Source organism: Amphiura filiformis, chromosome 15, assembly GCF_039555335.1.
Source record: "Amphiura filiformis chromosome 15, Afil_fr2py, whole genome shotgun sequence".
NCBI classification, from domain to species: domain Eukaryota; kingdom Metazoa; phylum Echinodermata; class Ophiuroidea; order Amphilepidida; family Amphiuridae; genus Amphiura; species Amphiura filiformis.
This window is the reverse complement of record NC_092642.1, coordinates 20,327,962-20,433,717: the sequence shown is the minus strand read 5'-3', so window position 1 is coordinate 20,433,717 and position 105,756 is coordinate 20,327,962. Positions and strand designations below refer to the sequence as shown.

General features: G+C 36.8%; 5 protein-coding genes across 6 annotated transcripts; 4 read left to right on the top strand and 1 right to left on the bottom strand.

Annotated features, from left to right (window-relative positions):
* Window positions 1-15,992: 15,992 nt before the first annotated feature.
* On the top strand, window positions 15,993-49,713 carry LOC140170779 (alpha-glucosidase-like). Its single transcript, XM_072194003.1, has 10 exons — window positions 15,993-16,068; window positions 22,823-23,007; window positions 32,440-32,619; window positions 33,881-34,068; window positions 34,602-34,727; window positions 35,018-35,152; window positions 44,178-44,293; window positions 46,848-47,046; window positions 48,270-48,452; window positions 49,531-49,713. Exons 2-10 carry the CDS (start codon window positions 22,827-22,829, stop codon window positions 49,711-49,713), a joined length of 1,491 nt encoding a protein of 496 aa, XP_072050104.1. The 5' UTR covers window positions 15,993-16,068; window positions 22,823-22,826.
* Window positions 49,714-66,343: 16,630 nt separating this feature from the next.
* Window positions 66,344-80,707, top strand: LOC140170777 (three prime repair exonuclease 2-like). Its single transcript, XM_072194002.1, has 2 exons — window positions 66,344-66,683; window positions 80,109-80,707. The coding sequence occupies exons 1-2, from the start codon at window positions 66,441-66,443 to the stop codon at window positions 80,661-80,663; spliced, it is 798 nt and encodes a 265-aa protein (XP_072050103.1). The 5' UTR covers window positions 66,344-66,440; the 3' UTR covers window positions 80,664-80,707.
* A 7,403-nt stretch (window positions 80,708-88,110) lies between these two features.
* Window positions 88,111-90,654, top strand: LOC140172158 (three-prime repair exonuclease 1-like). Its single transcript, XM_072195491.1, has 2 exons — window positions 88,111-88,275; window positions 89,955-90,654. The coding sequence occupies exons 1-2, from the start codon at window positions 88,258-88,260 to the stop codon at window positions 90,492-90,494; spliced, it is 558 nt and encodes a 185-aa protein (XP_072051592.1). The 5' UTR covers window positions 88,111-88,257; the 3' UTR covers window positions 90,495-90,654.
* A 2,284-nt stretch (window positions 90,655-92,938) lies between these two features.
* LOC140170776 (uncharacterized) lies at window positions 92,939-94,150 on the bottom strand. Its single transcript, XM_072194001.1, has one exon. The coding sequence runs from the start codon at window positions 94,148-94,150 to the stop codon at window positions 92,939-92,941; it is 1,212 nt and encodes a 403-aa protein (XP_072050102.1).
* Window positions 94,151-98,799: 4,649 nt separating this feature from the next.
* Window positions 98,800-102,622, top strand: LOC140171373 (uncharacterized). Of its 2 annotated transcripts, XM_072194617.1 has the most exons (3): window positions 98,800-98,859; window positions 98,990-99,064; window positions 100,417-102,622. In XM_072194617.1, exon 3 carries the CDS (start codon window positions 100,417-100,419, stop codon window positions 101,440-101,442), a length of 1,026 nt encoding a protein of 341 aa, XP_072050718.1. In that variant the 5' UTR covers window positions 98,800-98,859; window positions 98,990-99,064; the 3' UTR covers window positions 101,443-102,622. The 2 variants fall into 2 exon arrangements, with proteins under 2 accessions (XP_072050718.1, XP_072050717.1); XM_072194616.1 differs by lacking the exon at window positions 98,800-98,859 and having other exon boundaries at window positions 98,880-99,064.
* The last annotated feature ends 3,134 nt before the right edge of the window (window positions 102,623-105,756 follow it).

Genomic DNA, 105,756 nt, shown 5'->3' with positions numbered 1-105,756 from the left:
GCAATGAGTTACCCCAAATCACAGCGGCAGGTAGCGACTGGGCCGCCGAGTGCTAATATATATTTATTTTGGAAGGTTCGTGTTTGTTTTAAATTTTGGGGCGTTTTTACAAAATTTGATATTTTTTGGCGATATTTAAAAAAAGCGACATGCCAAAGACAACTCTTTGGGCACATAGTTTGTTATTGTTATTGTAGTTCTTTTCCACATACCTACGTTAACATTCGCTTGGGTGATTTACTAATATTATATATTTTATGACTGCAATTTGGCGTTTTCAATGCGTTTTACACATATCATGAAATTAACGCAAATATCTAGTCACGCTGCTTTTAGGATTTTTACCTGATCGTCGGCTTTTACAGGCAACAGAATGCAGATTGGCTCATGATATATGTCGTATTCATCTATGTGGGTCACTTGATGATAAAATTACTTTGAATTCCTTGTAACAACATACACATTGTCGTCTGGAAACCGGGTCTAGAACTGATTTTGGAATAGCTTTAGACTTCAGCGCAGTATCATATCTCATAAAAACCACACGACTGGCGACTATGCGTTTATGTTTCCCGCACGAAAGCTTGCGTCTACATCTATTACTTATTTGGAAACGTTGACCTTTGACCATTCTTTATATAACGCCCTGATATGACCTTGATATGTTCGCTTGATTGGGTACGTTATAGCATCCAATTCATTGAGTTGTTAGGACCTAATCAGTAGATAATACTACAGGGATACAGTAGTTTAACATGGTGTCGGGCATGGTGTGTGAGCATGATTTTTGACTTTGTTCATTTTGATCTTAAGCATGTTAAGTGCATTTATCAATGAACTTGTTAGACGCTATGATTGGATTGTGATTTCCATGCCTAACTGATCATGCACTTGTTATATGTAATATTATGTTATACTTCCTTTGTTATGTGGTTTTAAGTGCATCCATCCACCTTTTTTGGTGCTTAATGTGTTTTTCTATAATATTGCTCTCTCATTCACATGAGGAACCTTAGGGCAAAACAGACTGTAGTGAATAAACATGGAGTACATTTACACATTTCTTCTTTTTATGTATATATATTAAATTAGTTAAGGTTAAATACAATTGATTTTCAAGGCTTGATTCCAGAGGGGCGTAAGTTAATAATGGAAACAGCCATGCAGAAAAGAAGGAACTCACGCGTACAATAGTGTATCAATCTGAACTAGGGCCACGGACATACCGCGGCTCGTGAGTCATCCTATATGTTGCAGGGATAGGTAAGGAGCGATCCCATAGGCTGATGCGGGGGGGTGATTGTGGGCAGCTGTTTTCGGCAATTTTCCTTTGGATTTTCTAAATTTTCAATTTTTAGAATTATCCTGGATGATATCTGTCGTGAAAAAAATCAATGCTTCTAGAGGCTATAATAGGTCTAGTATGCCTATTTATACCCTGATTATGCAATATATAGACCTACAACAATAACTACAACAACAGTAACAAAACCAACAACCAATATTTTGTTAATCTAATTTGTAAAAATATATTCATAGGCCGCGCCTATTAGACTAGTATAGCCTGAAAATTCCTGAATTATATAATGGAAAAAAACGGGCAAAAGCAATCAATCGCTGCAGTCAGAAAGAAAGAAACGAACAATAAAAAAGAAAAAAGTGAGAGAAAAATAAAATAAAATAGATGGAATGGACCACATAGGGACTCGAACACGTACCAAAGTTTTCCAGCTCAAAACTATAGTATTAAATAGTCGAACGTGAGTTCGGCGCGCTAACCGATTGAGCTACTGAGTGACCTGTGAAATCGATTGATCTCAAACTGACTATTATGGAATAGTGCATACCAGGCTCTTATGATAAACAATCTCATCACCGCTGTAAATGTCGGAGGTATCGATGGCGAAAAACCTCGATTTTTGCAAAAGTAGCTTAAATTTGGAGTGAAATTCAAATGGTAAAGGAATCGACATACTTTTGAGAAATAATGTAGGCAGTTAGAAATCAAAATTAACGTTCCACAATCCAGATATCGATAATGTAACATAACAGTGTTTTGTGGTACAAGATTCTCGAAAATTGTTCCCAAATACGGGCTAATAAAATTTAATCGGTACTGTATTTGGTTCTTCCCCATGGCAACATTATTTCTTTGGTCGATTTGTAGTACAATACAAAAAAGGAGAAAACAATCACTCGGCGTGGTTTTATACGGAGCGAATATTTGAAAAAAACTGCATGGAACGTGTTTTTGATCTTATGAACATGGTGCGTAAAAATGATTTAAACGAAGGATTTTCAAACGGATGCTAAAATTTGTATAAACACACAAAAATAATGTTAAGATACATCCATGCACCAACATTTGACTCACTACGATATTTGATTGCTGAGAAAACGCGGTTTTAGTGAACAACTTTATACGTCTTTTATACGTTTTTTATACGTTTCTTCGTGTAACCTTAAGAACACAGAGATCCAAATAGGAGCATACATCAAAATACACCATTCATTAATAGACATGAAAGTTAAAAATTCTGCTCATTATTTACATTTCAGATATCCAATACATAAAATACATCATTCATTTAAGGACATAAAAGTATATAAGTATCATCATCGCAGCACCTAAAATAAAAAAGCCCCAAATTGGGCGCCAAATCCAAAAGTTGGTAACCTCTATGTCAAAGCCCTTGATATAAGCTTTCATTGATATAAGTATCATCCTCATAACACCTAAAATAAAAACGAGCCCAATTGGGCGTCAAATCCAAAAATTGGACAACTCTTAACCCACCCTAACATCCCTTAACCAACCACACCCCTTGACCCACCTTGACAAGCCTTCACCCACACTGAGACCACATAACTCACCATGATACGCTAACACGCTTAACCATCGAATACTTTTAGCGCCATGGACCATCATTGTACCAAATATGAACCCTGAGGGCGCTATAGTTCTTGAGCTGGAGCTGTTTGAAATTTTACACATATTACCCCCTGTAGCCCATGACCTGTGACCTCTGGGGTCGAGGCTACACCAGGATTCTTTAGGGGTAAGTGGCCAGCACTTTAGTTCTTGAGCTAAAGAGGAGTGCAAAGAAGTGGTCTTAAGAAGATGAAGAAGAAGGAGAAGACTAAACATAAGAAATACAATATCTATGCCCCGTTGCACGGGCATATATGCAAGAAATTACTATGATAAATTCTACAGCAGTGAAGAGTAAAACCCCCATGATGCTTTGCGAGTAAAGCATATTATCGAATGAGTAGCAACTCTGACGTCATCATTTTCATGTTGGTCCTCAAAGGGTAAAGACCATTCTCTCACATGTGACTTCATCATTTTTAGATGGGGTATAAACCTAAAATGTTGAGTTGATTTGTGGAAGGAAATTATACTTAAAAGCAAAGATTCATGAAAAGAACTTGCAATGTATCATTAATCATCAACATTGGAATCGGTAGTTTTTTTTTACAAATTAAATCAATTCGCCACATGACCATTATCAACCACATCTAACATTTCTCAAACCCTACACCCCTGTATTGGGCGATACCATTTTACGCAAGAAATATTTCTATTGAGAGTTGAGACCTCCCGGGGAGACCTCAAACAAAACAAGGTTGAATTTAGCCCTATTTATAGAAAATATTTAATATGAGGCTAAAACTTTAATATGAAATAAAGAACCAGGAATTAAACTTCCATTTATTGATGGGATCGTGATGACGGCTAAAACTCTGTGAGTATTGCAAACCTGAGCAAATCCATGGAATGCACCAGCGTGTCAATGCACTGTGTTATGCCTGAGCACAACAAATGATTACAAACATGACGAGTCGAGGCTCAAACTAGAACGAAATTAAACACATATACTGGCCTTATCTGGACATAAACGTTAATATATATGTAAATAAATTGTGTATCTTCCGGGAACTGGAGTAAAAATGACGTTGTGTAGGCAGAAGTGTGATAAAATAAAATGATTCTGCCCCGTATTTTATTAATTCACACAGTACAGTGTTCAGTGTATGTTGTTGTACACGAGTGCACGAGTCGACAATCATGACTCATGCAGTACTAGTCTATGCTCTAAAGAATGTTAGCCATGTGGGCCTCAAGCGGGCGCTCATAATAAAGACTACCAGGGCAGTGCATAGCCATTTTCATCTGGGTACGAGACTAACCTGTTTCGTAAACATTTTGCTGGGTTTCATACTCCTATGGATACATACTGTTTTAATGGATAAATGATGTAAATAATGGAGCGCTTCCAACAATAAGAACATGATTTGCATCATCTAAACGTTATAAATCGATACAAGCAAAGAAATCTTGAAGCGCCCGTTTGTTTATATACATATTAAGCTGTTATTAGCATGACCGTATTTCGCATGTATTTCAATGACGAGGTTCCCGGTTTTTTCGAAGAATTGTTCTATGGGAAGGCCCTCCTCACTGCGGATAAATTCAATACTACATTAACTATATTACATTAACTACATTAACTATATTAATACGATACACAATTAAATTACTATAAGCCGAACAAGGAAATTAGATTTAAAAAAATAATGCAGTTAAGAACAATATTATCTTTCACTTTGGTTCTGAAATGCTTAATCGCATAATTTATGTTACAACGCTATTATATTTGCATTCTAAAATACTTACGCCCTATAATAATGGATGTTTTATAATACTGGCACAGGCCTTATAATAATATTAATGAAGGCATGATTAGGTATAAGTGAATTCTACACTTACGATAAATTCAAGGTAAAATAAAACCGCTTAACAAATTTCCTTCACAATTTTATACAGGGTGTAACAATAAAATTTGTACAATTTTGAAAATAGAATGACACAAGTATGCCGCTTATGTTGTGGTTTAATATTTATATGTCTATTAAGATAATTTCTTTAGCCACCAGCTAAGCTTTGTTTCAATAAAATCGACGGTAAACATTAAATTCTTTCAAATTGGACTTTATTTTATCCACTATATATTTCAAACTTCAAATAATTTTACTTTGTGTAGCAAATATGATTTTGAATTTCCAATTCATTATCCAAATAAATACAATGTTTTAGGACAGACTTGTTGCAGTCTAAAAAGTTTTTTTTATTGAATTATCAGTATTGTAACATGGTAGACTTGGAACAAATCTTAATTAATTTTTATTCTAAGAAAAAAACATAGATAGCATTAAAATGAGCAGAAATTTGCATAATTTTGGCTAAATTTGGATTGGTAATGATTAGTAATATTAAATCCTACAATTGTATCACAGATGGCAGATATCAAAATTTGTTTAAATGATTTTAATTAGCATTTTTATAGAGAAAAACTGGCATCATTTTCAGTGATGTGCGCCCTTATAATAATTTGCTCATGAGATATCTGGCGATTTGCACGATGGTCGAATTCAGCACCTTTGAAGAGCTAGCGTTTGAACTTGAAAATCACTGTACTGTGAAAGCCGAATAGATTTCATGATGGAATTTGAATGTCTGTGATACTAGTGATGTGAGTAATTATGATTGTGTGTGTGTGTGGGGGGGACATAGACCTGTATGTTCCGTAAGCTTATAGATTTCATGCACGTGAAAATGCAATGCTGTTGATAATGCACTTGTCAATAGAAACCCTGACCCTGTGATACTAGTGATGTGAGTAATTATGATTGTGTGTGTGTGCTGGGGGGGGGGTACATAGGCCTGTATATTCAGTATTTAAGCTTATATATTTCATGCACGTTAAAATGCAAGGCTGTTGATAATGCACTTGTCAATTGAAACCCTGACCCTGTGATACTAGTGATGTGAGTAATTATGATTGTGGGGGGGTGCATAGGCCTGTATGTTCAGTAGTTAAGCTTATAGATTTCATGTACGTGAAAATGAAGACTGTTGACAATGCACTTGTCAATTGAAACCCAGAGTCCCAGACCCACTCCAAACCCTGGCTGAAGAAAAAAAAAAAAAAAAACAAATAGCCGGGCAGTTTATTATAACAGACGGGCATTGACACAAAATTTGTCCCTGTAGGGCCGGCCATGTGTTGTTTCCCGTCGGTCCGGGACTTGGCGGGGAGTTTTAACATTTTTGAAATTTAGCCCTGGTATAAGTCCCAGCCACCCATCCCCTGGTACCCTGGCCATAAGGGGGGTGGGCTGAAATTCACTCTGCATATAGCCATATCTTTGACAACATGGACAAGTATAGTGATGATGTACATAATACAAATGATGAGATATCCTCTAAATAGGCACAATTTCACGGCTTTACCAGACGCGTAATGTTGCGAGTAAATTAAACGCCATTTTGTGCGTAGGAAGTTGCAATTAAAAAAGCTGCGATAATTTAAAATGACTGCAATTTGCAATGAAAAGCAAACCACCAAAAATTTCTCATTTGTAGATGTACACATTGGTATGCATATAGCCTCTGGCATTGGCCAATTTGTCCTTGTACTATAAAAAGACCATGCACATTCTTCATATGAATCACAGGCCTATATTCACATAGCCATACATGTACAGTACAGATGTACACACACCCACACAAACAACTGTATTTTATCCAAGGTAATTGCAGACCCTCCTACATACGGTACCCTATAACCCTAAACCCTAAACATGGGCCATAACACTAACCGTAATTCTAATCCTAACCCTAATCCTAACCCTAATCCTAATCCTAACCCTAACCTAACCCTAATCCCAACCTTAACCCTAACATACCCTTAACAGGCAAACCCTAATCCTATATCAACTTCCTAACCTTAGTCCAAATCCTATAATAATCATATAGCCTTGGAAGGGGGGGTGCTCCTTTTGGAATGGATAATAAATTGGACATTCAAAATCATACTTGTTACACAAAGTGAATTTAATTTCAAGTTTAAAATATATCTGGACTTAGTAAAGTCCAAAATGAAAATCATCTCTGTTGATATGTAATCTGACAAGCAAAATGGATAGCAATTATCCATGCTGGTCAGCACTGGGATGGATAAGAGCTATCCATTATTTTCCCATTTCACTTGTATGCATGGATAACTGCTATCCAAGCCTTGGGCCAAACACATGTAAACTGAGAGGCAAAATGGATAGCAATTATCCATGCTGGTCACTCAGCACTATGGATAAGAGCTATCCAATGTCCATTTCACTAGGGCTATCCATGCATGCATTGGTCAAACATGGATAACTGCTATCCAAGCCTTGAGCCATACACCTTAGAACATTAAATTCTTTCAAATTGGACTTTATTTTATCCACTATATATTTCAAACTTCAAATAATTTTACTTTGTGTAGCAAATATGATTTTGAATTTCCAATTCATTATCCAAATAAATACAATGTTTTAGGACAGACTTGTTGCAGTCTAAAAAGTTTTTTTTATTGAATTATCAGTATTGTAACATGGTAGACTTGGAACAAATCTTAATTAATTTTTATTCTAAGAAAAAAACATAGATAGCATTAAAATGAGCAGAAATTTGCATAATTTTGGCTAAATTTGGATTGGTAATGATTAGTAATATTAAATCCTACAATTGTATCACAGATGGCAGATATCAAAATTTGTTTAAATGATTTTAATTAGCATTTTATAGAGAAAAACTGGCATCATTTTCAGTGATGTGCGCCCTTATAATAATTTGCTCATGAGATATCTGGCGATTTGCACGATGGTCGAATTCAGCACCTTTGAAGAGCTAGCGTTTGAACTTGAAAATCACTGTACTGTGAAAGCCGAATAGATTTCATGATGGAATTTGAATGTCTGTGATACTAGTGATGTGAGTAATTATGATTGTGTGTGTGTGTGGGGGGGCATAGACCTGTATGTTCCGTAAGCTTATAGATTTCATGCACGTGAAAATGCAATGCTGTTGATAATGCACTTGTCAATAGAAACCCTGACCCTGTGATACTAGTGATGTGAGTAATTATGATTGTGTGTGTGTGCTGGGGGGTACATAGGCCTGTATATTCAGTATTTAAGCTTATAGATTTCATGCACGTTAAAATGCAAGGCTGTTGATAATGCACTTGTCAATTGAAACCCTGACCCTGTGATACTAGTGATGTGAGTAATTATGATTGTGGGGGGGGTGCATAGGCCTGTATGTTCAGTAGTTAAGCTTATAGATTTCATGTACGTGAAAATGAAGACTGTTGACAATGCACTTGTCAATTGAAACCCAGAGTCCCTGACCCACTCCAACCCCTGCCTGCAGTGCAGATCAGTACCCGGAACAAATAGCCGGGCAGTTTATTATAACAGACGGGCATTGACACAAAATTTGTCCCTGTAGGGCCGGCCATGTGTTGTTTCCCGTCGGTCCGGGACTTGGCGGGGAGTTTTAACATTTTGAAATTTAGCCCTGGTATAAGTCCCAGCCACCCATCCCCTGGTACCCTGGCCATAAGGGGGGGTGGGCTGAAATTCACTCTGCATATAGCCATATCTTTGACAACATGGACAAGTATAGTGATGATGTACATAATACAAATGATGAGATATCCTCTAAATAGGCACAATTTCACGGCTTTACCAGACGCGTAATGTTGCGAGTAAATTAAACGCCATTTTGTGCGTAGGAAGTTGCAATTAAAAAAGCTGCGATAATTTAAAATGACTGCAATTTGCAATGAAAAGCAAACCACCAAAAATTTCTCATTTGTAGATGTACACACATTGGTATGCATATAGCCTCTGGCATTGGCCAATTTGTCCTTGTACTATAAAAAGACCATGCACATTCTTCATATGAATCACAGGCCTATATTCACATAGCCATACATGTACAGTACAGATGTACACACACCCACACAAACAACTGTATTTTATCCAAGGTAATTGCAGACCCTCCTACATACGGTACCCTATAACCCTAAACCCTAAACATGGGCCATAACACTAACCGTAATTCTAATCCTAACCCTAATCCTAACCCTAATCCTAATCCTAACCCTAACCTAACCCTAATCCCAACCTTAACCCTAACATACCCTTAACAGGCAAACCCTAATCCTATATCAACTTCCTAACCTTAGTCCAAATCCTATAATAATCATATAGCCTTGGAAGGGGGGGTGCTCCTTTTGGAATGGATAATAAATTGGACATTCAAAATCATACTTGTTACACAAAGTGAATTTAATTTCAAGTTTAAAATATATCTGGACTTAGTAAAGTCCAAAATGAAAATCATCTCTGTTGATATGTAATCTGACAAGCAAAATGGATAGCAATTATCCATGCTGGTCAGCACTGGGATGGATAAGAGCTATCCATTATTTTCCCATTTCACTTGTATGCATGGATAACTGCTATCCAAGCCTTGGGCCAAACACATGTAAACTGAGAGGCAAAATGGATAGCAATTATCCATGCTGGTCACTCAGCACTATGGATAAGAGCTATCCAATGTCCATTTCACTAGGGCTATCCATGCATGCATTGGTCAAACATGGATAACTGCTATCCAAGCCTTGAGCCATACACCTTAGAACATTAAATTCTTTCAAATTGGACTTTATTTTATCCACTATATATTTCAAACTTCAAATAATTTTACTTTGTGTAGCAAATATGATTTTGAATTTCCAATTCATTATCCAAATAAATACAATGTTTTAGGACAGACTTGTTGCAGTCTAAAAAGTTTTTTTTATTGAATTATCAGTATTGTAACATGGTAGACTTGGAACAAATCTTAATTAATTTTTATTCTAAAAAAAAACATAGATAGCATTAAAATGAGCAGAAATTTGCATAATTTTGGCTAAATTTGGATTGGTAATGATTAGTAATATTAAATCCTACAATTGTATCACAGATGGCAGATATCAAAATTTGTTTAAATGATTTTAATTAGCATTTTTATAGAGAAAAACTGGCATCATTTTCAGTGATGTGCGCCCTTATAATAATTTGCTCATGAGATATCTGGCGATTTGCACGATGGTCGAATTCAGCACCTTTGAAGAGCTAGCGTTTGAACTTGAAAATCACTGTACTGTGAAAGCCGAATAGATTTCATGATGGAATTTGAATGTCTGTGATACTAGTGATGTGAGTAATTATGATTGTGTGTGGGTGTGGGGGGGGGGGACATAGACCTGTATGTTCCGTAAGCTTATAGATTTCATGCACGTGAAAATGCAATGCTGTTGATAATGCACTTGTCAATAGAAACCCTGACCCTGTGATACTAGTGATGTGAGTAATTATGATTGTGTGTGTGTGCTGCTGGGGGGGTACATAGGCCTGTATATTCAGTATTTAAGCTTATAGATTTCATGCACGTTAAAATGCAAGGCTGTTGATAATGCACTTGTCAATTGAAACCCTGACCCTGTGATACTAGTGATGTGAGTAATTATGATTGTGGGGGGGGGTGCATAGGCCTGTATGTTCAGTAGTTAAGCTTATAGATTTCATGTACGTGAAAATGAAGACTGTTGACAATGCACTTGTCAATTGAAACCCAGAGTCCCTGACCCACTCCAACCCCTGCCTGCAGTGCAGATCAGTACCCGGAACAAATAGCCGGGCAGTTTATTATAACAGACGGGCATTGACACAAAATTTGTCCCTGTAGGGCCGGCCATGTGTTGTTTCCCGTCGGTCCGGGACTTGGCGGGGAGTTTTAACATTTTGAAATTTAGCCCTGAGTATAAGTCCCAGCCACCCATCCCCTGGTACCCTGGCCATAAGGGGGGTGGGCTGGAAATTCACTCTGCATATAGCCATATCTTTGACAACATGGACAAGTATAGTGATGATGTACATAATACAAATGATGAGATATCCTCTAAATAGGCACAATTTCACGGCTTTACCAGACGCGTAATGTTGCGAGTAAATTAAACGCCATTTTGTGCGTAGGAAGTTGCAATTAAAAAAGCTGCGATAATTTAAAATGACTGCAATTTGCAATGAAAAGCAAACCACCAAAAATTTCTCATTTGTAGATGTACACACATTGGTATGCATATAGCCTCTGGCATTGGCCAATTTGTCCTTGTACTATAAAAAGACCATGCACATTCTTCATATGAATCACAGGCCTATATTCACATAGCCATACATGTACAGTACAGATGTACACACACCCACACAAACAACTGTATTTTATCCAAGGTAATTGCAGACCCTCCTACATACGGTACCCTATAACCCTAAACCCTAAACATGGGCCATAACACTAACCGTAATTCTAATCCTAACCCTAATCCTAACCCTAATCCTAATCCTAACCCTAACCTAACCCTAATCCCAACCTTAACCCTAACATACCCTTAACAGGCAAACCCTAATCCTATATCAACTTCCTAACCTTAGTCCAAATCCTATAATAATCATATAGCCTTGGAAGGGGGGGTGCTCCTTTTGGAATGGATAATAAATTGGACATTCAAAATCATACTTGTTACACAAAGTGAATTTAATTTCAAGTTTAAAATATATCTGGACTTAGTAAAGTCCAAAATGAAAATCATCTCTGTTGGTATAAAAGTGACGATATGGCCAATTATGTAACCTAGTCTTAATACCGCTTGGGCCACTTTTGTCTAAACTGTTACAAAAGTGACTGAATAGAGTTGGAACCATGGACGATGCTCTTATGATAGGTAGTTTTAAACAATGGGGTATTCGAAGTGATAGGAATGATTACATAATAGAATATCTCCTTGAGTTTTTAAAGTCACAACTAATCACTGACATAACAACCTCATTTACTAGAAATGGTGGCTGCAGCTGAACAACTTCAACCCCAATTCACGTTGGAAGAGCGTATTTTATGGTTGTGACATTCAGTAGCACATGGAGTCAAGCAGAAACTATAAGATTGTTTATAGCTAATTTTCCAAACTCATGTCTTCCATCAAGGCATACAATTACATATAACTATGAGAAGTATGTGGAATTTGTTAACAGAAATGCTGGCAATAGTGGTCGGCTGATCGCCCCAGAACAGCTAGAAGCCAAGCTTAACTTAATTTCAAAATCCTATTGTTTTGTACTTTTTGCAAAAACTGTTCTCAGTTTTACCAACGATATCTCAGGGATATGAGAAATTACTTTATTTATAAGATAATTTGAAAGAAATTTCATGACTTCATTTATAGATTTTAAAGAAAGATCATATTATCATTAATTTCATGTTAATTATATGAAGAAACACGACTTATAATTCTTCTGTGTCAGTTCTTTGATGTTTAATGCACAATGAGCATATCTACGCGGTACAAACTTGATGTGCGCAAACATGGCAAAAGTGGCCCAACACGTTTTCTGGACGTTTTAATTAATCGGACATAACTTTTGAACCCAAGCTAGAAAAGAAACCAACTAAACGTCTTCTTTTAGCCAAGATATTACTGATTGTATTGCATATAACATCTGTGCCATAACTCTTTTAGTTTTTTCCTGAGAAGTCAAAATACAATTGTATAAATTTTATTGTTACACCCTGTATAACACCATAAAATGAATTAAAAGAAATTATTTTATACATGCATGTAGTAAACTGTCAATTTAGTCTAGTCACAAGAGAGAGTTCCCATACACCCAGTGTTTTTTTTCTAACTTACATTTTTGTAATCCTGAAGGTGTCTAGTAAATGAATTTTGATGTTCCCAAAATTAAATATTGTCCCATGGGGTTCATTTGGCGGCCATCTTGGATTTTTAATATATTCAATTAAATTGACTTTTGAACTACATCATAGGAAGACAAATGACCTCATTTTTCGGGATAATGTGGACACGAGCAATCAATTAAAAGGGTTTTTGTCATGATTTAAACATGTTGGATACATTAAAATGCAAAATATTACTAAAAATAATATCTTCATGGCATGCTCGCCTGTAATAGGAGCTCTTTTTGGTACATTAAGAAGGATATTTTTATGTTATTGATTTATTTACAATTTTTTCTCTTCAAGGTGCATGACTTACCTTAGTATTAGCTAGAACTGATGTTGGTGAACTAAAAATCGTAGCATAGATATAGTGAAGTGGTGGATAATCATGTCAAAACGCAAGGGAGATAAAGGTACTGAGTCAGACTCACTGCAGAAACGTCCTCCTGTAAATTGTATTTTACATGTGAGTGGTATTGAGCATCTAGATTTTACGCCGCTCAGTAAAGTAAGGGGCTCCGCCACTGACATGCTGGCTCACCTACATGACATTTGCGTCATGATTGAACCTCATGATTCACCCTATCGCATGTCTGTAATCACATTCCGGAGAGTCTTTCTGGTGTCGATTTAGGAACAATTCGATATCATCGATGCTGCTACCTAAAATTTACTAAAAATCAATATCGTTTGAAGTGTAGTGCAGCAACTAATGAAGCTTCAACATCACATTCCTCTCGTAACCGTAAATCACAATTATCAACTGCCGTGCGACTGTTCCCTCCAGAATGTATCTTTTGTGAAAGACTGGAAATGCAAGTGTCTGGAAAGACTGAGAGATGCATCAAATTTCCAGCATTCAAGGACAAAGACGGAGCATTTCAGGAGCCTACTTGGAAACAGATTGAGCCTCGGGCACTAGAACTAGGACTACATCGTCTACATAGCATGGTGCAAGGTGAGGACCTGTTTGCCAGAGAGGACAATTTCCGGACGCAATTCATTCAACACGAAATACACAACTTACCTGCGTGATGAAGTCAAAGCGACAAACCGTGTCATTGAAACAGAGCAGGATCGTAAAGCTCCTGCACATCTGCAGGCATTCACTGCTATCCTTGATTTCATTCAAGACCGAGTTGTTGGGCAGAAGGAGGTTGTTTTACTTATATCGCACATATCAAAGCACATTCTGCTCTGCACTATACTTTGACCAGCTCGTAATCGGCGGGCCTTATAACATCGCGGATTAATGTTAAAATGGCAAAATATAATGTAAATTTGGTCAGAAACACAAACAAGTCTTAAATGTCGGGGCGGTCACCATCTCATGGGGGGGGCAAGGGAGGGGCAAGACTTTTCACGGGGGAGGCAGCTACCCTCGCTCCCCCCTTGGCTACGACACTGTTACCACAACCTCATCAAGTTACATCCTATACGCCTCTCCAGTTCTTCGAAATGACAAACAAACCCCCCCCCCAAAACAATTTTTAAGTTAAATATGCAAATTAGCTACCTAATTTGCACATTTTGCGCCAAAAATTGCATCAAGTCTTAGGGCAGCCACTTACCACCTCCCTACCAAGTTACACCCCAATGCACCTCACCAGCTCCGAGAAACTAACCTGGAAGCCAAAGGCATTTAAAACAAAGTTCACACAACATGCACAATACAAATGTACATGTATAAGACCCCAATATAGCATAAGGCAATTTATAAGTAATTTTTAATGATTTTAAATGTGACGTATAAAATTTGTCTATAACACAGGGAGATATAAAATGTAGGGATTTGGGTACTTTTTGTTCAATTTTCACAGAAATTGAAGCATTTTGACCCATGTTTTTGTTTGTCTGTTTACCCCAGGGTCGCTGAAACAAAGAATTATATTAATTAAATCACCTAATTTATAATTAATAAAGGACAAAGAAAGATAAAAGCAAAAGTATGCTTCATTTAGTTAAACAATAGAAGATCCCTGTTGTGTACAAAAAATAACTCTATACGACAATGCAAATCAGGATCTGACTAATGTGCACATAAATGTTGATTTCTCAGCGGATGGAACAGCCATTTCAGAAGGAGTATGCCAATGGGTATGTAATTTAACTAGAACAGCCTTAAATTGATATCGATATACGTCACAGATTCGATTTGTCACGTGATCGTCAAACCTGTAGGAGAAGGTGTCAGTTCTTCAGGAACTGACACAAAAATAACACTTTGATGTCTTGCAAAAGTTCATTTTTCAAATCATATATTTTGAAAACTTTTACGTTTTACAAAAGTGTTGTTGTCTCTTTATAACATAACTCAGGAACCACAGGACCTTCATACACTTTAGGTATAAATCATCAGATTAATAAAGTTTACTTCGAGTACTGTTGAATATCAAAAATATCAATTTCTAATGATTTGCCATAAAATGTGTATTACATTGCGAATTTCAAAAACACTAAATTATTTGATATCAGAAGGCCATTCTTCGTATTCAGAATGCAATTCGATATGTCTGATGTACTCTAATGTCCCCAAATAAATACTGTCCAAACGTTCATACCCCTTCCCTTAAACAAAAATCTTTTTGTATTGCGCTGGTATAGGAGTTGCAAGGGCTTGATACTTTGCTGATATCGAATGATGAAATTCGCCATCTTCCTCCTGTGAAAAAATTTGAAGAATAGAAGGCTGACGTTGCGCCAAAACACGCAGGCCTATGTAAGTGTATAATTAGGCCTATTTAATGATAAAATGAACCACCACTAAATGTTCTTGTCAGTGCTGCAATGCAAAACTTCTCTTTAACATTACATTAAAATAATAGTTACATTGTAAATTGGAACTGACACCAATTTTTTTCAGGAATATCTTTGAGTAGTGCATATACCTTTAAAATCGTCATCAATGCCCCTATAGTTCAGCAATGAAGTAAAATCGACACGTCGCTTTGTCACAACAATTGTATTCTACTTTTAGGGGCTGTGCAATAATTATGAGCCCTGGGGGAGGGGTTTTTTTTGGGGGGGGGCAAGAACATTTTGGCAAGCCGAGAGGGGGGGCAAGCGATTTTGGCACACATTCATGGGCGCCTTTTTAATAAAATGCTCTAAAATGCTTAGGAAAAGAGTACGGAAAGGCTTAAATATGCAAATTTTCCTGCTCGCTGCACTCGCAACATGTATCTAGACCATTTAAGGTTTGTAAATTTGGATCCCAAATATTTATTGCACTGCCCCTTAGTATGACAATTCTCTTTATTCATGCTCACTAGACTTTGACCTTGTAACTTCAATGTTTAATACATTAATGCTCCAGGTCAAACATGGTTGCTGTTTGGTTTGCTGTGTAATCAGGCTAGTCACAAGGCTGTTGCCATTTGAATCAGGCATAGGTGCGTATGTGACACCACAAATGTCCACGGTCAAACGTGTTTGATTCGACTCTGCTGTCGAAATTAACCATTAACCATTTTCAATGATTGATCACTTTTTGCAATGTCCGCGATCCAACTTCTTTGATTCGACTCAGGGGTATCTGAGAAGTATGCCGTACACAGCGTCATCATCCCTATATCTTCGTGTCAAAAATTGCCGTGATAGTACGGCGAATCCTCTCGTTTTTCAAAAGCTACGCATGGCGATTTTGTTCGAGATAGGCCGAGCGACTCAGGCTAAGCATACCATTTACACTATATGAGATACCACACAGTTTCTATTCTACAGTATCCCATATGATGTTGCTATTACAAGAAAATTCGATTTGTTGTCAGGTAAAACCCAGGTTTTGTTTTCAATACACTAATAACTGGTAATTCAATACACTAATAGGCGATTGCTGTTGTCGTTATACGCATATAGTTTACTGCATTTTATACATTAACATTTTGAAATCGCTCGATAAAATTGTGATATATTCAACTGTTTGAGAATTTAAATCATATAAAGCTCAATCCACGTGCTGTATAGAATATTAAATCACAACTCTATAATACAATGCACACTATGCAAGTTTCTTTATCTGCGTCAATAATAGAATATTGATTTTTATCGAATTGAATACATCTCTACATTTTGAGTTTGTACTTCAGCAGTGAGCGATCTAGCGATCGATCCCTAGCCAATCAGATAGGACTCCTTTGCTTGCGTTCGGTGAAATACCAATCGCCCGTCGCTCACCAACGGAGCATTAAGTTGCAGGGAAAAAATCTTTATAATACATGGTGTTGACACTGTGCCGTACCTACAGATACCTTCGACATATTAGTCCAATAAATTCCAATCGTGCAAATCATGTTAAATTCGCTGCATTTGGCTGAGATACTGTACTTATAGCGCTGATCATTATATGCTATGGAGGCATTTCAAAAGCACCCTTATTGGTGGGAAAAGGTCATTGAACTTTACACAGAGGTCAAGTTCAAAATTTCTAAAAATACAGGCAATGTGTTCTTCTAGTCATAAGGTTTCAGAAAAAGTATAGTTTGACCTATCTACGAGGCACAGTTATGGAGTAACGAGCAAAAATGTAACATCAGGTCGTCATATGTCTAATTTTGGTACCCAAGGAACAAAATTGAAAATTGCTCTTTTTTGGTGAAAATGGTCCCAAATGATTGGTCTTTTCATGATAAATCAGAAAAAGGATGCGGCCTATAAGACAATATGCGAGACACAAATTAATATATGCGAGGATCGGAAATAAACGATGCAAGCCCGAGAAATTATTATTTAAATGATGTGTTTGGGGCTCGAGCAAACTGACATACAAAAATATTGAGAGAGAAAATAATCAGGACTCAGCGGGGATTGAACCCCGGTCGCTGGATTACCGGTCCAGAGTCTTACCACTGTACTACCTGAGTTCACAGTCGGGGCAACGCGAGATAGTCGAAGCAAAAACCAACTTTACAATAAGAACATCGATGGGTTACGTTGTAACCAACCAGGTATATGGCACAAATATGTGACTGGACATCACGAATCAGCCGTAAAGTCGGCCCGGTCAATATTGTTTTATTTCGTGTTTAGAAAATATATATCATAAGCTTTAAAATGGTATATCATTTGACTTCAAACGATATCCAGAAGCGGGGTTATGGTTTGTTGAATTTTCTTCCTTCAACAAAATTTTTAGTTTTTATCGGTTCTACATGTGCCTCTTTTTCCACATTTCTGGTAATAAATATCAAACAGTCATAATTGGCGGTCATTTCAAATCATCCCCAAGTCAACGAGGTTCAGGAATGCCCTCTCATTGTTAATTGTTGATTATAGATACCTAGACACATAACAATGCTTTGTTATATACCACTTGAACAGGATTTGGCCAAAGCAAACAAAGACAAGAACTATTCTACAGAAATAGGTAGAAACTTATTATCCTCTTCAGCAATAGTACTTGTCGCACTGAATTGAGACAGCTATGAAAACGACCTTCACGCATATTTTACACTGTAACTCAGAATACAATTTGCCGAGTTTACGGCTCATTCGTAGTGTCCACTCACATATGTTAAAAACATATCTGGAGGAAAATCCACTGCAAAGACTATAGAGATCGATGGAATCTCAAAGGATCCTCTTATTATCGCTGAAGCAATCAAGAATCACGTTGCTGATATTTGTAACCAGTTACCCCCGCTTGATCTTAGGAACCTGTCCGCTTATTGCCCTACCCTACCTTCGCCGCGCATATCACCTGGTGAAGTTAACAAAAAATTACGTAACATTAAGTCTAACAAGTCCAAGCATCCGGCTGACATTCCACCGCGAGTCACAAAGGAGTTTGCTCTTGAACTAACTGAGCCATTCACTCACATATATAATTGTTGTTTAAACCATAGGCCTTCCAGCAGTATGGAAAACCATAGGCCTTCATGTTTTGAAGGCCTATGGGAAAACCTAATCAATAACTCCGATACCTAAAATACATGATGCAAAAAGCCTTGATCAACTAAGGCCTATCAGCCTTACCCGCCTGGACGTTAAGATCTTTGAGAGCTTTCTGGCTGAGTGGATTATGGTCTTTTACCCTCACATTGATAAACAGCAGTACGGTAATGTGAAGGACAGCTCAACTACTCACTATCTAGTGGATGTTGTAGACACTGTCCTTAAAGGTATTGATGAGGCTGGCCATTATGCAACCTTATGTGCTGTTGACTTTACTAAAGCCATTAGTCACAATATTGCTGTTCAGAAGTTAATTGATATAGGTATTCGCCCAAGTATTATTCCTATCATTAGTAGCCATTTGTGTAATCGCACCCAATCTGTAAGAATCAAAGGCAGGTCATCAGCATGACAATCTATTTCGGGGGAGTGCCTCAGGGCACTAAATTTGGGTTTGCAAGCGTCTGCTAAACATTCTCAAATGCTGCTTAAATCCAAAGGTGATCAACACGGTAGGAATCTTTGGTATCCCCAACAGATTGATCTCCCCTCGCTGTAAGCGAACCAGATACATGCAATCTACCATTCCTCAAGTTGTTCAGCGCCTTAATAATCTGTGATTTATTTTTGCCTTTGAATGTTCTGCATGTTGTCGTTGCTTTGTCTGTTGATTTTATAAATATTTTTATAGTTACCCAGGCGTATCAGGTCTGTGACCTGCTTGCTTGATTATTTTATACCTTAATAAATAAATAAATAAATAAATAAATAAGTAAATAAATAAATAAATAAATAAATAAATAAATAAATAAATAAATAAACAAACAAACAAACAAACAAACAAACAAACAAACAAACAAACAAACAAACAAATAAATAAATAAATAAATAAATAAATAAATAAATAAATAAATAAATAAATAAAAGTCCCCATGATAACTCTCTTATTTTGTCTCAGCGGTCAATTATATGTTAAATAATGAAGAAGGAGTCGGCCTATATGTTTCACCCTAACAGGACGTAAGACAATGCGAGATACAAATTAGACCTAATATATGCGAGGATCGGAAATAAACGATGCAAGCCCGAGAAATTTTATTTAAATGACGTATTTGGGCATCGAGCAAACTGACATACGAAAATATTGAGAGAGTAAAAATCTGAACTCAGCGTGGATTGAACCCCGGTTACGGGATTACCGGTCCAGAGTCTTACCACTGTACTACCCGAGTTCACAGTCGGTACTCAGGCAATCTCAGCTTAAGGGTACTTGCTAATTTCATTCAGGGGCGTGTTTGAAAAATGGCACAGCGCATTAGTAAAAAGAATAAAAAATACTAAAATGCTAAAGATGCCTACTGTGCCACGGTGACTGTGGTTAACATTCGGCGATTTTCAAAGATATACATATCAACACTTTTCTAGTGTATTGAAAATCAGATTTTGGTTGGAATACAGTCATAGAAAGACATATGACTCTACTTGTCTGTTTGTTTTTCATTTAATACAAATTAATTTTGATGAATTGATCTGGTACGACTATTAGGACTCGTGATAAACGACGATTAATTTTGTAATAATAAAATGAAAACGCTGGGTCACTCACGACGTCATTTGTAATTCATGTTAAAACCTGGGGAGGACCACACACATCCGTGTTGCTGTATACGTGCGCAATCGATACTCAATGATCCAGACAATACCGTTTGAATATACCGCCCTTATGTATGCACCTGCTTGACACATCTTGTCACTTGCGAGAAGATATACTATATGCCTACCCTAATAGCTTACAATAGATACCCCACCGTAAATAGCTCTCTCATTACCTCGCTGTGCCATTATATACGCGCAGTGTACGAACTTTTGAACCATATTTTGGAAGGGACTGTTTTCAGCTAAAATGTTGGTTATCAGCAGATGCTTAATGATACCGGGAAGTGTTGCAGAAAGGTAAGCGTACTCTTTATTTATTCAAGATATCACATATCAATGAATTTAAATTGGAAATCCAAAAAGGAAATGTCAGGTCAAAATTCTCACCTTAGAATTATTGTGAAATAAAATCAAACCAAATTTAGGCTCCGCAAACAACGTCCAATTATTCCCATTGGTGTTTGCTACACGTGCATATAATAAATTATGATTTGAGGCTAATTTGAGAAGAGTTAATGCCTCGAGTTTCAAAATACACCGAGTGATGTTCTTTGATCAAAAACATCGACAATTCAAGACTCTGTAAAAACAAATCAAGAATTTTCTGGGATAATTGCAACTAAGTATAATGAAAGTTATGATCTAAGCTACCAGATGCATCATTAATTTCCTGACTATGATATTTAGTTGTGGGAAAAGATTACTTTAATGTTTTGGCGGGATTATTTCCGCCAAAAATTTCAACCAAAAAGAGCATGTAGCCTTAAGGTTAGCCGAGAGTTTTTCATGCGCTTGATTTCAGAGGGGCGTAAGTTCATAACAGAAACAGCCATGCAGAAAATGAACAAGCGTACCGGGACGTAGGCCTACTTACAATAGAATATCGATCCACGGTCAACACATGAAAAGGCTATGAAACTTGGCTTAGCTCGTGCCCGGAGCTCGGATGCCGGGGGGTGGCACAAGCCGTTTTCGGCAATTTTCACAAGGATTTTATAAATTTTAAAATTGATTGGGGCACTTCGTCAAGCTACGCCCTGGAAAATGTGTTGATTTCGAATTTATAGCCTTGCTATCTTTGATGAAATCAATGCTGCTATTCCCTGATTTATACAATGTAAGGGTAGGCAACAACAACAATATCAAAAAGCAATTTTTTGTAAATCGAATTTGGGATGAAAATCAACAAGACAGACTTAGCAGTGAAAAACAATCAATCACGATTCACTGCACTCAGCGAATCAATCAAATAAAACTAAAAAGAAAGGAGCAAGAAAGAATAAAGAAAGACTGAAAAAGAGAAAGAAAGAGAGAGAAAGAAAATGAACGAAAAAGAAAGAAAGAAAGAAAGAAATGAAAAAAAAAAAAAGAAATGAAAAAAGAAAGGGAGAAAGAAAAGAGGAAAGAAAGGAAGTAAAAATGAGAAAAGAGAAAAAAAAAAGAAAATTCAGCCACACGGAGACTCGAACCCACAAAAATAGTTCATATTAGATTCCCAGTCCAACGCTCTATCCACTCGGCCATAGATCAGCTTACGCAATTGACTGTTCTCAAATCATATAACTATAATTGGATGCAATTACATGATTACAATCGCGTCCGCATTATGGCTCTTAGAATAAACACGCATGTCGGCGCTGAAATTTTGAACGAACTGATGGAGGAAAACCTTGTTTTTTTGCAAAACTAGCTTCAATTTGGAGTGAAAATCAAATGGAATAGCAATTGGCAGAATGTTGAGAAATAATGTAGGTATTCAGATGTCTAAATTAACGTCTCGTAATCAAGATATCGATAATTTCACAAACCAGCTTTTTCTCAAGCAAATTCTCCAAAATTTTCCCCCAAAACGGGCTTTTAAAATTTAACCGGTACTGTATTTGGTTCTTCCCCATGGCAACATTATTTCTTTGATCGATTTGTAATACAATACGAAAAAGAAGAAAACAATCGCTCGGTGTGGATTTATACGGAGTGCACATTTGAAAAAAACCTCATGGAACGTGTTTTTGATCTTGTGAACATGGTGGGTAAAAATGCTTTAAACGAAGGATTTTCAAATTTATTCTAATAATTTGTATATAACACACACAAAAATGTTAAGCTACATCCAATGCACCAACATTTCACTCGCTGCGATATTTGATTACTGAGAAAACTCTGTTTTAGAGAACAACTTTATACGTCTTTTATACGTTTTTATACGTCTCTTTGTGTAACCTTAAGTCCCCATGATAACTCTCTCATTGTGTCTCAGCGGCCAATTATATATTAAATAATGAAGAAGGAGGCGGCCTATATGCTTCACCCTAGCAGGACGTAAGACAATGCGAGACACAAATTAATATATATGCGAGGATCAGAAATAAAACAAACCCGATGCAAGCCCGCAGTGGCGTAGCGTGGGTCATCACATTGGGGGGGGCACCGACCATGATTGGGGGCACCGGATCTGATTAGGGGCACAACCCGTTTTTCGGCAATTTTCCTAATAATGGGATTTTCTAATTTTTGAAATTAATTCGCTCTTTGAGGGCATCTGCACGTAATCAACACAATACATCCATACTTTACTTTACTACATATTCCTTAATTTAGCAATATGACACTACATCGCCTGTGGACAATTTGTCTCCTGATTGGAATGATCCAAACAAACTTTCTGTTAAAAGCGTCAGCGAAAACCTTCACCTGGAGAGAGTGGTGGAAACACACAGTCATTTATCAGATATATTCGCTTTCTTTCATGGATACTAATGGCGACGGATTTGGTGATTTAAATGGTAAGATATCATCTTTCTGATTTCATAAAAATATAAACAATAAAGAGTGCAGTGAAATCGTTTGATAAATGATGGCTCGTTTACCATGTTTATAATTACGTACATAATCTCAGCATAGGCGACTTAACAACATAAAAATTCCAAGTTTTAAGAGAGCTTTTTCAAATACCAAGTGCTATCTCAAGAACCCCTGAACCAATACCGGGTTTGTTTGTACTTATTTTAATACTGAATTTAAATTCAAATCCAAAAGACTTACTTTCAAAACTTTCAGAGACTGTAGTTAGGGACCAATCAATATAGGATTAAAATAAGTCTTTACAAAGTTTTATAAATTTCAGTCCCACAGAGATTTAAAAAATAAAACTTTCAGATTTAAAGTTTAAATATACAAAGAGCAAATGTTTTAAAATACTTCAAAGACTTATTTTCAAGTCTAAAAGATCTAATTTTTAAATCCAAGGCGGACTGTAATTAGTGACAAATCCTTTGGATTAAAAAATAAGACTACCCTTAGACTTTAAATTTCAAATCCTTGAAAGATTAAAAATGCAAGTCCATTGGATTTAATATTCAAGTCCTTTAAGATTTACTTTTAAGCATATCTGGGATTTATTTTAAAATAATATAAATCTTTATGGGAATTTAAATATATCGATATTAAATACAAGTCTGTGTGACTTCTTATCAAGCAATACGTCTATTCACGGCAGTAATACCAAGTCAGAACTACTTCTTTCATAAAGTTCAAGCAATAGTCTGCAGTGCTAGTGATAATTCCAGTGTCACTGCAGTGGCCGAGTGTGATCCTTCATGGAAATAACCTTACACATTTAAAAATATATTATGTGTATAGGTAAGCTTATACAGCAGAAGCACAGACCACTACCTCGGCGATTGAAGATAATGTTCACATTGGCCCTTCGTGCACAACAATGTAAGCTTTTTCATGGAAGTTGTAGTCACTGACATTGGCCATTACAGCATCTGGAATGCCATTCTGCAAAACAAATTCGTCCATATCACTTCATTCATTCGCTCGCCACCACACAAAATCGCAAAAGAAAGATGGTGGCTGAGCAGTCCAGGAAAACGTTTCGATTTGATCACGTGCACGCAACATCGCGTTGTGATTGGTTTAATGTTTAAGTGTTTCAAAAGATTTAAAAATAGATTTTCCCGATCCCAAAGAATATTTAAATCAAACCCCGCGTAAAATAAATCTTAAAGACTTAAAAATTTACAAGACTCAACTAAGATTTAAATTTTAAGTCTTTCTAATAAAAGTGTGATCTCGGTTTTGAACCCGTCTGATATTTAATCTTTTATTAATTCATTCATTTACTTATTATATTTTCGCTCATCATAAAATAACATAAAATACATATGAGACAAAAGAATAAGATAATGATGTAATAGTGAAGGTATCACGGGGAAAGGCTATTAATGACCATGGAAGGTCTGAAAGTCAGTGATCCCTTGATCGGATCATCAAGTCATCCCTCTATACGAGGGTCATTCAAAAAGTTCTACCGCACCCTCATATCACAGCTTTTGCAAATAGTAGCCATATTTTCCATGATTGTAACCTAGTATCTTAACTAGCTTGTAAAAAAATAGTTTTAATATCTTTTTTAGTTTCATTATCTTTTTTTTTTTTCAACTTTGTAGCAGAAGTAAAAATTAAATCAGGACTCAGTGCCGCATATATCCATATACATCACAATTCAAAAATGCTGCTGTTTTCTTTTGCAAAGAATTCAATAAGAGAAGAACTATAATAAAATTGTCTGTATTAGAAAAATATGACTAACTGGAAGCATTTAAACCTGCTATGGAAATAGTACTATTCTTATGTAATTGTTTACCACTTTTTATCGTGTCCGGTGTATCAAATCCTACTTTACTTCTGATGTCACCTAAAAAAATCTGGAAAAGGCATCAATATACATTTGCTCTTATGTTTAGGTATAATCATGCGGAGTTTAAAGAAGCTACCATTTACTGAAACAAAGTTCTAAGAGAATGACCTTCGTAGATATGGCCGGAAATTAGATATTTACCAACAAAGTGTCATGAAACATGCTTTAATCTTAAATAAAATTTAATTTTAAACATATTATAATCCAAGAAGATTTAAAACCATCCAGTGGAAAAGTGCTCAACCTATAATATTCTAATATTAAACATATAAAAATCCAAGAAAGGTTGAAACCATGGACATGGTAAAGTGCTCAACCAAGAAGGGAGCTTAATACATGATAAAACTTAGATGACCCTGCTACATTTGTTTTACAGAACTGTTTCGTAAGGGCCGTAGCCCTCACTCCTCAGAAACTTTGTGCAGAATGAGGTTCAAATTAATATTACAATACCAACCAGGAAAATATGTACATGCATCAATGATTATATATAAAGAACAGAGTTATTAAGTTATAAAATGTCATTCAGTCATATCATTTCATTGTGAGTCCAGACGAGATAATAGATGGTGAGACTTAAGCTGATCCATATTGATCATTACATATTGATTGAAATTGCAAAAGCAATTCAAATTGTATAGAAGTCATAAAATGAAGAAATCAATTAACTGATCAAATGAGTTCATGGTTTTATATTACATAATAAATGTTTCTTTCTGTGTCGGCAGCTGTTAAGTAACTCATTCCTTTTGTTTAAAGAACATAAATCCGGTCTGTAGATGATAAAATATTTCTCTTCTGTACATAAGTTGCATTTCTTGCTTGAAGTTGAGTATGATTTTGCTTTAGATATAATTTTCCACTTCAGGGAGTAATTTATGTTCTTATCTTTAAGAGTCCATATGTATTCACTGAGGGCGGTGGCATTTCTCTTAGTTTCATGTTTGAATGACGATAAATGTCCAGCATGTCGGGATTTAAATGAGTTCTCTGTAAGTCCTATGTAGGTCTCAGCGTTATTATTGTCTTCTCTGGTGACTGTAGCCTGGTATATGACACTACTGGTTTGGCATTTCTTGTTGAGTGGGCATTGTACTTTATTTCTGCAGTTACAATCCTTTTGAGATTTATCTGTTTCAAGTTTTGTTTCACTTTTTCCGATAACAGATTTGTTGTGTTTAGTGATGATGTTCTTCATATTTGGCATACAGCTATAACTGAGCTTTACTGTGTTCCTGTTGATCAGTTTGTGTAGTTGATGGCCTGGAGGAAAGGATCTATCAAGGAGGTTGAAGAATTTCTTGCCGATGTTTGTAGCAACGCTATCGCTGTACGGGGGTTGAATCATACTATGTTTCTAGTTCTCTTGCGTTTATTGTTGTTGCCAAATATGAAGAACATCATCACTAAACACAACAAATCTGTTATCGGAAAAAGTGAAACAAAACTTGAAACAGATAAATCTCAAAAGGATTGTAACTGCAGAAATAAAGTACAATGCCCACTCAACAAGAAATGCCAAACCAGTAGTGTCATATACCAGGCTACAGTCACCAGAGAAGACAATAATAACGCTGAGACCTACATAGGACTTACAGAGAACTCATTTAAAGCCCGACATGCTGGACATTTATCGTCATTCAAACATGAAACTAAGAGAAATGCCACCGCCCTCAGTGAATACATATGGACTCTTAAAGATAAGAACATAAATTACTCCCTGAAGTGGAAAATTATATCTAAAGCAAAATCATACTCAACTTCAAGCAAGAAATGCAACTTATGTACAGAAGAGAAATATTTTATCATCTACAGACCGGATTTATGTTCTTTAAACAAAAGGAATGAGTTACTTAACAGCTGCCGACACAGAAAGAAACATTTATTATGTAATATAAAACCATGAACTCATTTGATCAGTTAATTGATTTCTTCATTTTATGACTTCTATACAATTTGAATTGCTTTTGCAATTTCAATCAATATGTAATGATCAATATGGATCAGCTTAAGTCTCACCATCTATTATCTCGTCTGGACTCACAATGAAATGATATGACTGAATGACATTTTATAACTTAATAACTCTGTTCTTTATATATAATCATTGATGCATGTACATATTTTCCTGGTTGGTATTGTAATATTAATTTGAACCTCATTCTGCACAAAGTTTCTGAGGAGTGAGGGCTACGGCCCTTACGAAACAGTTCTGTAAAACAAATGTAGCAGGGTCATCTAAGTTTTATCATGTATTAAGCTCCCTTCTTGGTTGAGCACTTTACCATGTCCATGGTTTCAACCTTTCTTGGATTTTTGTTATTCATAGCTCCAAATTATATTTGTTGAGCACTTTGGAAACCGTCATGGATCACAGACTAGATGGCATCAACTTGGGGTATTCAACCAAAAATATTCCAATACCAACTAATAAGGACTATTTGAAATGCATCATAACTAAAGCGGAAAAATTTATGAAGAACTTACGATGGAAGACTTTTTTCTTTCTTAACCCGGACATCACTTCAGAGCAAAAAGAAACTTTTGGATTTAAATCAGGAAAGTCACCACCATACATTCCAGAACTAAAACAATTTGAAGATGGCATGCTTAACCTCGTCCAAAACATTGAATTCAAGAACGCCGAGAACCAGTTTCAAACACAGCTTTCAAACGACGTAGATAATATTAAACAGTGCAATAATCTTTATGTAGCTGCTGACAAAACAACTAACTTTTACCAACTAAATCCAGACCAATATAATGAGCTCATTGAAAAGGACATTACAAGTGAATACAAGAAGGCACCAGCATCTACGGAAACAGGAATTGTAAATGAAGACAAGAACATCGCAACTAAACTGGACCTGAGTGATAGAATTGACACAACAGCAAAAACTGAAGCTTTCATAACCCTCAAAGATCATAAACCGAACTTCAAAAACAAGCCTACATGCAGATTAATTAATCCATGCAAATCCGAAATAGGAAAAATCAGCAAACAAGTACTAGAAAGGATAAACTCAAAAATTATAAGTGCAACGCGTCTTAACCAATGGAAGAACACGGATGAAGTGATAAATTGGTTTGACAACGTGAAAAACAAACAAAAGTGTTCATTTATTTGCTTTGATGTTTGTAATTTCTATCCTTCGATATCTCAGGATTTATTAAACAACGCCTTACATTTTGCATCCCAATATGATGAAATAACAGATGATGAAATCAACATTATCAAACACTCCAAACAATCCATGCTCTTCAACAAAGGATCAACATGGTGTAAGCGTGGAAATTCCCTATTTGATGTCACCATGGGAAGCTACGATGGTGCGGAGACATGTGAGCTAATTGGATTATACCCCGGATTATACTTACTCTCCCAACTTAATCATCTTAATATTAACATAGGTCTATACAGAGACGATGGATTGGCTGTGTCACATAAAACCCCGCGACAAACTGATCTACTGAAAAAGAGATCTGTTCAATTTTTGTATTTATTGGACTTAATATTACCATAGAAGCAAACAAGACAACAGTTGACTTTCTTGATATCACTCTGGATCTCCCATCGGCCACGTACAGACCTTTCATGAAACCTAACAACACTCCGTTATATGTGCACAAAGACAGCAATCACCCTCCATCAATAATAAACAATATACCGGAAAGTATAAATAAACGGCTATCTAACATATCCTCCAATGAAGAACTGTTTAATAACGCAGCTCCACCTTACCAAGATGCTCTACGGAAAAGTGGATACAATTATGAACTTAAGTATAATCCACAAAGAAGCAACAACAATAAACGCAAGAGAACTAGAAACATAGTATGGTTCAACCCCCCGTACAGCGATAGCGTTGCTACAAACATCGGCAAGAAATTCTTCAACCTCCTTGATAGATCCTTTCCTCCAGGCCATCAACTACACAAACTGATCAACAGGAACACAGTAAAGCTCAGTTATAGCTGTATGCCAAATATGAAGAACATCATCACTAAACACAACAAATCTGTTATCGGAAAAAGTGAAACAAAATTTGAAACAGATAAATCTCAAAAGGATTGTAACTGCAGAAATAAAGTACAATGCCCACTCAACAAGAAATGCCAAACCAGTAGTGTCATATACCAGGCTACAGTCACCAGAGAAGACAATAATAACGCTGAGACCTACATAGGACTTACAGAGAACTCATTTAAATCCCGACATGCTGGACATTTATCGTCATTCAAACATGAAACTAAGAGAAATGCCACCGCCCTCAGTGAATACATATGGACTCTTAAAGATAAGAACATAAATTACTCCCTGAAGTGGAAAATTATATCTAAAGCAAAATCATACTCAACTTCAAGCAAGAAATGCAACTTATGTACAGAAGAGAAATATTTTATCATCTACAGACCGGATTTATGTTCTTTAAACAAAAGGAATGAGTTACTTAACAGCTGCCGACACAGAAAGAAACATTTATTATGTAATATAAAACCATGAACTCATTTGATCAGTTAATTGATTTCTTCATTTTATGACTTCTATACAATTTGAATTGCTTTTGCAATTTCAATCAATATGTAATGATCAATATGGATCAGCTTAAGTCTCACCATCTATTATCTCGTCTGGACTCACAATGAAATGATATGACTGAATGACATTTTATAACTTAATAACTCTGTTCTTTATATATAATCATTGATGCATGTACATATTTCCCTGGTTGGTATTGTAATATTAATTTGAACCTCATTCTGCACAAAGTTTCTGAGGAGTGAGGGCTACGGCCCTTACGAAACAGTTCTGTAAAACAAATGTAGCAGGGTCATCTAAGTTTTATCATGTAATATTAAACATATTAAAATATAGTAATTAATGGAAAATGCACAGTCGACCATTTGCTAAGCCATCTGAAAGGCGAGGGTATATGATGACAGCTGGGTATATGGTGACTATATTGGATTTTAAATTAATATTTAATTAATAAAGTAGAAAATTACACAATGTTTTATTCAAACTTCCAAGATGGTTTCTTGATATGCTTCTGTATTATTATGCCAAGTTTGTGGTTTCATCGACTGAGTATATTTCGAATAAAGTGAATAAACATGACAGGAATCATGACTTTTTCAAGCCTGTAACACCTACAACCACACCTGAGCGTTAATTGGCCAACATCCTTCCCCACTCCCCTATTGCAATGTTGATTTGGACAAAATCGTCATCGTGTCTACATTTCAGTCTCCCAACATTGAAAGATGGGGGGTGGGGAAGGGGAGAGTCTAAATTGAGTGTGCATGCATATTTGCAACTATTATACAAAGATAATGCGGTACTGTGACATATTTACCTCTGGCGATTGCTTTATTTTAACACCAGCACGGGCTGGTGTGGCAACGAATTTCCGCCAAGGTTGTAGTGTTTGCACTGAGCATCAGTGTGGTATTTCCTGACCAGGGCTGTATGTTATCTGCTCAGGCAATATGGTACCACAATGCAGTGCTCTATTTCAAATAGAGCATCCTTCAATAGACCGTTATTTCTTGGTTTAGAGTAAAGAAGTAGATAATATAACATTATCAATAGATGTACATGCAATCAGTGGTATTTTTGATCAATTTTAATTAAAATAAAGGTAATTTGTATATTTAATTTATATTTTAAAAAAACCGTTAAAAATAATTTTGTCATTTAAAGTCACATTGCAACAATTTCATAAAAAAGTGTTGTCTGTTCCATAAAATGTTATGTTACTGTTAGATATGTACCCTTTTAATTTTGAGCCAAACACTGAGGTAAAGCAAAGTAAATTGGAATTTACTAAATTACCAGCGCCGATGACACCAATGCGTGTTACTCCATCTGTCGTGCTACGGCACGGTCCTTTGACGTGTGTATATGACCGGCCCGCATACCATGTACAGATCTACTGTGTTATGAATATCACCCGGAACATCGCTTATTTCCATTGTAATAATAAACTGTCTGATCCCGGATTTTGACAAAACGACAGCAACTAACGTCTTGATTTTTGCAGGGTATGATAGTTTACTAAAGTACATTACAATCGCCTAAAAAAACAAAATATTGAGGGCGTCCTCCTCAGCAAATGTTACAATATGGCTTTAACTCACTTTCTACCGATAAAATTGAAAAAATTGTCAATTATATGTAGCATGTGTATAAAAGTAAAATTTCCCGCGATCTTCATGAATTCACCATGAACAATTTAGGGCTTAATCTTCCAGAGTTATAGTAGTAGGGTAGACTTTACATACATCACATCCTGGACGTGAGGTCAAAGGTCAACTAATGCCAAAAGTCAACCGAGGTCATATCCGGGTCACGAAAACAAAGGTTGACCAAAGTCAAAGGTCAAACGGGTCACTTCCTTCAAATTTTAATCTTCTAAATTTTTTCGTTACGCATCTCGTTACGTAATCGATATGTAATTTGTTACGCAATCGACTCAGTTTGAAGCATTTTGTTACGCAATCCTGGTGTCCAGATAAGTCAACCAGAAATGGACAAAGGTCGACCGGGACTGGTCAATGGTCAACTGAAAGTGCCGCCATTTTGATACGGAAGTTCCACCATTTTGTACCGGAAATCGGCCAGTGATCTCCATATAAACATCGTCGTCTTTGAGATGTGCGTGGCTTTGCGGAAACGGACGGTACTGATCGAAAAAGTCGCGTTTGACAGCCCATACGATTTTTAGGTAGGCCTTTTTCCTAGCCATCTTCGAGTCCATACCCTCCTCTGCATACTTGTGATGTCTTCCGTAGCATCTTCCCTCGTACCATTCACTATAACCCTCATTGTCTTCCAGTTCGTCGCTAGAAGACGCAAGGTCGGAGACCTCATCTAATCTTCAACCTCTGAGTCCTTATCATCGGAATCCTCCTCTTCCTCTTCTTCAGGATGTACGTGTTGCTTGTATCTCTTGAGATCGTACTTGCGTGAGAACATTTCCCACACAGGGAACAAGCGTAATGTTTCATACCGAGGTCTAAGGTCATCTAGGGGCTAAATTTTAAAATAAAGGTCAGTTTGACTGATCAGATAACACAACTTTGATGGAGCGATCTGCTAGGTAGCGTCTAAGCCAGGTCAGCAGCTTGCCGGATACCCCTTTTGCTATGAGTTTCGATCAAAGGCCATTATCATGCCAGACCGTGTCAAATGCTCCTTTGACGTCCAGGGCAATCAGGCGCACGATCGTTGCCTCTGTCAAGGGTATTGGACCACTCTCGGGTCGAAATATGGGGATCTACAGGGCCAAACAGTATCGCTATCATAAAATAATACATTTAAATATCAAATATTTACTGTCACAAATGTGTGCTGTTATGCACCGGCCCGGGAGTGCTTGTAACAATAATCCCAAAACGGAAAATCTGAGTTTTTTTCAGTTTATGATCCGATTTCACCTAGCTGTTCAACCAGGCTTTGAAAAACAGCAAAGATTATTATAATTATGTGGAATCTCCTTTAATACAGGTATACGGAGTCGTCTTGATTATCTCGTGGACATTGGTATTGACACCGTATGGATGACACCTGTGTACGAGTCTCCTATGAAAGATTTCGGTTACGATATCTCAAATTACACCAAGATCTATCCGTTGTTTGGAACGATGGAAGACTTCGATGCCTTAATCCACGAAATGCACGTAAAAGGTATGTTTCTTTTAGGCGATGAAAACAACCTCGTTCTACGAACGTGGACGGACCTTTCTACTTGTGTCGGTCGGTTGGGCTTTTGTTTCCCGATATTTTGGGTCGGTTTTCTTCCTTCGTCGTCTAAGCGATGTAGGATTACATTTTAAGGCCAGTATAGCCGATCAGTCTCTGGGATCATCTAGGGACCTGGGATTTGGTCATTTGCTTCGTATACTCAAGTGGTATCCATGCTTGACTCAGCATCTCAAAATTCGACCCAAAATGGCGTATTCAGGGGCTAAAGTTCACCCCTTATTGGCGTAAGATATAAGACATTTTACCCCCTAAATGGTGTAAGACATTAAAACGGACCCCTAAATGGTGTAATATGTAATTACAATTTTCTCACTTAATTAAAAGAGAATGCGCTGGAACTATATTGATTCATTTTCTTTTTTGGTTTTTGGTTTATTACTTGTGTACCTGAGTAGGACTACCATCTCCAGAACCATCTATTTCACCAGATGACGAACAATCTGAGAATAAGTGAAGATGGGTTGAAATTACAACCCTAAACGTCGAAGATTACCTTAAAAGTACCCATTTTCGACGCCAGCAGGTCAAAATTCGACCCTTTTCGACGTTTTTGTGACGAGCATGCAAACCAAATAATATCCCAAGTGACACCCCGCCCCTCCAGGGAACTTCACACACACTTAATATAGGAAGTGGAAGGGGAAATGTCTATAGCCTCAGATGGTTTGCATTTTGTGTTCATTGATAATTCTACATTACCAGTCGATATCCACGGACACGAGAGAGGGTCTAGAGGTTATAGGGCACACTTGTTATTATGTTTTATCATTCCAATAAGGGTATGTTTTTATTATAATACATAAAGCAGAAATGGGCTATTGCCGTTGAAATCCATACATCCCTATGGAAAGAAATGACCTTAATTTTTCACAGAAGGAGTGTGAATTTCCCGGGGTGAATTTCAAATAGGATTATCTGAACGGGTAACTCCATATGAAATCTACACCCCTATGTTGGAAATTAAGGTCATGTGTTCTATAGGGGGTGTATGAATTTTAATTGAAATAGCCAGACCCTGGAAATAGCCAAATTTATGTCTTGCACGCAAACACAATATTTCCCGGATGTTTTTAATTTTGAGTGTTTTGAACGTTGGATAGAACAATACATTGAGAAGTCATCGCTTCAAACTCTCTTAAGTCAATTTTGTGTCTTATTTGTTTTAATTGCAAATGTGTAACAGGAATAAGGCTTATTATGGATTTTGTTCCCAACCACACAAGCGACAAACACAAATGGTTTGTGGAAAGCAGAAAAAGTAAGAACATCAGCAACACTTACAGAGATTATTATGTGTGGAAAGACCCGAAGACCGGTTGTCAGGATCCTGATAAAAACAGTAGAAGTGATACGTGTATCCCGAATAACTGGGTAGGTGACAGTATTTTAACACTGTTAAGGGCTCGTGATATTCAAAATTCCCTCGCCGAATTGTCTGTGGTAATGACGTCATGGTTATTTGTGCACAATGGTCATCAGCCTTCATTGTGTTAATGGGACGTCATTACCACCAGCAATTTCGGTGCACGGGAAACTTGAATGTCACGTGGTGAGAGACGGCTGTTGTTATTTGTTTTTAAAGTCAATTATGAGTTTGTTTTAAATCAAACCACGTGGTTCGTGCTTGATAAATTGGATATTGCGCCTTATAAGAAATTAATGTATGTACCGTATGTATGCATGTATGTATGTATGATAATTATTTTTCTAACATGTGAGGCATAATGTTGTGATTGCCGGAGACTTCCTTTAATGTTCTTAAAATTTACTTCTAAATTTCAGAGAACCAAAAGTTTCCTTAGAATGTCGTAAACTCAAGGGTTCTTCTAAAAACGAAAACAGGTTCATTTTGGAAAGTTCCATACATAGAGTAACCTAATTTTGTGTGTTTTTCGGTATTCCAGGTGGGTCACTTTGGCGGATCCACGTGGACATGGGTTCCTGAGAGAAAGCAATACTATTATCATCAGAACTTGAAAGAACAACCAGATGTTAACTACAGAAATCCGAAGATTGTTGAGGAAATGAAAGTAAGAAACTTACGTTACGTTATTATCCTTTTTTACGGTATGGTTCAATAGAAATCCCCGAAAAAACTAGACACACTGTTTGCTTTCATAATGGACTTTATAATTCTAAACCTTTATCTGGGGATTTCATAACCAATATTAGATCTGACTGACTTTGCTATTGTGAATTAAGGGGAATCTCCTCTCTCATTAAATGGTTTTTAATGTAAACAAAGTTAATGATCAAATTAAATTACTCTTCATAATACTAAAAAAAAATTATAATACGTGGTCAAACTTTGTTTCTTCAGGATGCATTACGGTTCTGGCTCGATCGTGGCGTAGATGGTTTTCGTGTGGATTCAATACGATATCTGTATGAAGACGAGTCATTTGCAGACGAACCTATTGATCCCAACTTCATTCCACCGCCAAATATGACGCAGGTATGTTGTCATCATAAATTAGATACCATCCTTAGCAATTCAGTCATCGAAACATTTGAACAATTTGCTTCTTGTGTTCTCCATGTGTGTTCCCAGTCGTAAAATTAGTTGTGTTTGGTGGTAAAATGGTCTAGGTCATGATCTTTAAAATAGACAATGTCCCTTATTATTCTAACCTCTATATCTTAAGAGTAGACTAAGTATTGTTGGTCGAAGCAGCCAAAAAATGGTTTTTCATTATGTAAATCAATATATTATTGAAAAATAACACTTAAAGTTTCTACAAATCAATTAGTTTGAAAACTTGCTTGATTTATTGTTGTTAATGAGTTACGTACATTTTGTTGTTGGACCTATACCAAAGTATATCTATGATATTTCAATTCTCCTGCACACTCGCTATGAAATGATCAATACGATTTTTGTCAAAGCTCACTATCATTCGCAAGATAGTATGAACTAGCAAATCGCAACAGTTTAAAATAGTTGCTAACCTTTATACATGGTAAACTGCTATGATATATTTGCTTGTATACTCATCATTTGAATAAACATTCAATAAATTGGGTAAACATACTCTCACACAAGAGTTTCCTCAGTGGCGTAGCCAGAGCGTCCCTGGGTGGGCAACTTGCCCAACCGCAGCGAGAAAATTATTACCAATTGAGGAAAGGAGGGAGAATAAATGTAAATGAATTAACTACCAACTTACTTCAAACTACAGATTTCAATTGAGATCCGTTCTGTATTGATTTTATTAAATCACTTGTATTTGTTGTCACTAGATAGACTCGAACACAGAACACATGGGAAGAATATTACTCGAGGTGTATTCAAGGTATATTCCATGTATGTACGTCATCCACCAGTGGAGCTCCTGCGCCCCTCCGCAGAACTTCCGGTAGTGGATGTTCTGCGCTCGGGGGCGCAGAGAATCCACTGTCGGAGTTGCTGCGCTCGGAAGCTAAAATAATAGATTTTCGTATTATAATAACGGTGGATCATTTCTGCGCTCGGGCGCAGAACATCCACTATCGGAGTTCATGCGCCCGGGCGCAGTCCCTTATATGTAACGGCGGATCATTGCTGCGCTCGGGCGCAGAACATCCACTGTTGGAGTAACTGCGCTCGGAAGCAATATAATACATTTTCTTATTATAATACTGGTGGATCATTTCTGCGCTCGGGGGCGCAGAACATCCACTGTCGGAGTTGATGCGCTCGGAAGCAAAATAATACATTTTCTTATTAGGCCTATGCATGCGTTTTCTTATTGAAATTACGGCGGATCATTGCTGCGCTCGGGCGCAGAAAATCCACTGTCGGAGCTTTTGCGCTCGGAAGTCAAATAAATTATTTTCGGGGGGCGCAGAACATCCACTGTCGGAGTTGATGCGCTCGGAAGTGACTTATTTTCTTATTTTATTAATAAAATACAATATGCATGCGTATAATAACTAATATTTTCCTATTATATTAATACAAAAAAATATGCATGCTTATAATAACTAAACCCCGAGAAGTTTATTGCTATTAGTAGGCCTATAACCGAATTGACAGCAAATAATATATTTTCTTATTATAATAACGGTGGATCATTTCTGCGCTCGGGCGCAGAACATCCACTGCACTGTTGGAGTAACTGCGCTCGGAAGTAAAATAATATATTTTCTTATTAGGCCTATTAACATGCGTATAATAACTAGTATTTGGCCTATTATAATAACTATAACTCTGCTCTGCGCCCGAGCGCAGCAATGATCCACCGTTATTATAATACGAAAATCTATTATTTTGCTTCCGAGCGCAGCAACTCCGACAGTGGATTCTCTGCGCCCCCGAGCGCAGAACATCCACTACCGGAAGTTCTGCGGAGGGGCGCAGGAGCTCCACTGGTGGATGACGTACATAACTCTTATATATTCAGTTTATTTTGGGAAAACCCCTCAAGACAGGACACAAGGGAAGAATATTACTAGATTTAATCACTTGTATATGTCACTAGATATGTTTGAACACAGAACACATGGGAAGAATAATACTCCAGGTGTACTCAAGATATATTCAATTTATTTTGGGAAAAACCCTCAAGACAGGACACAAGGGAAGAATATTACTAGAGGTATACCCGAGGTATATTCAATTTATTTTGGGAAAATCCCGCAACTTTTACCAGATAATACATTGGCTTTACCATCTTCTCTTTTATAAAATCAATAAACCATTACAAAAAATTGAGTTATTTTGGCTCGCCGTATATGTAACTTAGATAAACGGTTCAAAACAGACCATTCGAGGACTCGCCTTCCAAGCTACTATTTCTGATAATGGTCTGTTTCTCACCCTTTATCTCATTTGGATTTGGATTTGGAAGATACCTTCTCTTAAATAACAGTATTGCGAACCACCAGCATACATAACTCGATGTAGAGAGTCTTTCCTATTCAGAGGAAATATTGCAATTACACACCTTATTGCCTTTTAACAATAACCATTGACACTAGCACATATCAGAGAAGATGTAAGAAAAGGAGGGAGAACATAATTATATCCTTGAGATAATCCCGTAGGACTATTCATAGTCCTTTATTCTCAAGTGGCGGGTTAACCAACAATTAACAATGAGAGGACATTCCTGAACCTCGTTCAGTTGGGGATGATTTGAAGTGACCGCCAATTATGACCATTTGATATTTAATACCAGCAATGCGAAAAAAAAAATAATGTACCCTTTTACGGAAGGAGCAAAGTTTAACAAGTTATAACTCCGCTTCTGCACTACGAATGTCAGCGGCGAATGTCAGGTTATTATTTCCCAGTCTTTAAAAAAAATTGCAGGCAGAGGTGGGAATCGATCTCGGTACCTCCCGGTTAAACAGCACTGTGCAAGACCACTAGGCCAACTAAATATCTGTTGTGAGATGTGTGACATTAATCTTTGATATTGCTTAATGGAACAAATCACGGAATTAAATCAGTAATAAAAGAAATAGATTCTTATATAGCGGTCAAATTAGATAAAGGGGAAATATTTGTCCCTGCTCGAAAGAAAATATAGGTTAGAAAATTATCAAATAAATTTAAATTACAAATTGAGATTTTATATTTATTTCTTTCACGAGGCGACATTATCACAGACAAACACTGTATATAAAGCTAAAAACTCGACTCTCATCACTAGATGCTGTCATTTAGCTCAATGGTAGAGCATCAGATTGCTGATATCAATATCGTTGGTTCGAGTCCTCCTGCCAGCAATGGTTATATCTACCAAAAAACGTTTCAAAACGTAAAAAGCGGCCAAAGTTTAAAAAATCTTTCCTGTGTGGCTTTTCACCCTTTTTTAAACTTGGTCCTATTTAGTAAAGTAGTAATAACATGAAGAATGAGTCCTAATTTTTACATGCAACCATTATCAAAAACATTTCAAGGTTTATGTTTTATTATATTGCGTGATCATAAAGAGTAGTAGAGTATTATATATACTTAGCAAATTGACTGTGTGTCAACCTGCTACATATAGGCCCTACATCTGTACATAAGGCGCAGAATCGCACATGACGATGAAGAATTAAACAAAGTGAGTATTTGCTACAAAATACATTATAACGTCTATACAGAAAAACACTTCAATTACGCACGAACATTAATTCATTTGCTCTACAAAATAAACACTGACAACTAAGAAAACCAACAAGTAGCCTATAGATGACTTCGTATGGGTCTTTAGAAACTTTCATAAATGGGACCAAGTTTAAAAAGGGTGAAAAGCCACACAGGAAAGATTTTTAAACTTTGGCCGCTTTTTACGTTTTGAAACGTTTTTTGGTAGATATTAATTCATTTTTTGAGGTAAAAAATATTGCGCGCTAAGTGGTTCTTTGTAGCCATGCGAGGTGAACTAGTTGGATATCCATATTTCGGGTGAGCCTGCGGGCAAACTAGTTGGATATCCATATTTCGGGGTGAGTGGTTTTTGAAGCTCCGAGGGCAAACTAGTTGGATATCCATATTTCGCGGTTAGCGGTTCTTTGTAGTCCTGCGGGGCAAACTAGTTGGATATCCATATTTCGCGGTTAGTGGTTTTAACGACCCGTAACCACCCCAATCAGCTGCATACCGCATCCAGCTATTTTATTTATCAAAATACTAGTTTTTTAATGCTATGGGGTTAACAGAATTATTTAAAAAAAGTAATAGCTGAACCCAATAGTTCAGCCAAGGACTGGAAACGACATATTGATGACTTTATATAGAGTGTATTCAATAAACCCAAGGCGGAACGAGAGTTGCTAAGTAACCGCTATCCGAACCATAAACACACATGCATGATCAGACAACGAGTATTCAATTTCTTCATAGCATCCCACGTTGTTCACACGTCAGTCGAATTTGGCGGTGTTGGTTTGTTAGCCCTCCAAGTTATAACATCGTTCACTTTGTGTTGAACATTGTATGTGAGCCTCGCTGTAATAACATAAAGATCAGTCTGATCAGTGTGATATCACAGAGCAGACCCTTGAGAGGGCACTTGGCTCATTTGCATGGCAGTCGGACTCTCCATTGTATTTGATCATTTGTGTATGGAGTGCAATGGCGACCCGTCATTGTATTTGTTCATGTGTGTATGGAGAGCCACTCTTGGAGCCCATGGGACTAAGGCTAGGTCCTCAGGTAGAGTCAGACGCTGTATGTACTAGAAACGCCCATTCTTGATTCTGCGTTCATTCAATGTTAGCATTAAATTTGTATTGCCCGGCGGCCCCGCGTAATGGAAAAACCTGAATTTGAAAAAGAAATGAAAATTAAAAAGGCAAGGTTCCACCTGAGTACATATTAAATGGGTGTAGAATTTTTTTTTCAAATATATATATGAATTTAGACAAACATACGGGATATAATGAACCTTTGACATGACGCCATGATGACATGATTTTATTAGTCGTTTTATATATCACCTATACCGTGTATCATAATACCAGTATTTGTAATTTTATATTATATAGAACTAATATTTTGCATCATAAATGCGCAGTTCATATGCACAGACGATTACTAATCTTCACGACTTCAAAATAACATGTTACAAAGCAGGTAATAGGTGCTGGCCTTGTCCTATTGTACTTGTTCATTTGTGTATGGAGAGCTCACTGACCTGTTAATAGAGGTCAATGGAATAGCTTCTTTATGGGGCACCTCTCCATCGGTTTCAGGGCGCAGTTCATTGAACTCAGCGGAATTATATTGCAAGTGCTTTTATATTATTACAAAACGGATCGTGGTTATTGCATTGACAAACCTAATAAATAATTCATACCAGGGGTGCGGACATTTCATTGGTCGCAAACCACCGGGATTCGATACAAGTTTGCGTTGTAAATGAATGCGTGAATAAGAGTGTCATCCCCTTGGCGCGATATTTGATTTCTGAATATACTCAAGTTGCCGTTGAAAATGCCTAAAAATCATCAAGATATTGCAATACTGTCTAAAGTGATGTAAAATTGTGGCAAATTTGTATGATTTATCGCACATAATTTCTGCGTAGCGTGGAGAATCATTTACATAGGATTTTGGAGAAAAATGTGATAATTTTAGGGAAATATAGAATGGCGGAAGAAACAAATAAAACATTTTCCTGGAATGTGTAGACCATACTCTTTCTGTTCCTATTGATTTCTATACTGAAATAATTCTTAAAATGAAGTTGTTGGATGATTTTAGTTGGCATTTCTAGAACGTAAACATGTAGGCAGATAGTAGAGAGGGCACTCTATTCACGAGATTTCTTTTCCAACGCCAAAATAGCACGAATTTTGGTGGTTTGCGAGTGAAGAGTGTCCGCACTATCGATGGACTACGTAACTGTTCAATAGGTTTTTGTAAATGAGCTAGTGTTAGTGGGTAAGCTGTACATCTCTTTTGCATTGTTAAGACAACCACGCTAGGTTTTTCGATCAACGTACTATGCGTGTTTGGTCAAGCGAGGATAATTTGTAAAGCAGCAAGTAATGGTGAGGATGTTGCCCTTTTTAACAACTTCTGACTTTTGATTTAGCCCAAAATGAATCAATAAAATCGTGTATAAGATATTTGTGGGGATATTTGGGCGCTATTACAACAATTTAAATAAATGGGCACTTCTGGGTTGGATATATTATAGACTCTATAGAATTTAAGTATGATATATTTTCGATGGTAAATATATTTTCACTTTCAAAGTTTGTAGTTTTCATAATTGCAATTTCTTAATATTATATAAAAGGTGAGAATAAGACTATAAATGTACACCCATAGTGGGTAGGAGAACATGAAAACTAATATGAGATACTGTATTAGGATCACATATTAAGTATCATGTGAGAGTATACTCTTGTACTCCAGAAGACAGGATCACATATTAAAAAGCGCCCTCTGTTGTTATTAATCGTATTTAATGCGTATTTACAACGTTATGAATAAATATTTGACACCATAGAATATAAAAACTAGTAATTTGATAAGTTAAAAAAAGATTTTAACGGAATAAATCTAAATAATATGATTATGCAGTTTATTCCGTTAAATATTTACCCATAATTTCCCTCATTCTTCAGGCCCTGCCCTCTATCGGGTGCTAATTTAAAGTTTAAGCTTGATTGCTATTGTTTCTTTGTAAGCCTGAGGCGCAACCTTGAACAATATGGTCCTTGAGACACCGCCCCGCAGCCCCCCCCAGCCAGCCCCATACCTCATTTCAATTTTAACATACCCATATCCTGCTTTTTATATTCCATAGTGTCGCACATTAATATGTGATCCTGTCTTCTGGAGTACAAGAGTATACTCTCACATGATACTTAATATGTGATCTTAATACAGTATCTCATATTAGTTTTCATGTTCTCCTACCCACTATGGGTGAAATGTAAGAGTATGGGATAATTTTGATTGTTAATAAATGCGAAACGCCGGCGGTAGACATCAGCAATATCAGGGATTGCCGCGATTCTTGCAGTAGCTTTTATGAATAGAATACAATAGTGGATACAATAGCGGATACAATAGCGGAACAATAGAGCTCTCTTACGGGCAAATAAACCTCGTCGCGTTTTGCTAAATTTCACTTCTTCTTTTTCATGAACTAACCGTTATTTTTTTAAACTTGTGGCAAAACTTCGACCGAAGTTTTTAATTTATGATTTTAATGCTACGCTAAAATATGTTCAATTTATTTTATTGATTGATTGATTGATTGATTGATTGATTGATTTTTGTTTATTTATGTAAAGAATTTGATATATTTGAAAGAGGTATTTGAGCAATTCGAAATTTTGATTTTATAATCCTATGGGGTCATTTTGAACCCCCACCCCCTCCCAAATTGCCAAACGTACAACACCTATGAGTTTGCATCCTGCATAATGATCAGTACGTCCATGTCATCAGCATAAAAAACCCATTCTATGTATACCTGACGCCGGCAGCTTAATTTCTTTCTGCAACCATAATGGGCCGCAATATATCACTAACCGCATCGTCCGAGGCAAGGTTCATTATTGTCAGGGTTAGGGGTTAGGGTTAGGGTCTTATGGTTAGGGTTAGGGGTTAGGGTTAGGGTTATAGGGATTAGGGTTAGGGTTAGGGTTAGGGTTAAGGTTAGGGTTAGGGTTATATTCGTATTTATTAGTACTAATATACTAGTAATAGTATATTGTGTGTATGCACTTTATGCACGTTTCCTTTATAATCGGTTACCCAACTGAAGCTATAATACCAGCTTTATTGCGATGTCGCACATTGAAAACAGACACTTGTGCACAACCAGAGAAGATCTGATTTAATCAGTTGAGCTGCTTCAATGAGTGTTATCTTGGTTTAATAGCTTTTAATGGGGTTTAAGTCCTGCAAAGATCGAGATGAATTCTACTGTAGACATGACTGCATCATGTATAAAAAAATAGTATCACATCTTTCCCAGGATCTTTCCTGCTCAATCAAAATAATACTTGCAAATAGATCATAGTTTACTAATCTAATCCTGTATTATATAGACCTGTAATATCACCTGTAATATAGGTGATCATTGTTTACATGGTTTGTTATGGTTGGGATTAGTGTCCCATCTCTGTAATGTAATGTAAATGAAGCATATTGATATGCAGGAAGAATCGATCAGGGCGCTAGCTTTATTGTCCTATGAGATGTAGGGCCTATAGTGCGAACTGTCCAAGCTGACTGTTCATTTAGTATCATAAGCTGTGTTCACACATGCACTTATTACCGGTAATATTTTATCTAGGCTTATGTCCGATCGAATTAAATATTTCCGCTAATCCCTTAGTGCGTCCACATTTGTCGGCAATAGCGCTATACGCTGGCGAAGTTACGTAATAATCGGATTAACTACCATAGCAATAGGTGAATCATGCTGATTAGTTGCACCTGTAAGATTAGTATCTTTGAAAAGACCGGTATTGTATTCAATCTATGATTGCAGACATACAGGTGATGAGTGCAACCTGCTTGTAGTACAGCGCGAAATGTTCAAAATTGTTTTCACCTATTGCTATGGTAATTAATCCGATAAATGACGTAACTTCGCCAGCGTATGCCCGACGTGTTATGTCCGTTAAAGCCTATTACCGGTCATAAATCCCTTCTTTCTACATGAGCATCATCAGAAAATTTAACCCGATTTTAAATGTTTTCACTGAAAATTCACTTTCAATAAACGCCCCTCTTTAGAACAAATTACAGACAATGCGGTAAATATGTCATGTAAGAAAAATGCAAATTGAAAAGTTCCAAATTTAAGACCAATTTTGTATTTATGTAGGTTCTATTATTATTATTATTATTATTATAATTATTATTTTTATTATTATTATTATTATTATTATTATTATTTTAGTTTGACAAAGTAGTCCCATTTTACAGTAGACTTAGCTCTATATCGCATTTTATACATGTAGGCCCTACTATGGTGGACATCTTTTTGGTTCCACTGTGCCTTTTTCTGCCGTTCCCTGATATTGATTAATAGCCGTTGGTCCAGAGTTTACTGCATTGGTACACAGCAGATCTACCAGAAATTCACACAGTCGTTAAAAGTTGGCGATCTGAAGTATTTGCGAAGTACAGCACGCCTCCAAACTATCGGTAACTATCAAGGCTACATAATTTTAAGAAATGTAATTAATTTATAATAGACATCTTTTTTATCATATTAAATTATTAAGAAGTATTCAACCTAGTCTTCCTATTAAAATGATCATATTAATCATTCTACAACTGGCCTTAAAATTATTACAACAATGAATCAATTTAGTGCAGTTATAGCGCCATCTGTTGCTATTAAGGGTACTTGCCCATCAGTTTCATTCGGGGGCGTGTTTGAAAAACGGCACAGTGCATTAGTAAAAATAATAAGAAATACTAATATTTTCACCGGGGTTCGAACCACTGCCAATTGCACTATGAATGCTAAAGATGCTTCTGTGCCACGGTGACTGTGGTTAACATTCGGCGATTTTTAAAGATATACATATCAACACGTTTCTAGTGTATTGAAAATCAGATTTTGGTAGGAATACGGTCATAGAAAGACATATGACTCTACTGTTTGTTTTTCATTTAATACAAATTAATTTTGATGAATTGAACTGGTACGACTCTTAGGACTCGTGATAAACGACGATTAATTTAGTAATAATAAAATGAAAAAGCTGGGTCATTCACGTCGTCATTTGTAATTCATGTCAAAACCTGGGGAGGACCACACACATCCGTGTTGCATGCATACGTGCACAATCGATACAATCTTGACACTTGCGGGAAGATATACTATAGGCCTACCCTAATAGCTTACAATAGATTACCTCGCGGTCCCAGTATATACACGTAGTGTACGCACTTTTGAACCATATTTTGTTCAAAAATGATAGGAAGGGACTGTTTTCAGCTAAAATGTTGGTTATCAGCAGATGCTTAATGATACCGGGAAGTGTTGCAGAAAGGTAAGCATACTCTTTATTAATTTCAAAATATCACATATCAATGAATTTAAATTTGAAATCCAAAAAGGAAATGTCAGGTCAAAATTCTCACCTTAGAATTATTGTGAAATAAAATCAAACCAAATTTAGGCTCCGCAAACAACGTCCAATTATTCCCATTGGTGTTTGCTACACGTGCATATAATAAATTATGATTTGGGGCTAATTTGAGAAGAGTTAATGCCTCGAGTTTCAAAATACACCGAGTGATGTTTCTTGATCAAAATCATCGACAATTCAAGACTCTGTAAAAACAATTCAAGAATTATCTGGGATAATTGAAAGTATAATGAAAGTTATGATCTAAGCTACCAGATGCATCATTAATTTCCTGACTATGATATTTAGTTGTGGGAAAAGATTACTTTAATGTTTTGGCGGGATTATTTCCCGCCAAAAATTTCAACCAAAAAGAGCATGTAGCCTTAAGTTTATGCCGTATGTAAAACGTTTTGAAGCTACATTTGAAAAAAAAAATTAAACCATTCCGGGTGTGGTTGAGGGGGGAGGCTGGACAAACCTTACGTTACGTAAGCGTACAAAATCCATGATGCAGTCATGTCTACAGTAGAATTCATCTCGACCTTTGCAGGACTTAAACCCCATTAAAAGCTATTAAACCAAGATAACACTCATTGAAACAGCTCAACTGATTAAATCGGATCTTCTCTGGTTGTGCACATGTGTCTGTTTTATATGTGCGGTATCGCTATGACGTGCTATAATACAGCTTCAGTTGGGTAACTAATTATAAAGGAAACGCAAGGAAACAATGGTATGTGAACCTTTGTTCACGAAATGAGACAATGGCCTGCTTTTTGTTAACCAGCATTCTTGAAAATGAGCAACATAATGATTGTTGACTTAACACGGTTTGGAAATAATTTCTTCATATATTTGGTGTTATCTGTCGTTTACATATCCTTCCTAAAACACAAAAGTGCGACTATTTCCAAACACCTAAATTAGCTAAAAATTTAGGACATGTTACAAAACTATATTTTCTAGAATTTCATAGAATAGTTTAAATGTAGCTTGTACCGTTTTTTTTGTGGCATCCTTCAGAACGGAGCGGTCCGTTACCAATATAGCTCAATATTTTTGGTCAAATCTCCATTCAATTAACACGGGGAGTTGGCTAGCTATGAGCTAGCTATGCTTTGCCCTCGCTCATATTCTACGAAAGTGCGACTATTTCTGAACATCTAACCTAGCTGTAATTTTAGGTCATGTTAGAGAAATATATTTGCTAGAAGTTTGGAGAATAGTTTAAATATTGGCCGGTTATTTTTCACACAGTGATGTTAACTAGGCAAATGCAATATACTTCTAACATACACTATTTGTAAAGGTCGCGCGTCAATGGTGAGAGCACTGTGTATTGTGTATAGGAAAACGGACAGTAACTGCAGTGTGCACTACACTAAAATGGTTTATATAATCATTTTAGTGCGGTGAATAGTATGCAGCCAAATTCAACAACATAATTGTGCGGAAATGTGCCATTTTGGAGTTAAAGTGAATAAAAAAATACAAACTGTATTCCGATTTTCCACCAACATCTATGTTATCATGGTTATATAGAATTACAACTTGGACATATTCCTTGAAACAAAATAAAATTGAAATTGAAATTCTTTTATTTTGTTATAATTCAGGTTCTTGGGTACTCAAGCATATGGAAATGCTACGGCACTGTCACTTTACTATGGCAGTAAAGACGAACCAGAAGCTGACTTTCCGTTCAACTTTCAAATGATAATGTTGAAACAAGAAACATTATCTGGCATTGAAGTCCATCGACTCATCGATGAATGGCTGACTAATATACCGCATGGAGCATGGCCAAACTGGGTGGTACGTATGCTAAGGCATAATCCCGGAGTGTGAAACTACACGTTATGACTAGCGACCCTTATGACTTATGAACCTTATGACTAGCGAACCTTATGACTAGTGACGTGTAACCATGATGAGCCCTGCTTTATCCACTCAATATTAAAATAGATTCTATAAGATCTGGAGGTAGGTTTATGAAATGGGGCTAAAAAGTGAACGTAGGTGTTACGGTATTTTAAAACATTATACCGCATTGAACAAAAGGACATTTTCAGATTGAAGAAACCTCCGAGCATAAACCTAACCCGTACCCTAATCCAAACTTTCGGAATAACGCCCCTTCGGAATAATGTTCGTTTTTTCTCCTTCTCAATTCAGAATTATGCCCATAAATAAGAGTAGATTAAGAGAAAATAATTGAGTAGAACTAATACCTGTACAGAAAATAGTCCAAATCATTGTTTTACAAAGAATAGTAAAGTGTAATATGTTTTCATACGTAAAGGCCCAAATTGGAAAACCTCATTTCCCAGGGAAATATCAGACAGCAGGCCAGACCATGGCCATACGGTAACATGAGTAGGTTTATTTCACCTTGAAGGCATGGATAGTCTTGCAAAGATGGGCTAACTTTCGCCTGGGCCATCCTGGTATACTTTCATTGCCTCAGCTGTTGTTTAGCAGTCAAGTTAGCTCAATCGATAAGGCGTTCGACTATGGTGCGAGAGGTTGTGGGTTCGAACCCTGGTGGTGCCTATAGTATGATCTCGTGAAAAATTGAGTTAGCTTGAAATTCCCCTGGACAAGGAACTTGCCGCTAATTGTCTCGTTGTAACCCGTAGGAAACTCGGGGAGCTGATCCTGGTTGCGATGGTTATTTGTGGAATGTCTAGGGTGTGCCCTCTTGAAGCAGCAAAGTCCCTGATTTGTTGTTAAATGGATTATGGAATGATGTGCGGCCGTAGTGGTCAGCGACAACCTGTAAAGTGTGCTGAGGCTTGTGGATCAATGTCTAGGCATTGTGCCTGTGCGTATAGTGCACTATAAATCACTGCGCTTTCTTTTTTCTAGCTGTGGCTTTAAAGGCCAATGTGGAGATGGACATTAATGATAGTAAACGTCCATTGTTAACGCAAAACACCAAACATGTCCGTATGAACTATGTAATATTATGTTACAGTTGTATTTGCTTTGTGCTATGTAATATTATTTTATAGTTGTATTTGCTTTATGTATTGTAGTTTTCCCATCACGGTAAGGATCGCATAGCCAACAGATTTGGTCCTGCTAATCATAGAGGTGGACTCATCCTTAATCTTCTTCTTCCTGGTACTCCCAATGTTTATTATGGTGAAGAGCTTGGAATGTCTGATATTGATATCAAGTTTGAAGATCAACAAGACCCCGGAGGCAAGAATAATCCAGTAAGTTATTTGTACTAACCGAGTTTATCTGTCTTTACTTTCAGCACGAATAATTCCTCTTATGACAAACCAGTTGTTCGGTAATTCAAAAAACTTGGTTTTTCAAAACAAAAATATTATTTCAAACATAAACTTTAGTTTTCAAACTGAAAACGGTTAGTCAATTGCAGTTTTTCAAACATGTCAAACATTTTTTAAATTAGAAAGAATTACCTTTCAAAACTAGATCATGAAGAGCAGTGAAATGATATTTTATTTCCCTTACCGTAGTATTGTGTTTTCGTTACAAAGAGAGGACATCCGCAGTGTATTCAAAAGCACGTAAGTTACAAAAGGTTGCATATCGCTGACTCAGATTCACGAGTGAAAGCCAACTGACAATACACATCAGTATTACACAATTCCTTAAGGGATGGGGTATGAACGTTTGGACAGTATTTATTGTGGGACATTAGAGCACATTAGACATATCGAATTGCATTCTGAATACGAAGAATGTCCTTCTGATATCAAATAATTTTGATTTTTTGAAATTCGTAATGTAATACACATTTTATGGTAAATGATTAAGAATTGATATTTTGATATTTAACAGTACTCGAAGTAAACTTTATAAATCTGATGATATATACTTAAAGTGTATGTAGGTGGGATGAAAAGCCGACGATCAATTGAAAATTTTGACCTTTCTTATTGAAGAAATGGATTTTTTTCCCCCAAAAAAATCCATATCTTGGGAAAAAAATCCATATCTTCACTATGAGAGGTCAAAATTTTCAATTGATCGTCGGCTTTTCCTCCCAGTTACATACACTTTAAGAATATATCATTAGATTTATAAAATTTACTTCTAGGACTATTATACATCAAAAATGTGAAAATATCAAATTTTAATAATTTGTCATAAAATTTGTATTATATCGTGAATTTCAAAAAAATTATTTTATATCAGAAAGACATTCTTCGTATCCAGAATGCAATTCGATATGTCTGATGTGCTCTCATGTCCCACAAAAAATACTGTCGAAACGCTCATTCCAGATCCCTTAACCTTTGTAATTCAATTCCTTTGATGCAGTGCTGCTGGAAAAAATTTAATCGGGATCAACATCGGTCTCCCATGCAATGGGATTCAAACACAAACGCTGGATTCAGTGCATCCGACAAGACATGGCTACCAGTACATGAAAATTACTTGCGTGGTATTAATGTTTTGCAACTGATTAATTTTTGCTATGATCCCCATTTTATCCCTTGTTAGTGCTATCTATTTGTTTTCCTTTGCTTTCATTTGATTTAGGATCAAATAAAGAATCAATCTTCTACGCTGAGTCTCTTCAGAAAGCTGTTGCAACTTCGCAAGGAATCACCTGCTCTTCAAACCAACAACTTAACCTACTCTCTCGTCAGCGAGGAAATCTTCTCATTCCTACGAATTCCTGACAAAGAAGACACGGGAAATACTTCCTTCTTGGTGATTATCAATTTCAGCAATCGCACCATACCGGCAGATTTCACTACCTCTGTCCGGAACAAGTCTGTAGTGTTTAAAGATAATTATGGGGTAATAGCTCTGAGTTCAAAAATGGATCAAGATGCAGAACAAAGTATTAATTTGAAGGATGTCATTTTAAGACCACATGAAGCGCTGGTTATACGGGTGTCTCTAAGCATAGAAAGTAACGGGCACGAAATGTATTACGCGTTCATTTGCGTGTGTATACCAGTTGTATTTTACTTCATCAAGAGTAAAATGAGGAAATGAACATTGGCTAATTCTGGCCGAAAGTAAATTATGTTTAAAACATGCAGGATTAATGTACCCAATGTATTTGCATTGCATAAACAATGTAGTAAATGAATAATAATAAATGAATGAAGCTTTATTTTTGGTGGTGGACATTCAGCAACACTCATGGAGATACCTGTACATCCATGCCTTTTACATTACATTACATGAATTCAGTTTGAATTGCAGATTGAGGAAATTATAAAGTATTTTGTACAAATATGCCGTCGTTTATCACAGTACCGGTGCAACCGGTCCCTGTGTGAGTAGTCGAGCTTTCGTCAGATGTGTCTCCGACTTCATCAGGACTGAAGAATCTACTTATTTATACATTTTCAATGTCTTTAAATTCATCGCTTGTTATCATCATCACCACCGTTATCGCTCTTATCATATTGCCATTGCTATGTCATTATGCTAATCATAATTTGACGTTGATTTCATAAGAATACAAAGCATTTGTTTCACCTACTGTGTCAATATTGCCATTGCTATGTCATTATGCTAATCATAATTTGACGTTGATTTCACAAGAATACAAAGCATTTGTTTCACCTACTGTGTCAATGTTTACAGAGAACGACCTTTAAGTCAGCCATTACAATAGCTGTTGTTTTTTCAGGGAACTGTTGTACAAAATTTATAATGAAGAAAGTAGGTGCGAATATTATTATCTAGGTTCCATCTCCCCATAATGACACGTAAGAAAATTCTTCAGAACGCGTTGAAAATTCCTCTGCTTGAAAGCGTAAACGAAAGTATTCGAAAACGTATTACAGAATGCTAACAACACAGTGAAATGATACCATCCTCCTCTAAAAAAGAGGTCCGCCAAGGTTAAATTGCAAGAAGGTTACTTGATTTGGACTCCAGCAGATAATGTAAACAATGAATAAAAGGAAAACAGTGATTGTGAAATTCTTGTGTCTTATTTGGTCTGGCATTTTCAGAGTTGTGGTGTTCGCAGCCGTCACCGCTTCGGTATTTATCCGCGGCGTGTTCGAGACGGGGTTCAAGAGATTTACAGGTATGGTAGCAGATTGGACAGAACTGTTGCGAAGTTGGTTACTTATCTTCATGTATAGGGTCCACAACTTATAAGTTCCCCCTAAATACTTTTTAAAATAAATCGAAAAATATTCGACGAAATGCAAACATCTAAAAGTAGGTATGTCACAGTGGCTGCACAATAATTCTGTCATACTGTGCACGCATACATAACAGTGAATCAAAAAGCGCGCGGATCAAAGTTGGCCAATTTTTGAAAACATACATGTCAAAAACGATTTCCTCGTTATGTTTCATTGATCACAATAATTTGTCTTTGTAATATATGGTAGGTGAAACATTTCCTAAATCACTATCAACTCCGCCGAAATTAAACACTGCCTAGTTTAAGAGTTAAGACCTGTTTTATGAATTTTTTTAGTTCGTCCATAAATCAATAAATATAGGTCTCTCGAAATAGAGGACCTAGTACCACCGGTCTGAAATACCAGTGTTTGTTATCATGTATTTTTTTCCTTGGACAATGAGTGAAACACTTCCCTATACCAATTGAAAACTCGGTGCACTTAGGCAATTAACTGCAGTTTCTTTATTCAACATCACAGCAGGTTCATATTTGACAAAATCATGCTGTATGAATAAAACATAAATAAAACATTGAAAAAGTAAAAATTACATATGCCTAATTAACATAAGAATGGCATAAATATATAATTAGATGTAATTAGCTAATTTGCATAATTAATGATTTTTGTGTATTTTTGTTACCAAATGAAAGAACTTTGGGTACTTATGTATGCAAAAAAAACGCATCCTCATATCATGTACGGTTCTCTGTTGGCATTATTTTTGCATATTAATTAGCTGGACTTTAGCTTTTATTTGTCTGCAGATTGGTCAAAATGGCTAAAATTGTATATTTGGTGGATTTATTACATTTATTCGAGGAGAGATTTTTTAATCTTGTTTTCTTTAACGAAGTCCGGAAAGATATGCAATTAATCTGTGATACTTAAATCAATGCTACCTTTTCAAGTAAGTGTCCGAATAAGCATTACAAATCCCAAAAATTACCATTTTGCCATTTATAGCAATTTGTGGCAGGTTTTCACCCGATTTCCGGGTATCTTCAAGTTGACGTTACATCACTTTGCATTATCCGATTTTAATTCTGTTTTTTGTTTTTTGAAGCATTCATAACGATGATTCAATTAAAAGCGTCAAATAACATGTTTCTGCTGCGCTTATTTTTGGGGTGATATACCTACTAAAAGGGTATGGGAAGCCTTGTTTGTTTTACACATATGGACCAAATTATAGCGTCACACGTCATTGCGTTCAGTCACAAATTATGGTTCATTATGTAAAAAAATAGACCGTTTTAAACAGTGTTAAAAGTTGCATCTCGGTCCATAGGAGTCAGCTCTCAAACAATACAGTAGACCAGATCTATTCATGTGTTTGTTAAAGAAAACCTGACTGCTATGGACTCAGGTGCAACTTTTGAAAAGGGCTCTTTTCTTACACAATTAACCATTGTGACTGAACGCAATGACGTGTGACGCTATAAATTGGTCCACATGTGTGAAACAAATAGGGCTATAAATATCTTTTTAGGACTTAGTTTAAAAAGTATTAGGGGGAACTTATACTATGTCATGTATGTCGTGACAGAAAATACGATTAAAATTCCCAGATAAATATGACCCAAAAAGATGTCCCAATACTACAGGGTGTCTCTGAAAGGACTGTGTCGTCGGAAACTTTCATTTTTAGGAACCTAACATAACTAAAAAGTTGATGTTGTCGGTAAATAATGAATTATTTTAATGATTCCAACATTAGCCGTCATTGCCAATTGAGGAAAGTAAAAAAATCCATGTAAGTTTTAGTATTTTAGTACGCCGTCGGTTATTTTCACAGTACCGGTGTAACCGGTCCCTGTGTAAGTAGTCGAGCTTTCGTCAGATGTGTCTCTGACTTCATCAAGACCGAAGAATCTACTTATTTATACATTTTCAATGTCTTTAAATTCATCGGTTGTTATCATCATCACCACCGTTATCACTCTTATCATAATTGCCATTGCTGTGTCATTATGCTAATCATTGTCCTTGATTTCACAAGAATACAAAGCATTTGTTTCACCTACTGTGTCAATGTTTACAGAGAATGACCTTTAAATCAGCCATTACAATAGCTGTTGTTGTTTCAGGGAACTGTTGTACAAACGAGAAAATTTATAATGAAGAAAGTAGGTGCGAATATTTTTTTCTAGGATCCACTGCCAGTAGAAGCTGACTCTTCCAATATCTCCCCGTAATTACACGTAAGAAAATTCTTCAGAACACGTTGAAAATTCCTCTGCTTGAAAGCGTAAACGAAAGTATTCGAAAACGTATTACAGAATGCTAACAACACAGTGAAATGATACCATCCTCCTCTAAAATCAAGAGGTCCGCCGAGGTTAAATTGCAAGAAGGTTACTTGATTTGGACTCCAGCAGATAATGTAAACAATAAATAAAATGAAAACGGTGATTGTGACATTCTTGTGTCTTATCTGGTCTGGCATATTCAGAGTTGTGGTGTTTGCAGCGGTCGCCGCTTCGGTATTTATCTGCGGCCTGTTCGAGAGATCCACGCGGATGGTAGCAGGTAGGACAGAACTGTTGCGGAGTTTGTTAATTATCTTCATGTAAGCATACGTCATAGCAAAGCATGGGATCAAATATTCCCATATAAATAATGATGTCCCAACAATAGAATTCTTTACCGATGACCAACTCGCCTTAACTGTACATTGTCCGTTGATAACTGTTAATTTCAAAACAGGAACGAGTTGAATCAATGGACCAAACACCCATACAGATATGATAATAAGAATAGTGTTTCTTCTAGAGAAAATTTTCTTGTAGTGTAAATGATGCATAACAGCTGTATATCGTTCAATTGACATTGCTGCTAAGTTATAAGTAGATATAGCAAAAGAACCAAATAGAAATTTCTGTGATCCGGGTGACAGAAATCGACAAAGAAATCCACGAAACGCTCCACTGTAGTTCGGTGGTTCCAGCGTCAAAGCGAATAGTATAAGAAATAAGGATGATACCAAATCCACAATAGATTGATTGAGAATGAAAAGATTTACGCGACTTGATTTTGATACAGGAACTTGAGTATTACAACGATTGATAACGCATTGCAAAGAACTCCGATAATGCCGATGATGAGATGAAGAATATCAAAAGTATTCAAATTCAAATAATGATTCTCTGAGGATACTCCATCAAATATACCTGATGTGTTTTCCATGGCGTTTTTAGAAGTATGCCTTCTGTTCGCTTAACTTCTAAATGTCACAAACAGAAAAATCTACAGCTACAGTGACCACAATGCAATAATGCGGGGTTTTGCAGTCACATTTATATAAAGTAGAAATGAAAGAATGTAGAAATGAAAGCAATTATCGGCGCAAATTTGATAGACCATTGTTTGTGCTGAAATAAGAATTATATTAACATTTCTGCATCCGATAAATTTAGATGAATGCAAGAATTGATTGTAGTCAAGGTCATCTGATTGCCAGAGAAATTTTTCCACTATAATTATTATTAATTTGTTCTTGCTCTGCTCAAGTAAGAAAAATAAAAACAGGAAACAAATACATATACACGTACTTGATTGACAGCTTAATATCAACATTTCCAATTTTGTTCATTATCAAAATGGAGATTTTGTCTTAAGCGATAAGCTTGTATTATTTTATTGCATTTGCTGTTTGTAACGTTAAAAATTAGGGCTGAATAAGTGGTTTTAAAAACCAAGACAAAAATACCTTTTCAACTGAAGTGAAAAGTGGTTGATGTGAAATCAATCCATGTCACTGTACAAAATCCGATCTGAATCTATTGACGGGTTCTTCCTTTTGGATACTTGCCATCCTTAATTTCACTTTTATTATGAGTGTTTATAATGGTTATTGATTCAATCTGGGAAGGATATTTGTCCCAGATTCAATCTTATAGTACCATATCAAACAACAAAAGTTTGGATTTCTTGTAACGATATTGTGCGACAGTTTGATAAGGTACAATCGAATTCACTCAATCGGCGAAGTGACAAGAATGATTGGCAGAAAAAGAATTACCCGTGATTTTAATTTAAAAGTGTTTTCTATATTAGAAGTTTTATTATACTTGAGCCTGATTTTAGAATCCTCACTCGGGGCTCGTTCATCGCCTCTCGTTCAGGCTCAAGTACGACGTATATTCAAACGGGAAACGCCCATTTCATCCGACTCATTTGGGATTATTTCACGACCCTATATGTCAGCCGTAAAAAAAGAGCCCCCCACAGTAACTGAGTTATATTTATTGTATTTTGCATTTATTTCTAATCTTCTTCCACGTTATCTTTCACAATACCCTTAGCCCGCAGCACATTACCGCACACTACATCAATAATAAATGTTTTCCAATTCCATTCATCACTCTTCCTGCCCGGTACACAAACATTCGGTGATCTTGCCATTAAACCATAACTTCTTGTCCGGTACACAAACATTCGGTGATCTTGCCATTATAACCATAACATATCTACAGCCTGTCTCAAACAAAATTGTGCAAGTGAAAAGCGCCCTCTCTGGCAATTAGAAAATACCGTTGTGAAGTAATGCTTACATCAACGTCAAGGGCGTAGTCTTAGCTCTCACATGCCGTTTGTTCTGTTCAATTTGCTTGTTTTAATCTTGAGATATATTTAGTTAAGGACGAAAGGGTAAAATCACAATTGTGCCACTTTTACTAGGGAAGAATGCTTTACATGTAACAGTGATAGCATCAAGTTTATCAAGAGTTCCTTCGTGAAATCAAAAGAATGCATCAGTTACACAATACAAAATATTTTGACTGTTTTTACTGTTTTATCATGATGCAGGAATGATGATTCTCTTTTTCCACTTAAAAGAGATTAAAAGATAAATAAATATTTCACATTCTGCTGTACAAATTAAATACATGTGCATGTCAATGATTTTATCATGGTAAATGCTGTTCTCGTAGTCACTTAAGAAATGTTAAAAGACAAAAAAATATTGCGCACTTATACATGTTATAGGTTAATGAACGCGTATTATGGAGAGATATTAGACAAAATAATACACGCGTGATGATGTTGATGCGTCTAATACATGCGTCCCGAAAGGAGGAGTGTATTAGGCGCATCAACGTCTGCTATCATTGATTTACATGTACAGCTCTCTTCCCTAGTAAAAGTGGCACAATTGTGATTTTACCCTTTCGTTGTTAAATAAACATATCTCGAATTTGGAACAAGCAAATTGAATAGAACAAACGGCATTTGAGAGCTAAGACTGCGCCCGTTACGTTGATGTAAGCATTATGTCACAACGGTATTCTCTAATTGCCATAGAGGGCGCTTTTCCCTTGCACAATTTTTTTTGAGACAGGATGTACATCATTAATAAATGTTTTCCAATTCCATTCATCACTCTTCCTGCCCGGTACACAAACATTCGGTGATCTTGCCATTATAACCATAACATAACTATACATCATTAATAAATGTTTTCCATGCATCACTCTTCCTGCCCGGCACACAAACATTCGGTGATCTTGCCATTATAACCATAACATAATTAACTACATCATTAATAAATGTTATCCATACATCACTCTTCCTGTACCTGTGACAAAGATGTACGGCCCTTCTTTGCGTTCAATTTTGTGCAACATTTTTGAATCCAAACTTCTGTTTCGTCATCAAGCGTACCGATTCTTTGCGTGCGCTCATCACCGTCGCGGCTTGTGAATGTTATCTCTCGCCACTTAGTCACGTTTGTCCTTCTGGAGCTCGCCCATGTTGATGGCTTTTCGCGTTCATGTGTTGTGGCGTTGAAGTGCAGTGGTGCCTCGAAGTCATTGAGTGTGAAAACAGAATTTTTTAGTTCAAAATGAAAAAAAAAATCAGACTTTTAGCATACTTAATTCCTAAGTGATATCCAATTCCACAGAATAGCGCTGTTTTATTTAATTATATTAAGGGATCTGGGAGCAACGTTTGAACAGTATTTTTTGTGGGACACATCAGGCATATCGAATTGCATTCTGAATACAAAAAATGTATTCGGATATCAAATAGTTTTGATTTTTTGAAATTCGCGATATAATACACATTTTATGGCAAATGATTAAAAATTGATATTTCTGATATTTAACAGGAATGAAAACCCGACGATCAATTGATCGTCGGCATTTCATCCAAGCTACATAGTTACACCATACACTTTGTAAGTACATATCATTGGGTCTTGAACAATGCAAGAATAATTTTCTCTTGCTCTATGATACTTGTTAGTTCCATAAGCGTTTCATTTACTCTGTTTCATTTTTGCTATTCCGCGAGCTTGGCGTCCAACTTAATCAGATCGCTCATGAATCTGTCGTTGGGTCTAATAATATCCCTTTTGCCTCTTACTTGGGCCTCTGCGTCTTTTAGGCGCATGTTAAACCGTACCATCAAATAGGCAATTACTATTGTTGAACTACGGGAAATTCCGTAGGCGCAATGAACTAGCACGTTGCCTTTGATTCCTTCGTCAATGAACTTGGCGGCTTCTTCAAAATACTTGCCGAAATCCTCATAGTCGTCATCGAGCATTTTGATGCACTTATATTTTATGTATGTATACTGAATTGGTTCGTCAATCTCCAATGTCAACATATGAGTGATATTGTTCTCCCGTAATCCCTTTTTGTCTTCCGCCGTGTTGAACGACCCAATAAAAACATGCGGGTAAACCTCACTGATAATATTGCTTTTTTTTCTCTATCGACATTTTAGCAATTGAATTAAACAGTTCAAATATTTGAATTTGAATATAAATATGAAACTACATTCCCTCGTACATTCCCAGAAGTTTCGAGGTGCTGCCATGTAAGCTTCTGGTTCTGTTTTGCACAAATCGTTTGCTGTTTGTATCTCGTTCTATTCTTTGAATCCTTTCCAAGTCAATCCTTCACCTTTGTTTTTAATTGCATACAGTATAGCAACGTTTTCGGGTTTTTCATTCACACCGTATGTTGTACCACTGCATTGCTTCAGTAGCAGCTACAACTTTCTTTGCTTGGGCTTCTTCGCCCGTTGTTAGATTCGGCTTATTTCCCTTCCACACTACGTATTCCTCGTTCAAAAAAGTGTATACGCATATCATCTATGAACATGGCCAATCGTTCTAGTTCTTGCAAGTTTGTTGGTCCAAGATTTCCTTCTCATAGTCTACATGTCATCTAATTATCTGTTACCAACTTGTTGTCGTGTGTGTTTTCTAGTAGAAGATGGTGGGCTACTTTCTTCTCTGCTCGCAATCCTATTATCTAGAAAGGTTGTATATCACTATGTATTAGTAATAGTAGTCATCCATATTACATGTTGCTATGGACATACAATTAGTGTGTATAAGGGACTTTCCCAGGACATGCCATATAGGTGTCGCTTCACAACACTGTCTATGTAAGAGTGAAAACAGGATGGATGACTCATCTAATCTGGTTTCAATATGTTCACATATAGTCCGGCTGTCAAACGAAATTTTGCCACAGAAGCTTGTTTTGGTGTCCATAGTTTTGATAGATATTGCTTCTCAAGACAGCCAACTTCAAAAATAAGTTTACTGGACCTCAAAATTCAAACTGCTCAAATGCTGTTGAAGTTCTCCAAATTATTCCTCTTGTCATGGCGATCCAGAAAAGTATACTTTTACCTATCTGTGAAATACCTTTCTGGAGATTTAAGCAAAAAGGTCAAAGGTCGCGATTTGACCTCCACAGAGATCAAAACATGAAAAAATGTTCCGATCTTCACCAAAATAGTCTCAGATTGTTCATCACAGAAAATCCATGCAGAAAAATAATAGTTTGGACTGTATATGATGTTTCCTTACGTGGATAACCATGGTAACATATCAAAAAGGGTCAGAATCGACATGATTCAATCGACATTAATCTTTGACAGCATGTTATTATACTAACAAAACATCCTGCTATGGCAAACTATTCTTTTTTTAATTGTTTATAGAAGACAAAAAATTTTAGACTATTTTCATAAAAATCGGAGTACTTTTCAAGTTTGGAACCCTGTCAAATGGTATCCTTTAACCTTTCAGCTTATGACTCCAGAAGGGAATGTCACAGATAGGTTAAAGTAAGGGTTAGAGTATACTTTTTCGTGATCGCCATGACAAGAGGAATAATTTGGAGAATTTTTCAACAGCATTTGAGCAGTTTGAATTTTGACCTCTGTGTGAACTTTGAACTTTATCCAGCAGGTATGACCCCCTGAGTGGCGTCAAAGGAAAGAGATAAAAGTAAACAATATAATAAAAATCATTTCCCCACCGGGGTGACACTCCTCATAAGACCTGGGTCAATATTCATATTTTGGGTCCTTTTCATATCTCGAAATGCCAACAAGACCCCCATGTGGTGTCAAATGAAAGAAAAAAAAGTAAAGAATATAATAAAAATATTTTCCTCATCGGTCAATAGTCCTATTTTGGGTCCTTTTCAGTAAAGTTTATTTCCCGCCCCCCCCCCCCCCCCCGAGGAAATGGTCTAGCGACGGCCCTGAATAAATGTAGACGTGAATGTCTGTTATTCTAAACAAAATTATCTACCCATACTTCTTTAAAGATCATTAAGCCTTAATTTTGAAGATTCGATTGATCGAGTACATGTACAACTGCAAGGAAGCTTTTTTCTTATGTGGGATTTTAACGTTTTGATTCGGAGGGTATAATGTTTAACCAACTGGCAACATACTAAGCCCTTTCTGCCCTTTGTGCCTTAAGTACATGTACATTCAGTCTGTTTGGTATTAGACACTATACGCTAATACATCAAGTTTTCAATTTTTAATCATTCATTCTCCAGAAGTATTCCACAAGTTGATTTACATAGCAAAATGCCTGCAGTCAAAATCGAAACCTTCGTCTTCTTCGACCTTAAAACAACTGGATCTGAAACTAACGAGATAGCCGAAATGGCATTTGTCGCCTTACATAAAGATTCCATGCGTAAGTGGACTATTGCAGCGGGACACTTGCCAAGGGTGATGATAAACTCGTGTTGTTCGTCGACCCTGGTGAAGAGGTTAGTAAATTTACAATGCTCACGCAATAAAGCTCACGCAATGTCTGCTTGTGATCGATTGGCAGGCATTGCATGATCGAGCAATATCGTGCCGCTCCGAACAATAACCAGTACATATATTTTAGTCACTTAAAGCCATATTATAACATTTGCTGTTGAGGACGCCCTCACTGATTTTTTAAAATCCATTTTTTTGCACAATTATATTGTACTTTATTAAACCAATATACCGTGCAAAAATCAAGACTCTAGGTGCTGTAGTTTTGTCAAAATCCGATATTTTGAATAAAGCGCCGGAACCGGCGTCTTATTATTACGATGGAATTATTAGTCGAACGCATACACGATGTTCATAACACACAGTGCGGGACGGTGATCTACACAACAAAGGTCGTACCATAACATGACCGAAGGAGTGGTACGTATTGGCGACATACGCGCTGGTAGTAAATTCCAATTTTCTTTGCTTTGACGTAGTTGTTCGGCTCAAAAATAAAAGGGGATATATCTGACAGTAAAAACTAACATTTTATGTCAAAGAAATGCTAATCTATTTTGTATGATAATGTTATAATATTGCTTTAAGGGCTGGGGTATGAACGTTTGGACAGTATTTATTTTGGGACATTAGAGCACATCAGACATATCGAATTGCATTCTGAATACGAAGAATGTCATTCTGATATCAAATAATTTTGGTTTTTGAAATTCGCAATTTAATACACATTTTATGGCAAATCATTAAAATTTATATTTTTGATATTTAACAGTACTCGAAGTAAACTTTATAAATCTGATGATTTATACTTAACGTATGTAGGTGGGATGAAATGTCGACGATCAATTGAAAATTTTGACCTTTCGTATTGAAGATATGGATTTTTTTCCCAAAACACCAAAAAAATTAGGTCTTTTTGGGAAACAAATCTATATCTTCAATATGAAAGGTCAAAATTTTCAATTGACCGTCGGCTTTTTCCTCCCTGCTACATACACTTTAAGAATATATCATTAGATTTATATAATTTACTTCGAGGACTGAAATATATATCAAAAATTTGAAAAATATCAAATTTTTATAATTTGTCATAAAATGTGTATTATATTGTGATTTTCAAAAATGAAAATTATTTGATATCAGAAAGACATGCTTCGTATTCAGAATGCAATTCGATAGGTCTGAGGTGCTCTCATGTCCCACAAAAATACTGTCGAAACGCAATAAACGCTCATTTTAGATCCCTTAAGGGGTACTACACCCATTGAATTTCTTTTGCATTTTGTGAAGAAATTACAAACAAAAATTGGACAAAGTGGTATGCAAAATGAAGGGGCAAATCTTTTCGTTTTATTGGTGGCATCGGTATCAATGTAGCTTACATGGTTTTAAAGGTAGAAGCCAAAAGGTGGTACATCACTGGTGTTTTAAATTCACTTCATTTTGGAAAGCTTACTATCAACGGGTTTCGTTAAAATTTTGGATATGTGTTGCTAACACATTAGGGAAATAAAGTTGATATGTAAAATGGGAATAAGTGGTTCCTGATTTCTTTTATGACTTCATGAACTTGGTGTTCCACACCTATCAAAAAAGGAACTGGTTAAAATGCTTCTATTTTCAATGTTGAGCTATATTTTGTATTTTAACTTGCGACATTATTTCACTGAAACTTAATTAAGCCATAGGTAACAGGTTACCACAACCATACTACAGCAATGTTGAAAAGAATTGTATTTCTTGTCACCTATACCACCATATTGGGTAGTTTTCCGTTAGCTTAACTTTTGTGATTTTGGTAACTATTTTATATTTATTTGTGAAATCCATCTCAACTAGGCATTCTAAATTGTACTCACCATTTACATCCCAAGGTATATTAGTATATCCACCTTGCACTTCTCGATATATATCCAGTTAAAGACAGAATATCAAAATTATGCCTCATTATGATATCACAGACTCTCACATGTGTGTAAAATGGATGCTTAAATTTGACCTGAACCAATTGACCTATAACCTGACATACGGTGACCTAATAGCCTTTTCTTCTCCTAACAACACATTATAGTATTAAATTGACTAATGACTATACATCCATTGTGTAAGTGTTTATTTAATTCATTCGGTGTTAATATTAACTGTTATTTTGCACGCACCACTAGATTTTCTATAGAGAATATAACAAAGGATTTGATTCTACTTGAACATGTTGAATAGAATAAATTATGGTTTGTTATGAAACACACATCTGAGTTACTAGGATACAGTAAACAAAAATATATAGGGCTAAAATGACTTACTAAAATGGTTTTAAAGCACTTTATATGTAGAGATGTTTTATAAGTTCAGGACATGAGGTGATGAACATATTTATGTACTTCATAAATTTGCAAGAAAAAGAAGAAGAGGGGTACTGATGAAAATCAGGGTATTATTCCCCCTAACACCAGAGTGCTGTTAAAACAGCACTCTGGTGTTTTGGTGCGACATGTATGAACAATTATACTCCTCATTGATCGTGTTTATAGTAAGCCAGATTATCCGCTATTTAACGTATATTAGCGTATAAGCACTGCGAAATCAATATTAATGTTATTGCAGTATATCTTTCCGTATACAGCCACTATAAACAGGCTCATAGGTACATGATGGCTATTGATATGATTACGAATGAACTATTAATCTCGCTACTTCCAGATGAAAATGATATGAACAAAATATTTGTTCATATCATTCATTTTAATGGCGTAGCATTGTATTCCATTAAAATCCAGTATCATGCAGAGGAACGAGACCAAGAGAAAGGGGTCGACACTTGTGTTGTACGTGTAATTGAAATATACCTCTACTAAAGTATTGCCTGTTCCAATGTCCATGAATTAAACCTTATTATATGTATTATTTGGAAAATAATAAGTACAGTGCCAGAAATCCCAGCAAAACAAAATGTTTTAGACATCATTCACAAAATGTTAGAAAAGGTTGCCAGAAAACGTTTAAATGTCGGGTTATATAAAGGACTCGACATATAAATGATATAAAACGTTTTGATAATATTCAAAAACATTTATTGATAACCTCCTGCAAATATTTTAACATAATATTATTTAAGTGTTTACGAAACATTTGCCAAAAATGTTTGCAAAAATATTTTACAATAACATTTTTTAACATTTTTTAAATATTGTTGTAGCGTGTTTTCATACAAAACGTTTTAAAACGTTTTCATGACCTTTATATAACCCGATATTTAATGTTATTAAAACATTTTTATCTAAACCAAACCCCAAAATATAACACGTTTAAAACGTTTTAAAAAACATTTTTGTGTTTGCTGGGAAGTTGTTTAAATAGGAGTATTTGGAGAAACCAATGAAATAATTTGTTATAAATCTTAAACTATTGATTCATATGCTCTGAATTAATATGAATAATATTTCAATAATTATCGATTAAGATATTATCATCTTGGTAAGGTAAAATAACAGTTCGAATACATGATTCGTTGTTACAGATCCAATTTGAAGAAAATCGACTGACTCGGGATGAATTGCAGAACGCAGGAAAGAGGGAATTTGACGAGAATGTTGGAAGCTTGATCTCTCAATTCCTAGATCGTCAAGCTCAACCTGTCTGCCTTATTGCACATAACGGATCAAAGTTTGACTTCGTGCTTCTCTCAAAAAAGCTTGCATCAATTGGAGCACATCTACTACCAGATATCAGATGTGGAGATAGTTTGGAGGCTTTTTATAAGGTTCTTGGACCAAAACCTGGGTATAAGCCTTTCAGTTTGCCGAACCTCTACAAAGAAACCTTCAAAAACATCTGGAATATCACAATGCTGAAATGTATGCTATAGCATTGATGGAACTTGTTATCAATTCATGTCCCAATATGAGAATGTGGTTCGACAAATATGCAGTGAAGAAGTTGTCTGAATATCCATGCTCACCACTTCCAGTGATCGAAGATTGATTGATTGATTGATTGATTGATTGATTGATTGATTGATTGATTGATTGACTCTAAAATCTAAAGCAAGGGTGTATTCAAGTTCAGTTTACCTTTATTGAAATATTATTTTTACTATACAAAACCAAATTTATAAACATGTTGCCAAAACATTCAATAATAATGCCTTTTTAAGAGTACACGAGGTATTGTTGGTCGAAGCAGCCAAAAACAATCGATTTTCATTATCTGAATCAATATATAATTGAAAAATAACACTTTTGTGTTTTGCAAAAGTTCTTTCTACAAATCATCTACTTTGAAAACTTGCTTAATTTATTGTTGTTAATGAGTTATGTAAGTTTTACAAAAGAGTTGTTGTTTCAGCCCTCTTTACAACATAACTCATGAACCACACAAGTATGTCTGTGATATTTGAGCAATGCAATTTTTGCTAAAGCTCACTACCATTCGCAAGATGCTGTGAACTACATTTTTTTTGCTGCTTCGACCAACAATACATCGTATACCCTTAAAGGAGTATTTTGGGGTCTTGCATCTTCTTTTTATGACATTTTTCAGGTATCTACGACAAATACGTATTCAGGTTTGCAAGTTATGCATGATTGTATAAAGACTACTCCATTATGTCATTTCGTTATTTCCATAAGAAATATACCAGCGCATAAAGGTCGCCAATGCGAGCCACTCATTCGAACGTGACTTGTGTCTGTTCTTTTGATATGTCACGATTGCCCGCACGCCGCATGTATGCACTGTGTTATGCACATCTTGTACGCGTTTGACTAATATGTGACGTGTCATGTCAAAAGGAGACACTTTTGGGCAGGATCGTAAATGGAGAAATAGCCAAAAATCTGCCCGGAGAGTATTTTTTCACAATTTGGGTTTGTTGCGAATTTGTGGTGTTATTAATGTTAAAAATATTGTCTGATAGTTTCAGACCGGAATATCACTGGCATCTTGTAGTTTTTGAGACATTTTTCAAGGTAAATCCTACTCTCAACATTGTCAATAATATTTTTAAAGGCCGATATCTCAATTTCCAATTTTATAATACCACAACTTACCAACTCAATATCTTCGCTTAGGAATGTCCGATTTCATTGGGGAAAACGGCATTGTGGAGCAAAAATATCTCTATATTTAAGCTATGTAAAAACCTCAAAATTGATAACCTGCCCAAAAGTGTCTCCTTTTGACATGACACGTCACATATATCCATTGTAATACAACGACGGTTCCTGTGTTTTATTCAAAATCTACAGCCCCTAGAGTCTTGATTTGTGCAGGGTATGTTGGATTAATAAAGTACAATATAATCGTTTAAAAAATAGAATTTTGAAAAATATTGAGGGCGTCTTAATGACCTTAAATGAATATTAAATTATTTTAAACATGTTTAGAATGTCATAAGGATCATTGCATTTAAATTTCAGCTCAATTGACGCATTTTAAAAACAATAGGATACAAAGAAAATATAAATTGATGTATTATGGGTGTCCGATTTGCTCCAAACAAAAGGCATATTGATCAGTGTACTTTACCCTACTCAATTAATCTGTTTAAAACATGCTCAAAGCATTTTCTAATTTCTAGAAAATGCATCCAATACCACCTTAATACATTAAAGTGGCGGCACCAGGATTTTTTCGGGGGTTTGGGATTGCGGTTGAAAAGTGAATTTCAGGTGGAAAATCGACAAATTTTGCGCAAAATTGCCGCTAAAAGTGGAAATTTACGTAATGGGGTTTTCCTCAAAAGGGGGGGCAAGAAAAATTTGGGGAGGGGCTTCTGAACTATTCTATGTATCAAGGTTCAAGTTCAACTAAGTCCACGATGGTAACCGCAAATTTCAACTCGCAACTCGCATATTTCAACACGCATCACACAACTCCAACTCGCAACTCGCAAAATACCTTTACCCCAGGCTCACGCAATTCGCAATGTCTCTCCTACTTGGTGACAAGACCCTATCACAATCATATCCTGATATCTATTCTTCGGCCCACACAGCTCTACACGACGACGCGGATTGCTGCAAAATGGCGGACAAAACTACTTCGTCTTCAAGTGTGTCAACATCGACGTCAAGAGACCAAAGAGACAAGATCCAATCTTTTGTTTTTCTTGATCTGGAGACAACAGGTCTAATTTCACCGATACAAATCACTGAACTGGCTCTCATTTCAGTTCATCGTAAATCCATGGACGATGCAAGAGCCAGGTGGAAGTTAACGCCACGAATTGTTGACAAACTCGTGTTGTGTATTGACCCAGAAATAGAGGTAAGCCAAGTTTGGACTGATAGAAAGGCCCGGGTAGAAAGGCCACTTTCAGGGCTACTGTTATCGAAAAGTTTTGATTTTTGACACGAATTTATTTTATAAAACGACTTTGTAATTACCAGGGAGTAGTTTTTGTGTAATAGATATTCACCTCTTCCGCACGTACCACATGTAAAGAAGATACGGCCCAACTCTTTTTCACGACTGACTGATACACCTTTATAATAAACCTACATCAGACATGATCAGTAGTACTCTGTAAGGTATCTCAATTAAAATAGGACCTGTGAATTGGGAGGGGTTAACTTAAAATATGCTTAAAGATTCAAGAACACGAAGAGTCTTCGTTAAAATGTAAAACTGGTGAAAAAATCATCAAAATCAGTTCACGCATCACTGAGCTGAGAAAATGGGGATTGTAGGGCCCCGGTGTAGGGCCTACATATAAACTATAGGCCTAAATGTTTGGACCTTTCATTGGGAAATAGGCTACATATAATACTAGTTTGGCATGTTTGGAGCGATCTGTAGGTAATCTCTCTCCCTCCCTCCCGCCTCCCTCACGCTGTCTCCCCTCTCTCTCATCTCTCTCTCCCCTCACCCATACCTCACTCGTTCTCTCCTCGTGTCTCTGGGTCTGCCTATCTATTAATAGCTCTTACATACCATAGTGGAATGTGACGACTATAAAATAGGTCTATTTGCGCCCCATATCAAGCTTGGACAATCAACTTGAGCTTGGACACGTACATAAGTGTGTTATAAGGTCAATCATAATAGCTTTTTACAGCATAGTTGTAATAAATCACATACAACAGGTTTGAACTAAAAGTTAATCATTGCTCTGAAAGAGTATTAATGGAGTTACTCCATGTCATCATTGATATGCAACTTTAATATCGTGTGCAAAAGGGAGTTTTTTGGTAGGCCGAGAGGAGGGGCAGGCGATATTTGGCACGCATAACGGGTGGGGGGGGGCAATTTGGCACTCCATTTGGAAATTTAACCACTAGGTTCATAATTTGTGAACAGTCCCTAATATGAATTTTTTATAAGGCTAAAAAAAAGTTATGTCTCAAAGCCCATGGCAGTTTCAAAAACGAATGCGGAATGAGGGGTTTTTTAAAGATTTTTTTGTTGATATTTTTCAAACAAATTATGAATTAAGATGTCATTTCGAGTGTTCAAAATACCCAAAATACCTTATCAATGCGAGTAACTTTTCTTCGAAATTTGTCTCAGAATTTCATGATTTTACGGCAAAAAACTAAAACAAATTTTTTTTTTGAAAAAATAAAAACTTGACTTTTATTTGCCATTTCAGCTGACATGGACGCGATAAGAAAAACGAACGCGCGCGTGGGCTTTGAGACATAACTTTTTTTTAGCCTAAGATGCAGCTTACTGCTGCCTATATTACAGTTTGTCCACTCTGAAGTACAAAGTGACAACGCGCGCGTGTACAGTGCGTAAACAGTGCGCAGTGCTGCGTCTCTGCTGAGGTATGCGTGCTTTCAAAGTCGGCATAATGTGTGCGTCCGCGTCGGTACTTTTTACTTCAGAGTAGACTGACTGTAGTAGTGGACATCAGCTCAGCAGCCAGTGGCGTAGCGTGGGTCATCACATGGGGGGGGGGCACCGAACATGATTGGGGGCACCGGATCTGATTGGGGGCACAAGCCGTTTTTCGACAATTTTCCTATAGGATTTTTTAAAATTTCAGATCGATTGGGGAACGTGCCCCCCTGCCCCTATGACGCTACACCACTGGCTGAGCTTATGTACGTGGCTATGAGCTAGTTTGATCATGGTGGTTGAGGAAAGTTCAAGTTCAAGTGTCAGCATTTGTGCATATTTTACATGTTTCCCTCAAACTAATCTGGATCTACCTGTTTATTTACCATGTTTACATTGCTCCATACGTGCGTTGAAAGTGTTTTTGAGCAATTTTACAATTATTAAAAATGGGCATTTTGCGCCGTGCAACAGCCTTTTCAAGAACATTGACCTTTCTCAAATTAAACGTGACAACATGATCCCAATAATTTTTCAAGTGAAAATTGTTTGGGAACATCCAAATAAACTTTAAGACTCCAGTTGAACTTGGACCTTTCTCAAAATCATGCGCTTACATGATCCCAATAATTATTCAATTGATAGTTATTTGGGAACATCTAAATAATCTAAACAAGAAGTAATATTGTCGGGATCTTGTTGGCCCATAAATCTACAACAAAAATGCAAAGTGCATGTTACTACATGCGAAAGCTTTTTTTTACCAAATACTGGTCTTAAGAGAATTTAAAAAATAAATAAAGATACTAATCACAGAGATATTAAGTTTTCGTTTTAATTTCTTATTAGATAGTAACTCTCTCTCTCTACCCATCCCCCACTTTACTCAATCAAAATATTTTTCTCATTAACATTGAGATTAGGCGTTCCAAATCAGTATAGAGAGACTTGCGAAATTTACGTGATACGGGAACCCCAACCGCATGCTACATTGGTCGAAAATCAGTTAGTATGCCCTCTATAGGGTGAAATCCATTGTGAATTGGTCATTCTTAGTCAGTGGGAGTGGTCTAGTTCGTAGACACCTTTCTGATTGGACAATCGCATGATTTTGGGTGCCGTCTATCAGGCCATATACGTCTAGCCCTCTTCTTTTGTTCCATTATCTATTGTATTTCTTTTGTTCAAAGTCTGGTCAACTGTTGATTATATCAAGTAATGTGGACAGGTCAAGATAATCTTGGTCAGGTCAAGATAATCTTGGTCAGGTCAAGATAATCTTGGTCAGGTCAAGATAATCTTGGTCAGGTCAAGATAATCTTGGTCAGGTCAAGATAATCTTGGTAAGGTCAATAAATTTTGAACAAGAGACGTACATGTTCATATTTAGAAACACTGGCCACATTATTTGATTTTTTGGACATTTCAACAAACTTAAAATGCATCACATTACATTATGACGTGATCAAACAAGAGAGGGCTCTAATTTTGACTTTTACATATTTTACACGATCAGCATAACACAGCGAGATTAGTTCACGCATTTGTTACTTCAAGGATTGATTCCTGCAACTCTTTGTTATACGGCCTACCGGATAGCTATATCTCCAAGTTGCAGCGAGTTCAAAACACTGCAGCCCGGCTCGTCACTCGCACCTCCAAGTATCAACACATCACTCCTATTCTTCAGGCACTTCACTGGCTCCCTGTACAACAGCGGATAATCTATAAGATTCTTCGGCTTTTGTCTAACACACGCGTCACGTCACGTCACGTCACGTCACTTGTCTAACACACGCGTCACGTCACGTCACGTCACGTCACGTCACGTCACGTCGCGTCACGTCGCGTCACGTTGAAATGTTATCAAAAGTTCATAATAAATTATTAACTCCACAATTACCCTTATCTCCCTACGTGATAAATAGTCCGTGAAATAGTCCATGGAACCTGAGAGGGTGAACACGTGTTCCTTGGGTGATCAGTCCGAGGAAAACATGAAGTACGGTACTCAAACATATACTGCTTAAACATGAGAGCCATGCATGGAAAAAAATTTACCAGAAGAATGCCTAAACATGCATGCGCCACCCCAAAAATGGTTTGGTTTTGAAAGGGGAAACAATATTTTTGAATTTAGGTCATTAAATCTACTACACAGTCTACACTAGCAACAATGAATGAGCAAAAGGATTCTTGTCAACCAGTGAAGGCAAGCAAGATACCCAGTTGTGAAATGGAACATTTTCTAAAGCATGTAATGTCAACTTTGAAAATTTTTGAAATACACAAAAAAATATTCATCACAAAAATCAACATGTACTTTGCTTTCTAAACAAACACTCGCGTGCGCCACGCTTGTATTATGCACATGTGTCGCATGGTTAAATAAATCGGCGATCATGATAAAATACACCATCTCAAAGCTAGCTTTACTGCAAATGTTCGCTATAATAAAAACAATTACTTTACCACGACAACACGAGGGATTTGTTTCGTCCAATCAGAAATTTATAAACAAGCTGATGTGTACGCTGAAGTGGTGGCTGTACCATACTTGAGACGCGCTGACTGTAAACATGCATGTATCAAAAGTCTTTGTGTAACGCGACGACACGCAGGTAGGGCCTACTGCGGAAGCGGCACAAGATAAAAGGCGTACATGTACCGAGGGTGAGCATTGAGCAAACATGTTCAAACATGTACATGCAGTCAACATGTCTGGAGCAAATGTTTTGAAAAATGCCATTTTATGGTCCATGCAAAAATACAGAGCACCCGCTATTTTTGAATGCATTTTTAAAAAGAAAACTTGTACAAAATTTATGACATGAAAACACCCGAACTTTTTGCGAGAGTTTAGCACAAAATCGCATCTTGTACTCATAATTTGAAATGGAAAAAAAATATATCAAAACTTTGAAACACAATCACAACCACATCCTGATTTACTCTTAATTTGGCAGCCAGCGCAGGGGGCACGCTGACGATCTTCACAATGAAAATCGGTTTACACATAAAACATGGAGAACGAAGTAAATGTGAACTTCCAAAATGTCTGTTACTTTTACCAAAACATTTGTTAGTTTCAAAATCATTTTCCTCTTTCCATACATGAAACATTTCCCGATTATTTTATTCATTGAAGCTTTGCTGTGCTTTGCGGCATTGATGAAAAGCTGGAATTCCATGGACTATTTCACGGACTATTTATCACGTAGGGAGATAAGGGTAATTGTGGAGTTAATAATTTATTATGAACTTTTGATAACATTTCAATTTATTATGAACTTTTGATAACATTTCAACGTGACGTGACGTGACGTGACGTGACGTGACGTGACGTGACGTGACGCGTGTGTTAGACAAAAGCCGATTCTTCTCATGACCTTCAAGGCTCAAAATCAACTTTCTCCTCTGTACATCTCACAGTTCATCTCGCACTACAATCCTAGTCGCAAACTTCGTTCGTCTTCTAAATCACTTCTCTCAGTCACATGTCGTCCATCTACCAAGTATTATGGGGAAAGATCATTCGCGTTCGCTGCACCTTTTCTGTGGAACAACCTGCCACATAACATTCGTTCTGCTGACTCGCTGCACTCTTTCAAGCGACTTCTGAAGACGCATCTTTTCATTGTTTGATTCATCTGTGATTTTGTTGTTATATAATTTATTATGTTTCAATTTGCTGAGGGTGATGTGCTAGAAACCTCTCCCCTCAGCAGGGTGTTGTGCCACCCCATTTCGTGTTTTATTTATCGCCAGATAGTTATCGCTGTTTTTCGTCAAATATATCTTGTAAAAATACTTCTGTGTTGTTCTTGCTGAGGGTGACGTGCTGGTAACCTCTCCCCTCAGCAGGGTGCTGTGTCACCCCATATTGCGTTTTAATAATCGGCATAATGTTGTTCTCGCCGCTGGTCTCGCCTACGCCTTAATTTTAATTGTATTATCATGTTTGTTCTCGCTGAGGGTGACGTGCTGGTAACCTCTCCCCTCAGCAGGGTGTTGTGCCACCCCATATCTCGCGTTTTATTTATTATGTTTCTAGCTGAGGGTGACGTGCTGGCAACCTCTCCCCTCAGCAGGGTGCTGTGCCACCATCATATTGCTGTTTTTCCAAGCTGAAATATTTCTCGCTTCTGTCTGATTTGATCTTATTCGCCATTTAATAATTATTATGTTTTTATATTGATCATGTTGAACTTGGTTTTTGCTATAATGAGTATAATGGCCTGTAAATATAATATGGTCATTGTTTTATTGCTTACTCTGTATGTATATGCTGTGCTACCATGCGTCTTTCACTTGGTTGGGACCCTTTGCTCGTTCTTATTTTCTCCTTTCCTTGTGAGGGATGCTTGGTGTAGCCTAATTAATCTTGTTATTGTAGTTTGTATTTTAAGGTGTATTATTTAAGGATTTTTGTACATTTATTTAGTTTTTACTTTTATGTATGTGTGCTCTGTAAAGCGCATCGAGACTTCTGTATGATGCGCTATATAAATCTCTTTTATTATTATTATTATTATTATTAAATTATTATGCAAGTTTATGCATATTAGATTTAAATGAAGATGGTAAACAATACTTGTGTGTATTGAATGACACCAAGTAGGTAACAAAACATAGCCATGAGGTCTTACAAATTAAGTTCAACCAAGGATATTTTGCACCTAAAATGCAGTACATTACAGGCCACAAGACTAGATGTAGAAAAACTAGTAACTACAACAATCCATGGCCTAACCCCAACCAAAATAGGTCGAGGAGGGTACCCAGGAATATGCGTTGATTTTGTTCAGGACATTTGTTGTATAAGTATATTAAAGATAAATATATATTCTATGGTGTTAAATGAGTTACCGCCATATCTAGGTAAAACACACCCACTTTTTAATTTGACCTTTGAACTATTTACATATTCATTATTAATATTACGAATATATGTATAAAGAATTAATAAGGCTATCGAGTGAATTGAATAGAATCTCCCGTTTAACGCGTTAAATAGATTGAAATCAATGCTGTATTGATTTGATTAAATCACTTACAATAAGACTCATAGACTTGAACGCAGGACACATGACTGTCCCAGTGTGTTTTTATTTTGGAAAAACCCTAAACTTACACAAGATAATCATATCAGCTTTTCTTTTTGTCTTTTGGAAAATGAATAAACCATAACAACAAATTCGTTCATTTTGGCTCACCGTATATGTAAGATAAACGGTTCAAAACAGACCATTACCATAGATTTCGGGGTCTCGCCTTCCGAGCGACTAACATGCTCACCATACCTCAACAAGACACCGATTATCTATGGTAATGGTCTGTTTCTCACCCTTTATCTACTACGTAGACGACCCCACGTCATCATGCGTCTTGATAATCCGTAACACGCGTTAGAGGTGCGAGTATGTATCGCGCTGGATGCGTAGACTAGTGCGGAATACGCGAACGCGCTAGCAGTACGCGCAACAGAATAACGTAAAGTTGTAAACAAGTTTCGTTCATTTTATAATGAGGGAAGTTTTTATGACGGTAACTTAGTTTTTGCTTTAAAAAAATTGTTTACAGTTATTAAAATAATATTTAACTGACTAAGAATGAGAATAAACGATAGGAATTTTTATTTTGCCTATCCACTACCTATGATAGACGATAGGCAGGTCCAATATTTTATCGTAGTGGATACCGGCTGCGCCGGCATCCACTACTCAAAATATTGGACCTGCCTGTCGTCTATCACACGGTAGAGGATAGGCAAAATAAAAATTCCTATCGTTTATTCTCTAAATCGTGGATACGGATACTAGATTGGGTATGGGGTTCAGGTGCGGATCCAGGGGAGCGGAGGGGCGCGTGCCCCCGTAAAAATAGCAAAAGTAGGAAAGATGGGGCGCGCGCCCCCCGTAAAAACGAGAAAAGGGAAAGGAGAGAAAGAGAAAAGGAGAAAAGAGAAGAGAAAGGCGAGAAAAGAGAAGAGAAAGGTTAAATTGCGCGTAATTGAGTCCTTCATTTTGCAAAATTTTCCCCCTCAGACACACCTACGTATGCGTAAACAACTGGCCGTTTTTGCTTTTGTTCGGACACCCATACAATTTAGGCCTATATTGTTTTAAGTAATAACTAAATAATAATGATAAGGCCTACCGTAATAGTGAATAATGATAATGTTCCACGAATGGCTTCGATTGGGCCTTCATTTCCGAACTTTATCTAACTAAAATTGTACACAATAATACTTTAATAGTGTCAAAATCGTCCACCAAATGGCTTCAACTGGACCTTCTTTTTGCACAATTTTCCAACTTAGACACCCCCTGCGTATGTATAAAGAAGTTGTCCTTTTCTTTATGCTTTGGATACCCGGAACTTTATGTTTAAAGCAATTGAATTTATACAATAATATTGAAAACTTGTCCACAAATGGGAAATGAGCCGGCATGGTCATTTCACAAATTTTCCGCTCTTTAAAACTCAAATTTCACACAATAATAATGTCAAAATGGTCCACCAAATGGCTTCAATTAGGTCTTCATTTTGCAAAAGTTTCTAACTTCTGAGGGTGCACATCCCCCTCAGACACCCCCTGCGTCGCGCAAGCAATTAAATTTATACAATTATAATATTGAAAACTTGTCCACGAATAGGAAATGAGCCGGCATGGTCATTCCACATATTTTCCGCTCTTTAAAACTCAAATTTCACACAATAATAATGTCAAAATGGTCCACCAAATGGCATCAATTAGGTCTTCATTTTGCAAAAGTTTCTCACTTCTGAGGGGCACATCCCCTCAGACACCCCATTCAGCCCCCCCATAATCCTAGGGAAAGTTTAAAAAAATTGTGATAAAATAGAGGGAAAATGGGTGTTTGTGACCTATATTTTGCAACATTTTCTGACTCTGAGGGGGTAATGCCCCCTCCCCTCGGGCACCCCCAGGGTGACCCATCAAAGTATTTTTCAGTTTCAGCCCCCCTCCCCCCAAATGTTGAAAATCTTCTAAAGCAAGTGCCAGGGTAATGTAAACTCAATTGGGAGTGCTGGGCGTGCCATAACTTTACATTCGTTATGTAATCACCCATAGTGGGTAGGAGAACATGAAAACTAATAACATAACATAACATAACATAACATAAAACTTTTGGTGCGCTGTTCCTTATGACAAGCTCGTAGCGCTTACAAAGTAAAAATAAAAACATCTTAAGGTACACAAAGCAAAACCTTAAATAAATAACATTATAGAGTACAATCCTTAAATTTACATAATACAAGTCATAAAATATAAAGATCAACAAAGTAAAACACATCATGGAAAAAGATAGGTCTTAATTGACTTTTTAAAACTCGCGATGGAAGAGGATTCTCTTATTGTGATAGGAAGTTTATTCCATTCCTGTGAAGCACATAAAGTAAATGTCCTGTCGCCTGCTCTAAGGTGAGCCTTGGGGTAATCCAAACGAAGGAAATCATTGATGGATCTGAGATTACGGGTTGGATGATAAATATGAAGACAAGTATTCAGATAATCTGGTGCTAAGTGGTTTAGAGTCTTGTAGACGTAGAGGAGCAGTTTGTAGATAATACGCTGTTGGACAGGAAGCCAATGAAGAGCAGACAACAATGGTTGCGAATCGTGCTTGCGAGGTACATTAAAAACAAGTCGAGCTGCCCAGTTTTGAAGACGTTGAAGACGAAGGACATGTTTATGTGGAATTGAAGACAAGAGACCATTACAGTAATCCAAACGGGACAAAACAAGTGAGCGAGCAGCATGATTACAAGTATCTTTATCAATATATTTCCGTATTCTAGTTAAATTACGTAGATGAAATGTAGTTGTTTTGCATAAATTAGTGATGTGCGTTGTCATAGACATATTTGTATCAAAAAATGAACCAAGATTACGAACCGACTCTGATGGCAAGATGGTTGAATCTCCCATTTTGAGCGAAACATTGTTGATAAAGCGTGTGTTATGAGGAGACGATGCAATGAAAAATTCAGTTTTATCATTGTTGAGTTGTAATTTGTTTTGGATCATCCAAGTTTTGATTTCATATATACAGTTTTGAAGTTTTGCAATAGCATTATCTAATTCACCAGGTATCTTAGGATTACAGGAGACGTAGAGTTGGGTGTCATCAGCGTAGACATGGTAGGACACTTTGTGTTTACGGGCAATATCACCGACAGGTAGTGTGTATATTGTGTAGCCAATAGGCCCAACAATTGAACCTTGTGGTAATCCAAATGTTGCAGTTACTGGTTGTGAAAGTTCTCCTGCTACATCAACGCGAATGGACCATCCAGTGAGGTAGGACTCAAACCATTTGAGAGCAACACCTTTGACACCAAGGCGATTTGAAAGGCGTGAAAGCAATATTCCATGATCGATGGTGTCAAAGGCGGCAGAAAGATCTAGAAGCACCAATAACACAACTTGGTTTGAATCCAACGCAAACATAATGTCATTTTTTACCTTAATTAAAGCAGATTCTGTGCAAGAATGTGATCTGTAGGCTGATTGGAAGGGATCAGCAAGGTTATACAAGTTCATATGATCGGTTAGTCTGGAACATGCAATTTTTTCAATGATTTTGCCAATGAATGTCAAATTGGCAACAGGTCGGTAGTTCTTAAGGACATTCCTGTTGAGTGATGGCTTTTTCAACAGTGGTTTGATTATAGCATGTCTTGCTGCATTTGGAAAAGTACCAGTTGAAAGTGACGAGTTTATAATGTTAGTGATCAGAGTAAGAAGATGTCCGTTGCTCAACAGTTCTTTTAGAAACCACGTTGGAATTGGGTCAAGTCTGCTAGTTTTGCTAGGAGATTTGCCAATAAACTTTCTAACTTCCTCTTCGGTGGCAGGTGTGAGCATTGAAAGTGTGTGAAGATCGGCATGATTATCAGCGAATGTCACATGATTAATTGTAGTACTCGTAGTAGTAGTAACATTGCTATCCAGATTTGAGCGGATTTTCACAATTTTGGAGACAAAGAAATTTGAAAATTGATTGCTTAGAAGACTTGGTGAATCATGAATAGGTAGTACATGTGAAGTTTTGTTCAAAAGTGTATTGATTGTGCGAAAAGCATCCTTGGTTGTACACATATTTAATTTGTCCTTGAAGTATTTCTGCTTAGCAATATCAGTTAAGTGTTTGACATAGTTTTTAGCCTTAGTATATTCTTGTCGATCAGCAGATAGTTGAGATTTTCTCCATTTTCTTTCAGCTTGGCGTTTTACTTGACGAGCATTGTGTATATCCTGATTATAATATGGCATTCTGTGTTTGACACGGCGAGTTTTGGTGACAGATGGTGCGTGCTTGTCAAGAAGAGACATTGTTCCATTATTATAAAATTCCAGAAGATCATTTGCATCATGATTCTTTGAATCAGGACAACTAAGAAATTCAGTTAAATCATCATCAAATAGAGTTCTATCAATATTTTTGTAGTTTCTGGTAGAAGATTTGATATAAATAGGAGGTGGCTTAGGTGTATCAATTATCAGATTAATTCCACGATGATCAGACAGTTTGGAGTATTGAGTAGAAATACAATCATCAATAATTGGATCCAAATAATGATCAGACAATAAAGTGTCATCAGTAGTACAATTCTTAATAATTGGATCATTAGATTGAGTGAAGACTAAATCAATAGTATGACCAGACTTGTGAGTGGGTCCATGAACATGTTGAATAAAATCAGCAGAGTCTGTCATGGTGATAAATTGACTAACATCAGATTTGTCTGGTTTATCCCAGTGTACATTAAAATCACCTAATAATATTACATGTCCTGAAAGAGAAGTCATCTCGTTAACAAAATCATCAAATTCATCAATAAAGGTAGTGTACTTAAAACCATTGGTAGTTGAAGGCGGAGGTCTATATACAATAAGAAAATTTACAGTACAAGATTGGTTACAAATATGAGCATATTCAAATGTTGTACACTTAAAACTACCATCATCATTACTATTACTCTTAAGTTGCATTTTCATAGAAGATTTATAAATCATAGCAATCCCACCACCATAGGTTAAAGACATACGAGGACATTTATAAAGGTGTACCCCGGAGGTGTACACTCGCCAATTACAACATCATCATTATTCAAGAGCCAACTTTCAACTATTATCATAATATCTACATCATGTTCATCAATATAGTCAGTAAGTTCAATGTTCTTATTCCGGATAGAGCGTGCATTCCAAAGACAAACTTTAGTGTCAGAAATTATTTTGGGATTATGCATTGGTATGGGTTTGAGATTACATAGATTAGCACCATTAGGTTTATCGTGATCATTGTTTCTATATTTAGTTGGAAGCGTAGTCAGAACTTCTATGGGGTTATCAGTTGCTTTATTCGTAGGCAGGGGGTTCCATGGTTTACGACGACCGCCTCTCTTTCTTCGACGTCTGATAGGTAACCTGTTGATTTGCAGAGTTCTGATGATATTCCATGTTTCATTCATGAGACGTGGTGGTGATTGGTTTGTATAGGGATTGAGTGATCTAAGTTGATGAGCATCATAAACAAGTGAGGGTGTAGATGAGGAATGTGGTATATTGTCAAATTCATTGGTTTCTATAGTAGGTCCAGGATGGGGATTTATGTCCATAGCTTTTAACAATTCAATTTGAAATGTTGCAGTTCTATTCACATTATAGGAAATCCTTCCTGCAAGATATTTGTGATGTTTGGGTGCTGCATTTTGGTAACAAATTTCGTGTTGAATATTGGGTGTCTGTACAAAGTTCTCAGACAGTTTATCAGACAAACAAATAGATCCAGTGGAGAGTAGAAGAATAAACAAGTTCAAAAGCAGGATATCCATTGTGTAAAAATCAATAGCTTGAAGACTACATTCCTATTGCATAAAAGAAAGTTATCTCAAGTAGTTTGTAGGTACTTGAACAGGAAGATGAGTCAATATGCAAATTAGGTCAATAAAAGTTTCCATTATGTACATAGTGCATGGTCAATTCAGGCTGATTGGTGATTGGTTCTCCCTCAATGACCAACTGTGATGAGCAGGTCTCTGATTGGTTGATCCATAGGCTAATGTTGGTTGTGGTGACTGAATTGATGTCAACATAAAAAAATTCACAGAAAATTCATGTAAATCACAAATATAAATCCATTAAAAACATCCAGGTTTCAATTCCAAAGTAGAAAATATATACATAGGTGCAGTCTAGAAGTTACAAGTAATCCATCAATATAACTTTGAAGAACTAAATACAGCAAAAAGCATAGTTTTCAGCTAAAAATATGTAGAGCAAGATGTAACTGCTGCCATCCATTGGGGCGCCATCTTTTCTCTACTAATATGAGATACTGTATTAGGATCACATATTAAGTATCATGTGAGAGTATACTCTTGTACTCCAGAAGACAGGATCACATATTAAATGTGCGACACTATGGAATATAAAAAGCAGGATATGGGTATCTCAAGGACAATATTGTTCAAGGTTGCGCCGCAGGCTTACAAAGAAACAATAGCAATCAAGCTTAAACTTTAAATTAGCACCCGATAGAGGGCAGGGCCTGAAGAATGAGGGAAATTATGGGGTAAATATTTAACGGAATAAACTGCATAATCATATTATTTAGATTTATTCCGTTAAAAATCTTATTTTAACTTATCAAATTACTAGTTTTTATATTCTATGGTGTCAAATATTTAATATGTGATCCTGTCTTCTGGAGTACAAGAGTATACTCTCACATGATACTTAATATGTGATCCTAATACAGTATCTCATATTAGTTTTCATGTTCTCCTACCCACTATGGGTGATGTAATACAGTGAGCATAATTGCATTGAACAAAAAAATAGTAAAACTAAACCTTTTGTTCTTTTAACCACAGGTCGAACCGGATGCTGAGAAAATAACCGGCTTGTCGCGGTCATTACTCCGTCACAATGGGAAGTCAACATTTAATGTACAGATTTGCCAACAACTGGAAGGTTTCTTTAAAAGACAGGAGGAACCGATATGTCTGATAGCTCACAACGGCGACCAATATGATTTTCCTATATTAGCGCGCTCATTGTTTGAATTAAATGATTCTGGTGTGGGGAATCTAGATTTGATGTGTGCCGATAGTCTGTCAGCTTTCCGAGCCGTCTATCCCAAGAAAGGATCATATAAGTTAACAAGTCTACTTCTTAGTACCTTTGGAAATACCTACAATGAGCATACTGCTGAAGATGATGCTATTGGTTTGATGAAACTTAGTATTAATTCTTGGGAAAAAATACGTGTTTGGTTTGAACAGAATTCCACCAAACGTCTTCAGGATTATCACACCGTGTCGCGGTCTTCAAGCGGTGCGCTGAAACGCAAACGTTCCGACGATAATGCGGATGAACAAGCTCTGTTCATGTCGCCTAGTGCTGGTGCACATCCATGTCATTTTTAGTCGACGTCCCAATGTTTGGAGATTTTGAGTCAGAGTAACCTCGGACTACTTTTTGTGGATGCTGATGTCAATATTATTGTTTATTGACAACTTTTCTTGGGCAAAAATACGTGTTTGGTTTGAACAGAACTCCACCAAACGTCTTCAGGATTATCACACCGTGTCGCGGTCTTCAAACAGTCAAACAGTGCGCTGAAACGCAAACGTTCCGACGATATTGTGGATGAACAAGCTCTGTTCATGTCTCCTAGTGCTGGTGCACATCCATGTCATTTTTAGTCGACGTCCCAATGTTTGGAGATTCTGAGTCATAACCTCGGACAATTTTTTGTGGATGATGATGATATTATTGTTTATTGACAACTATCTCCATTGTGTAAACCTAAGGCCTAATTGTTTGCACACAGGCCAACATAATTTGTTTATAAATAGTCGAGGAAAATTGCCGCATGGCTCTGAAGTTACGTACTAATGTTTTTTGTTTTGTTTTTTTGCTTTAAATGACAACGATTTACTGTTTTATTCCTTTTGACCTCAGTAACTGAATTTATTCTCTGTGTTTTCATTAGGTCGCCATTTTGGGCGTTTTAGAATTAGAAACGCACGTGTTTGTTTTTATAGATAGTTTTAGCTCAGTCAGAGATTCAAATAGTGAATTTGTAGCGCGGGATAGGACTTGTGGTTCTGTTATATGGACTAAAATCATTTTATACATCTCACCTGACTCTAAGAACCATTATAACATTATACTGAATTACAATGGCAATATCTGCTATCATATTGGATCCAGATCCCTGATCATGTCTACATGTAATTGATCTTGCCGTTTTCAACGTTTTATGACTTAATTATATATTTTAAGATTAAGTTTTAAAGTTGTTTATGTGTTTTTAAGTAAGAAATATAATCGACACGTTAGCATAATCTACCTATCTAAATACAGTGTCCATTAATCTCACCTCTCAAAACATAGGTTACCAGGATATTTAGAATATTTATTCTTCCCAAGATTCGTCGTTTTAGATCTGGACACATGCAAACTGGCTAATCAAGCTCTTGTATTTTCCCGCATAAACTTAAAACTATTCGCCGTACGTAGAAATGATGTAAAAATCGGATTAACTACCGTAGTAATCATGGCAAAAAGGTTCAAATAAGTTTCGAATATGGCGTTGCGGTACCTCTGCATTGAGCAATAGATTTCAAAGAGCAGGGATAAAGACCTGGGACGTAATTCATATCATGCTGATCACTCGCACATGTAAGATTAGTATCGCTGAAAAGAGCGGTATTGTATTCAATCACAGGATGTGATTCAATCTATGAGTGCAGACATGCACAGGTAATGAGTGTAACCTGCATGTAGTGCAGCGAGATATATATATATATAAATTGTTTGAACCTATTGCTATGATAGTTAATCCGATTATTACATCATTTCTACGGCGAATGGTAATGCCTTATTGTTTGGAGCCACTGAATATGACCTTACAACGCGGCGCCTACAAAATAGAGCCGCGAGATTTAAAATGATGGTAGACCGTGATACATCTACTAATGCCCCTCTGTTACGAAATCTTCATTGGCGATCCTTAAGCGTACCGAACTCAAGCTTTTGGTCATCACGTAGAAGTTTGTTAAGTTGGTCCGGAATTCGCTACTTGCATATAGTTCCACCATTATGCACTATATGCGGGAAAAGCCTCGAACTGGCAGCATACATGAATGAAAATTGAACCAGTCATATCAGTTCGGGGGCACTGCTAATTCAAAGACGTCTCTGATATCAAAGACGGGTCAGTGATTTCACATACGGGGGTCTGTGATATCACATACAGCCTGTCTCAAAAAAAATTGTGCAAGTGAAAAGCGCCCTCTATGGCAATTAGAGAATACCGTTGTGACATAATGCTTACATCAACGTCACGGGCGCAGTCTTAGCTCTCATATGCCGTTTGTTCTGTTCAATGTGCTTGTTCCAATTTCCGAGGTTTATTTAACAACGAAAGGGTAAAATCACAATTTTGATTTCACGAAGGAACTCTTGATAAACTTGATGCTATCACTGTTACATGCAAAGCCCTCGTCCCTAGTAAAAGTGGCACAATTGTGCTTTTACCTTTTTGTCTTTAACTAAACATATCTCGAAATTAAAGCAAGCAAATTGAACAGAATAAACGGCATTTGAGAGCTAAGACTACGCCCGTGACGTTGATGTAAGCATTATGTCACAACGGTATTTTCTAATTGCCAGAGAGGGCGCTTTTCACTTGCACAATTTTTTTTGAGACAGGCTGTACGTCGTGCTTTTTTTACAGTTTGGCACTAAATGCAGCACATCGGAAAGAAGGTGACTGTATCGGAATATGCTTTCCTATGTTTAGCAAATATCTGCCTGTGCAAACATCATATCTATCTGTGCAAATTCTGACAAATGGTCCCAGAAAACACTTAGATTGGCAAAATCGAGCCATATCCAACGTTTTGAAGTAACAAAAATCCCAAGTCATGGGGGAGTGAATATTTTGGCAAGGCAAAAAAGGAGGGAACAATGAATTTTGGCCAGTCAACGAGGGGGGAGGGAGCGATTTTGGCACGCATTGTTGCGGCAACTTTTCAAAAATATATTCAAAAATGACTTGAAAAATGGTAGGCCCCTACGGAAACGTTCAGGCCTAACCTCGTGGCCTGACTCTTGCACACGTGCATGGGACGAATTCGGAGAAATATGGACACTTGTATTTTATAGGGGTAGGGTTATGTTATGATTAGGTGGCTCAAAATAGATCAACAAATTACGGTAAACCAGGCGCGTGCCCACTGCCCATGGAGTGGGGCTTTGGGCCTGCAGCCCCGGGTCTTAAAAAAATGAGGGAGACAGAGACAGAAAGAGAGAAGGGAGAGGGAGGAGAGGAAGGGGAGTGACAGAGCAGTGGCATAGCCAGGCCCGTTTTTTTTAGGGGGTGCTGATTTTGAAAAAGTGGTTCTTTTTTTCCAGGGGGCGATTTTGTAAAAAGTGGACCTTCTTCACAAACTTTGGACCTTTTTTTGACTAAAAAGCATAAAAAACATACACTCTGCGTACGGGCCTGGACATAGCCAGTGGGGCAGTATAGTGCCCCCTAAAAAATTGAAGGGCGGAAAAGGGAGGGAAAAGGAAAAGGTCTACTTTTTCGGTAAGAAAACAAAAAAATTGAAAGAAATATCCCGACAACTGAAAACATATATAAAATAATTGCCAATACCGGGACGAAAATGTTACAAAAATCAGGACAAAATATTAGCAAAACTGGGTTGAAAATTTTGTTTTGCCACAGCCACCCAGGCTCATTTCAATATCCGGGGATATTTAGGCAAACGAAAGGGGGAAAAGTGGAAAGAAAACAAGAAGAAACGAGGAAGAGTACGTTCTGAGTCATTGCGCATCATAATTATGTTCATGCTTGAAATTTGTGACACGGAAGTCGCATCCACTGGAAATCCATTCTAAAATACATATTATGCATGACATGGTTATATGGCCTATAGGCTATGCTTAATCATGATGGTCGGAAAAATAAGTTAATAATAGGGGCCTAATGCAAAATGATGCACCAATTGGGATAATATCCCCCTCACAAGTCGGGTCCGTTGAAATCTGTTATGCCCAAAATAATACGAATAATAAGTGTAAACTTTTACACCAAATGACTTTATTGTGCCTTTCATAACTTTTTGAAAATAATTCTCCAACTTCTGAGGAGCACATCCCCTCAGGCACCCTTCTCCGTCAAAAAAGAAAAGGCTAACTTGCATTTATCCATATAGGCCTAATTGAGCAGGTTCATACCCATGCAGAAGTCAGGTCCGCAGGAAATTTGTTAGGAATTATAGGCATATCTTTCATAGATATAATGACTATAGGCCTATTATAGCACATCCCCCTCAAGCAAAACAGAAAAGCTTAAACTTAGGCTGAATTGGAGGAATTATTGAGCACGAGTGTTCATATAGGCCTAAAACTAACATTCGCGGCTCAGTTGGAAATCTGTAAAAAAATATATGCTCCGAAAATAACCAATAAACAGTTTTGATGTGTCCGGAGAATTGAAAGTCTGCAAAATGTCATCGAGGGAGCAAAGTTATTCTGCAGCATGAAAAAGAGCAACATTTTTTTTAGCATTCTCCGATTTCTCACGTTCACTAGAAAGAGTGTATCCCGAGCCCGCGATTTAATTCATAAATTGAATAGTAAAATTAGCAGGCACTTGGGCTAGCTACATCCCTGATCATGCTGATTAGGCCTACTCGCAAAAATATTCCCGTTGCGCCAGTTCACGTTCACAATATCGTTTGCGGCTGGGTTTTGAGACTAGGGAGTATGTGATTTATGAGACGTGTTTGAATTATGATACTGTCAGGTGACTCGGCACTGAAGAGTCTTTGATTTCAGAGACGTCTTTGAATTAGCAGTGCCCCCGAACTGATATAACATTCTGTGTAAGGTTACGTAATTCTTCCTTTCATGTATACTGCTAGATAGAGGCTGTTCCCACACATAGTGCATAATGGCGGAACCACCCAAACCAAAGTACGACACTCGTTTATCACTTGACACAACACTTCTCTTTATTCCCCAAACCAGAACTCTCACCGGTGATAGAGCGTTCGTTCAAACCGCTGGTTCTCGTCTGTGGAATTCACTTCCAACCAACATCAGGCAGGCCAAAACATTGGACATTTTCAAAACCATTTTTTGTTGCATAGGCCTACCTGGAAATTGTTTTGTTTAATATCGAGGGTTCAGAAGCAGAAGGCCTTAACTCACTATGACCAGCTCTCTCAAAATGAGCATAAAGTTGGCTCCTTGCTTTGGTCTTCAAAAATCAATTTCCTCCTAAATGTCTTTTGTTTTCTATTGAATTTTGTCATGATGTGTGGACTTTATCTTCTGGCGACTTTATGCTCATTTTGTGGGAGCAGATGATTGTGAGTTGAGGCTTTTTGGTTCTAAACCCTCGATGTAGAATGCCATTGTATATTTTATTATTATTGTTATATGTGTTCGTTTTGAAAGGCGCTGAGGTTCTTGGAGGTCGCTATATAAATGTTTGGTTGTATCTTATCTTATCTTATCGAATTGTATTGTATACCTTAATCCGTTTGAATCAAATCCGCTAAGCTGAAAAAGAGCGAAATGTTGGTTGGTCTGGCTTATTTTATCTCCCGTGTTCAGGTTCATAGCGTACACCTGAACGGATTATTAGTGATTTTCCGAACAAGCCTACCACCCTTAAATTCATCAAAATTAAGATTTGTGCATTTTTGGAACAAGCATATAATTATGTTAATGAACCGAACGAATGGTAAACATGAAAAGAATCTGATAAAAACAACACCTGCCATCAAAATGAAGGTAGGATAATAGTACGGCTGAACGCGTTAGTGAGGCTGTCGAATTCGGCAACTATGGTTAACTTACGTACGCTAGCAGACGACTCATGTGATAGCAATTTACACAACTTACAGAGCTAATAGAGTTATTTGTACACCACGTAATAATGAAATACACAATGCGATATTACTATGAAATTTGTTAAAAGCTTCTATTGATCGTTTGGTGTTTGTACAGACTATCACTGGGAATCAGTTAATCCAATGATGGTATACAAAGGTTTCTGTTATTAAAATACCGCCTTACCAATTCAAATGTATCCAAATATGTCTCCTATAGCAGATGGCACGAATGTAAGACTAAATCCATCTTTAGTTAAGTGTTTTCACAACAGTGGCGTAGCGTGGGTCATCCGATGGGGGAGGGGCACCGACCATGATTGGGGGCACCGGGTCTGATTGGTGGAGCACAAGCCTTCTTTTGGCAATTTTCCTATGGGATTTCTTAAATTTTGCAATCGATTGGGGTGCAGATAGGAAAGGCATGCAAGCACAGGCTCAGGTCCAAAATAAAAGCCATTTATACAGCAGCAAGTGATAATGACCAAAAATCATATGACCACCGACCTACTAAGTAAGCTTAAACTGTTTGCTGGCGTGGTCAAAACAATTGTACTGATGTATCCTTTGTCTATAATTATTTGGATCAGGTATAAGTCTTCCAGCAATTGCTACTACTCTACCAATAGCTACCAATTGAAGACAGTAATAGCGCTGCTTCTTTAAGAGAAATACCTTTGTCAATCAAGCCCGTCTTCACAGACACCCTAGTGATGCGAACTGTTTCCACAATTGATATTGAATCAAATTCGTGAACTTCTGACTTGCAGATTGTTCGTGTTGTTCTGTCTCAACTTATGCTACCAATCTTTGGTGAGATTGGGGCGCTTGCTTCGGACAGACTAGCATACCGCAAACCATCAGATTTACGTTTAGTGGACCAAGTACCAATCATTCAATCGGAAGAAATTAGTTTGAAATTATCAACTTCCTTGCATAATTTGAGATAGGACACAAATCTAGGTCAAATTTAAAAATAAATACGAATATGACATAATTACCAAAGTCTTCAAAAAAGTGAATCAAATGAGCAACTTAGTATTCGTAATCGTCAAAAGTTTATCAAATTGTTCTGCAGAATTTCTGACAAAGTAACCATTGTAAATGTCAAAGGATATCCTGTAGAAAAGGTAGTACGTCCGTAGTTCTTTTCTTGAGCCTGTAAGTACGAAATTACTTACTGTGTCATGCACTTTTGAATTATTCTTATTATTAATATTGTTATGTTGTTGTTGTTAGTTGCTGTTGTTGTTGTTGTTGTTGTTGTTGTTGTTGTTGTTGTTGTTGTTATTATTATTATTATTAAATATTGAACGGTCCCTGAGCTATCGCAATATAAAATTCAGAATAGAGTGAATAGAACCCAATTTGAGCAAGTTTTGAGTTTGACCCTTTGTAAAGTTCGATGACCTTTTCCCGCCAAATGCTACTCCGGATCGTACCAAACACGCCATCTGATGGGGTCAGGCTCATACACTAATTTCCATGATTTTACTTGTCAGTTACAAACTATTACAAGTTCACGCAATATTTGCTTGTTTATATTAGATAATAACGCAATATTGAAACAAACAAAGCAGCGATTTATTTATACAACGTCAATATTACCACAATGCGCTCTGTTCTAAATTATATATATCCTCTACTAAATGAATTCCAAACATTGCGTGATCACAGACACAATTATCGACACGAGTCCTTGAACTTTGCAATATGTACTCGTGAGCAATAATGTTGCGTCAACATGGCAGAGTTAAATACGGGATTTCCCTTGCTTGTAATAATAACACCGGTCCAAATACCCAAGTTACTAAATAAAGGCTTTAAAAACTACGAAATCAGCTTTTAAACTAAATTTGTCTCTCACAATCACAAATTGAATCAATATTACAGTCATACAAATACGTGATAGAACACTATGAGTTCTTTTTTCAAAACATTCGTTTTTCTTGACATCAAACATGTCAAAATATGCTGTGGTTGTGAAGGTACGCGTAAAATCACGGAATTAGTGCTAGTATCTGCGCATAATATACAAGACGCTGAGGTGCTAAGTACGGCTGATTCTGATGATCAAGTACTGGACAAACTAGTTTTGTCAATGGGAGATGAAGATAAGGTAAGTTGAAATAGAGGAAGTATGTCCGGAGTTTTTTCTCTGGTATATCTGCCTATGCATGTTATGTTTCCATTTGTAAATTCATGTTTAAATATGCTAGTATGCGATGCGTAATTCTTCTTTCCCCTGTCTGTAAGTTGAAATAGTTATATTGTTCAAGAAAGTAAAGATAATTTGGTTGGCAAAGGTTTGGCTACAAACACGATTCTCTTATAAACCGTCTATGCACAGTTTCCACCTCGATACACCTGAGCACACAATTTCGTCCAAGAGCTTCCAAGCAAGCAGTGAACATGGTGAATTGTCTCTACACTGTCTTTGATTACACTACACAGTTGAGTACATAACATCATAAGAGCTGTGTGAGCTTCTAGCTGGAAAATAAGCTCTGTGATTGGTTTTTGTCAAAACCTCAAGTGGTCCCTTCATCCAATCAGAATTTTTTCTTATCGAACGAAAGCTAACTCTTCCCCTAAAAACAGCTTTTTCATTAGGTCAACAGGTAACGCAATTCAATGTTTATAGCAAGGCCAATGTGGTAAATCTATTCAAAACAATTTTTGACCAAAAATGTAGGTTTTAAAAGTCAAAACCTCAAGTGTTCCTTACTTTTTTCAATTTCATGTCATTAAATGAAAGAGCATACTTATATTGTTCATAATGAGCAATGGCCAGTTCTCATTAAATTGCAAATCGTGTGCAAAAGATTCCTTTTTTCGCCTGTTTTGTCAAAAGGTTGTAAATTCAATGATCTATGACTTGCTAAAGAACGCTTACAAATTCATATGTGTATAGGAAACTTTAGGAAGTCATTCATCATATCCTTATACAGGCTGTATCAAAATGATTGGTACCCATCAATTTCAATGTTTATTGAAAAGCCTGCTTCTCTCAATAATACATTGGACCTCCGGGGGGCACTCAACACAAATGACCATACGGGTATGTTCCCCGGAAAGACCCCCCCCCCTTTTTGGATTTCGCAGCTCCGAAAGACCCCCTATATTTGACCAAAATAGAGCTCCGAAAGACCCTTGATTTTGATAATTTCAGCTCTAAAAGACCCACAAATTTCTCATTCCTCATATTTCTGTTTTTTCAGGCGATTTTCAACCAAAAAGCCAAGAAAGACCCTTGATTTTGACTGTTCGCAGCTCCAAAAGACCCCATTTTACTTGTTAGCAGCCCGGTTTGCAGCTCCAAAAGCCCCCTTTTTACCGATACGCCGTCAACTCCCAAAGACCCACCACCTCAAAATTCCGGGGAACATACCCACCAAATTTTTGATGTGCTGCCCCCCCCAGCATTGGACTCTTGAAATTGTCACAATTTATAGTTTTAACTATGTGAATCTTATGTCGTATACTGCTATGGCAGACTTATTAAAAATCGATGGAACACTTGGGTACCAATCATATTGATATATCCATCTTGCCAACTTAAACAATAGCAGTCACCATAGGCCATTTAATAAAAGGCACTAAATTTAATGCCCACATGACCCATGGGCGCCGCCATACCAAGACCACCAAGTAATCAGTAGATGTGCTACAGTGCTAAGAAATAGTAAGAAAGCGGACTCCAACAAAACGAACGATTTCTTTAACACTGACCTGGCCCAAAGGCAAATCATTAAGTTGATATGTAAAATGATTACCACTACTCTTTCATGATTTCAGATTGTTACGTCGCCATCGACACGATACATGTCTAAAGGATCCGGGAATCACCCTTGCTCCGATTTTGACGAAACCTGTGGAGTATTAGTCAAACACTTCTTAGAGCGCCAGTACCAGCCAATCTGCCTCATATCTCACAATGAACCAGAAGTGACCTTCTCAATCCTGGCAAACAGCATAACTGCAGTCGGCGTTTCACTGTCGCCAGATTTAACACTAAGATGTGGTAACAGTTTTCAAGCATTTCAAGATCTGCAACCAAGGAAGTCTGGCGACGATGCCTATATTTTATGTAGTTTATACCAAGAAGCTTTCGGTGCGAAGCTTGATGACAAGAGAACGTTAGAAAATGACACAATTGCGCTGATGAAAGTTGTGGTCAAAGCAGGATCCAGGATGTGGTCTTGGATGGATAGTAATGCTGTAAAAAGTCTTTGTGAATATCAAGATGCTAAAGACGACCCCGCTTCTAATAGGTGTAGGAAATCTACACCTACACCTGATCGGTTGTATGAGAGATACACTGAAGACTGTCACTAGAGCGAATAAACCAGAAGCTGCCATTAACAGATTTTAAGTTTTAAGAGGAGGAACTAAAGAGGGGGTAGAACTTATTGAATGACCCTCGTAAAACAAGAATAGTTTAATTACACGCATCGTTCAATACTAACAACACAGTTGTGATTTAAAAGAAAAAAATACCTGAATTTAAACGTTGCATTTATTTGTATTGATTTGAATTTGATAATGGCAGGTTTGACATGTCACAATACTTGTTAATTGTTAATATTGGACGACATTGGACGAATAGGGTATCAAAAATAAATCATCCTTCTTTCTAAATTAAAACATTTTAATTTTAAATAGTTCTGAAGCTATAGACGTATTTATATTAACGGCTACGTTACTTTTTGTCATCAAGTCTTTATAACAAGTTGCCTTACCATCAAAAACAACTTTCTGGGAGCTTGATCAGTTTGCTCTCCTCTGTGTTCTGTGTACATCTGCCTCCAGAGTCATTTTGTGGAAGAAATATATGTTTTGAAGGAGTCCAAATTTTAATGCAGCAAACGTTTACTACTTTCCTTAACAAATCCGCCAGCACACAGTATCATTGCCCCGACATCTTCATGACAGAAATCGCAATGATGGTAGATCGAATCCACAGCCACGCATGGTTCCGATTTGTTCCGACCTGTTTAATAGTTTTGAGACGCATAATAGGCCGAGGGACATCCGACTAAGGCTATTAACAATAACCTGGTGACTGACCTCTGTAGATGTCAGTGAGCATGGTACGTCATCTGCTTTTAGACTGCCTCCACCAGTGGCCTACGCTGCACTATAGTACCGTGTATCTTCCGTGACCCGAGTGTGAATGAAGGCAGCTGTAATTTTTTTGTTCTGCACATATGAAATCAAAATTTTTGTCAGTTTTTGAGTTCAAAACGCACGGTTCTTTGTCAATACGCAAGCTAACGACTATCATATTCTTTCAACACATATATTCAAGTGCAAGCCTTAAAATTGCCTTCTTTAGAAACAAAAAATTACGGGAGATCCGGTACCCAACGATTTATCGTCTGAATATCAAATCGTGCATAACAGTTACACTTGGTTATTTAGTTTCCTTGCCTGTACAAAATAATTATTTCCCAGGTGTCGTCGCTGTGCAGCAGTAGTCAATAAACAACGACACAGCATATGTAAAAGTTCCAGCCACTGATATGAGTGACAATGATAAATACCAACCAATTCCCACATCAAAAGAGTAACCTGTAGAAAACAATAATATAGAAAGTGGGTTTTTTTGTTTACTTGGATCGACGTGTATGTATAATTAACATTTGATGCAATTAGTTTTATTAGTGGACGTGACGTCATCATGATGTTAATTGAGTAGCTTCTTATAAAAACGGTCTATCCCACATTTCGGTGAAAATAGAGGGCGCTGCTGTTCAATTGTTTATATTGGATAATGTAACACTTTACAGGAATTCATATAAACCGTTTGTGAGCGACACCACGAATGAGCCGGAAAGTCGGCAAAAGAAAGATTTTCCCACCTCATTCATTCATTCATTTTATTTTGTCACTCATCAAATAGCAAATAAACTAGAATACATACAAAATCATAATACAAGTGAGAGTGAAGGAATCACAGGAAAGGCCAAGAAGAGGCCTGAAAGTCTGTGATCCCTTGATTGGTTAATTCATCATTTGGCATGGCAGCAGATTGTCATTTCAATGAAGAAGTAACAGTAAGCTGTCATATCATGATATGAATTAACCTAAATACATAAAAAATAACAGTAAACAATAGTAAATAAGAAAATGCACAACACAAATAAGTATATTTTTTATTGGTAAATTATGCTTTACAAATCCACTTGATTACTCACGTTTTTAGACGTTTCATCTTCCTACGGAAGACTTCATCAGTAATGTGATGAACCAGCAACACTCCTACTCTCATCTCCAGAGGGTGTAGTTCTTTGTAATAGCTGGTCATATACATGATTGAGTGAGTATGTCCCTTCATCGCGGTTGATAACGTTGGCCGCCCGTTTTCTGATCCACATTGCTTCTCTAATCCATCTGGTTTGCTTACATGAGTCTTTGTCGATTACTTTGGCTCCGTCCCAATCAATAACATGGTTTTGTTGCGAAACATGGTCTGTGATGGCGGACTTGTTAATTTCATCGACCGACTCCTTTCGAACAGCGCGTGTGAATTTCCTCTCTGTTAACTTTTCAGATTCTTTTAAATGTTCTTTCAGTCTAACCCCGAAAGGTCTGCCGGTTTCCCCAATGTACGACTTCTTGCAACTTTTGCATGGTATTTCATAAACACAATCGCAAGTTTTGGTGGCTTCTATTTTGTCTTTGGGGTGTACAAGGTTTTGTTTCAGCGTATTGTGTGGTCTCATCGCTGTCTGGATGTTATGCTTTTTAAACACACGTTGCAGTCTTTCGGACACGCTTTATACCATGCCCTTACTTCTTTCTGTGTTCTTGTCCTTTGCTTTCTTTTTCGCTTTGGTCTTCTCACTGATCTGTTGTTTCACTTTTTCAATCGTCCAGTTAGGATATCCACATTGATTTAGCGCATGCTTGATGTGTTCCTCCTCCTGTTGTTTATCCTCCTCTTCCGTTACAATCGCGTCTTTCCGATCAAGCAATGTTCTGACAACACCCAATTTTTGGTGTAAGGGATGTTGCGAAGCAAAGTTTAAATACTGGTCGGTGTGCGTTTTCTTTCTGTACACTGTTGTCTTTACCGAACCGTCTTCTTTCCGATTGATCAGCGTATCGAGGAAAGGTATTTTTCCTTCTGCTTCTTCCTCGTGCGTAAACTTAATGTTGTTGGTTGGATCCGCTTTGTTGAGGTGATCTGTCAGTTCTTGCGTAGTGCCCTTTGGTATAATCTCGAGGATATCGTCGACATATCTTTTCCATAATTTTGGACGACACGCGATGGGTGCATTGGCTATGGCTTTTTGTTCCAGCCATTCCATAAAAATGTTCGCGATAATCGCGCTCACTGGGCTTCCCATGGCCGGTCCAAATTTCTGCATGTAAATTTCTCCCCTGAAGGAAAAATATGTCGTCGTCAAGACAAATTCAAGTAATTCAATAATGTCCTCGGTGTAAAGTAATGTTCTTTGTTTCAGCGTGGTGTCCTTGTCCAGATAATCTCTCACGATCTCCAGCGTTTTATTGATAGGGGTATTCGTGAACAGTGACACGACATCATGTGAATTAAAAATGTCCTCGTCGTCAATTCTGACCGTAGCTAGTTCTTCGGCTAATTCCCGCGAGTTGGTGACATGATGGGCTGTCTTTCCTACCATGGGGGACAGAATCTCCGCTAATGCCTTAGATGTCTGATACGCGATGGATCCAGTGTAATCCACAATTGGTCTGACCGGGTATCCCTCTTTGTGAATCTTTGTGGTGCAGTATATGCGTGGTGTATTTTCAGCAGTGGGGTAGAGCAACTTATATTGGTTATTATCAATCTTGTTTTCTTTCTTAAGTCTCTGTAAGGTACCCAACAACTTCCGCTTGTACTTTGAAGTGGGGTCTCCTTTAAGTTTCTCGTAAGTTTTTTCATCACTAAGCAAGTTGTTTACCTTTTCTTCATAGCCGTCTGTAGATGTAACAACCGTGCTTCTACCCTTGTCTGCACCCATTATTATGATTGACTTGTCCTTTTTCAACTGTTTGAGTGCTACTCTTTCCTCTTTGCTAATGTTCGATTTCGGGATTTTCGCTGATTTTAAAACTCCTGCGACTTCCGCACGAAGGTTTTGTGCTTCTCCGGGTGGTAATTTCCAACTCACTTTCTCGGCCGCGACAATGAAATCCTCGTTGGGAATCCTGTCCACCGACACCGCGAAATTTAAACCTTTTGCCAGCAGGGAATTCTGCGAGTCCGTAAGCTTCCTTTCTGTGTTGTTTACAACCCATTTTTTTTCAGCTGTGTTCCCGACAAGTCAATATCCGGTACGGCATTTCTTTTCTTCGCTAGATCTTCATTTTTGTCTTTGAGGTTGTTTAACTTCTTAATTTGTCTTTCCTTTGACTTTTCATGTTCCGTTTTGCGTTTGTTTTCCAAATGAATTTCAAGATGGCGGCGTACATCGGCTTGCTCGTGGCCATCGTTTTTACTTTCGAGTGTTTCTAGAACTTGTCCGTGTAATTTTTTACTTGTTTTGGTTAGATCGGTTATTCTGTTGCTAACGACGCGAATGCGTTCTCTTACCAGTTCGTTTTGTGCTTTCTGTATAATATTCCGTGCCTTGATGGTGTTGATCGGGCAACGTAATTTCAAACTATTGGGAGTGATCCCGCTATCTTTACAGCGATGTGTGAAGGTTAAATGGTTGCGATGGCGTGCAATTTTCTTCTCAAAACTCTCTAAATCACGTACGTTTTCACTGTCTCTTGACCATAACGACTTCTTAACTCCTTGAATAAGTTCATCAGGATTGTAGATGTCCTTCATTGGCCAACGTTATCAACCGCGATGAAGGGACATGATTACTCAATCATTTTAGACGACCAGCTTCCTACAAAGAAACTACATCCTCTGGAGATGAGAGTAGGAGTGTTGCTGGTTCATCACATTATTGATGAAGTTCTTTGTAGGAAGATGAAACGTCAAAACGTGAGTAATCAAGTGGATTTGTAAAGCATAATTTACCAATTTACCGCAATAATTGATATCTACAATCCTGATGAACTTATTCAAGGAACAAATAAGTATATATAATATAAAATATAAATATCCAATGTGGTCATATAAACCAGATACAATAAGAATTAATAATAACTTTGCATAAGATGTTTTTTAAATACATGGCGGAATTGATTAATCGCTGATGAACTTTTAATGCTGTTGTTATCAACATTATTCCATAACTTAGTAGCTGCATGTTTAATAGATTTTTCACAGAAAGCTTTTTTGATAAATGGAAGCCTCTGACGATGTTTATTTCTGGCGTTTAAGTCATGGATCTTAGACTGTTTTACAAGCAAATCATCAAAAACACTCGGTAAAAGTCCATTATCATGTTTGTACATAAATAAACCAAGTTCAAATGTATATACATATCCCTGACACTTCAAGTATTATACCTAATCAGTAAGGGATTAGTGCTACTTCTATAATCACTTGCACTTATAATACGAAGTGCCCTCTTTTGAAATTTAAAAAGATCATTTATGTATGATGAACATGCACATCCCCAAGCTAAAATACCTTATTGATACGGTAATATCAAAGAGCAATACAATGTATATAACGCCTCATGTGGGAGGAAGTTTTTTAATTTATTAATGATCCCGACATTTCTTGAACATGTTTTTACAATATTATCAATATGTTCTTTCCAAGTGATATTCTGGTCAATTAGAAACTTAGTGCTTGGCACTTTTTCAAGCGGTGTTCTTACTGTAGAGTGCCTGTCAGAATCAAGAAACAGTTGCAGATTGTACTCGGGTTTTGTGTTCTTCTTGGTACCGAGTAACATATAATTAGTTTTTTAGCATTGACAGATAATTTACCTGGAACCATCTATTCACATTAATAAGATCTTTGTTAAAGACCTCCTCAATAAGATTAAACTGATTGTGAGAGTAAAATAAATTGGTGTCATCAGCAAATGAAATCACATCAAGTGAATCAGTAATTAAGTGAATATCGTTAACGTATATGATGAAAAGAGGTGGACCCAGTATTGAACCTTGTGGCACACCGCAAGTTGGGATGTTGAGATGGAACACCATTATGATAAACATATTGTTTTCTATTACTCAAATAATCCTCAAACCATTTGTGTGTAATACCTCTTAAACCATAGTGATAGAGTTTATCAAACAATATTGTATGGTCTATAGCCCGGGGTCTATAGTATCAAATGCTTTTGATAAATCCAAAAAGACACCTGCTGTAAAATTGTCATTGTCGACAGCTTCAGTAATTTTGTGAACAAAGTCAATCACTGCCATATATGTGCTGTGGTTTTTTCTAAAACCATACTGACGTTTGTATAAAATGCGATGGTGATCTAAATATGACATGCACCTGTTAAAGACAAGTCGTTCCAGAATCTTTGAGAAAATTGGTAAAACAGATACTTTCAGGTATTTTACCAGTACAAATAGACTTATTAAAATTATCTGAAGTGGTTTTAGTACTATCATTCTATCTCTAGAAGGCACATCGGACGGGTCCATATATATTATAGTTTTGTCAGAATTTCCGTTTTGATTTTTTGCGAGTTTTTATAATGTTACTATGGAAGTCAGAGGCCTCAACCCTGCCGAGCTTGCGGCCTTTATGTTACAAGCTTGCCGCATGGTTCCAAGAATCATGAAGTGCAAGATTGTAAAAAAATCGTCCATCATTAAATCATTAATTATTATTATCATTATCAGTTATTATGAAGAGGCGTCTTAGACAGTCAAACTGGTTTACTTCGATATTATCATTCAGGATGTGGGTTCTCTTCTTCGTAATATCCCAGCCGTTGTAGTCTGACGTGTTCTCTATATATAACATACGGGCGTGGGCGAGGTTGGCGTGGTCCAAAGACACGTACTGCAGCAGCCGAGATCCACCACATAAAATAGGTCAATAAAGATGCCTTGGCGATACTGTCATCAAAATAATAAAATCCAATCAACCACATTACACATAGAACTACCGTAATTACGATACTAAGTAAGCAAAGACATAAATGATTCAATTTCCAAGTAGCTTCTTTAGACCATTGGAAAGGTCTGATAGTCAAACCGTAAAGCACGGCGAACGGAATGTACAGAATTAAGCAAATAATGGGCTCGAGGGCGCGTAGTGTAAACGCGATTGGGATTAACATAGTTACAGCAGTGATGTATTTCACCATATCTTGTGGTGTTGGGTCAATTCCAGTACACAATCGTCTTACATATGCTATAAGTGACACATGCGCACATACAAAGGACACGAATTGGATGAATTTGACCACCAAAACGACCCACATGTCTAGATGTACACCATAATCCTTTAGTATGATCGTGCAAAATATACCAATCACTAGAAGTATGATGACTGCGATAAGGTTAAAACAGTGTATTATTGTATCTATCAGTATATTCGCCTTTTGAAAAGTAAGGCTTACTTCCTTCATAAGAATTTCAATATTTGTGTCTATATTATTTAATGTTTTCTCAATGGCTGGTCCTAACTGTTTCGTGAGATAAGTGGTTGCTTCCTTCATATGCATTTGTACGCTTGACAATGTCTGGTTGATATCGCGGCTTAAATTATCAAAAGCCTTTTCAAGACGTTCACCAAGCTGTACCGTGCTACTAATGGCTTTGTTCACGTCATTGGTCAAACTTGCAATGGAGTCTTGTAACTGGTAACCAAGTTGTTCGCCATGTCTTCGCATGGCATTAGATAGATCAGCAATTCCATTACCGGCTCTGTGAACAGAGCCAAGAGCGAAGAGAGAACCGACAACTACGGGGACAGCTAATAATATTCCAAACATCTTCTTTGTCTGAAATAGAATAAGAAACACCGAAGAAATAGTAAAATACAATAGGTCATATAGAGAACATTGCGCAGCGAGCTTGATACTCAAGCATATTATGCACTCTTATTAAAAAAAACAGTATATTATTACTTGAGAATCCTTGGTTCTAATAGGACCTTTCTTATGGGTTTGAGAACCTTTTTACTGTAGAGAACCCTTCAAAAGGATAATTTGCACCAAGTTTAAGCCCAATCGGGCCCATTTTAACATTTGACCTCACTTGAACTTTGATCTTTTCATGTTCCTCTCATATCAGGAATTCTTTGCACCAAGTTTAAGCCCAATCGGGCCCATTTTAACGTTTGACCTCATTTGACCAAAATTGCCCCTAAAACCCTTGTATGACCTTTGAACCCAAGCTGTGTGCACCATTTATGAAGTTATATTAAGCATGGGCCAGCGGTTCTTTTAACCAGGTTTGGTGGTAATAGCATGTAATTTAAAAAGGAGGAATAGCATTTTACGATTTTCACAAAATGACCCCTAATAACCCAATTATACAAAGCTTTGGTCAGATCTTCTTGTTGGTCAAAACCAGCATGACCAGTGCAAGCGTCTGGCCCTCGTAGCAATTTTTGGTTTTACTGAAGAAGAAAGAAAGATTTCGGTCGGCGAATCTTCCGAATCTTCCAAAAAAATTTGTACGGGGATGTGTCACGCTGACTTTCCCTATACCTACTATTTGCTGTTTTTTGCTATCCATCTGTATTTTTTAATTTTAAAAAAATTACCCCAAAACTTGCCCTAAATGTGCGCGGGGATTTCCAGATCATGTGACAAAATTTTCGCCGGATGAAGACGTGGCGTTTTTACAAGTAGGTAATTGTAGCAAAAACAGACGCACTGTCCTGGTTGATTGACATGCTATTTTTTTTTACTTTCGATTAGTATATCTCTATATTTGATGTGGAAATATTTTCTGCATTTTTCCATTTATATTCTCAGATCCAAGCCGGCCAATTACAAACATAGCGTACGTTGTGCGTAGATATTTGCATAGTAATTTGTGGGTTAAATCAGGTAGGTGTGTTTTATTTAGGGAATCGGATATTAACGTTTGCACAGTATTTTTGTGGGACATGAGAGCACATCAGACATACCGAATTGCATTCTGAATACGAGGAATAGCCTTCTGATATCAAATAATTTTGAATTTTGTTTAATTCGCGATATACCGTAATACAAATTTTCTGACAAATTATTAACATTTGATATTTTTAAAATTTTTGATATTTAACAGTCCTCGAAGTAAACTTTCTGAATCTAATGATATGAACTTAAAATTTTGACCTTTCATATTGAAGATACACAATTTTTCCCCAAAAGACCTCATTCTTTTTTGGTGTTGGGGGGGGGTCCATATCTTCAATACGAAAGGTCAAAATTTTCAATTGATCGTCGGCTTTTCATCCCAGCTACGTACACTTTAAGTACATATCATTAGATTTGTAAAGTTTACTTCGAGGACTGTTGAATATCAAAAATATAAATTTTTAATCATTTGCCATAAAATGTGTATTATATCGCGAATTAAAAAATTTGAAAAAAGGACATGCTTCGTATTCAGAATGCAATTCGACATGTCTGATGTGCTCCCATGTCCCACTAAACTTCTCCGTAGTCTACTTGCCCATTTTGCATACTCTGGCTATTACATTTAAGTATAAAACTCTGATTTATATTGATTTGTGTGCAACTGATAGATTTTCACATCTGTATCTGATCTTTTCAGTCACCGCACTCCCTCTGTTTGTTAGCTTCCCGATTTCGGCGTTCGCTATCAATAAACTGGTAGATTCCAAAATCAGAATTGTTCAGTATTAAAGTGAGTCATTATAATTATGCAAGATATTGTTGCATTCAATTACTTTTATTGTCACTAATCATCTGATATTTTTAACTCTTTATGACCATTTTACTATTGAATACTTTAATTTTAATAAACATCAGTATAATTTTGAGTTCAACGAAATGGGTTCATCATGACTAATAATAACATATTTTTAATAAAATTCGACTATGGCATAGTCTAATGTCCCACAAAAATGCTGTCCAAACGTTGCTACCAGAGCCATAGTGAATAGCTGTACAAAATTATATGTAAAATAAATCTTAATTTTAGTTTTATTTTACCTGGGACCCAATTATGTCACACCTCATCAATCAAAAACAAATGTCATGGATTAATTTGTACCTCAAAAATTGGATTAAGCATTAAGATGTGAAAATGGAACTCGATCTTATGTGTAATCACTATTCGAATCCCTGTAGATGAGTCTTCAACCATTTTTAGCTACCACTACATTGGTCAATGTGAATTATTTTCGTCATTTTATGATGTTGATCATATAGTTATATCTTTTCTATTGCAGATGAAGATGCAGATTTTGACATTTTTTGTGGTCATAATCCTGGCAGTTGATGTCTCCGATGGATGTGGACGCAAACGCAGGAATAATGGAATGGCTGAACTATCTGAAACAATGCGAAGACACGGTGAACAATTAAGTTCACAAATGCAAATATCGTTTGCAAGTTTGAGCAATGAGGTGAATAAAGTAATGCACAGTACCGTACATCTTGGTGAACGTCTTGAGAAAGCTGTTGATAACTTAAGAATAGATCTCAACCATACGTTGTCTGGCTTACAGAGACAAATGGATGTAGCAACTACTTATCTCACGAAACACCTAGGACCAGTTATTGAGAAAACATTGAAAGACATAGACAGGAATATTGAAATTCTTGTTAAGGAAGTAAGCTTGACCTTACGAAAGGCTAACATAGCAATAGATAAAGTCATTCACTGTCTTGATTTGATTACAGTTATCATTTTGGTAGCTATTGGGACATTCTGTACGATTATACTAAACAATATTCATCTGGGAATATGGGTCGTTGTTTTTGTGTTTATCCAGACTATGTCATTCGTATGTGCACCGGTGTTGCTTATTGCATATGTATACCGATTGTGTACTGGAATTGACCCAACACCACAAGATATGGTCAAATATATCACTGCTGTGATTATGCTCATCCCAATCGCCTTTGTACTACGCGTTCTCCTGCCCATTATATGCTTCATTCTATACGTGCCCTTCGCCGTGCTTTACGGTTTGACCATCGGGCCTTTCCAATGGACCAAAAATGCTACATGGAAATGGAATAATGCTTGGGTTTTATTTCTTAGTACCGGGATAACAGCATTTCTTATTGTACTGTGGTTGATTGGGTTTTACTGTTTTGACGATAATATCGCCAAAGCATCGTTGTTGACCTACTGTATGTGGTGGATCCCGACTGCTTCGGTACGTGTCTTGGGACCACGCCCACCACGCCCATGTGACATATTTAGAGAGAAAGTAAGGCAAAAGCGATTGGGATATTATAAAGAATAGATCATGTGATATCTTCCCATGAAATTGATCATCATTAATTTAATAAGATTGGTATTAGTTATATGATTCAGAATACACAAGTATTCGTTGTGGCGTACCTCAAGGCTCCATCTTAGATCCTTTTTATTTATACGATATCGAGGGCTTAGAGCAAGAACTAGCTATGTCCACAATTACATATTACTCATTTCGGCAAAAATGGATGGTTAATTCTGCCCTCCATAATAAATGCAACTGACTTTGGGGTATAGGCATGGTCACTTAAACAGTTAGCATGGTTAGTTAGACTCAAGTGACCATGTACATACCCCCAAAGTCACTTACATTATATTGTAGAGGGCAGAATTAACCGTCTATTTGTTTCCGAAATGAGTAACATGTATTTGGACATAGCTAGTTATTGCTCTAAGCCCTTGATATGTAAATGATACTGTTAATACCTCTTCCTACAAGAATTTTACCTATTTTCTGTTAAAATCTAACCTTGTTGTATTTGCATCTCAAAATTGATGTAAATAACAATGAACTTAAATTCAGTTATATGTGAAGTAGAACAAATCATAATGATGCTGGTAACTACATTATACAACTAGAAAATGGATTGTGATTATTGTGTCGTGGTAAAATACTATTGTTTAAATGACTGAATTAATTCTTATAAACCAGACTTTCTAGATACCTTGGAGCAACCAAAGTTCCGATCAGTACCAATGACCGTGATGTAAACAATTCGTTAACTTCTGGTTTAATAGTGTGTGGTGTCACCTGGTTCGTTGTCCAGGATTTTGACGTCTTCAGTGTCCACTTCGTGATTGCTGGGTTTAAGATGTGTACGCAGCACAGCCTGTGGGACCAGAACTGCTGGATTGATGTTGTTTTAGCCTTAAGTACCAGTTGGGATGTTTCACCATCAGAACTTTACCTGGCCAAATGTCAAATCTGCCCTCCGGCATTTTGAGTATGAGAATAGAGTTTCTCACGTACTAGTACAAGAGTAAATCTTTTGTTCTTATTCCGTATGCCCAAGGAGTATCAGAAAGAATAATGTGTATGGACCAAATTGAAAAGTTTTGGTCAGGTTGACTGCTTATATTCTATATTTTGTACAAGCATGGGGTAACATCATCAAACTTGGCGCCCATTGCATCTTCTCCGTCTCATCATGTTCTCTTTTCTCTTTTGTACGTTTTTTAATAATGAAAATAAAAATGAAAAGTTAAAATTGTTTATGTCAAATAATGTGAGTGTCTTGAAGTTTGATAATTGCTCAGTGTGTGTGATTGGTTATTGGTACAGCTGTAGCTCATTTTGAGGTTCAAAGAGTTGTCCAATTTTTTTAGAATTATTTGAAAAGCGCCACCCTTTAAGCAAGTAACGAAAAAAAGAAACAGTTGCATGAGCAATTGAGAAAGATTTATAAGTCAAAACAAAGGTGTCATAAATAGTTTCAAATATTATTTTCCTGACAGTTTACTCTTAGACAGAAGACAGAAGAAGAAGGCATAACTGGGTATTTCTCTGAAAAGGTGTACTATTTGAAGATAGGCAAATATGAATTTGAAAATGATTATAAAAATGTTTCCTTTACATATCTGTAAGGATGTAAGTCTCTAGTGCATGAAAACAATATTTGGCGCAATCTTTAGGGCGCCCTCTATTTTATAGAGGGCGTAATCTGCAGGTTGTGCCAGGTGAGCATCAGCTCCGTCACATTTAGGCCAAAAAGGAAATAAGGACAAAAAAATTGTTAAAACTCTTAAGTATAAGTTTTATGGATAACTTGTAAGTTGCTTGATTCATGTTTGCTTTTTTCATTTAAAAAAAATATGATTTTGTACTTTCGTCATTTAGTTGGGACAATGAGAGGCAGGCTGTACGGAAAATGTCATGTCTGTTAGTATTTTTTTTATACAAACTTAAGTATATTCATAATTTTGCTTGAAATAACTAAATAAATTTCTACTGACATAGTAAACACATACAATATCAATTACATTTCCAAATAGTAAATTCCATGTTGTCTGGGTCAAAGGTCAAATAAAGGTCAACAACAATTGTGATGGAGATGACAATGCTGTGATGGAGATGATAGTGATGTGACGGAGATGATATTTCTACACGAATTCCTATAGAGAATCATCTCCGCCACGGCAAATTGTGACGCCAACTGATGTAGCGGAGATGATGGTTCAGACATTGCTTACGATTAATAGCAGGGTTAATTTTACCCACGTGTTACATATCACCACAACAGCTTGTGGGACATATTCAACCATCATTATTTTCCGGAAAATTTCAACAATAAGACTTATATCAAATTGATCAGAAACGTTTGGAGATGATGTTGAATAAAGGTACGCGCGTGTATACTTGAAGATACCCTCAAAATTGGCAGGAAAAGAGTGCCAATGTGCACCTATTTGGGGTTGATGTTTTCGTCATCTGTAAAGGCAGCGTACAGGGTCAAATTATTGACCTCTGATATTTGGTCTTCACCTCCAGTCGTTTTGATGCCAATGTGACGGCAATGATGCAAAACCAAGGGACAGCAATTTTTTGACACAAATTTTTGAATTATTCCATAATATTAACTTTAGAAGTGGTTTTAAGCATTTAAACCTTCTTAGACATGATATTTACCCCAGTCAGTGGTAATTTTCACTTCCCACACTTGCTCACAAAAATACTACAAAATCACTAAAATTCGGTGCGTGACATCGGGACATGGGGTTTTCAGGGGGGGTCGTCTGATATTGAAGAATTTTTTGACTCCAAGAAATTAATTTTTCCCCACTTGGATGCTCTTAACTATTTTTATACATACAAAAGTCCATGACTAAGCCAAAAAAGAAAAAAAAATCCGCTTTTAAAACTTTTATGAGCGCCGAAAGTCGCGGGACTTAAAAGTTACTCTTTTCAGAGAATCACCCAACTATTGAATCAGTATAGCTACTAATATGCTGTTTTGAGAGCTTTGCACCCACCACCAAACTGGAAATTTACCAAAATTTTAAGTAGAAGTAGTAATGGCATTATAAAAGAATTTTGGTGTAAGACTGCTATATATCAGACTCTGGCTATATATGTCATACTGCAGTTACTGTCCGTTTTCCTATACATAATACACATTGCTCTTTCCCATTGACGCGTGACCTCTACAAATAGCCTACGTAAAAAGTATGGGGATATGCCTAGTTAACGTCGCTGTGTGAAAAATAACCGGCCAATATTAAAAGTACTCTTCTAAAGTTCTAGAAAATATAGTTTTGTAACATGTCCTAAATTTTAGCTAATTTAGATGTTTGGAAATATTCGCACTTTGGTGTTTTAGTTAATGTTATAGGTAATAGTACATTGCCTAGTTAACGTCGCTGTGTGAAAAATAACCGGCCAATATTAAAAGTACTCTTCTAAAATTCTAGACAATATAGTTTTGTAACATGTCCTAAATTTTTAGCTAATTTAGATGTTTGGAAATATTCGCACTTTGGTGTTTTAGGAAGGATATGTAAACGACAGATAACACCAAAAAATATGAAGAAATTATTTCCAAACCGTGTTAAGTCTACAAACCACCATGTTTCTCAATTTCAAGAACGCTGGTTAACAATAAGCACGTATTGTCTCATTTCGTAAACAAAGACCACACACAATTGTTCTCTAGCGCTCGCTTTATAATCGTTCACCCAACTGAAAGGATAATCCCAGCGCATTGCTCCATTGTACGTGTAAAAGCAGAAACAAATGATGTGTGTATTTAACCAGAGAAGATATGATTTAATCAGTTGAGCTGTTTTCAATGAGTGTTATCTTGGTTTAATAGCTTTTAATGGGGTTTAAGTCCTGCAAAGGTCGAATTGAATTCTACTGTAGACATGACTGCATCATGTGGGGATGTGGACGGGGTTGTGGATGTGATGCGTGTGTGTTTGCCGTCAAACGTGGACGGTTTATGAAAATATACATTCCAACGGTGGACGTTATCGCAACTGGCCGGGGCCCGTCCCAGCACTACAGTCTAAACGTGCATTTGAGAGGAGTGCGTCAAGTATTGTTGATAAAAATCAGCCCCCGGTTGATTGAAATTTTGTCTTATCAAACTTCCTTATGGTTGAGCACTGCAGCACTTTTTAGATTTATATTATTTTTAGTAGTAGTAGGAGTAGTAGTAGTAGTAGTAGTAGTATTAGTATTATATTGTTATATATTATTACATATTATTATTTTTTTAATTATTTTTACATATTATCATTATTTATTGTTTTTACTAAGTATAGCTGTGATATTTTTAAGCAAAAAAAAGTGCTAATTTGA

What these genes read in the sequence shown, in the direction of transcription:
- LOC140171373 (XM_072194617.1), top strand. Translation starts at nt 100,417, where the DNA reads ATGAAGATGCAGATTTTGACATTTTTTGTGGTCATAATCCTGGCAGTT.
- LOC140170777 (XM_072194002.1), top strand. Translation starts at nt 66,441, where the DNA reads ATGGCGGACAAAACTACTTCGTCTTCAAGTGTGTCAACATCGACGTCA. An exon ending in GTATTGACCCAGAAATAGAG is followed by an intron (nt 66,684 to 80,108) that starts GTAAGCCAAGTT and finishes TTTTAACCACAG; the next exon opens with GTCGAACCGGATGCTGAGAA.
- LOC140170779 (XM_072194003.1), top strand. Translation starts at nt 22,827, where the DNA reads ATGACACTACATCGCCTGTGGACAATTTGTCTCCTGATTGGAATGATC. An exon ending in CCACGAAATGCACGTAAAAG is followed by an intron (nt 32,620 to 33,880) that starts GTATGTTTCTTT and finishes AATGTGTAACAG; the next exon opens with GAATAAGGCTTATTATGGAT. An exon ending in CCGGAGGCAAGAATAATCCA is followed by an intron (nt 48,453 to 49,530) that starts GTAAGTTATTTG and finishes CCTTTGATGCAG; the next exon opens with TGCTGCTGGAAAAAATTTAA.
- LOC140170776 (XM_072194001.1), bottom strand. Translation starts at nt 94,150, where the DNA reads ATGGGTGCAGACAAGGGTAGAAGCACGGTTGTTACATCTACAGACGGC.